The 144,179-nt window shown below is 42.2% G+C and overlaps 3 protein-coding genes and 1 pseudogene across 5 annotated transcripts in view; 3 read left to right on the forward strand and 1 right to left on the reverse strand.

The window, feature by feature from the left end:
- Positions 1–436: 436 nt before the first annotated feature.
- Positions 437–67,918, reverse strand: LOC110490306 (transcription factor HIVEP3). Of its 2 annotated transcripts, none has more exons than XR_016486763.1 (7): positions 67,348–67,918; positions 18,584–23,301; positions 18,156–18,300; positions 9,031–9,206; positions 4,941–5,042; positions 2,608–3,257; positions 437–2,197 (listed from the first exon to the last, which is right to left on the reverse strand). XR_016486763.1 is itself a non-coding variant. In XM_021563622.3 (7 exons), the coding sequence occupies exons 2-7, from the start codon at positions 22,883–22,885 to the stop codon at positions 1,694–1,696; spliced, it is 5,874 nt and encodes a 1,957-aa protein (XP_021419297.3). In that variant the 5' UTR covers positions 22,886–23,301; positions 67,348–67,918; the 3' UTR covers positions 437–1,693. The 2 variants fall into 2 exon arrangements, 1 of the variants encoding a protein (XP_021419297.3); XM_021563622.3 differs by having other exon boundaries at positions 18,156–18,295.
- Positions 27,535–27,689, forward strand: LOC149985110 (5.8S ribosomal RNA; annotated as a pseudogene).
- A 66,972-nt stretch (positions 67,919–134,890) lies between the features above and the next one.
- Positions 134,891–138,633, forward strand: LOC110490316 (stathmin). Of its 2 annotated transcripts, none has more exons than XM_021563634.3 (5): positions 134,891–135,732; positions 137,239–137,282; positions 137,511–137,677; positions 137,835–138,026; positions 138,216–138,633. In XM_021563634.3, exons 2-5 carry the CDS (start codon positions 137,267–137,269, stop codon positions 138,273–138,275), a joined length of 435 nt encoding a protein of 144 aa, XP_021419309.1. In that variant the 5' UTR covers positions 134,891–135,732; positions 137,239–137,266; the 3' UTR covers positions 138,276–138,633. The 2 variants fall into 2 exon arrangements, with proteins under 2 accessions (XP_021419309.1, XP_021419319.1); XM_021563644.3 differs by lacking the exon at positions 134,891–135,732 and adding an exon at positions 135,829–136,369.
- A 4,554-nt stretch (positions 138,634–143,187) lies between these two features.
- The window catches only part of LOC110490326 (membrane progestin receptor alpha-like), a 7,510-nt gene continuing 6,518 nt past the window's right edge, over positions 143,188–144,179 (forward strand). The window contains exon 1 of the mRNA XM_021563656.3: positions 143,188–143,416. The gene's annotated coding sequence lies outside the window, so the exon portion shown is untranslated. The remainder of the gene's footprint in view (positions 143,417–144,179) is intronic.

The following is a 144,179-nucleotide window of genomic DNA, read 5'->3' on the forward strand; positions in this document are numbered from 1 at the left end:
CAAATAAAAATATATTTATATTACAGTTGGTAATGCAACAAAATAGGAAAAACGCCAAGGGGGAATAAATACTTCTGCAAGGCACTGTAAACCAAGTAATCGTTACTCATTGTGTATTTATTCCTCGTGTTAGAATTTTATTCTATTATTTTAAACATTTTCTCTGCATTGTTGGGATTGTTGTTCTCTGCATTGTTGGGATTGTTGTTCTCTGCATTGTTGGGATTGTTGTTCTCTGCATTGTTAACTAAGCATTTCACTGTTAGTTTACGAAGCAAGCGACAAATGTATTTGTTTTTGTTGATTTTAACTCCAATTGTTATTTTGTTTGAATTCAAACAGCAGCATTCTATATGGATTAATCAATTGTTATTTTAGTTTATCTATAAAAAAAGATATATTTTTCAAAAACAAGAAAACCAGTAAAACAAAGAAGTATGGTGCAATTTTTATTGGTTCAGAGACAAAACATTTGCTGTGTGTGAAAATCTTTAGGGCACTTGTTCCTCCTTGTACCATATCCAATCTTAAAGAGACCTTCCTGTCCATCTCCATTTCAAGTTGTGAGAACATTATGAAAAAGACAGACATGTTTTTTTTCCTCCAAAAATACAAAGTAAAAGAACTTAAACAAGAATCACTTTCATAGTTAAACAAAATAATAAATATGGAGCACTTCTCTGTACATAGGCATTACATTGACAAATCTTTTTTTATAAAAAAATATGACTTCAGTGCATTTTCTTTGCAAAGCGCTCACTGCTCCTTCAATATACCACCTCATATCCCATATTTTAAAATACCCTGACATCAATGCAATGGCCTTAAAGGGATAGTTTGGGGTTTTGGCAATTCATTTTCATGTCTCTGCATCCAGTATGAATGAAGGTAGAGGTGCTGTAGTTTCGCAAGCCAATGCTAACTAGCTTAGTGCAAAGACTGGAAGTCTTCGGGTACAGCTAGTTAGCATTGGCTCGCGAAACTACCTCTAACCCTTAACTATCCCTCTAATAAGGATACAAACAGTCATCACGCCACACAGGAACCCCCTTCCTAGAAACACAGAGTGCATATCACAGCCTTTCATCTTTGTCGTCATCTCAAGACACAAACCCAGACAGAAAAGGCACAAGTAACTACAGTTTGAGTAATACTGGACAAAGAGACAAAACAACATGTGCATTTATTGTTGATTAAAGATTTTGGTCATTTACAAATGTATTCATATTTATTTTACATATATTCAAATATATATTAAGATAGCAGTATCAATAGAGACACAGAAGGTAAGATCGAGAGATTTAAAGAAATCGTCAAAAAGAAAAAAGTGCATTTTATAACAAACCTGAATATTGCAGAACTAACATTTAAGTTAACAATTGTATTGAAAACTGTATAAAAACAAAGCAATACAAAACCCAAAAACAAGAGTAGCAACAAAAAGCGTAAAGGACGCATGACGTATCAAAGGGTGGAGACTAAGTGCTCTGGCCTTGATTGGTTGAGTCTCCACCTTTAGCTCCTCCCTCTACCAATTCTGAACCAGTCGCTCTGGACCCCAACCCTGGTGGCTCCTGCCTCTCAAACAGCTGTCCAATCCTGTGTGTGGGAGGGGGGGACTGGCTGACTAGGGGGATGGTCCTGCCTGGCCATGTGAGGGCCATCGTTCTCTGGTCTCTGCCTCAGACCTGTGTCAGTGGGAGGAGCTGTGTGAGCTGTCGTATTGCTTTGTGTTTATCATCCCTGGGTCCATCCTACCTTGCTGCGAGGTGGAGGGTTTGGAACGTATGGGTGGGGTTAAACTGGGAATGCACAGCCCTGATTGGCTGGCTCCTACTACTTCCTGGCTGTCTGACCAGTGGTCCTCAGGAGTTCTGAGCCCTTGAGTTCTGGGGGTCCTGCACCAGGGGGCTTCCCTCCTGGTCTGGCCCAGTAGAAGCCCCTCCATCGGGGGAGAGGAGGCCGAGGTGGGGGTAGTGGGGTGGGAGCGGGGACGAGCCTGCACCATCTGAATGCCCCCAATGGGGATCATCAGGTAGGGCACCCTGGCCTGCTGTGAGTGCAGTGGCAGGTGGCTGAAGATGCGGTCCATGGACTGGGCTTTAGTGCTGTCCCTGGGGGACAGACGGAAAGCTGGGGGGAATGACAGGCAGGGCTCTGGACCAATCTGCCCTTCACTTGGTGTTCCTATCCTCTCCTGTTGGGGGAGCAAGGACCACATTATTACTTCACACAGTAGAACAAAACACTGAACTTGTTTTCACATTGCCTTTGGCTAAACTGGGCTTACAATGCAGGTTTTAAAATGCAGGGGAGGGAAGCAACAAGCAGGCATTAAACACCATCAACCATCAAAAGTACATTTACAAAGTATAGCATAGTTATGTATTTAGGCCTCTGCTATTTTCATATAGTGAGTGTTAGCTTAGTACCAAAAGGGAAATTAGTCTGCAATAAGATTTACGTTTACTACTGACCATTACTGACAATGTAGTTATGTGGAGGGATGGCTAATTACATCTCATTTTGTAACTGACAAGAATAACTGTGGATTAAAATAACATGAAAAACTACAGGATCAGAAAGTGAATTAAATGCATAACTTACCATTGAGCCCACCTGTCTGCGATCGCTGGCCATCGTACTGGGGATGTCCCATGGCAAACGACTGGGTGAGCTCCGAGGTCTATGCTGAACCCCCAGGGGCGAGGGAGAGGCCTGGGCCCACAACACCCGATACTGGGTAGGGGACATTGGCCGGAGAGGGGAGAGAGGCCGCATAGGGTTCAGGGGGGATAGAGCTCTGATGGGGGATGGTCCTCTCTTGGGGGAAGGCGAGAGGTGTCGGTTGTGGGAGGCCAGCTCCCGTCTGAGGGAAAGGCTTCGGATGGGAGAGCAGCTTTCACTGCTAGGGGAGAAAGCCCTGGGGGAGGCGTCCAAGCCAAGGCGGGAGAACTGTGCCCTCCGGCTTTTTGGAGAGGAAGCATGCCCGCTGGGCCACAGTCTGCGGGTGGGAGAGAGATCCTGGCTGGGACAGGGGCTGGGAGCTGGCTGGGGTTCTGGGGCTGAGGGGTCAGGCGTGCCCTGCTGGGACTGTCTTTTGCTGCTGGAGTGCCCCCTTGCAGACAGACTGCAGTTGGAGGAGCAAGATGAGGACTCTTCTTCTTCCTCATCATCGTCCTCCTCTGAATCATCCACGTCAGAGAACTGGTGCTCATCCTGGTCCTCGGAGCCAGACAAATGCTCTTCAATACCTCCTGATGAGAAGAAGGGGAAAACTTAGAAAGAGGGGGAAACTCACACAATTCTCCAAACTCCAGTCCTCCAGGCTACACCTAAATTAACACAGTTGTGTTCAGTAGTCACGAAATGGAAGAAAGCAGTCAGAAACAGAGTGAAACGGGAAGGTACTATCAGAACCTGTCCAATACGAAACACTTGGTCTAAACTAGTTCCAGATTGAATGGCAAGACTGAAAACCAGCAGACAATTCAGCTCTCCAGATACGAAGTTCATCTAAGTCACTCTGGACTTACAGTGAGCTCTAAAAGTATTGGGACACTGACATTTGTTGTTGTTTTGGCTCTGTACTCCTGCACTTTGGATTTGACTATGAGCTTCAATAAAAATAGAATATGTTTCTAAACTCTTCTACATTAATGTGGACGCTACCATGATTACAGATAGTACTGAATGAATCGTGAATAATGATGAATGAGAAAGTTAGACGCACAAATACGCTAACCTCCCATTCTATTGTAATGGTGAGAGGTTAGCATGTCTTGGGGGCATAATTCTTGTGTCTAACTTTCGTAATCATCATTATTCACGATTCATTCAGGAATATCCATAATCATGGTAGAATCCACATTTACGTATAAGTGTTTAGAAAATGATATTCTTATTTACAATAAAAGTGACTCCAAAATGACACGATACATTATTTATCATTCATTACTATTGGGCAAAAACATTTCTTAACACAATCAAAAACTTAAAATGCATTCAACAAGTTTGTAGAGTAATGTAATCATTGCATGCTAGGAATATGGGACCAAATTCTAAAACTTTGACTACTTTAAAACACATAACTAAATGTGTCCCAATACTTTTGGTCCCTGAAAATGAGGGGACTACGTACAAAATGTGCTGTAATTCCTGACAGTTCCCCAGATTTGGAAGAAATTACCCTCAAATTAAAGCTGACAGTCTGCACTTTAACCTCCTAGTCATTATATCATTTCAAACCCAAATTGGTGGAGTGCAGAGCCAAAACATAAAAAAATTGGGCACTACCACAATACTTGGAGCTCACTGCATATAAACACACATTCATACACACGAACACATGAAATGGGCACAAGGACCAGGACAGGCTGGCTTCCTATCCAACATAACATTCTATCAACCTGATGTTATAAATAGCAAGCAGACGGACAAGGTTTGATTTAATGGAATCGTGCTGCTATTTCCATTCATGAAGTCTAACAGCTGGCTTTTGAATGGAAGGGTTATTTGAATGGGCTGTCCTCGGCTCAGTGTTGACTGCAGTCTGCTACCGGGATGGATTGAGAGAGGGATGGGTGGCATTGAGCCTGCACAGAGAGGGGGTGGATGTGAATGTCTGGAATGCTGTTCTTTAAAGGCTAGGACTGCAGCCTTGAAAACAACAATGTACATCTCTCCCATCCTACACCAGAAACAGACTCTATGGAATGTATTTGGCCATGTATTTTTTATGTATTAATTTAATATTTTTAATTTCTCTTTAGCACGACAGAGGAACGAGAATAGCACCATACTGCCTTACATATCCAACATACATGTCATGCCCAGTTCCAGTTTCTTTAGAGGAGCAGATATAGCTACAAGGGTAGCTATCGAGTCAGGTTTGAGGAAAGATGTTTGATGGGTGAAGTTTCCTCCCTATGTTATTGTACCTGCTTCCTCGGTCTCTGGCTCGTCCAGTGAAGACCCAGACGTTCCCATTGACTGGCACTTCTTCCCATGAGCCTTGGACTTCATGTGCTTGGTAAGGTTCCCTATGAAGACAAGGAAAACAAGAACAGCAAAGCCACATTAGACTGAACCGGAGCAGGGTAGATGAGGAATAATTGATGGTGCGGGGAGAGACCAGAGTACAACCAAATAGTCGAGCATAGCTAGGTTTGCAAAATTCTGGGAACTTTCAATAAATTCCCTGTTTTTTCCAGAATCCCAGTTGGAAGATTCCTGGAATCAGGAGGGAATCCAGAAACCTCCAACCAAAATTTCTGTAAAACCAGGGAATTAATTGAAAGTTCCCTGAATTTTGCAACCCTAAGCCATTTCCCAGTCATTTTTAGATGGAATGTCACAGCCCGCCCGTGAGGAAAACCACCTCTTGTTATCTAGGTTACCCCATTGGTTCACAGCAAAAACGTGACATTTTTAAAACTGAATTTTCCTGTCTGCTTGTTTTAGTCAACTACAAAATTACATTTAAGTACAACATGTCTAAAGATTACTTTTCAACATTCACATTACTAAAAGTAATATTGTAGGGCTTCCCTCATGCCCCTTTTCATGACGCATGAGGCCTTCTGTCTTCTGGTAGGCCATCATTGTAAATAATAATTTGTTCTTAAATAAGGTTCATATATTTTTATACATTTGCAAAGAAAAACCAACCTATTTTCGCTTTGTCATTATTGGGTATTGTGTGTAGATTGATGAGGGATAAATTAAAAAAAAAAAAAAATAGAATATGGCTGTAATGTAATAAAATGTGGAAAAAGGCAAAGGGTCTGAATACTTTCCGAATGCACTGTAGCTATGTGTGTGTTAAACTTTTCATCACATTTAACTTGTTTAGTGTAGTCCGTTTATAACTCCACTCACTACTGGTATAGTCTGTTTGTTTATGTTGTTGGTTTTGGCTAGCTTATAATGGTCCAGTCGGTAGGTAGCTAGCACTCACTCACGTGGCTGCTAGCACCGTCATTTTTTTTCTCTTTTTTTTTTTTCTAACTAGGCAAGTCAGTTAAAGACCATTAGCTATGAGACTTGAAACTGAGCTCAGGTGCATTCTGTTTACGTTCATCATCCTTGAGATGTTTCTACAACTTGAACTTTAATTAAATTGATTGGACATGATTTTGAAAAGGCACACACCTGTCTATATAAGGTCCTACAGTTGACAGTGCATGTCAGAGAAAAACCAAGCCACGAAGGTCGAACTAATTGTCCGTAGAGCTCCGAGACAGGATTGTTTCAAGGCACAGATCTGGGGAAGGGTACAAAAACATTTCTGCAGCATTGAAGATCTCCAAGAACATAGTGGCCTCCATCATTCTTAAATTGAAGAAGTTTGGAACCACCAAGACTCTTTCTAGAGCTGGCCACCCGGCCAAACTGAGCAATCGGGAGAGAAGGGCTTTGGTCAGGGAGGTCACCAAAAACCCGATGGTCACTCTGACAGAGCTCCAGAGTTTCTCTGTTGAGATGGGAGAATCTTCCAGAAGGACAACCATGCAGCACTCCACCAATCAGGCCTTTACTATAGAGTGGCCAGACGGAAGACACTACTCAGTAAAAGGCACATTACAGCCTGCTTGGAGTTAGTCAAAAGGCACCTAAAGACTCCCAGACCATGAGAAACAAGATTCTCTGGGCTGATGAAACCAATAATGAACTATTTAGCCTGAATGACAAGTGTCACATCTGGAGGAAACGTGACACCATCCCTACAGTAAAGTATGGTGGTGGCAGCATCATGCTGTGGGGATGTTTTTCAGCAGACAACGCAGGAGTAGATTTGAGACAAGTCTTTGAATGTCCTTGAGTGGCCCAGCCAAAGCCCGGACTTGAACCCAATCGAACATCTCTGGAGAGACCTGAAAATTGCTGTGCAGCGACGCTCCCCATCCAACCTGACAGAGCTTGAGAGGATCTGCAGAGAAGAATGGGAGAAACTCCCCAAATACAAGTGGGCCAAGTTTGTAGCGTCATACCAAAGAAGACTTAAGGCTATTATCGCTGCCAAAAGGTGCAAGTCCCAAGTACTGACTAAAGGGTCTGAATACTTATGTAAATGTGATGTCAGTTTTTATTTTTATTTTATAAATTCGCAACAATTTCTAAAAACCTATTTTTTCTTTGTCATAATGGGGTATCGTGTGTAGATTGAGGGGATTTTTTTTTTTTTTTAATCCATTTTAGAAATCATTTTAGAATAAGACTAATGTAACAAAATGTGTAAAAAGTCAAATAGTTTGAATACTTCCTGAATGCACTTTACGTGTGGCCTACTTGGGAACCGGATCCCATATTTTCCATGTCGAATAGCCTGAAGCCACATGGCTTTTTTCGCAGGCTCTATTTCCTTATGTTGTTTTTATCTGGTTATATGTTCATTGAACAACACAGCAGTTTTCCGGCATGTATTGTTATTTCTGTATAATAAGAACATTTATGAAGTTGGCTCTTTTACTATGGGGGTCAATGGGAAAGAATGTTTGTGTTCCCCAATTTGTGGACGTGGTCAAGGGGAATTCCTTCTTATGGTGTGAATATCGACTTGGAGTATAGCTAATCGTTAAAGAAACTGCTCAACCATATACGAAGCAGAGCGACACCGAATGCCGTATTATGATTTGGGGGCCTATTTTTTTATTTATTTTTTATTTCACCTTTATTTAACCAGGAAGGCAAGTTGAGAACAAGTTCTCATTTACAATTACGACCTGGCCAAGATAAAGAAAAATAAGTCTATATACAATGTGAGCAAATGAGGTGAGATAAGGGAGGTAAAGGCAAAAAAGGCCATGGTGGCCGAAGTAAATACCATATAGCAAGTAAAACACTGGAATGGTAGATTTGCAGTGGAAGAATGTGCAAAGTAGAAATAGAAATAATGGGGTGCAAAGGAGCAAAATAAATAAATAAATAAATAAATAAATACAGTAGGGGAAGAGGTAGTTGCTTGGGCTAAATTATAGATGGGCTATGTACAGGTGCAGTAATCTGTGAGCTGCTCTGACAGCTGGTGCTTAAAGCTAATGAGGGAGATAAGTGTTTCCAGTTTCAGAGATTTTTGTAGTTCGTTCCAGTCATTGGCAGCAGAGAACTGGAAGGGGAGGCAGCCAAAGGAGGAATTGGTTTTGGGGGTGACCAGAGAGATATACCTGCTGGAGCGCGTGCTACAGGTGAGTGCTGCTATGGTGACCAGCGAGCTGAGATAAGGGGGGACTTTACCTAGCAGGGTCTTGTAGATGACCTGGAGCCAGTGGGTTTGGCGACGAGTATGAAGCGAGGGCCAGCCAACGAGAGCGTACAGGTCGCAGTGGTGGGTAGTATATGGGTCTTTGGTGACAAAATGGATGGCACTGTGATAGACTGCAGAACCGTCCAGAGTAGTGATGCTGGACGGGCGGGCAGGTGCAGGCAGCGATCGTTTGAAAAACATGCATTTAGTTTTACTTGTATTTAAGAGCAGTTGGAGGCCACGGAAGGAGAGTTGTATGGCATTGAAGCTCGTCTGGAGGGTTGTTAACACAGTGTCCAACGAAGGGCCAGAAGTATACAGAATGGTGTCGTCTGCGTAGAGGTGGATCAGAGACTCACCAGCAGCAAGAGCGACATCATTGATGTATACAGAGAAGAGAGTCGGCCCAAGAATTGAACCCTGTGGCACCCCCATAGAGACTGCCAGAGGCCCGGACAACAGGCCCTCCGATTTGACACACTGAACTCTATCAGAGAAGTAGTTGGTGAACCAGGCGAGGCAATCATTTGAGAAACCAAGGCTATCGAGTCTGCTGATGAGGTTATGGCGATTGACAGAGTCGAAAGCCTTGGCCAGCTCAATGAATACGGCTGCACAGTATTGTTTCTTATCGATGGCGGTTAAGATATCGTTATGGACCTTGAGCGCGGCTGAGGTGCACCCATGACCAGCTCTGAAACCAGATTGCATAGCGGAGAACGTGCGGTGGGATTCGAAATGGTCGGTAATCTGTTTGTAGAAAGGTCACACCTTCTCTTTCTCACCTTTGGTTTTGAAGGCGAAGTTGCAGTGTTTGCAGATGTAGGGCCGGAGATCCGTGTGTGTCCGAATGTGCTTCCTTAGCATGCTGGGCTTCTTACAGCGGATCCCGCACTCTCCGCACACGTACTTTCCTCTTCCGCGACCCCGCACATACACATACTCCTCATTAGACTTGTACCTGATGGGAAAGAGGGGGAGAGGGAGAGGAAGTGGGGGGGAAAGAGAGTGAGTAATTAAAAAAAATGCATAGTAAGTTAAAAGTAGGTAAAGATAGCTCCCTGGGCCTACTCTACACAAGGCACTCTTCACATCAGAACGGGTTAGCCCCACTAAACCCCAGCTTCCTCTATGTCCCCCTGTAGTTCGCTCTCTCCAGCCTGTCTACGCCCATAGCAGGCAGGCAGGCAGGTAGACAGAGAACCCAACCTTTATCCTCAGTTTTGTTGGCTCGGCCAACAACAGCAGCAGCTATAGAGAGGGAAGCCTGGCTTTAGCCAACTGCCCCAAAACTACAATACGTACAAAATCCAACTCTACATTTAGCCCTACTCTATAAAAGACTAGTTTATATGTTGTTTTTAATGCTTACGGAAATACTATGCACTACCCAACTCGATGTACACTCATCTTTAAATAGAGAATTTGTTATACAGTATACTAGATCAACATGAATAAAGATCAGTATTCGCATTGAGCTTTCCAATGAGGCAACAACAGTACTTTGAACACACTCTTACTCAACTGAGAAACAGTCTCCAGAGTGCCATTCTATTGCATTCACTCAGTACAGCCTGTGTCTGCACACTGACACATTTCGTGGCATGGCTAAAAATATTGCCTCACATTTCCAGCAGAGTGAGACTCAAGCTGCACACATCTGCCTTTCAATCGGGGGCACTCAAGGTGTTCCTGCAAGGAAGCTGACAAATCATTCCCAGTTGTACAATGGCATAACTGATAAGAGTAAACAGATGTGACGAAGCACAACTCTTCCTATAGTTCTTTTAGATGGGGACTGTGAATTTCAAAGCAGCAACAACGGATGGTGATAATGCCATTGATGGAATGCAACAGTGTTTTCAGTCACTACTGTGAGTGCAGGCACACGGCATACACCCAGCAGGAGAAACAGGACAAAATAAGTGAAAAAATGACCTTAACACGGACAATTTCAATCCGTTTCTGGTTGTCATGAATGTGACTGTGAATTATGGTAAAGCCTGCATCCTGTTGAACTTCATACAATACAATATGATAAATACACTGATCATGACCTCACAGGATAACAGTGGAATGAGCTAAGCTGACTATGTCACCAAGCCAATGAGAAAATGTGACAATGTATTTACTCCATAAAAATGTATGTGTGGCTGTGTAAAGAGCAACTAGACAGTTGCAGCTGCACTAAATGCAGATTAAGGAGATTAAATTCAATGTTCCACTGTCACAGAGGACGCCCACGGCTCCTTTAGTTTATGAGAAAAGCGACAGCGAGGAAAAAGCCTGCCATGTTACAGCATCTGTTTCTCCAATTGAATAATGTTAATGTGCTCCAGAGAGCCCCCCCCCCCAGTCAGTCCCTCCTCTCTCACAGACGTGACTTAATTGGATCAGGATGGAAACATACAAGTCATTAAAACCACAAAAACAGAGCTGAGCTGCCTGCATGCCGTGTATTTATAGAAAGTAGTGATGTGTGTTGTGTTCTGATGACGGCAGTGGTGGTTGAGAACACAGAGAAGAGAGGTAGAATGAATGTTTCTATCGTGCTACATGCATTGTGTGTGTGTTTGTGTGCTCCCCAATATTTGCAAGATTTAAGTGTCCCAGACAAGTTTTAAAGAGAAGGGTGAAATATGCAGAAACTCATTTGCGCATTCTTCTGCTCATAGTGCGAGATGGTCAACGAGCCCTGATGGATGATGTTAAATTCTCCAGATTAAGACTGGGACATCACAAAAATGTTCAGACATGTTTGATATTTTTGCTGTGTTAAGAGGGGACACCCGTACGAACAGCGGCACTAACCCGTAGAAACGCATGTCAAGTACCTCTGCCGAGTCCCCAACAAACGGTAGTTCCAGTTTTCATGGAAAATGGAACGAGAGCCTGTGATTGGACTTCTGCTCCATATTAACTCTTCCTCCACATTTACTGGACTGGTTGAACAGTGCAGAAGAGCACCTCCCAAAAGTTTTTTCCCCTTCTCCTCAAGACCAGTATGTAGGCCATTGTAGGGGATCTAGATTCAGGCGTTCATTTTACGCCCGCTATGTTAGGTTAATCTGTTTGCTACGGAACCGAGAGAGAAGTCCGCTGTAGCATATTGTATTTTTTGCTGTGCAACCTGGAAATTGGATTTGAGCACAGTGCTTCTAGAAAAATCTCCCAGATGTCTAAATTCTGTTTAGGTCATTGTGTTGTTTCCTGATGAGCAGCAGCTGTTCCCCATTCCCCAAGTCAATCTTCCACGTTTAGCATGTATCACATTTCATGCTAAAATCACCTCTTAAATTGATAGCGTTACTCAATGAATTGGTATTTTTTTGTTGAGATTTGGGCATGGAAAAAAAGGTCTCCCAAAATGCTAATGTTGCCAAATCTTTGCAATGGCTAGTTTCAGAAAGTCAAAGTGTGGATTGCAATTACTCCTTTTCCATAGACTGCTTTCAATTTAAACAAATATTTACATATGTAAAAATCACTAAACTATCCATTTAAGGTCAAAACTTTATGGCTTGTAAATTGTAAACCCCTGTTAGCAACCACTGATGATAGTTATAGATGTGGGGGGACATAACCTGTCGGTGGTCCATCTATAGCTAATTTCCTGCATTTCTACACAATCCAATATGCCATCTTTATTTAGAACAACAAAAAGTAAACAAAAATGCCCCCAGTCTTCAAACTTGGTAAGAGATCATTATTAAATATGTTTAAGTCATTGATAAGACTGAACTAGATCAAAGGAAATGCAATAATCAATGTTGCACCTTTAACCAATAACATAACAAATTAACAAAAATACAAAGACTTGATTGTCTTTAAGACATCATCTATATAACATTTCTGCCAGACTGCCCAGCCAGCCCGAGCCGCCTGCAACCCCGACCACCACCGAAAGTACATAACGCAACTTTTTCTCAACACAATATACATTAACACAAAGAAACAGCAAATCCTCCATATAATTAATCTCATAGGCCTAATAGTACTGTAGAGCGCCTTTTACATGCACACAAAATAGCTGGGTCGCCCCATCTTGTTCCTAGGGGTCCAACACCCTGCAGCGCCCCAACCCAACACACCCCACTCAGCTTTAGGATCTTAGAGAAACATAAATTATTGGTTTTGGGTGTGTTAGGCCAAGGCCAGAGTGACAACCCACAAGATGGAAGACCCCTAGGGCCAGGTTTGAGCAGTCCAGCAGCTAGGGATTGACAAAAAAGGTATCTCCCCTGACTTGGGCATGTTTTCAATAGACTCCTTTTGTAGTACTACATTACATATAAGGCATGCAGACCTTATAAAAGTGCCCAGTATACCCTTAATAAATCAATTCTGGTGATACATAACTTGATATTTCTGCCATCCATTGTGACATTGAGGGAGGATAACCAACCTTCAAATTAATGGCAATGCCTATAAATACTTGGTTAAACAGTTTCTTCTGATAAGTCTCCAGTATCAACATTTCCAAGCAAACAAAAACAGGGAGAAGGGAATCTGTAGACATGCTGAGGTAAAATACCATACTCTTTGCCAGAATTCAGCCAGCCTTCACAAGACCATAACTTATGCAAATATGTCCCCTTTTGAGTTTTACACCTCCAGCAGAGGAATTACACTTCTGAGGGCATGTAATTAAGTTTCACTGGCATATAGTACTATGGACTGTCTTATAGCCTATGGACCGTCTTAAAACTGCAGTAATTTATGTCTGAGATTATATGAACATGACCGGGCATTCAAACATATCTGAATCCATGAATCATCATCAATAGCTTCCACTAGGTCTTCCTAATATTTTTGTTTTACATGTTTTGTGTCATTGGGAAAAGCCTCTTCCAAACTTTACCAAGGGTTGATAATCAACTTGAGGTTTTTCAGACTGCCTTAAAATAGTTTCAATCTTTGAAGTATCTGGTGTGTCCAGTGGTTGCTGCACAGAGAGAATAAAGTATAGCATCTCTAAAAATCTCAGCTCTGTCACAGACTGGGTCTTCCCTGGCTGCCTGACCCTGCTGAGACCCCTGTCACAATCTGATTCTCGTAAGATGAGGCATGACAAAGAAATACCTTGGTGTACGTTTATAAATTATATTATCCAAGAATAGAATCATGGTTTAATCGTTTGATCTAGGTCTAGCATGATTGAGGCAAAAAATAATAGCTAACATTAACCAACTTTTGACCAGCTCTCTCTCTAATGGTACACCAACTGGCGAAAGCTAGCCCTGTTCATGTACATCTGTTGAAATGAGACAAAACAAAGACTACAAAACATTTCCACACAAACCACAACAGCTGTTAGAAATATAGTAATAATAGCCACCTCATATTTCTACTTGATAGATGGCTAGACGCTAGAGCTGAACTGGCTGTGGTAGCTAGCTACTAGAGATTTAATTCACCTCAGTTGATCGGTGATGAAACATTGGCTAACGTTACATATCAGTTACACTAGCGCTACTAGCTTAGCACTGGGAATATTCACAAATGTAGTATTTTTTTCTGTTACATTAAACAAAAGTTACCTTGCCAGCTACATTAGTCAACAAAATATTAGCCTGTTTCTGCTCTGCTTGCTTTTACAATTCGGAGAAAAGACAACACCACATACAGTGCCTTCGGAAAGTATTGAGATCCCTTGACCGTTTCCACATTTTGCTACGTTACAACATTATTCTAAAATTGATTAAATTACCAAAAATCGTCAGCAATCTACACACAATACCCCATAATGACAAAGCAAAAACATGTTGATTTTTCCGGTGCAAATTTATAAGATATAAAAAAGAGAAATACCTTATAAGTATTCAGACCCTTCGCTATGAGACTCGAAATTGAGCTCAGGAGCATCCTGTTTCCATTGATCTTGGGAAGGGTACCAAAAATTGTCTGCAGCATTGAAGGTACAAGAACACAGTGGCCTCTATCATGCTTAAATGGAAAAAGTTTAGAACCAAAAATAATCTTCCTAGAGCCGACTGCCCGGCTAAACTGAGCAATCAGAGGAGAAGGACCTTGGTCAGGGAGGTGACCAAGAACCGAATGGTCACTCTGACATAGGTCTAGAGTTCCTCTGTGGAGATGGGAGAACCTTCCAGAAGGACAACCATCTCTGCAGCACCCCACCAAATCAGGCCTTCATGGTAGAGTGGCCAGACGGAAGCTACTCCTCAGTAAAAGGAACACGACAGCCTGCTTGGAGTTTGCCAAAAGGCACCTAAAACTCTCAGATAATGAGAAACAAGATTCTCTGGTCTGATGAAACTAATATTGAACGTTTTGGCCTGAATGCCAAGCGAAACCTGGCACATCTCTACGGTGAAGATTGGTAGTGACAGCATCATGCTGTGGGGGTGTTTTCAGAGGCAGGGACTGGGAGACTAGTCAGGATCGAGGCAAAGATGAATGGAGCAAAGTACAGATAGATCCTTGATGAAAACCTGCTCCAGAGCACTCAGGACCTCAAGACTGGGTTGAAAGTTCACCTTCCAACAGGAAAACAACCCTAAGCACACAGCCAAGCCAATGCAGGAGTGGCTTTGGGGACAAGTCTCAATGTCCCTGCATGGCCCAGCTAGAGCCCGAACTTGAACCCGATCTAACATCTCTGGATAGACCTGAAAATATCTGTGAAGCAATGCTCCCCATCCAACCAGAGAGCTTGAGAGGATCTGAAGAGAAGAATGGGAGAAACTCCCCAAATACAGGTGTGCCAATCTTTTAGTGTCATACCCCAGAAGACTCAAGGCTGTAATTGCTGCCAAAGGTGCTTCAACAAAGTACTGAGTAAAGGGTCTGAATACTTATGTAAATGTGATATTTAGTTTTTGAAATTTTTATAAATTAGCTAACATTTATAAAAACCTGTTTTGGCTTAGTCATTATGGGGTATTGTCTGTAGATTGATGAGGGGGAATTTCTTTTAGAATAAGGATGTAACCTAACAAAAATGTGGAAAAAGTCAAAGGGTCTGAATACTTTCCGAAGGCACTGTACACACCGACAGCAGCTGCCAATATTCAGCTAGTGGTTGGGTTGGACGACTCCTTGTCCATCGACTCCCATTTCTGGGTTTCAAGCTTAGATTCCGCTAGGAAAAGACTCCGAAGATTCAGTATTTCTGCAAGGAAGGACACCATTTTTTGTAGTCTACTTCGAGAACAAACTCTTGCATCGTTCACAGAAGAAAAAGAGAGCAAGAGCGAGAGCGAGAGAGAAGTGGCACAGCCAGGCATAGTTAGGCATGTCGGCCACCAGGCAGACAGTCAGAAGCGTGCAGGTAATCAAAATATGTAGGCTATAGGAATGAAATCCTGGCTGGCTGTTGATGTCACGAACAGGGTTGGAGAGCCCTGTCCTAGGAAATAGATCACAAAGCAGGATCCCTGCTAAACCTTTTGGAAATAGCAAGTTCACTTTCTCATCCATAAACACGGTCAAGTGCAAATATGGTTCAGCAGCTGAAATCAGCAGGATGGGGGGGATTGCTATTAGGAAGGACGTCTACCATGGATGGATTGCTAAAATAATGATTATGATCACAATTCATTCATTTAAATATTATGGGGAGACCTATACATTTGGAAGCCAAGCATGAAGTATCAGTGTAGCCTATTATCGTCTGGACATGACGTTGAAATATCTGCAGGCTTCCGTCATAAGAGTCGATTCAATTCGAAAAATTAAGAATTACATGGGGCAGTTTTGAAAAACGAATCCTGTGTGAATTCCTCTGGAATAAGGCACATGCTAGGATAATAATTACAAAACCAACATATCTAGTAATAGCTGTCCGAATAGGGCTTGAACATGGCAAAGAATGGCCTTATCAGCATAGAGTGCACCGCATCATCCCATGGGATCGGTCAAGGCGGCACACAGCAGAAATATCACTGAAATATTCGAGTTCCTTCACATCACCGTCTATATTCAAACAGAATAACCTTTTCATAGGCAAATGGGCAGCAACATGCTCATGTCAGTCCTCTAGAATGCAAATGAAGTCTTCCTAGTAGGACTCTGCAACAAAGAGGTATGTGTGTGCGCATCCGTTTCAGCGCGTTTTGGGAGTTGAGCAAGAGTCAACTCCTACGACTCCAATCACAGGAGTCGAAGTCGACTCCAAAAAACCTGGAGTCGTGCACCACTATGTTCAACTCTCCTGTGCTGGTCCAGCCAGCCTTCCAGAAGCTTTGCCTTCACACAGCCTGTTTGCCCGCTTTGTGGTGTCCACACGGTCCTAAATCCAGCCAAACAGCCTCCCCGTCCATTATGCATGGGAATACTTGGGAACAGATTACCAAAATTAAAATCAGCGGACTTCCTTGTGATTTACAGTCTTTCACACCCCCCCAAAAATAAAAAAGGTTTAATTGGGGAGCCAAGTAAAACAACTGCCAGTTGGGGAACGCTGATTTATAATATCTGCATGTATTAAACACAATAACTTATTTTCATTATATTTAACAGATTTCTTCCCTTTATATTCCATTAGTGGAAAACTGTGATCATGCCCCAAAAAACATGCTAGCCTCTCACCATTACCAATAACAAGGGAGGTTAGTATTTTTTGGGGGGGGGGCATGATATTTACTGTATGCCTCTAACTTTATCACTCATCATTATTCATGATTATCCATAATCATGGTAGCATCCACATTAATGTAGATGTGTTCAGAGCCAACTATATAGAATTATAATTTTTCAGATTTGATAATTATGACAAAGCAAGCTCTCTATATTAGAAAATTATGGTGATTTATGGAAAGCTGGAATTATCATTCTTCACAAATGTTATAATAAATCAATGTATAAGTAACAATTTTACGAGAAATCATTATTAATATCCTAAAATACTGTCAATAATTAGACCACAGACAGCATTGTGTAAGCTTAATCACCCCCCCCCACCCACATGCACTTCTTATGTTGTCCATCTGTCATTCGTTGTAAAAACCTCTCTATCACACATCTTTCTATCAACACCTATCCGTTTGTATTTCTGTCTCCATCTCTTTCGCACACGTCCTTGTCTGTCATAAGGAAACAAAAAATGTTCAAGGGTTCCTTCTATTTTTCCCTCTCTCCACCATTTCCTCTCTGTCTTTCCCTTTCAATTCCATCTCTGTCACACTGTCTTTTACTGTGCTCTTGGCAGATCACTATCTGTTGGCTAGACTGTAGCAGCTGCCACAGGAAAGGCAGCTTTGTGAGCTGTGCTCAGAGGCAACAGTGAGAGCAGATACTGCAGTGGGAAGACTGACACCCACAACTCGCAGCAATTAGCCTTGTTCAATCCCCACACCCAAATATTGCCTTTACTCAAGATACTTACAGTGACTTCTTTCCTACACATGTATGTACAGTACAGCAGCTAAACTTCAGTTGCTCTCGTGTCATTGAGAGGAAGGTATACAGATACAAATGAGAATATCAAAACAAAATCTGGAGGGATGCCTTCTGCTTGCCTGCTGCACTGCACAAATACCAACCCCATTCAGATCTACATTTTCTACCAGCTGTGAATGGGAAAGGCTCTGCTGTCGGTGTAAATTAAGTCCCTGGGGGCCAGCTCACCTGTTTCTCTGTTATTCTGGGAGATTGAAGTGTAAAACATTCTCCACTGTCACTGCCTTTTTTCCCTTCCCTTTCCCCTTATATTTTGAGACTCTGCATTTGGTGGCAGCTCTGTGCTGCCTGGTAAGGCTACCGTATCTGAATACAGTGACTCACATCTACTGTTTTGTTACATCTCTACTGCCTTTGCCTTTATCAATCAGTAAAGTTGAATATCTGCATGATGAATTTTGCTGAAAAATCTATCTGCTCATAGAACAAATCCACTAGTATTAGCTGATCAGAGAGGTATGCAGTACTCCTGTGGCCTTTCTCTTACCCGCCCTCGAAGATTTGGACGCGGAGAGGTTCGCTCTGTTTGGAGGTGGAGGGCCCTTGCTCTTCTCTCTTCCCCTTCGTCTCAGGCTGCTGTGGTGGCTCCTTCACTTCGACGGGGGTGCTGGGTGGGATAGCATGTACCTACACTCAAAGACAGACACAGGCAAATTCACCAACGCACCCTGACATCGTGGTTGGCAATGATGATATACAGTACATTGGAACAACAATTAATGTCAAACATTTAATGTTTTGGTTGTAGTATATAATATAACAGCATAGTGTCTGGTGATTTCCAGCTGTGGAATTGTGGGGTATGCATTATACTATTTAATTCATAACTAAAACTAAATCAGTGGTTTTGATAGTTTTGGTCTAATTGGCCCATGCTGTGTTTTCCAAGATATTGAATATTGCTGTTATATTTACCTCTGAAATGTAGGTCTTTCTGCTGCTGGCAGAGACCACCTTGCCTGTTGCAGGGGTTAGAGCTGTGGCCATGGTGTATGTCTCCGAGCTGTGCTTCTGCTTGGAGCTCAGCAGGGACAGGGCCAGCTTGGTGGACAGGCCTGGCAGGTTGGGGTTGTACATGCTGACGCTCCAGGAGGTGTAAACGGAGGTTTGTGACTCCCTCTGAGCAGACGGGTTGGGCTTCACGTAGTTCAAGTAGCACCAGCTGACTGAGGTGGTTGTGTGAAGGCTGGTATACGAGGGGGCTTTGGCTCGCTCTGGACTCTGGGGTACAAAGGAAGCACTCACTCCCTGGCTCGCATTCTCCTCCCTCCCCTTTTCTTTCTTAGGTTCAGCCTTCCCTTGTATCTCCCTCTCTTCCCTGTGCCCCTCTGGGTCCCGTACCTTCTCTTCCTCCTCGACTTTCACAGTAACTCCTATCTGTGCCTTCTCCGGCTCTTTCTCTTCATCCTCACCTGCTTCAGGTTCTCCCCCAGTACCCCTATTTTCCTCTTCCTCTCCCACCTTCTCTTCCTCCTCCTCTTCCTCCTTCACTCGTTTCTGCTGGCGCTGGGCCTCTGTGCTAAGCTCCAGACTGGCTGCAGGGGAGAGCATGCGTTTGCTCCCTCCAGCCCCCAGTGGCCCGTAGCCCTCCCTGGACACAGAGCCCAGCTCCAGGGGCAGAGACAGGGGCAGGTAGCTCTTGAAGTCCGGGGTGGGGATCTTCAGATAGGACCTCTGTAGCTTGTCCTGCTCCAGCTGGCCCATGATAACCATGGCCATGCAGCAGATGGGCTCCTGGGAGCGGGCTGATGCCAAGATCTGGGATAGGGTGGTGTACAGGGCACTGGCATAGGTGGTCATGTGGGTCTGGAGGCGCACTGGAACCACCAGTGACACGACTGGCGTCAGCTGCGCCAGGCACGTTGCGATGACAGGCGGGGGATAGAGGCAGGGTAGGGGGACTAAGGACTGAGGAGATGGGGAAGGGAGAACCACAGTGGAGGGTATGGGGGGCTGTGTGGGGACTTGGATGGTGAGCCCAGGGGAAACAGGGAGGTACACAGTCTCGCCAGCCCCGGTGGGGTTCTGCAGGGAGAGCAGAGCTGAGAAAGGATGGAGAGGCAGGCCTAAGCATTCTGCCACGTGAAGCTGCCCTGGGTGGACTTGTATGGTTGGAGGAGAAGGGTGTTTGTGTAAGAAGGTTCTGTGAATGATGTGGGTGGAGAGGACATCTGAGATGGCAGTAGTGACAGGGTGGAGTTGGGCTACCTGGCCAAGAGGGAACCGATCATGCCCAGTTGGTTGCATGGGGAATGGGGGTATCCGGGGCTGGTGGAACAGCTGCACAGTCTTCCCTATGGCCTCTAGGCTGAGCCTCGAGGTGCTGGCTTCAGCTGGGTGGAGGGCAAGGTGGCTGGTGTAGGACGGGCTCGGCTTGGGGCTCCCTGGTCTGCCCGAGTGGCTGGCCACGGCCCCTTCCTCGTGGTCTGGCTCGCCCAGGGTGGCATGCTTCACCAGTAGGCACTTCCTCCTCTCCCTCCAGGCTGATGCAGACTGTTGCGGCGATAGGGACCCATAGTCAAAGGATTTGCTCCTCGTCTCCACAACCTCGTCCGTATGCTGTGGGCTGGCAGGGGCCTGCTCCGAGGCTGAGCGCCGCATCTCTCTTTGGGGTTGATATTGTTGGTGGGGGCCCGAGGGCACGGCTAGCATGTGGGAGCCCTGGGTGCAGCTGGAGCCCCAGGGGGAAGGCTCAGCAGGTTTTTCCCCCATGTCTTCAAAAGAGGCAGATCGGCTGGGTGAGTGGGAAATGTTGCTCTCCTGGCTGGGGCTCCGGGGCCCCAGCGATACCGACTCAAAGCTGGACTCCCCGGAAGACTGGGCAGCAGCCTCGGCTAGACGGAGACGCTTCTTCTTTGGTGGCAGCTTCTCGGAGGGGAGCTGAGCCATACTCTGGCTACGCTGAGGCCACTGGAACTCCTCCACCACTCTCTCTGGCTCCTTGGACGAGGATGCCGTCACCGTGGGCGACACTGACACCATATCAGCGTCAGGCTCCACCGTCACTAGGATCTCTGGCACTTGGATGTTGTGCTGGCGGACCAGGCGGGACATGGAGGGTGATGATTTTGGCTGCGGCTGTTTTTGCAGTGTTGACTGGCTCTCTCTGAGCCCCATAGACTCCTGGCTCTCCATGGACATACTTTCCTGCTTCTCGAAGGAGCTGGTGTGCTGGATGACAGAGATGCCCTTCCTGTCTTGCTGCTGCTGCTCAGCCTGTGAGAGAGCACCTGAAAAGGCCTCACTCTGCTCCACCAGGCTTGGCACTGCAGTGGTGATTGCATGGCTGCAGGTCACAACAGCTGTAGGCCCAGGGCTAGGAGGATCCTCCTCCAGACTCTCCTCTTTCCTCCTCTTCCTCACTGCCATGGCCAGTGCCCGGAATTTATAGTGCATCATCTGGGGACGGTCATCCCGGCACGCCCCATCCACCTCTCCTCTCTCCAGCTCCTTTATTGGCTGGCCTGTGCAAAGACCCCTGTGGGCCTCGTAACTCTCCCTTTGTTTACAGCGGACTCCGCAGGCCTTGCACTCATAGAGCCTTGGACATTTGCGTTGCTGCTGTTGCTGCTTCCTGGTTAGGCCACTTTCTGTTACTGTGTAGGAGGGGCCAGCCTCCTCCAGGCTGAGTTCAGCCCCGAGGGGCATCTCGATGGCGGGCTGGCGCCTCAGCAAACGGTGCTGCCCGCCCACCCTCATCTCAGCCACCACGGCCTGCTGCTCATCAACGGAGTGGCTCAGACGACAGAAGCCCCAGGGAGAGGTGGTGGAGTGGTTTCCCTGGCCTGCTGAGGTGGGCATTGAGTGGCTTCTCAGCAGAGGCACTGAGGAGGAAGACTTCTGGACCCCAGATGGGTCTACGTCTTGGACATGGGGAAAGAATGATTGGCCTGCCATACTGGGGCTTGGGCTTTCTCCCTTAGGCTCAAACATATAGGGGTCTTTGGGGCAGGAGAACTTGGGTAACTCCAGACTACTCTTCCTGGAGAGTGAGGAGCGCCTGGGCTTGACGCTGTCGATCTCGCTGGTGTCCACTACCGCCTCGTTAATGGTGATGAGTTTGGTGATGTGCTCGATGACCTGCGTCTTGGGCATGCTAAAGGGCATGCTGCTCTTCTCCTCCATCCCTGGTGAAGAAGAGTGGGCGTGTTGCTGATGGGGACCGCGCTGCCCTCCAAGCCGTCCATACTTGCCCAAGATGATCTCGGCATACGTTTTGGCGGTGGGAGGGCTCACCTGGGAGTCAGCTCGGCTCATCTCAGTGCTCCTCGAAAGGGAGAAGTAGCCTGACTCTTGGCTGCCTTTACTGCTGGGGCCCAGTGAGGAGGAGGTGGAGGAGGAGGGAGGGTCTTCTGGGGAGGCCATGGGGCCACGCTTCCTCTCACTCAGCCTCATGGCCAGTCTCTGCTTCACGGCCTGGGAGTTGTCAGACCTCTGGCCCTCTTCTTGCTCTAACAGTGCCAAACTGCTGCTACTCTTCTGCTTGCTCAACCTCTCCTTCCTGTACTGACCCGACTCCTCCTCAGAGTCTGTGCTCTCCCCCTCTGTAGGCTCCTCGGGATCCTCTCCCGGGGCGCTCATCGCAGGTCCACTCAGGCTCAGCTCATCCCGGCTGGACACCAGGCCTGCCTTGATTCGGTGGGCGTGGGACTTGCGGTGCTTGTACAGGTTACTCTTGGTCTTGAAGGAGAAGCCACAGGGGACGCAGGGGTAAGGCCTCTCCCCTGTGTGAGAGCGGATGTGTTTCTGGAGAACGCTGGGTTTGGCACATGGACGGCCGCAGTAAGTGCACACATACTTCCCCAGTTTCTGGGGCTTCCTCTCACCTCTTTTAGACGGGCTGCCCTCTGGGGCTTCCTGACCTGGCTGGGACTGGACCCCCTGAGTATTGTGGCCTTGGGTAGAGGAGGATTGTAGGGATGAGGTGGAGGGGGAGGAGATGCTGCCTCCTGAAGGACCTGGGGTATCTGTTGAGAGCTGCCATGCTGCTGCTTGGGTCTTGTGCTGATGCTGAAGCCTGAGGAGCAGGTCACTACGCTTGGGCTTGCGGTGGTGGAGGCGTCCCTGGCCAACGTGGACAGGGCAGGGGTTGGATGGCGGCTGCTGTGGCTGAGGTGGACGGGACCCTGTGGGGGACTCAGCGGCCTCAGCAGACAGAGGCTGCTGTTTCCTTCCGGATCGCTCACCATCAGCAGGATGGCTGTGCTCCGCCTCCATAGAGTGGGGAGGAGGCCTTACAGACACACAGGGAATGCCTCTGGGAGCAGTGTGCCACACAGTCTCATGAGGCTAGCCACAGTGCCGCAGAGATGCCTGGGACAAGGGAACATCTAATGGAGTACCTTTTTTATGAGCAGGCCAAAAGTCATTCAAGAGGATCAAATAAGACATAATTAAAATGTGCCCCAGAGCAGCATAGAGGATGTGGGTAAACATAGATCCTCTCTCATCACGGAGTAAGCCTGTTCCCATCCGGCCTGAGCCATTGTGACAGGTCTTCACCGTGGACTGGGAGCTAGATGAGGGTTTGGCTTGGCATACTGCTGGACCGTTCTGACACTGTGGTTCTGCTGAGTAGAAACCTCTGGGTCTTCTCTTGTTCCTCACTGGTCAATTTAAGCACCTCACTGGATCTGCAGAAACACAGAAATAAGCACAAGTGAGTCACAGAGCTTAAGCAGACCTGACAAAATACACCCAGGCATTTGTTTCATCATTATTGGTTATGACTCGTGACACTATCAATGGCTAGGTGGCCAGTCCCTACAGACACCAAAAACAGACTGTTTGTCATGGGGTTAAGGCCTCGTCAAAGCCCTGTGACCAAAAACTGACTCTCACGTTGATATTGCTGCCACATATCATACCCTGACAAATAAGGCCACATTTCCTTGGCCTGATGAGTGGGGGAAGCGTTCTAATGATCACATTAGCGAGGTAATTGCGGTAATACTGTTATTGCTCTGATCTGTTCTTGCCCTACCTGTATGCTGAAGGGTCTCTGCCACATACAGAAAATGTCTATTTCAGTGTACCTCTACCCTGTAATATTGGTTCGGTATGCAGAAATGTGCTTGAATGGTCTCAATGCACTAATGTGCAATATCCAACATAAAACCTCCTAGTTCCAAAAAGAGATCAGACACAGTGAGAGAGAAAAGCCTACCACACCACTGTGTATCTACCTCTGACTACAAACCATCTGGCTAGAGCACAGTCTGCACGTGACACCACTGCTCTGAGATGGCCAAGCAAGGTCAACATCCAGGGCAGCAGTGCCAACAGAGGGGGTAAAAGTGTGACACAATGTCATGGCACCAAGTCTAAACAAACATTTGAAATTCAGCCTTTCCCTAGCTTTTGTTCTAAAGCTAGGGAAAGGGGGGCTATCTTCTTGTAATGAGTCAAAATGAGTTGACAACAATGGGTGAAGTAGCTGAAGAGAGAGAAAAAAAGACTGCAGGAAGATGAGGAAGTGCTCCCCTCCTTTATCAAGACATATCTGCTGTTATATTTCCCACATTAGGAGAAACCCAGGGTTCAACTCCACACACAGAAATCTTGTACCGCAGCCAATCAAAACACATTCTGGGAGCAAATGTCACTGAGCTGCCGTAGCCAACTGCTGACAGTCCGAGCTGAGGCCCATCCACTGACATCCATCATCAGAGCAGAGCCAACCAGACACACTTCTCAGGATAGCTTACTCTCTCTGCTCATGTGCATAGTGATCTTTGCATTTTAAACTGTTCTCCTCCCTGCTACAACAGGATACAAAGATATCCCTCCATATCTCTGGTGTTCATAATAGGCCACACTATTAGGTAATCAGGTGCATAAGTATAACAATCAATAAAAGTATGATAACATCTTAATATATAATACTTCAACAAGTTTTATTTTAAATCAATCGGGAGTAAATCATAATTTAGTCTGAATAATATTTCAGAAGACAGTGTGTAAGACAGTGTCTCCTCCCACCTTCCCTGGGTAAGGCAAAAGCAGTGGCAGAGGCTGACAAGTTGACAGTGTGAGTGAGTGTGCGAGAGAGAGAGAGATAACTCTGAGAGGCTGTGTGGAGTCATTCAGTGTTCCAGCGGCTGGCTAAACGGGCCTAGCAGAAGACTAGTCTGACAGACTCCAGCTTGGGCAGCGGTGACAGGTTTTTTTAATGAGCCCGGGTTTCTCTCTTTCTCCATATGTTCCTGAAAAACACAGCACAGTCTGGGTTCATTACAATATAAAATAAAACAGAAACACTCTTCCTTTATGGAAGTGAATTGACAGATTATCAGCTCCATTTCCACGTTCCCCCACATATGATGATCATCCATTTAGTCTGTTTCGCCAAACAGAAGTTAACTTTGTTTACAGCAGAGTACCATCAACAGTAGTGTGAAGGCATTAAAATGAACTCAAATGCCTCACAGTAAGAGAGGTAGACAAGAAAATGTTCTGAGCTGTCCAGCTACATTGTGGTGTTAAGCCTTGGGAATTAGCTAGAATAGTTAGAAAAGGGATTGTTTTATACTGTAGCTAGGTCATGTACCATTGTGGTCTCTTCACACACAATTCCCAAGAAAGAAAAGTGAGTGTGAGAATACTACAGGAGTGTGAGACTGAGAAATAAAAAAGGCATGAGTGGGAGAGACAGGAAAAGACAGGTATAGAGTGGGAAGATGAATGGGGAGAAAAAAGACCCCACTATGAAGCCAGAGTGCGTAGGAGGGCGATACATATTGTATTTTGAAATATCGAGAGAGAGAAAGAAAAAAGAAGAAAGGAAAGTGACTTCCCCCTTCCTACTTGTGTTGTTTGAACTGAGCACACGTTGGCCATCACAGTGTAAGGCTTAATAATCTCTGGCATAGTATTGATGCAACCTTTAAACAGAATGATTAGGCGGTTTTAGGGTGGGGGAGAGCACCGTCTGAATTATGCATGGCAGTGTAGGCTAGACTCCAGCTCAGAGCAGGGAAACACACATTAGGGCTTTGCCAGGACGACAAGGGGAAAGCCTGCCAGAGTGAGCAAGCACATCATCATCATCATCTCTCATGCAAGCACACCCATTTAAACAAGTATGCATACAGTACGTACGTGCACGCACACATACAGACATATACACACTCAAGCATGTGTGCACACTCAAGCATGTGTACACACACACTAATGAATAGTAGTGGAGTCCTTGACCACAAGAGTCAGAGTTGACTCCAAAAATCCAGGAGTTATACAACAACAAAAAATTGCCTAGGCAGCTAGCTGACGTAGGCTACTGATTAGCTTTGAAAATGTGTCAGTAGATTGTCAGACAGCTCCATATGCATTGCTAATCAATCACCTAGTTCAATAGTGTGCGAGGACGCACACACAGATGGTGCAGCTGTAGAACCTTTTGAGGATCTGGGGATCCATGCCAAATCTTTTCAGTTTCCTGAGGGGGAAAAGGTTTTGAGGTGCCCTCTTCACAACTGTCTTGTTACGTTTGGACGCCAAGTAACTTGAAACTCTCCACCCGCTCCACTACAGCCCAGGCGATGTTAATGGGGGCCTGTTCGGCCCGCCTTTTCCTGTGGTCCACGATCAGCTCCTTTGGCTTGCTCACATTGAGGGAGAGGTTGTTGTCCTGGCACCACACTGCCAGTTCTCTGACCTCTTCCTTATAGGTCGTCTCATTGTTGTCGGTGATCAGGCCTACCACTGTTGTGTCTTCAGCAAACTTAATAATGGTGTTGGAGTCGTGTTTGGCCACGCAGTCGTGGGTGAACAGGGAATACAGGAAGAAACAAAGTACAAACCCCTGAGGGGCCCCAGTGTTAAAGCTCAGCGTGGCAGACGTGTTACTGCCTACTCTTACCAACTGGGGGGGGCCTGTCTGGAAGTCCAGGATCCAGTTGCAGAGGGAGGTGTTTAGTCCCAGAGTCTTTAGCTTAGTGTTGAGCTTCGTGGGAACTATGGTGTTGAACGCTGATAGTGAACAAGACTACGGCATGCTAACTAGTCATGCGGCCCCGAGCGGTCGGTGTCCAACTTCTTAGAGGGACAAGTGGCTTTCAGCCACACGAGATTGAGCAATAACAGGTCTGTGATGTCCGGGGCTACACGCGAGGCACACTGAGCGGCTCCGCTTGTGTCTACCCTTCACGGAGAGGCGTGGGTAACCCGCTGAACCCCACTCATGATAGGGATTGGGAAATGCAATTATTTCCCATGAACAAGGAATTCCCAGTAAGAGCGTGTTAAGCTCGTGTTGATTAAGTCCCTGGCCTTTGTACACACACCGGCCGTCGCTACTACCGATTGGATGGTTTAGTGAGGTCTTCTGATCGGCCCTGCGGAGGTCGGTCACGGCCCTGACGGAGCGCCGAGAAGACGCTCAAACTTGACTATCTAGAGGAAGTAAAAGGGTCGTAACAAGGTTTTCGTAGGTGAACCTGCAGAAGGATCATTAACGGGTTGCCAGCCACCCCACCTTTCCCCGTGGGCAGGTGCGTCAGCCGCATCTGAAGGGGATTGCCGTTGAAGCGGGTCTTCCCGCCTTGGTCTCCAACATTAAGCTGCTTGGGTTTCACCCAGGACCCTCGAACGGTTCAGGGAACCTAGCCAACCACTCTGCACCCCGGTGCAGGCGAGGGTTTAATGTCTCCCAGTCCGTCGCGGTGGCGGCACACCCGGATGCTTTTCGTTCAACCTCAAACCTTTTTGCTCCGTGAACTGTGGCCTCTCACTCTGGTGAAGGGCGGGCGAGGGAAAGGAGGGCAAACTCCCCAATTCCGCCTAGCCACTAGTCTCTGCGCAAAACAAAAAAACTAACGAGTACGACTCTTGTGGATCACTCGGCTCGTGGATGGATCACGGTGGATCATGGATCACGGTGGATCACTCAGCTCTGTGTTGATGAAGTACGCAGCTAGCTGCGAGAACTAAAGTGAATTGCAGGACACATTGATCATCAACACTGAACGCACCTTCCGGCCCAAGGTTTGGTTGGACTTGAACCTTGAGTTATTAACGATTAAAGACGAAAATGGGGGTTGGGGGATTTGACCCCCAACGGCTGAGAAACACTGAAGCCCTGTGGGTGGCAGGGCTTATGTCGATAATGCGGCTTGTCCGGTAGTAGCCTCACTCAGCTCCAGGTTGACTAGACAGGAACCAGCGCGATTTCAGAAACTTGGGAACCATGTCCTAGAGATCCGGGGACGGTGGCAAACTTCAAGACCCGTGCGGTTATGCAGAAATGGGCTATTTCGAGGGTCCTGGACCACGGTTTTAACGCTCCGAAGGTGATCCTCCCTTCAGCGACCGTTTGGTTGTTGTTTGCTCTTGAGCCCAGTTCCCAGCTTGGTTGCGGGAGGATATTGAGCTCTGTCCTTGGCAACTGCTCTATCCCAACGTTCACCTTGCATGCATGGTTGATGCATGGTTCCTCTCTGTTGTCCAGCCAGTTTCATTCCTTCTGACCAATTGGCATCCGTTATCCACCTGGGAGGTCCCCCGTCGGCAGGATGGTTCCTCCCGCCCCACGTGGATTTGCCTCTATTGGTGGAGCCCCTTTCGGAGATGGTTTACCCCGTTTCTCAGATACGCTCCAGCCGAGCCCCGTCCGAGCGAGACCCAGCCGACCTGTCTGACCCAGTGGCCCTACATTGGTGTTCCAATGCGGGCAGTGGCACGCCCAGGAAGCAATGCCTGTGGTAGGGGGCCACCCTGCTACGCACCAGGCGCAAGAGACACGTGTGTTTCTCAAACTGTGTTGTTGGCTCGGTTGTGCGGTTCCTACTAAAACCTCCAGCTTGACAAAGACCTCTCGAGCGGCGCCCCGGCTCCTGTGGAGTCGGCCACGGGCAGTGCAGGGCATCCTGCTGGGCACGCGGTTGATTGCACCAGGACCTTCTCAGCTCACAGGGTAGAAACGTGACCCGGTCGTTCTCCAGGGAAGGCCGGAGGTTGCGCAAATGACCTGTTCCCGACTCGGGGAGGTAGTGACAAAAAACAACAATACAGGACTCTTGAGGCCGTGTAATTGGAATGAGTACACTAAATCCTTTAACAAGGATCCATTGAAGAGCAAGTCTGGTGCCAGCAGCCATGGTCATTTCCCAATAATATTTTCATTAATCAAGAACAAAAGTCTGAGTTTTTTTGTCCAGGTGAGAAAGGGCAGTGGAGTGCAATTGAGATTGCATCTTCTGTGGATCTGCTGGGGCGGTCAAAGCACTTCATGGCTACCGACGCGAGTGCCACGGGGCGGTAATAATTTAGCAGAAACATGTAGGTATTACAGACTCTCTCAGGGAGAGGTTGAAAATGTCAGTGAAGACACTTGACAGTTGGTCCTCGCATGCTTTAAGTACACATCCTGGTAATCCGTCTGGCCCAGCGACTTTGTGAATGTTGACCTGTTTAAAGGTTTTGTTCACATCGGCTACCGAGAGCGTTATCACACAGTCATCCAGAACAGCTGGTGCTCTCGTATATGCTTCAGTGTTGCTTGCAAGCTCTATATTGTCTGTATCTTTGTTCAGCCACATCTCGGTGAAACATAAGATGTTACAGTTTTTAATGTCCCGTTGGTAGGATCATCTTAATCATAGGTCATCAATTTTATTTTCCAATGATTACATGTTAGCCAGCAGAATGGAAGGCAGTGAGAGTTCACTCGCTCGCCTCCGGATTCTCAGAAGAATGCCCGATCTGCGGCCCCTTTTCCGCCGTCTTTTCTTCACACAAAAGGCGTGGATCTGTGCCTGTTCCAGTGAAAGCAGGATATCCTTCTCATTGGATTTGTTAAAGGAAAAAGTTTCTTCCAGTCCACGGTGAGTAATCACTTTTCTGATGTCCAGAATTTGTTTTTTTTTGTCATAAGAGAAGGTAGCAGCAACATTATGTTACATTAAAAAAAGTTACACAAAACGCAAAAAAAAAAAAATATATTACAAAATAATGTTCTTCGGCGCCATCACAGTCCGACTGAGTCTGGTGACTTTTACTTTGACTCAAAAGATGAGTCCGGTGATGAAGCATTCTGATGGTGCATAAGCTCAACAACCATACTGCCAATGGCTACCAGTCAGAAGGGAGGCACACCCCTGGAGAGACAATGGATCACCTGGAAACTCCTCTCAACTGGCTCGAATATATAGAGCTTGGAACCAGAGTTGGTTCTTGCTGCTACACGAGACATGAATCAAACACTTAATCCTATACAGACTGTCATCATATTAATTAAATGTATTAATAACGTTTATTTCACTTGGCTACATAGTCATTATTGTATTCCTTTCACAATTATTTGAGATTGGATAAGGAACTACACTGCTTAGAAATAATAGGCAAATTCATAATCGTTGTATTACACAGGGAGCAATCACCTTGGGCTGGGGAAATATGGCAGAGACGGTCATGTTATTTTCTTGAAAACGCACACACCAACTCTTTCACACATTACACCGTCCTCTGTAGCCTGTCGGTCTCAAATCCATTCTGACAGTCAGATCAGGTAAGCAAACCAGACCCGAAAGAGATCCTGCCATTCCCCAGTGGCTCTGGTTCCTCTCAATGTTTTCTCCTGTTGTTTCACAAAGGATTTTCCTTCCCACTGACCCCCTTACCTTAATGCTTTACAATAACCAGGTAGAAAGGAACCATATGAAGGAAGTAAGACAGAAAATGCACAGCAGTTGAAGGCTGACAGTCCAAACACTTCAATGCTGGAATCACAGGATGGTAATTAGAATTCTACTGTGGATGAATGCAGACGGGGAAAAGTTGCTGATTCACTCATTCACAAAGATCTATTTATAGTCTATAGGGTGTGAATGTACTGTTAGTGAAGCCGACGATGCAGCAGTGTTCCATTTTCTTACAGTGACACATTCCTTTGAGAGGAGTTGTCACAAGCAAAACTCCAGAGCTAATATCAGTATCAGAAAATTAAACAGCGAATCCTTTACTCTGCAGAATCAGGTCCTTCAGTATGGGAACCTGTAATGGGACACACCTCTCAACTGTCTATCTTTAACCTTTGCCTGTACAGTACATGCCTTTGCTGTCATCAGTTGGAAACAGTACCAAGTAGACTTGGGGTGTGGTCGGAGTGTATTTTTATGTCTCTGTGTGCATGCGTGTGAGGCGTGCATATCATGCTGTGAAAGGGATTGCCTAGCTCCTGCCTAGCTCAGACCATTAAGTGAGGAGGGGGGTTGTGGGTGGAGGGAGGGAGAGTGTGAGTGCGGTGCATTGTCAGCAGACACACAAACAGTGATGGCGGTACCCAGGGGAAAGGAGACCCAGGAAGAAGCAGTCTTTCCTTCATGCCGCTCTTCTTGTTCCATGGAACACTTGCAGTGAGTCTGCAGAGACATGTTTAAAAATGCAGGACAGGTTAAATATCCCTTCACTCTGGATATGTGTCATGCATTCAAATGTCCTCACAAAGACTTGAGGGGTTACCCTTGGATTTCATCAACACAAAAGATATAAGCTGTAGGGCATCAGCCTTATCAATATGGCACCTTGAAGCACCTTGGCTAAAACGGTATTAACATGTTGATTGTAAGTGGTTGTAATGTGTGGACGACATGAGGAACAGCACTGAGTAGCTAAGCAAAATGTTCACCCAGACTCCAATCTAATGTTCTAACTTCTTTAGGGAGCAAGATTATTCTGACATTGGGGGGATGTTTGTAAAAGACAGAGGAAACCTGACCATGCCAATAACAGCTAGAAACATTGCGATAATGTTGTTAAAGAGTTCTTTGAGCAAGCAGGTCTGCTGGAAATCCTGCTATGTTAACCTTAACATCTGAAGATTGAGACACAGCAACAAATCGAGATCTACTGTAACTTTGATAAGTTGAGGTCACATAACATGAGGCATCATTACAAGCACCATTCAGTCACTCATTACGTAAAAAGCTGTAACAGTACAATATCAGAACTGTCTCCATATTAATATGCACAGACACCAAGAACAAAGAGCAGTCTGGGTTATGAGTTTGTGCTCATTGTGGAAGGTCTTTCCACAGCTGGTAATGATGGATAAAAATATGAGCTAAACATTAAATTAGCTTGTGCCCGGAGAACCGATAAACCCTCTTTCCCGCCTCTCCTTTCCTCGATTTAGCCTAGTGCTGCTGGTTCACTGGTTCCCATGGAAACAGGTCTACTCGGAGGTACGGCAGATGGGGAGAGAGCTGGAGGGCTACATGCCCCTCTCTGGGCACGGACGCAAGCTGGCAGGAGAAAGTGGTGGAACAGCCTGACCTCTGCACTAATGCAGAACAGCCCCTAACCCCTGACCCCTGGGCTTGAGGGTCGCTGAAGGTAGAAAGCAGCCTACAGATCTAGGCCCAGCTCACCTTCACCAAATTGTCACCATAACCATCAGACCGTGACAATGCTACATTGCTGTAAGATCAGTGTCTCGGGGCAACTTGTTTACAAGTTTGGGGAGGCAGGGTAGCCTAGTGGTTAGAGCGTTGGACTAGTAACCGGAAGGTTGCAAGTTCAAACCCCCGAGCTGACAAGGTACAAATCTGTCTGACTTGCCTAGTTAAATAAAGTTAAATAAAGGAAAAATAAAATAAAAATGACTTAGGTCTGTGGAAGTGACATTAGCTCAAACCATAGTCCTGTGGAGGGATTCGCCCAGTTCTTGGTACCCTTTCCCAGAGAGAGTTTAAGCACTTTTACCAGATCAAACTAATGCCCAAACCTGGACTTGAGGGTGGGGCAAAACACAATATAACTATTTTTACTAGAACTTACAATTAACGAAACCTAGAAGACAGAAAGCTCTCAAAACCAGATGGCATTTAAGACCAACGTTCCCCAGACCCACCTAGGGTTACTCCCACTGTGTCTAGTAGGAGATGTATACACTCAGAGGGAATTCTCTTAAACTGCATACCATCTCTTTGAGGTCTGCTCTGCTATGCCTCTGAGGCCGTGAACAGGCAGAGCAGGATTTTAGCAGCACAAAGGCATAGCGAAATGTACATCTAAACTAGGGATGTGACAAATGGGAAAAAAACAGTAATGTTTAATTATGGCTTAGATCCCGCTAACGGGATCGATATGACAACAGCCAGTGAAAGTGCAGGGCGCTAAATTCAAAACAACAGAAATCTCATAATTAAAATTCCTCAAACATACAAGTATTTTACACCATTTTAAAGATACACCTATTGTTAATCCCACCACAGTGTCCGATTTCAAAAAGTCTTTACGACGAAAGCACACCAAACGATTATGTTTGGTCTGCACCTAAAAACAGAAAAATACAGCCATTTTTCCAGCCAAAGAGAGGAGTCACAAAAAGCAGAAATAGAGATAAAATGAATCACTAAACTTTGATGAGCTACATCAGATGGCACTTATAGGACGTCATGTTACACAATACATGTATGTTTTGTTCAATAAAGTTCATATTTATATAAAAAAATCTGTTTACATTGGCGTGTTATGTTCAGTAATGTGTTGCCTCCAAAACATCCGGTGATTTTGCAGAGAGCCACATCAATTTACAGAAATAGTCATCATAAATGTTGATGAAAATACAAGTGATAGACATGGAACTTTAGATAAACTTCTCCTGAATGCAACCGCTGTGTCAGATTTCAAAAAAGCTTTACCGAAAAAAGCACACCATGCAATAATCTGAGTACAGCGCTCAGACAACAAAACAAGCCATACAGATATCCGCCATGTTGTGGAGTCAGAAGTCAGAAATAGCATTATAAATATTCACTTACCTTTGATGATCTTCATCAGAATGCACTCCCAGGAATCCCAGTTCCACAATAAATGTTTGTTTTGTTCGATAAAGTCCATAATTTATGTCCAAATACCTCCTTTTTGTTCACGCGTTTTGTACACAATCCAAACTCACGAGGCGCGTGCAAGTCCAGGCGAAAGTTCAGACGGAAAGTCATATTACAGATCGTAGAAACATGTCAAATGAAGTATAGAATCAACCTTTAGGATGTTTTTATCATAAATCTTCAATGATGTTCCAACCGGAGAATTCTTTAGTCTGTAGAAATGCAATGGAACGCAAGCTAACTCTCACATGATCAGCTCATGCCACTCTGGCAGAGCCCTGACTCAATCATTTCTCATTCCTCCCTCCTTTACAGTAGAAGCATCAAACAAGGTTCTAAAGACTGTTGGCATCTAGTGGAAGCCTTAGGAAGTGCAATATGACCCATAGACACTGTATATTCGATGGGCACTGACTTGAAAAACTACAAACCTCAGAGTTCCCACTTCCTGGTTGGATTTTTTTCTCTGGTTTTTGCCTGCCATATAAGTTCTGTTATAATCACAGACATAATTTAAACAGTTTTAGAAACGGCAGAGTGTTTTCTATCCAAATCGACTAATAATATGCATATATTAGAAACTGGGCCTGAGTAGCAGGCAGTTTACTCTGGGCACCTTATTCATCCAAGCTACTCAATACTGCCCCTAGTCCTAAGAAGATAAACTATAATAACCATGCAAATTCACAATGCAGCTGCGCTGCTGCCAGCAACAGTTTGTCTCTCAGATGGTTATGCACTCCACCTGTACTACCATTACTGTACCTCAATTCCACCTCGTAAAGTTTGCATTTCGTTCTCATTTAACTTAAAATAATTGCCATTCAGGACTTTGCTGCTGATGACGTAGTGGCGGAGAGCAGACTCCAAAATGGTTTATTCCTCGACTCCTTGCATGTCGACTCCCATTTCTGAGGGTCAAGATTAGATTCCGCTAGGAAGACTGATTTATTTCCATACTTTGAAGAACACAAACACTTGCATCTTTAATAGCGAGAGGGGAGGGGCACAGTATAGGCAGGTCCGCCACCAGGCAGACAGAACTGTGCCCTAGGCCTGACTCTAATCGGCAATCAAAATCTGTATATCACAATGGAATGCTGTACCTTGAAATGTTGTGGCTTGCAATGTCTTGCAACTCCAGTAAAGCTGGCCTGTCATCAATGAATAGGCTAGGATATTCAACACGCAACAGACCGAAGACTGAACACACACACACACACACACACACTCATCATAAGCGAAGAGAAAGAGCAGGCGAGCCAGAGCAAGGGAGAGAGAGAGGTGTGATAATTTCTCTTAATTAATGTTAAAAATCCCAACTTCGTTTAAATGTTTAAACGTTCACAACAGTAATCTGAACCACAAGAAGAACCCAGAGGGATTTGGCAGAAATGAACAAGGGGCTAGGATGAAGGTCATTGATCATGTATTCAGGTAACATTATAAACTATAAGAAGAGGAGCTCTAACCAAAGTACTGTTCTCATATTTTCACAAAGTCTAGGGATTCATTCAACCCAATCCAGTAAAATCAGGCTGATTAGCCCGTAGAAGCTGTCAATATTTATTTTACTGCCTTTTCAACGTATCAAGAAATGCATAGAGCACGCCCACACCAGGAAGTGGAGGGAATATGCCTGTATAACTGAATCATGCATATGTAGACCACACACTCACATACACTGATTAGTCATTCTCTCTCTAGCCACCATTAACCCTCCAAAAACAAATGGAGAGTATTGAGGACTTTGCTTTTCAGCGATGCTCTTTAAAACACTCCCATTTAGCTGCACTCAAGCATGAAAGAACTAGAACTCCTAGAATCCAGGTAGCTGCTACACTCACATCCAGTACATAACACACTCAAGCAAACTGGAGTAAAGAAGACAATCAGGAACGGCAACCCATTCAGAGAAAGCACACACAGATAGAAACACTACCTACGGTACAGCAGCAGATCACACAACAGACAGTTATGAGGACTATCAATCCCAATCTAACAGACTAATCCCATTACAGTGGCCATTTAGCCTCAGGGTGTATGAGAGAGAGAGAGAGAGAGTTGTGAGAGAGGAGAGCGGAGAGTGGGCGAAAGAGTGAGATAGTGAATGAGGACAGAGAGATTGATGAAGGATGGAAAGAGAGAGAGAAAATGAGGGAGGATGGAGAACAGTTTACCTGGGAGAAAGTAGCCTGGTTTCACCCCTCAGAGGAGCTTCAGAGTCACAGAGACATGCGGGGAGAGAGCGAGCAGATGAGTGCTTGGGAGGGTGTGTTTCTTAGAGAGGGAGGGGGTGAGGCGAAAGGAGAGTGATGGAGAGAAAGCGTTAACAAGTGTTAGCCCTGTAATGGAAAGTAGAGGGATGGGAAGAAAAAAAAAGTGAGAGCTAGGAGGGACCTCCAAAGTTGCCACCTTAGAATAACCATCATCATCGCTGTAACATCGAAGCATATTAACTAGAGATCCACCGATATGACATTTGTGGCCGATACCGATATTTTCCTCGCCAAAAAAAAAAAAAAACTATACCAATATTTAAAAATGTAAACAGCCTTTTAAGCATTCCAGTAGTTAAATAGCTCAAACACACACACACACCAAAAAGTTATTTTGTTGGCATTTACGCATGTCCCCGTTACCAGTAAAACATAATCAAAACGTATCTATTTCACTTACTTTCTGTGCTATTTCATTGTTCATTTGTTTAGTCATTACATTCAACCAGGATTTCATCATACATGTCAAGCAGTGAAGTTTCAGCTCTGTCTGTCTGTGGCCTCTCTTCCTCAGTATGCACTGTCACTGTGTCCGTTTCCAACTTGTCTAGCTAGGTCTAACATTTCACGTAAACCCCGTTTCTTGTCTGTATCGAAGTAGCGGTCCTTGTACTTAGCATTGAGCATGGTGGCGACACAGTAAAGAGGCTCAGAGAGAATGCCCACCAAAACGCTTGTTCACAGCCTTTTATTTTAACCCTACGGTCTGTGTCGGCAGTTTTATTGAGTAGGCGTTTCAATGCCATGACAGATGGTATCACGTCTGCTGCAGAAGTTGAGCTCATTTCTCGAGTCAGTTGTTCGAATGGAGCTAGGTGTTCATGTTTCCAAGTCTCAAACATGTTCTCAAATGCCATTGACATGGCAGCAGCGGTATGAGAACCAGCACATTCTTGAGCATGCAATACGGCTTTCCTCCGGATTAAATCCTTGTTGACCCACTGTGCGGTCAAACTCCGCATGCTCATGGGGCTGACATCGCTGGTCCAAATGTTAGTCGTGAAGCTAATAGCAGTGATGCACATAGCAAGTAGCTCATGGATGTGCGTTTCAACAATACTGTGTAACTCCGGTAGGGCAACATCTAAAAAAAATAGCGCCTACTTGGTAGTGTGTACCGGGGCTCGAGGTGCTCAACCAGTCGGCGAAAGCAAACATCATCCACAGAGAACGGTTGATTGCTAACTTCTTATGGCTGTGGGGCAGTACTGAGTAGCTTGGATGAACAAGGTGCCCAGAGTAAACTGCCTGCTACTCAGGCCGAGAAGCTAAGATATGCTAAGATATATTATTAGTATATTTGGATAGAAAACACTGAAGTTTCTAAAACTGTTTGAATGATGTCTGTGAGTATAACAGAACTCATATGGCAGGCAAAAACCAGAGAAAAAATCCAACCAGGAAGTGGGAAATCTGAAGTTTGTAGGTTTTCAAGTCTTCGCCTATCCAAGATAGGAAGTGAAATTGAACTAAATTTACACTAAGGCTTCCACTAGATGTCAACAGTCTTTAGAACCTTGTTTCAGGCTTCTACTGTGAAGGGGGAGCGAATAAGAGCTGTTTTGAACCAGGTGTCTGGCAGAATTCAGTGAGTTAAGTCTCGCACGAGGCCATGAAAGCGAGCACTGCTCCTTTTCATTTCTAAAGACAAAGGAATTGTCCGGTTGAAACATTATTGAATATTTATGATAAAAACATCCTAAAGATTGATTTTATACATCGTTTGACATGTTTCTACGAACTGTAATAGAACTTTGACTTTTTGTCTGGATTTAGTGCTCGCGGGTTGTTCATTTGGATTACTGGACTAAAAGCACAATCAAAAAGGAGGTATTAGTACATAAATTATGGACTTTATCAAACAAAACAAACATTTATTGTGGAACTGGGATTCCTGGGAGTGCATTCTGATGAAGATCAAAGGTAAGTGAATATTTATAATGCTATTTCTGACTTCTGTTGACTCCACAACATGGCGGGTATCTGTATGATGGCTGAGCGCTGTACTCAGATTATCGCATAGTGTGCTTTTGCCATAAAGCTCTTTTGAAATCTGACACAGCGGTTGCAGTAAGGAGAAGTATATCTTTAATTCTATGCATAATACTGGTATCTTTTAATCAACGTTTATGATGAGTATTCCTGTAAATTGATGTGGCTCTGCAAAATCACCAGATGTTTTGGAGAAAAAACATTACTGAACATAACACACCAATGTAAACTGAGATTTTTGGATATAAATATAAACTTTATCGAACAAAAGATACATGTATTGTGTAACATGAAGTCCTATGAGTGCCATCTGATGAAGATCATCAAAGGTTAGTAATTCATTTTCTCTATTTCTGCTTTTTGTGACTCCTCTCTTTGGCTGGAAAATGGCTGTGTTTTTCTGTGACTAGGCTCTGACCTAACATAATCAGATTGCGTGCTTTCATCGTAAAACCTTTTTGAAAATCGGACACTGCGGTGGGATTAACAACAAGTTTATCTTTACAATGGTGTATAATACTTGTATGTTTGAGGAATTTTAAATATGAGATATCGGTTGTTTGAATTTGGCGCCATGCACTGTCACTGGCTGTTGTCAAATCGATCCCTTTAACAGGATTTCAGCCGTAAGAAGTTTTAAGGGCAATGAATTCCATTATCTTGGCATTACTGGATTCTGCCTTTGAGTTGTCTCGCTGAAATGTTCTTATTCTTTCAAATGACTGCTCGACTTGAACTTGTTTAGTTGTTAGAAGTGCGCTTAGTTTTTTTCTGCTTTTGTTCTAAGTAGTCGCTGAACGTTTGGGGGTGATGCACTTTCAAATGAGTAATTAGGTTTGTGGTATTGAATGATTTCAACTTCTCCCCTCCTCGGGAAACAATAGCAGCACAAACGTTGCATACGTCCATTTTGTTATCTTCCTTTGAAACTTCAAGATAGATCCACGCAGCAGACATTGTGGGCTAGGTTAGGAATTGCTGTGTTGCATGTGTAGCTCTGTATTTTTTGCGGCATCATTACGTCGTCTACCTACATTATATAAGTATGCACGTTAGCTTTTTGCACGTCGCCGTTAAACTAGACATCGGGCCAATGCCGGTGTTGGCATTTTTAGCTAATATCGGCCGATTCCGATGTGCTTACCGATATATCATGCATCCCTAATATTAAAGTTTGTGGTCAGACTTTACGAGCAGAATAAACACAGTGCCAGGACTAAGAATGAAAACACACTCATTCAAACCAGGTCTGAAACCCCTTGCTTTGAGACTTTATCACAATTACTCTCCTGTGCACCTTTAACCTCACTGCGCACGGAACCCGCTAGCGGGCTGAAATTCCACAAAATACGGTGATCGCTACATAAATAGTCATATTAAACATTCATGAAAATACAAGTGTCTCACATGTATCGAAAGCCTAGAATCTTGCTAATCCAACTGCGTTGTCAGATTTAAAAAAGGATTTACTGCAAAAGTATACAATGCGATTATTAAACAAACTATTTTAACCAGCACAGGTGTAACAATCACAAACTGTATTAAAATAAATCATTTACCTTTGACGATCTTTGTCTGTTTGCAATTCCAATGCTCATTGCTACACAACGCATGATCTTTTGTTTGATAAAATCTGTTTTTATAGCATAACACAAAACATTTTGTGAACCGCTTGTGTCGTGAATTCCGTCTCATTCCATTTTCGACGACACATTCCAGGTAAATAACCCACACAGAACGTGACTTTTCCAGTCATGTTTGGTTTCACTGCAATCAACTGGTTTGTTTGTAACACAATCAAACATGATGGGCTGTATTGGGCCGTATTGACTGAAAGAAACCGATTTGAAGACAACAAGTCATGACATCATTGTGCACCACTGATTTGCCCGCTGTTTCGTTGATTGACTGTCTTTTAACCCAATGACCACTGATCGTCTTGAAATCTAGCTGGGTAGATAGCCAATGAGCTGAGCTAAACGGCAATACGCCATGTTTATGTGTTGCAAGACCAACCCATGTAGTAAGCTTCAGCGCAAAGTGAGTCATTCGCTATTGAAGTTTCATACAGGAAGAAGCTACGCATATTACGCACTGCAGTGTTTGGTGAATGCGCAGATTCAGCTGTTTATATATCAAATCATTATGACGACTAAGTCAGGGAAAGCTAAATCTAAGTATCTGTTTATTATACCTGTTGATACAGGGCTCTTATGTGAAACTATTCTAACTGAACATTGTCTTTCACAGTGACAATGACTCCGAATGGGAGTCTTATCCGGTGTCCTCTGTGAATTTAAGTATGCTCTCTCTAATTCTCTCTCTCTCTCTCTCTCTCGGAGGACCTGAGCCCTAGGACCATGCGTCAGGACTACCTGGCATGATGACTCCTTGCTGTCCCCAGTCCACCTGGCCTTGCCGCTGTTCCAGTTTCAACTGTTCTGCCTTCGGCTATGGAACCCTAAACGGTTCATTTTTACTCTTGAGGTGCTGTCCTGTTGCACCCTCCACGACCACTGTGATCTCCACCCGACATAGCCAGAAGAGGACTGGCCACCACTCATAGCCTGGTTCCTCTCTAGGTTTTTGCCTTTCTAGGGAGTTTTTCCTAGCCACCGTGCTTCTACACCTGCATTGTTTGCGGTTTGGGGTTTTAGGTTGGGGCTATATAAATTGATTTGATTTGATAGAGGACTGAGGGTCTTCCAAATATTGAAAGTGTGTAAATAGTTACCCATGTTATTTTGTGTGTATGTATATAAAAAATATATATATGTATGTATGTATGTATGTATGTATGTATGTATGTATGTATGTATGTATGTATGTATGTATGTATGTATGTATGTATATATATATATATATATATATATATATACATACATACACACACACATACATATAAAAATATATGTATGTATATATATATATATATATGTATATATGTATATTTATATATATATATAAAAATATATATATATAAAAATATATATATGTATGTATATGTATGTATGTATGTATGTATATATATATTTTTTTTTTTTTTTCATATATTTTTTAATCAATAATTATTATTTTTTTCCATTATTTTTTCCCCATTTATTTGACTAAATATTTTTTTTTTTGGGGGGGGGTGTGTTAGAATACCATTTTGGTATTTTGTATATAGTTATTTGTTTCAAAATGTATACCTTCACCAATTTGGCCACATGGGTACCTTTGGGCTACTTGTGTGGGACACCTGGGTGACTTGATAAATGTCATGTAGCACACTCATTTTGGAAGTTATCATTCTGAAACTTTGCACAAGTACGGTTGCCCTCTTATGTTTTTCACTGAAATTGTCGCCATCATCCTATCTGAATTTTTGTTTTATCATGTTCATTTTAATTATGACATAAAACAAAAACGTATGTTTTTTTTCATTGTTTTATCTAAACCTCTATTGTGTGTTATTCTCCTACATTCAATTCACATTTACACATATAAATATGCATATCCTTGGTTCTGTGCCTGAGCTACAGGCTGTTAGATTTGGGTATGTCTTCAGGCGGAAATTGCACAAAGTAGGGGGGGGGAGCTGCAAGAGGTTAAAGTGGCCCAGTGGGCTGTAAATTCCATTACAAACAGGTCTTTCCCCCGGAGAGCAGGTAGGACACCGAAGGGAGACAGATCCTGCGGAAAAACCTAGCAACCCGTCATCATCGCCAACCATTATTGACTAAGTAAGCAGAAGTAGTGATGATGGCGTGATGAATTCCCAGAAGATTTCACTCAAGAAACACTGGAATGCAATGACTGTGTCTAACGGTGGCCTTTTCCTGCTAACAAAACGTCAGTCATGGTGCTCTATTTTTTACATTTAAAAAAATCTACCTTCCAAAGAAATCTACCGCAGTCCCTGTGCACTAGTAAATGAATTCCAGAGCCACCTCATCCATTCAAAAAAAATGTTGCACAGTTTGAAAAATATTACTGCTGTGTGGAATTGAGAATGAGAGGAGGCCCTACTGTTCCATTGAGGCCTCATTGGTTGGGCACAGGAAGTGTGAGTCATACTCGAAAATAAACAGTCGCACAAAGCGAGCTCAACCGGCACACATACAGACAAAGGGAGGGAGTGCAGTCTGCTAATTATTACCCAGTGGGACAATTACCATTCTCCTTACTGGGCAGCAGGCATGAGATACAGTGGAAGACACAGTGGGGGTCACTACGGGGGTTTCTACAGTCTCTAAACCTTGGTCAAAAACAACTTTTCCCTCTCTCTCTATATCATTTGCTATCCTTTGTCCCCCAGCTAGTTTTCCTTTATCCACCTTCTCTTCACCCATCTCGGTCCCTCTCTCTTACTCTCCTCTTTTTATCCACTTTTTCCTCAACCCCTTTGCTGTCCCACTCTCTATTTTTAGTTGTTGGTGCTAACCCTAACCCCCAGCTCTGTGTAGCAGCCAGGCGTTGTGGTGTTGTGCTAGCCTGGGGCCGGTCCTGTCCTGGCCGAAGGGGCTCTATAGTATTGTACTGTATTGTGTTTGGGTTGAATGTGATCTTTGTGGCCGTCGTATGGCAGCCCTAGCACACACCTCCCATACTGTACTCCCCAGAGAGGGAGTTTCACCCATCCGTCATCCTTTTGTCCTCTGTTCTTCAAACTGGGGGAGGAGTGGGGCTTAGTGGATGGGCGGTAGGTAGCGACAATACAGCCTCTGTGGACATGATTGACAGGGAAGCTGCTACACATTGACATGATAAGAAGGGCTGGGGACCAGGCTGCAAGCTCAGTTACTCTCTGGAAAATAGGATACAACAAGTAGGAAATTAAATAATTCCATACATAACAAAGGAATCAGATAGATTCAAGTTGTAAGTTCCTGGACAAGAGCTTGGATTACTTCAATCCTTGTCAGTTCAATTGGACATCATGGAAATACTCCATAAGAGCACAATGAAATTATTGAATGAATGGATTGAAATTGAGGTACTGACCGCAAACCAGACCTGGATAGTATTGTTTGAGAACGGCGCTGGAGGGAATAGCGTCCGTTTTTATGGTCTCCCGACCAATGCTCCCTCTAAACTGTGTGTGTGCTGGGGCGTGCAGCTCCCCTCAGACTGCAGAAATATCAGCCAGCACAAATAAGCACTAGATTGAACATCACTCAACTTTCTAGAGTTTTCCCCTTTAGTTAACACTATCAACGTTGCGCTCTACTGTGGGAATTGTGATCGAATTACGCAATATTAGCCACTTTCAATGTAACATACCGTAACAAAATGAACTATGCAAAACAGAGATTTTCTTGAGGGAGAGCACATTGGAGTAGGATTCTATTGCATTGACATGCATGACTCAGGCCTGTACTCTACACAGACTGGTGTGTCATAACCAATCAGGGTTGCAGTAGGCCTATATGCAAATAGCCATTCCCATATATAGATCTGTGCCATTTACTTTGAACTTGTGTATTGATATTCTAGTTTGTCCCTTTAGGGCACCTGTAACACCCGCCCTGCTTACGTACATTAGAATGTTGTCCTGTGAAACGCATTAAACAACGCCCACGTTAATTTCTACTCCCGTCTCATGTCCTGTCCTTATATTAGTTGTATAAGTAATACAGTGTGCTATACAACAGAACTGGACTGTGTTTAGAATACAGTATGAGAGGTCATGAGTAGATGCGCTTGTTTTGAGATCAAAGCGAGAGCTGCATGTAACCACATGTGCACATTTGTTTATATCCTTTGCTAGTTAGTGAGTTATTAGCCCAGTTATAGGTAATTTCTAGTCAACAATGGGGGAGTAGTTGCTTCCAACAAGAGCACAAAATGTGTGCATTTCTAGCTATCTTTGAAAAGCGAGTCAGGTAAAGAGCGTTTATCATCTTGAATGTGTTGTATTTTGAGACATCTTGAATAAGCTAAGTAGACAATGGGCAGAGCGTAGCATAATTTGTCCGATTCTCTGTAATTATGGTACGGGAATAATGATGAATTGTATTTTGTAAAGTGGTTTCTTGCACTGAACACCACACAGTGGCTGCTACTGTAGGCTGAATGATAGAAAAGCTTTTTTGACGTAAAAATATTATGGGATGCATTTTCTCCATAGTTTTTGATGTTAGGCCACTCTGGTAGGCCTACATTATAATCATATAGCCACAGTAGACTACTTGGCCACTTAAAACTAACTTAAAGCTGGTACAGCCTTAGTGTTCACAGTAAATGTGCACTGGAAGTTGCACAGAATTTTTACAACGTTCAAGTTTGTGCTCAGCAGACATGAAATTTGCTCAGTGCTGAAAACAACGAGGGAACATCGCTCCTGACCAATTGTGCTATTTTGTGTATTTCTTTCACGCTGATCATAACTTTTTTTTGTACATAACGTTTCCACCATTGTTACTTATAACCGAAAAGAGCTTCTGGACACAGAACAGCCATTACTGACCTACATTTGAAAGAGGACTTCTACTTCAATGAGTCGGAGGCAAAAGACATTGATTATCCCGGACCAGGCGCAAATCACCAGACACTCAGAGGAGACTGCGCTAGAGGCCGGCATGCTGGATACCTGACGAGATTACGTTGGAGAGTGGATAAATCGTTTCTACCCTCTGTTCTATTGGTGAACATGTAATCATTGGAGAATAAACTGGATGAGCTCCGTTAGAGACTATCCTATCAACATGACCTAAGGAACTGCAATATATGTCTCTGAGTTGTGGCTGAACAAGAACATGGTAAATATAAATGTAGCATTTTTTTCTATACATCAGCAGGACAGAACAGAAGCTCAGGGGAGGTGGTGTGTGTCTCTTAACAACAGCTGGTGCGCAACCTCTAACAGTAGGGAAGTCTCGAGGTTCTGCTTGCCTAGGTTAGAATACCTCATGATAAGCTGTAGACCATACTGAACAAAAATTTAAACACAACATGTAAAGTGTAGGCCCCATGTTTCATCAGCTGAAATAAAAGATCACAGAAATGTTACATACGCACAAAAAGCTCTCTCAAATGTTGAGCACAAATTTGTGTACATCCATGTGAGTGAGCATTTCTCCTTTGACAATATAATCCATACACCTGACAGGTGTGGCATATCAAGAAGCTGATTAAGCAGCATGATCATTATACAGGTGCTGGGGACAATAAAAAGGCCACACTAAAATGTGCAGTTTTGTCACACAACACAATGCCACAGATGAATCAAGCTTTGCGGGAGCATGCAATTGGCATGCTGACTGCAGGAATGTCTATCAGAGCTGTTGCCAGAGAATTGAATGCTAATTTCTCTACCATAACATGCCTCTGTCGTTGTGCTAGAGAATTTGGCAGTACGTCTAACCGGCCTCACAACCGCAGACCAAGTGTAACCACGGCAGCCAGGACCTCCACATCCGGCTTCTTCACCTGCAGAATCCATCTGGGACCAGCCACCCTGACAGCTGATGAAACTGAAGGGCATTTCTTTCTAAAGCCCTTTTGTGGGGAAAACTCATTGTGATTGGCTAGGCCTGGTTCCCCAGTGGGTATGTCCTAGAGGTCGACCGATTAATCGGAATGGCCGATTAATTGGGGCTGATTTCAAGTTTTCATTACAATTGGAAATCTGTATTTTTGGGCGCCGATTTTTTATATACCTTTATTTAACTTAGCAAGTCAGTTAAGAATACATTATTATTTTCAATGACGGCCTAGGAACGGTGGGTTAACTGCCTTGTTCAGGGGCAGAACGACAGATTTTCACCTTGTCAGTTCAGGGGATTCAATCTTGCAACCTTACAGTTAACTAGTCCAACGCAATAACGACCTGCCTCTCTCTCGTTGCACTCCACAAGGAGACTGACTGCCTGTTATGCGAATGCAGTAAGCCAAGGTAAGTTGCTAGCTAGCATTAAACTTATATTATAAAAAACAAATCAATCATAATCACTAGTTAACTACACATGGTTGATGATATTACTAGATATTATCTAGCGTGTCCTGCGTTGCATATAATCTGACTGAGCATACAAGCATACAAGTATCTGACTGAGTGGTGGTACGCAGAAGCAGGCACGTAAACATTCATTCAAACAGCACTTTAGTGCGTTTTGCCAGCAGCTCTTTGTTGTGCGTCAAGCATTGCGCTGTTTATGACTTCAAGCCTATCAACTCCCGAGATGAGGCTGGTGTAACCGGAGTGAAATGGCTAGCTAGTTAGGGCGCACTAATAGCGTTACAAACGTCACTCACTCAGCCTTCTAGTAGTTGTTCACCTTGCTCTGCATGGGTAACGCTGCTTCGATGATGGCTGTTGTCGTTGTGTTGCTGGTTCGAGCCCAGGGAGGAGCGAGGAGAGGGACGGAAGCTATACTGTTACACTGGCAATACTAAAGTGCCTATAAGAACATCCAATAGTCAAAGGTTAATGAAATACAAATGGTATAGAGGGAAATAGTCCAATAATAACTACAACCTAAAACTTCTTACCTGGGAATATTGAAGACTCATGTTAAAAGGAACCACCAGCTTTCATATGTTCTCATGTTCTGAGCAAGGAACTGAAATGTTAGCTTTCTTACATAGCACATATTGCACTTTTACTTTCTTCTCCAACACTTTGTTTTTGCATTATTTAAACCAAATTGAACATGTTTCATTATTTACTTGAGGCTAAATAGATTTTATTGATGTATTATATTAAGTTAAAATAAGTGTTCATTCAGTATTGTTGTAATTGTCATTTATAACCCCCCAAAAACTAAAAAAACTTTTTTTTTTTAAATGGCCGATTAAATCGGTATCGGCTTTTTTGGTCCTCCAATAATCGGCATCGAAAAATCATAAATCGGTCGATCTCTAGTATGTCCTCCAAGGTCTACCCATGGCTGCGCCCCTGCCCGGTCATGTGAAATCCATAGATAATGGCCTAATGAATTCATTTCAATTGACGGATTTCCTTATATGAACTAACTCAGTTAAAAAAAAATAATAATAATAAAAAATAATAATAATAAAAAATAAAAAAAAATAAAAAAAAATAAAAAAATAAAAAAAAATAAAAAAAAAAAAAAATCGCTGAAATTGCTGCATGTTGCATTTATATTTTTGTTCAGTATATTTACCAAGAGAGTTTTCACCTATATTTTTTGTATCTGTCTATTTACCAACACAACCTGATGCTGGCACTAAGACCGCACTCAAGGAGCTGTATAGGGCCATAAGCAAACAAGAGAATGCTCACCCAGAGGCGGCGCTCCGGTGACTTTAATGCAAGAACACTGAAATCCGTTGTACTTAATTTCTACCAGCATGTCACCTGTGCAACTAGAGGTGAAAAAACCTTTACTCCAAACAGAGATGCATATAAAGCATTCCCTCGCCCCTATTTCGCTAGCACAGACAGACTGGAATATGTCCGGGATTCATCTGATGGCATTCAGGATTTTACCACATCAGTCATCGGCTTCATGAATAAGTGCATCGAGGGGGTCATCCTCACAGTGGCCGTACGTACATATCCCAACCAGAAGAGAGCTACTGCTCTCAAGAAGCGGGACACTAATCAGGAAGCTTATAAGAATTCCTGCTATGCCCTCTGATGGACCAAGTGTCAATACAGAACCAAGATCGAATCGTACTACACCGGCTCGGTCACTAGTCGGATGTGGCAGGGCTTGGAATCTATCACAGATTACAAAAGGGAAACCCAGCTGTGAGCTGTCCAGTGACGTGAGCCTACCAGATGAGCTAAATACCTTCTATGCTCGCTTCGAGGCTAGCAACGTTGAACCATGCATGAGAGCACCAGTTGTTCTGGACGACTATGTGATCACACACTCTGCAGCCGATATTAGTAAGACCTTTAAACAGGTTCAAATTCAAAAGGAAACAGCAGAGGGAACACCCCCCTATCCACATCGACGAGACAGTAGTGGAGAGGGTAGTAAGTATTAAGGTCTTCGGCGTACACATCACAGACAAACTGAATTGGTCCACACAGACAGCGTGGTGAAGAAGGCGCAGCAGCGCCTCTTCAAACTCAGGAGGCTGAAGAAATTCAGCTTGTCACCAAAAGCACTCACAAACTTTTAAAGATGCCCAATCGAGAGCGTCCTGTCGGGCTGTAACACCGCCTGGTACAGCAACTGCTCCGCCCACAACCGTAAGGCTCTCCAGAGGGTAGAGAGGTCTGCACAACGCATCACCGGGGGCAAACTACCTGCCCTCCAGGACACCTACACCACCCGATGTCACAGGAAGGCCATAAAGATCATTAAGGACAACAACCACCCGAGCCACTGCCGGTTCACCCCGCTATCATCCAGAAGGCGAGGTCAGTACAGGTGCATCAAAGCAGGGACCGAGAGACTGAAAAATAGCTTCTATCTCAAGGCCATCACTGTTAAACAACCACTGCTGCCGACAACATACTGACTCAACTCCAGCCACTATAATATTGGAAAAATTGATGTAAAAAAAAAAAAAAAATGTACCACTAGCCACTTTAAACAATGCCACTTAATATAATGTTTACATACCCTACATTACTCATCTCATATGTATATTCTGTACTCGATACCATCTACTGCATCTTGCCTATGCCGTTCTGTACCATCACTCATTCATATATCTTCATGTACATATTCTTCATCCCTTTACACTTGTGTGTATAAGGTAGCTGTTGTGAAAATGTTTAGGTTAGATTACTCGTTGGTTATTACTGCATTGTCGGAACTAGAAGCACAAGCATTTTGCTACACTCGCATTAACATCTACTAACCATGTGTATGTGACAAATAAATTTGATTTGAAAAGGCCTCAGGGCCTGACAGATTACCAGGATGTGTACACATGCACATGCTCTGACCAATGTCTTCAATGACATTTTCAACCTCTCCCTGACCCAGTCTGACTTACCTACAGTGGGGCAAAAAAGTATTTAGTCAGCCACCCATTGTGCAAGTTCTCCCACTTAAAAAGATGAGAGGCCTGTAATTTTCATCGTAGGTACACTTCAACTATGACAGACAAAATGAGAAAAAAAAAAATCCAGAAAATCACATTGTAGGATTTTTAATGAATTTATTTGCAAAACTCATTAGTGCTGGACGATTAGTGCTCGAGGTTGGTTCAGTAAAACAAAATAATAATAATAATAATAATAATAATAATATTTTTTTATTAAACTTTAAACTTATTTCGGTTTCAAATATTTTCTTTTACATTACAAGCACTACAAATTGTGGGTTTAATGTTGTAACAGAATAAAACAATTAATAAAAGTTCCACGATGGAAGTGACTGCACATTACTGTTTATCACTTCCTCCCAGCTGCCCACTGCACTGAGGCTAGGAAACACTGTCACCACCGATAAATTCACGATAATCAAGAATTTCAATAAGCATCTCTCTACAGCTAGCCATGCTTTCCTCCTGGCTGCTCCGCACCCCCCGCAGCTACTTGCCCAAGCCTCCCCAGCTTCCCCACCACCCAAATCCAGATAGCAGATCTCTGAAAAAGCTGCAAAACCTGGACCCATACAAATCAGCTGGGCTAGACAATCTGGACCCTCTCTTTCTAAGATTATCTGCCGCCACTGTTGCAACCCATATTACCAGTCCGTTCAACCTCTCTTTCGTATTGTCCGAGATCCCTAAAGATTGGAAAGCTGCCACGGTCATCCCCCTCTTCAAAGGGGGTGACACTCTAGAACCAAACTGTTTTAGACCTTTTTCCATCCTGCCCTGCCTTTCTAAAGTCTTCGAAAGCCAAGTTAATAAACAGATCACAGACCATTTCGAATCCCACCGTACCTTCTTCTCTGTGCAATCCGGTTTCCGAGCTGGTCACGGGTGCACCTCAGTCAAGCTCAAGGTACTAAACGATATCATAACTGCCATCGATAAAAGACAGTACTGTGCAGCCATCTTCATCGACTCTGTCAATCACTGTATTCTTATCGGCAGACTCAATAGCCTTGGTTTCTCAAATGACTGCCTCGCCTGGTTCACCAACTACTTCTCAGACAGAGTTCAGTGTGTCCAATCGGAGGGCCTGTTGTCCGGATCTCTGGCAGTCTCTTTTCTCTGTATATATCAAAGATGTCGCTCTTGCTGCGGGTGACTCCCTGATCCACCTCTACGCAGACGACACCATTCTGAATACATCTGGCCCTTCTTTGGACACTTAAACCTCCAAATGAGCTTCTATGCCATACAACACTCCATCTGATCTTAAATGCTAGTAAAACCCAATGCATGCTTTTCAACTGTTTGCTACCCGCACCCGCCTGCCCGACCAGCATCACTACTCTGGACGGTTCTGATGTAGAATATGTGGACAACTACAAATACCTAGGTGTCTGGCTAGACTGTAAACTCTCCTTCCAGACTCATATTAAACATCTCCAATCCAAATTTAAATCTAGAATTGGCTTCCTATTTCGCAACAAAACCTCCTTCACTCACGCCGCCAAACATACCCTCGTAAAACTGACTATCCTACAGTCGTGGCCAAAAGTTTTGAGAATGACACAAATATAAATGTTCATAAAGTCTGCTGCCTCAGTTTGTATGATGGCAATTTGCATATATTTCCACTGCATTTCAGCCCTGCCACAAAAGGACCAGCTGAAATCATGTCAGTGATTCTCTCGTTAACACAGATGTTAACACAGATGTGAGTGTTGATGAGGACAAGGCTGGAGATCACTCTGTCATGCTGATTGAGTTCAAATAACAGACTGGAAGCTTCAGAAGGAGGGTGGTGCTTGGAATCATTGTTCTTCCTCTGTCAAACATGGTTACCTGTAAGGAAACACGTGCTGTCATCATCGCTTTGCAAAAAAAGGGCTACACAGGCAAGGATATTCCTGCCAGTAAGATTGCACCTAAATCAACCATTTATCGGATCATCAAGAACTTCAAGGAAAGCGGTTCAATTGTTGTGAAGAAGGCTTCAGGGCGCCCACAAGGAAGTCCAGCAAGCGCCAGGACCGTCTCCTAAAGTTGATTCAGCTGTGTGTTCGGGGCACCACCAGTACAGAGCTTGCTCAGGAATGGCAGCAGGCAGGTGTGAGTGCATCTGCACGCACAATGAGGCGAGGACTGTTGGAGGATGGCCTTGTGTCAAGGGCAGTAAAGAAGCCACTTCTCTCCAGGAAAAACATCAGGGACAGACTGATATTCTGCAAAAGGTACAGCGATTGGACTGCTGAGGACAGGGGTAAAGTCATTTTCTCTGATGAATCCCTTTCCCGATTGTTTGGGGCATCCGGAAAAAAAGCTTGTCCGGAGAAGACAAGGTGAGCCCTACCATCAGTCCTGTGTCATGTCAACAGTAAAGCATCCTGAGACCATTCATGTGTGGGGTTGCTTCTCACACAAGGGAGTGGGCTCACTCACAGTTTTGCCTAAGAACACAGCCATGAATAAAGAATAGTACCAACATAACCTCTGAGAGCAACTTCTCCCAACCATCCAGGATGGAGCACCTTACCATAAGGCAAAAGTGATAACTAAGTGGCTCGGGGAACAACTTCGATATTTTGGGTCCATAGCCAGGAAACTCCCCAGACCTTAATCCCATTGAGAACTTGTGGTCAATCCTCAAGAGATGGGTGGACAAACAAAAATCCACAAATTCTGATAAACTCCAAGCATTGATTATGCAAGAATGGGCTGCCATCAGTCAGGATGTGGCCCAGAAGGTTATTGACAGCATGCCAGGGTGGATTGCAGCACTGAAAATATTGACTCTCTGCATCACTCCAGTGTTAATTTGCTAAATTGTAATTACTATGGCCTATTAATTGCCTTACCGGTCATGCCATTCGCACACACTGTATATAGACTTTTTTTCTATTGTGTTATTGGCGTTTGTTTATTCCATGTGTAACTCTGTTGTTGTTTGTGTCACACTGCTTTGCTTTATCTTGGCCAGGTCGCAGTTGTAAATGAGAACTTGTTCTCAATTGGCCTACCTGGTTAAATGAAGGTGAAATAAAAAAATATGTTTTGAAACCATAATTAAGTCACATTACTTTAATAAAATATTTCAGTTGTGTATATTACATTTGTTTAATTGGATTACTTTATTTACTTCCAAGTCACTATCTCAGACATTATTGGACTCTCGAGTGGAGCAGAGGTCTCAGGACCTGAATCTCGGTGCGAGAGACACCCTGGTTCGAATCCAGGCTGTATTACAACAGCCGTGATTGGGAGTCCCTTAGGGAGGAGCACAATTGGCCCAGCGTCATCCGGTTTTGGCCGGTGTCGGCCGCCATTGTAAATAAGAATTTGTCTTTAACTGACTTGCCTAGTAAAATAAAGGTTACATTTAAAATAAATGTAAAAAATCTCATCTCTATAGAGCTGCTGCTGACAAAATCATAAGTAAATAAGGCAGATTTTTATGACTGCTGAATACCAACTATCAAGCACATCGATCCTGATTTTTCTGGTAGATACCTGGTTAAGCAACTGCTCTCTATCCCTCTCGATATCACATTTTTCGGTCTCTTCTCTCCCTCTCTGTGTCTGCACCACACAACCTAACATAGCAGGCGTAAAATAAACCCCACACAGACCGGACAAGTAAGAGCACAATGGATTATGCGCATTGTAGTAAATTACAATGTTTTCTGTGCTAAACTATGTAGAATATTGGCCTGTTGGAAACTCCCTACATCATTGCACAGTTCGGGTTTGATTGGATTTCTCTCTAGAAAAACTGCGCATTTAACTCACAACAAAATGTACAAAATGAAATTATAATATTTTTACCGACGTTGTTCAATATGTTGTTTAAAAACCAAAAAATTGCTCAGGACTAAAACACCCTAAAGCTGGCTTATGACAAATATGATTAAATTAGGTTGTTTGACTCTTTATAGATCTACACTTGTTGGTGAATGAATACATAGTCCACCTACTGTAAGAGGGATTCTCTCTGGTGCCCTATTGGTAAGAAAAACAAGGTCTAATAGCAGACCCTGTAGCTTTAGTTTATCTTAGCTGTCCTAACTGCCTGAGGAACAGGAGCTGAGAAATGAGTCCCTTTTGCATCCCTTTGATATTTTAAGTGGAAATTGTGCACCAATACTTAATTTGAAAAGCCCTTAAATGAAGTGCCCTATAATCTTACTTCTACCCCCTCCTTTTTCGAACATTCTGTTAAAAATCGCGCAACTTTTCAGCGTTCTGCTACTCATGCCAGGAATATAGTATATGCATATGATTAGTATGTGTGGATAGAAAACACTCTGAAGTTTCTAAAACTGGTTAAATCACGGCTGTGACTATAACAGATCGTGTGTTTCATTGAAAAACGCAAGAAAAACTGCTCTCTGAAAGCTAAAAATAATTTCCATAAGTCACTTTCATGGGTTGTTAAAACGGCACAAAATTTAATATCGACCTGCATGCAATTCATACAGATTCTACACGATGTCGCCATTGTCGTCATTTTCAATTGAGTTTTTTGTTGGAAAATCCAACTAACTGGATTCCGTTTCTTCCGGTCTCCACCAGGATGTTTTCAATGTGCACATTGGCAGCCATTGATTTGCAGACGAGGAGCTATTGAATATACATCGCCCTGTAATCATTTTGATAGATTATAAACGTTTACTAATACCTAAAGTTGGATTACAAAAGTATTTCGAAGTGTTTTGTGAAAGTTTATCATCGACTTTTTTAATTTAAAAAAATGACGCAGCGTTTAAAAACAATGTTTTTTTCTGAATGACACAGCTTCCATAGAAAGCTATTTTGGGTATATATGGACCGATTTAAACAAAAAAAAGACCCAATAGTGATGTTTATGGGGCATATAGGAGTGCCAAGAAAGAAGCTCGTCAAAGGTAATGAATGTTTTATATTTTATTTCTGCGTTTTGTGTAGCGCCGGCTAAGCTATATCTTTGTTTACATCGCATTCAGGCATTTTGGGGTGTTGCATGCTATCAGATATTAGCTTCTCATGCTTTCGCCGAAAAGCATTTTAAAAATCTGACTTGTTGGCTAGGTTCACAACGAGTGTAGCTTTAATTCAATACCCTGCTTGTGAATTTTGATGCACGTTTGAGTTTTAACGAGTACATTTAGCATTTAGCGTAGCGCATTTGCATTTCCAGGTGTCTACTTGAGACATCTGCGTCTCAAGTAGAAGAAAGATTAATGTAGACCACATGGAGAATTCAATAATTCAGCATTTTCACATGTTCCTCCAACAACAGTGTCAGTTCAAGGAAGACTCTAACCCACTTAATCCCAAACGTCTCCAAATTTCTAAGAATTTTGTTGCTTTGACAAAAAGTAATTTCTGACGATTATGTATTTATTTCATGTGATTAGTGATACATTTACATCTGTCCCTCATTTTAAGGTCAGCCCTATGACGTGAACTGAGCACTCGTTTTAATATGGTGAAACTATTCCTTTAAAAATATTAAAAAATATATATATATTGAACATCTTATCATAGACTAAAAGCAGGTGAGCTGGTTCTACTCTTTCTGGCAATTGTCTGGTGTTTGTGGTAGGAAACTGAGAGGATCGTTGTGTAACACATCAACCCTGTTAACCATAGATAGTGTTACGACGTGGCCTTTTGGGGGTGTATATCGTGGCTCCCCCCTCTCCCCACCACAAGTTATGACTTTACAACAGGTCATAAATACCTAGTAGAAACTGCCATGCAGTTTTGAAAGAGAGTCGACCAGAACAAAGAGCTTCGCTTAGTTCAAAACTCCTAATCCTCAAAATGGGAGAAATAAACAATATTTATATTTTTGAGAATGTGAGAAAGGTCCGTGGACACTTAAGGGACAGTCATGACGAGTGCATTTAATTTGGTGATCTCATGACGGACAGGAAACACACAACTGTATCTCTTAAAGTGTACATTTCCCAGCTGTCAGGTTTACACCTAAATATTGTGAAATATATGTGATTAAACATGAAACTATTTGTGAAAAGATGTAATGTGATGTTAACCTTCTAAATGAGAGTATGGATTTTCATATAAAGTTTAACTAGTCAGTGGCCACACCCCCGTGAGCCCAGACATCACATTAGGCATCATAGAACCGCCCCTGCTTTCAGAGTATAAAACAACATCCTACAAAATATACATTAAGTCAGAGAACGACGGGAAAGAGCTCCCATGTTGGAATGGCTAATTTCTATAGGCCATCGGAGACCATACAACTGTAGTTTTGGCTACACGGCTGAAAATGGTTAACCTTTCTAGCGCAGGCGTTCTGCTAGCAGAACCCCTCGACAACATTCCGCTGAAAAGGCAGCGCGTAAAATTCTATTTTTTTTCTCAGAAATATGTAACTTTCACACATTAACAAGTCCAATACAGCAAATGAAAGATAAACTTCTTGTTAATCTACCTATCGTGTCCAATCTCAAAAAGGCTTTACAGCAAAAGCACAACATATGATTATGTTAGGTCAGAGCCAAGTCACAAAAACACACAGCCATTTTTCAAGCAAAAGATAGGCGTCACAAAAAGCAGAAATATAGATCAAATTAATTATCTTCATCAGATGACACTCATAGGACATCATGTTACACAATACATATATGTTTTGTTCGATAATTTGCATATTTATATCCAAAAATATCATTTTACATTGGCGCGTTACGTGCAGTAATGTTTTGATTCCAAAACATCCGGTGATTTTGCAGATAGCCACATCAAATCCCAGAAATACTCATAAAAAACATTGATAAAAAGATACAAGTGTTATTCACAGAATTAAAGATATACTTCTCCTTAATGCAACTGCTGTGTCAGATTTTTTTTTAACTTTATGGAAAAAGCATAATCTGAGTACGGCGCTCAGAGCCCAATTCAGCCAAAGAAATATCCGCCATGTTGGAGTCAACAGAAGTTAGAAATAACATTATAAATATTCACTTAGTTTCTACAGATGGTTGACATCTACTGGAAGCCTTAGGAAGTGCAACTTGACCCCATAGACACTGTGTATTCGGTAGGCCAAGCTTTGAAAAACTACAAACCTCAGATCTCCCACTTCCTGGTTGGATTTTTCTCAGGTTTTCACCTGCCATATGAGTTCTGCTATACTCACAGACATCATTCAAACAGTTTTAGAAACTTCAGAGTGGTTTATATCCAATACCACTAATAATATGCATATATTAGCATCTGGGACAGAGTAGGAGGCAGTTTACTCTGGGCACTCATTTCATCCAAAAGTGAAAATACTGCCCCCTATCCCAAACAGGTTCAACTCTGAGACTAATTGATCACTAGAGAATAGGAACAAATCAGACATATAATTACTAGTCTGCAGCTAGAAATTACGTATGTCTAGAATGAGAATACTGACAACCGCCAAAGCATCTATGAGAACATTTCCTAATGGTACTCTGAAGTATTCATTCTAACCAACTACAACCATGAAAGACATAGCGATTTCTGGGAAAGTTAACCAAAGACTGACGTCTACAGGACGATCGAGGATTCCAACAGAGACGACAACAATGACATACGGGCGTAAATATATACATTGTAATTACTCTCGATTGATTGGCCGTTCATGTGCAAAAGATTAGCATTTCAATGATTATAATTATCCACTGTGTGTAGTGAATCCATTTTGTCTTTCCCGCTCTCTCAGTCCCCACCCCTTTCCTTTGTCTACCAAGCCGTCATATCAGCTAAGCCCACTAGGGACTTTTCTATCATTATTAACTGCTTGTTTGTTGTGTATTTCTGTGATTAGTTTGTAAATAGACCATTTGTATATTGCTGATTCATGACGGAAACTAGGGTTAGTGCAGATATCCAAGGGTTTGCAAGGTTCAGTAATGAGAACTGATGAGGTAATAATAAAAATTAATTAATAGAAGACTAATAGATAGGATAATAAAATGTGAAGCATTCAATTCTGAGAATTATGACTTTGTAAAACTCAACATTTTCCGTGGTGCCCAGACGTAGTTAATGTCTACATGATTAGTTTAAACACATAATATTTATTTAATTATTAATCACGTAATATTTTGTTTTGTGAAGCTTGCATTCAATTGCAACTCCCAGTTTGTATTTATTAGGGATCCACATTGGTTGCTGCCAAGGCAGTAGCTACTCTTCCTGGGGTGAAGAGACCTCTGGTAGCATGTGTTGTGGGGTATGCTTGGATGTTCGAGCTGTGTGCTATTAGTTTAACTTGTTATGGCTGCAATCCCGTTAACGAGATAATTGTCATCAACAACCGCTGAATAGCATAGCGCTACATTCAATAAATATTACTAAAAATATTTATATTCATGAAATCACAAGTGCAATATAGGAAAACACAGATTAGCCTTTTGTTAATCCACCTGTTGTGTCAGATTTTGAAATTGTGCTTTACAGCGAAAGCAATCCAAGCGTTTGTGTAAGTTTATCGGTCGCGCGACAAACCATTAAGTACACTTAGCATCAAGTAGCTCGGTCACGAAAATCAGAAAAGCAATCAAATTAATCGTTTACCTTTGATGATCTTCAGATGATTTCACTCACGAGACTCCCAGTTACACAATAAATGTTCCTTTTGTTCCATAAAGATTATTTTTATATCCAAAATACCTCCGTTTGTTTGGCGCGTTATGTTCAGAAATCCACAGGAAAGAGCGGTCACCACAACGCAGACAAATTCCAAATAGTTTCCGTAATGTCCACAGAAACATGTCAAATGTTTTTTATAATCAATCCTCAGGTTGTTTTAAAAATATATATAATCAATAATATATCAACCGCAACGGTCTTGTTCAGTAGGAGAGGGAACGGCAATGACTGATCAAACTCTGTTGCGCAAACAAAACTCATGTGACCACTTGACGCGATGTTATTGTTCTGGCTCATTTTTCAAAATAAAAGCCTGAAACTATGTCTGAAGACTGTTGACACCTTGAGGAAGCGATAGGAAAAGGAATTTCGCCTGCAATATCAGTTCTGTTATACTCATAGACAATATTTTGACAGTTTTGGAAACTTTAGTGTTTTCTATCCAATACTAATAATAATATGCATATATTAGCAACTGAGACTGAGGAGCTGGCCGTTTACAATGGGCACCTTTTCATCCAAGCTACTCAATACTGCCCCTGCAGCCATAAGAAGTTAAAAAAGACAGCTCGGTCTTACAAAAACAAGTAGTGTTGATGGCAATCTCTCTTCCACTTTGAGCCATGAAAGATTGATATGCATATCATTAGTGTTAGCTCTGTACTTTTAAGGGCCAGCCGTGCTGCCCTGTTCTGAGCCAACTGCAATTTTCACCTGACCACACGACTGAACAGCAGTCTAGGTGCGACAAAACTACGGCCTGTAGGACCTGCCTTGTTGATAGCATTGTTAAGAAGGCAAAGCAGCACTTCATTATGGACAGACTTCTCCCCATATTTGCTAATGATGTATCAATATGTTTTGACCATGACAGTTTACAATCCAGGGTTACTCCAAGCAGTTTAGTCACCTCAACATGCTCAATTTCAACATTTTTCATTACGAGATGTAGTTCACGTGAAAGATTTGTCCCAAATCCAATGCTTTTAGTCATCTGCATACTTACGCTTTACTCAAAGCCAGTGACATGTCGTTAGTAAAGATTGAAAAATGTAAGGGGCCTAAACAGCTACCCTGTGGAATTCCTGATCCTACCTGGATTATGTTGGAGATGCTTCCATTAAAGAACACCCTCTGTGTTCTGTTAGACAAGTAACTCTCTATCCACAATATAGCAGAAGGTGTAAAGCCATAACACATACATTTTTCCAGCAGCAGACTATGATCGTTAATGTCAAAAGCCGCACTGAAGTCTAAAAAAAAACAGCCTTCGCAATCTTATCAATTTCTTTCAGCCAATCATCAGTTATTTGTGTAAGTGCTGTGCTTGTTGAATGTCTTTCCCTATAAGCGTGCTGAAAGTTTGTCAATTTGTTTACTGTAAAATAACATTGGCCCCCCCAAAAAATCTGAAGTTTATTAAGGGTTGGTAACAGGCTGATTAGTCGGCTATTTGAGCCAGTAAAGGAGGATTTACTATTCTTGGGTAGCGGAATGACTTTTGCTTCCATCCAGGCCTGAGGGTACACACTTTCTAGTAGGCTTAAATTGAAGACGTGGCAAATAGGAGTGGCAATATCATCCTCTATTAGTAATTTTAAATCCAGATTGTCAGACCCCAGTGGCTTGTCATTGTTGATAGACAACAATAATGTTTTCACCTCTTCCACACTCACTTTACGGAAATCAAAAATACAATGCTCATTTAAAATGTTTTGTCAGATATACTTGGATGTATAGTGTAAGCATTTGTTGCTGGCATGTCATGCCTAAATTTGCTAATCTTGCCAATGAAAAAGTCATTAATGTAGCAATATCAGTGGGTTTTATGATAAATCTTATTCAATGAATGATCGAGCCGAGTTTGCTTTTCCCCCAAAATGTCATATAAGGCACTCCAAAGCGTTTTACTATCATTCTTTATATAATTTATTTTTGTTTCATAGTATTGTTTATTTTTATTTAGTTTAGTCACATGATTTCTTAATTTGCAGTACGTTTGCCAATCAGTTGGACTGCCAGACTTATTTGCCATACCTTTGGCCTCATCCCTCTCAACCACACAATTTTCAATTCCTCATTGATCCAAGGGGATTTGAAAGTATTTACATTAATTCTTTATGGGTGCATGCTTATTAGTAACTGGAATAAGCTATTTCAGAAATGTGTCAGGTCTGGTTGCTCCTCAATACACTCCACAGACCAGCAAATATTATTTACGTCATCAACATAAAATTCACGACAAAACTTCTTGTGTGACCTCAACAAGCTTCCATTCCCCCTGTTACAAGGGAATTTATGGCTGGTTTAAGAATAAATCGTCAACCCCTTTACTGTCAACTCTTACTTTATTTGCACCTTGATAATCACTTTTTTTTTTACCTCTTGATTTGGGAAAACATGCTTTTTTACGAAGTCGAACATGTGCTCTTCATGTTAAAATTAAGTTTAAGTTAAATTTTAAGTTACACTTGTCAAAAGGCACTGAATTGATGCAATGACCCATCTGTGAACATGTTTTTTTGTGTCTGCCTAGTTAAATGAAATATTTTGTATTTATTTTTTAACTGTCAGAAGAAGGCCCACACAGAAAGCAAACAGAAGTAAACCAAACACTCACTGTCCGTCTAAGTCTTTTCAACTGCGAAAGTAGCTGTCTGAACCCAACCTTAAACAACCCAGAGCCATAGAACTGACAAGATAGATGCACAAAGGAAAGAAAAAATGTGATGCACAATGGCATGAGGGAAAGATCGAAGGCAAAAATAGAAAGAGGATGTGATGTGTCATTTTTAGACGCGAGGCCCCTCCCTCCACCCACGTTTCGCTGCTGTTGTGTGGGCGTCAGGACAGCATGCAAATATTTTTACACTTTCACACTCCTCTACTTACACTCTCTGTCTAGAGAAAACTCACACTCAGCCTATAGTCCCATAGCGCCCATAGAGTCATTCTAAGGTAACTATAATATGAGGTGAATGACAATTTGAAAAGAGAGAGGGAGTTGTATGAAAAATGGAATGACTCACCATACAACTCAACAACTGAGCAAAGACATCCCATCAATTTCAACTAAAATCCAAAACATCAGGAACTGAGTATTTGAAGCAACCATGAAAGGCAGGGAAAGACCAATTCAAATTCCCTCCACAGAGCTTCCCTCGTATAGCAGAATCCCAGTGCTGCCATCACTATTGGTGCATTCAGTGTAACCGGGCGGCATATCAGCGGATATTTGTAACCGCTGTGACTATGATAAACTATGCTAATGAAGTATAACCCGTTGGGTGCTCCCCTGCACAAATACAGGCTCAAGGGAGAGTCAACAGGTGGGAGCTCCGTTTAAGTGTGTTCAAAAAAAGGGCAACAGGTTGCTGGATCTCAGGGGTCTTCCAGTTGTAAACAGACCTCCCACGGCAGGCAACCTGCTGAGGAGGGAGTTTACCCACACCACCGCCCAGCCAATCTAAGTAATAACTCTCTGCCCACAGTGACAAACATCTCCATTCAGACCCAGAGTTGGTTTACAGTTGACAAAAGCCTCCCATGTGTTCCCACTCTGCCTAGGCCAGTACTACACTGCATGCCATTATGCAAAAATAGTGTTGTACTGTAGGGAGAGATACTCTTCTATGACCTTAACACCACCATCTAGTGGTCAGAACCTGGTAATACCAGGATGTATGATAGGTTAATGTCCCAACTCTGAACATGGACAAAAAAACAATCCCCAAATTCGATGAGAATACATTACATTGGATAAAGAAACAACACTCCAGGCTGCAGCTCCAACCTACTTGTCAGACATAGATAACAGATACTGCATACTTATTGGGATTGGAGTATCCGTGGGTGGCATTTGACTATTTCTTTAGATTCCACGTCTTACTCATAACCACGTTTGCAGCCACAAAAGTCATATCGTATAAAACAACAACTGTGATGGAAACTGGAAGTTTCGGTGCAATTAAAAAAATGCAGAAATAATTATTTTGTTCGACGTGGTGGGATGTTTTTGTGTCTGTAAACTTAATTATGCGAGAAATGGCAGTGGAAGTTCCTTTGTGCGCGTATATTGAAATCTTAACCATCATGTCTCACGACAATATGGTGTGTGGTCCTCCCACTACAACTCGAGAAACCATGCAGTTTATTAAGTTACGGATTAAATAAGTTGTGTTTCATAGGGTGGTGAAAGTGCATGGTGATGAGCTTGATGCTCCGTTCCAATAAATATTGATAGTCTTTTCTGGTGATATGACAATCAATGCTTAACTGCCGTTTGACAGATACAAATATTATTGCTCTTATCCACAATAGTCTCATAATGTAGACTTACTTGCCTACCCGGTGTATCTGCAAGCTGTTTTTCTAGGGTGCACGTGCCTTTCTATTCTGGTTTGAGACAGTTTGCACTGTTCTGTGAAGGGAGTACTACACAGCGTTGTACGAGATCTTCAATTTCTTGGCCACTTCTTGCATGGAATAGCCTTCATTTCTCAGAACAAGAATAGACTGATGAGTTTCAGAAGAAAGTTCTTTGTTTCCGGACATTTTGAGCCTGTAATCGAACCCACAAATGCCGATGCTCCAGATACTCAACTAGTCTAAAGAAGTTGTATTGCTTCTTTAATTAGCACAACAGTTTTCAGCTGTGCTAACATAATTGCAAAAGGGTTTTCTAATGATCAATTAGCCTATTAAAATGATAAACTTGGATTAGCTAACACAACGTGTCATTGGAACACAGGAGTGATGGTTGCTGATAATGGGCCTCTGTTCGCCTAGGTAGATATTCCATGATTTATTTTTATTTTTTTATAAAATCAGCCATTTCCAGCTACAATAGTCATTTACAACATTAACAATGCTGACACTGTATTTCTGATCAATTTGATGTTATTTTAATGGACAAAAAAACAAGGACATTTCTAAACTTTTGACTGGTAGTGCGTTTCAAACGTGAGCTTGTCTGAGGTGTTGGACTCGGCGACAGTTGCTATCCATTGGCGCGCTGCGATTGGTTGCCCAAAATTCTGGTGCGGGACTTAGCGAAGAGTCAATGGAATTTGCTACAATCAATGGGAAATCATAGTCGTCACAAACCACTATGTTAAAGTATAGTAAAGAAAATAAAAGTAGAGTATAGTGCAATACAGTACTAGAGTTGAATACACGATAAAGGTACTATACTCTACTTTGCTGTCCAAACTTGTAAAACATACACTACCGGTTAAAAGTCTTAGAACACCTACTCATTCAAGGGTTGTTCTTTATTTTTACTATTTTCTACATTGTAGAATAAAACTGAAGACATCAAAACTATGAAATAACAAATATGGAATCATGCAGTAACCAATTTTTTTTTAACAAATCAAAATGTATTTTATATTTGAGATTTTTCAAATAGCCACCCTTTGCCCTGATGACAGCTTTGCACACTCTTTGCATTCTCTCAACCTGCTTAATGAGGTAGTCACCTGGCAATGCATTTCAATTAACAGGTGTGCCTTGTTAAAAGTTCATTTGTGGAATTTCTTTCCTTCTTAATGCGTTTTAAAGTAACTGATTGGCTCAGACATGAACTTTGAAAGTTTATTCAATTGCAGTCACAAAAACCATCAAGCGCTATGAAGAAACTGGCTCTCATGAGTACCACCACATGAAAAGAAGACCCAGAGTTACCTCTGCTGCAGAGGATAAGTTCATTCGAGTTACCAGCCTCAGAAATATCAGCCCAAATAAATGCTTCACAGAGTTCAAGTAACAGACACATCTCAACATCAATTGTTCAGAAGAGACTGTGTGAATCAGGCCTTCATGGTTGAATTTCTGCAAAGAAACCACTACTAAAGGACACCAATAATAAGAAGAGACTTGCATGGGCCAAGAAACAGGAGCAATGGACATTAGACCGGTGAAAATTTCTCCATTGGTCTGGAGTCCAAATTGGAAATTTCTGGTTCCAACCGCTGTGTCTTTGTGAGACGCGATGTGGGTGAACGGATGATCTCCGCATGTGTATTTCCCACCATAAAGCACGGAGGAGATGGTATTATGGCATGGGGGTGCTTTGTTGGTGACACTGTCTGATTTATTTAGAATTCAAGGCACACTTAACCAGCATGGCTACCACAGCATTCTGCAGAGATACGCCATCCCATCTGGTTTGCGCTTCTTCTTTTTTTTTCAACAGGACAATGACCCTACACACCTCCAGGCTGTGTAAGGGCTATTTGACCAAGAAGGACAGTGATTAAGTGCTGCATCAGATGACCTGGCCTCCACAATCACCCGACCTCAACCAAATTGAGATGGTTTGGACTGCAGATTGAAGGAACTCGGGGCTCCCAAAAGGGTGGCTACTTCGAAAAATCTTGAATATAAAATGTATTTTTATTTGTTTAACACTTTCTTGGTTACTACATGATTCCATGTGTTATTTCATGGTTTTGATGGCTTCACTATTATTCTACAATGTAGAAAATAGTACAAATAAAGAAAAAAAATGTGTAGCTGTGTCCAAACTTTTGACTGGTAATGTATATCTGACCAAATTATGAAAGACAAGCATTGTAATTTTGAATTCGGTAACGTGAGTGTGGAAGAGGTGAAAAAAATATTGTTATATAGCAACAATGACAAGCAACCAGGGTCTGAAAAGTTGGATGGAAAACTACTGAGGATAATAGCAGACAATATTGCCACTCCTATTTTCCATATTTTCAATTTAAGCCCACTAGAAAGTGTGCTTAGGCCCCTTACTTCCTTAAATGAGTAAAGCCAGTGTGTATATGTATACAGATGACTCAACACTATACATGTTAACTACTACAGCGACTGAAATGACTGCAACACTTAATAAAGAGCTGCAGTTCGTTTCAGAATGGGTGGCAAGGAACGCAGACAAATTCCAAATAGTATCCGTAATGTCCACAGAAACATGTCAAACGTTTTTATAATCAATCCTCTGGTTGTTTTAAAATATATAAATCGATAATATATCAACCGGCACTGTCTCTTTTTCAGTAGGAGAGGGAGAGTCAATGGCTGCCCCACTGTGTTGCACAAGCAAAACTCATCCATGACGCGATGTTATCTTTCGCGCTAATTTTTCAAAATAAAAGCCTGAAACTATGTCTAAAGACTGTTGACACCTTGAGGAAGCGATAGGAAAAGGAATCTGGTTGATATCCCTTTAAATAGAGCAATGGGAGGCTATGGTACATGGAGTTTTCAAAATAGAAGCCACTTCCTGGTTTGATTTTCCTCAGGTTTTCGCCTGCAATATCAGTTCTGTTATACTCACAGACAATATTTTGACAGTTTTGGAAACTTTAGAGTATTTTCTATTCTAATATGTCAATTATATGCATATTCTAGCATATGGGCCTGAGAAATAGGCCGTTCACTTTGGGAACGTTAATTTTCCAAACATAAAAATAGTGCCCCCTAGCTGAAAGAGGTTAAACATTAACAGAAATACCTTGTTTAAATATGTATTCAGACCCTTTGCTCAGAGACTCGAAATTGAGCTAGACTATTCCTAGAGCTGGCCGATTGGCCAAACTGAGCAATCGAGAGAGAAGGGCCTTGGTCAGGGAGGTGACCAAGAACCCGATCATCACTCTGACAGAGCTTTAGATTTCCTCTGTGGAGATGGAAGAACCTTCCAGAACAACCATGCAATACTCCACCAATCAGGCCTTTATGGTAGAGTGGCCAGATGGAAGCCACTCCTCAGTAAAAGGCACATGACAGCCCACTTGGAGTTGCCAAAAGGCACCTAAAGGAAACAGGATTCTCTGGTCTGATTAGAACTCTTTGGCCTGAATACCAAGATTCACATCTGGCAGAAACCTAGCACCATTCCTACGGTGAAGCGTGGTGGCGGCAGCATCATTTTTCAGCAGCAAGATTGAGGGAAAGATGAACAGAGCAAAGTACTGAGAGATCCTTGATGAAAACCTGCTCCAGAGAGCTCAGGGCCTCAGACTGGGGGGAAAGTTCACCTTCCAGCAGGACAACGACCCTAAGCACACAGCCAAGACAATGCAGGAGTGGCTTCGGGACAAGTCTCTGAATGTCCTTGACTGGCCCAGCCAGAGCCCGGACAAGAACCCAATCGATAGATTTATTTGCTAATGAAACAGTGATGGGTTGTGAATGAGATTATTAGGAATGTGCACAGGGAAACTTCTAAACTTCCAAAAGAGCAAGCTACTTCTCTCTGAATGAAGGACAGTATTAAAAAAAATGAAAGAAATGTATGCAGATTTTAAAGTTATCCACACTAATGAGTAATTAACATATGGGGTAATAGAAAATATGAAGGAAATAAGGAATAGATGCAAAGCAAATGCTTCAGGATTCCATGCAAAACATATTTTTATATCATGGGCATGTCATGTAGGCCTACGGTATAGTCTAACTGTTTGGCCTAAAATGCCCTTGACGGCAGTACCTTTTAACATGTGTAAAAAAAGAACCAAGAACGCATCGCGTCAAACGCGGACAATAAAAAAGAAAAATATTGACCATGTCCTATGACAAATGCACAGAAAATGTCATACCACCATATTAAGGATGGTGGAGATCAAATACGATCAACATTACTGTAATGTGTGTTTTCTGACAGGCGACCCACTACAGTGCACTGACTCAAGCTTTCCCAACAAAGCAACCCATCACTAGGCTATGCGTAATTTCATTCTGGGCAGTGGGCGCTCTCCAGAATTCATAATCAACAGATGACTGGCATATAGGTAAGCCAAAATTGGATGAATGCATGCTTTGCTTTCACATTTCAAGATGATATTTCTAGAAATCGCATCTTGGCAGATGTTGGCCTATGAAGTTCAATTCTAAGCTATTATTTCACCTTATAACATGATCAACTGCAATCATCAATAATATATTGAGCAAGTTATCACATTAATTCATATAAATGGTCAGACTTTACGTTGGTGAATGAAGGCAGGTAGACCTAACGATTTTTGCCATCCTTCTTTTTCCCCATTGCACAAGAATGTAACCAAGAAAAAAAAAAATTAAACTTTTGCCTGGCTGGAGTTTATGCACACAAATATTTTGCGCACGGTTATTTTACGCACACAATTGACACTAGACATGCACGATGTTAGGCTATATTACAACAACAAAAATATTTTAAACAGACAGCTGCACGTATGTCAAATATATAGCATATTCTTATTTTAGCCTATGTCAAAAAACACATTAAAAAATCTTAATAATAGCATTGCATATTCAGAATTTGATCAAAGATAGTACAGTATGAAGATGGGGATGTCTACTGAAGAAGCAGTTTCTGCCGTTCGCACTTTGCGATGTCATGGCGATGTTAGCTTGCGAAACTGATGCGCAGAAACACGTAAATGGGTCAAACGGTCGTCTCGCGCCAAACTGCGCATGTGCAGGCCGTAAAATAAAGGCCCTCCTTCGATATGAAGTTGTTTCTGAATGAAATGAAAACGTGTCCGTTTGTCATCTTCCAGAGGCTGGAGTGTTCAACTACTTAAGACATAGGCTCGAATCAAGGTTGTGCCTTTAGATTTCTGAAAATTAACTAAGTAACAATTACTCTCACTGACTTCTCAAACCTGGACTGCTTGGTCTGTTTCGCAAGCGTTCCCGAAAGTCTTACGATGTTGTGCCTCTGGGTTTAGAAACTATGTGATTTGGCAGTCAGGAAGTGCAATTCAATTCACGGCATGTACAACAGTTACCGTTACAGTAGCAATATTATACTGTCTACTTTATACTGAGATTGGGCAACTTCAATGTTGAGCACCTCAACAATTGTAAAAATAAACAGAGTGAGTGCCAAAGTCCGCCACTTCACATCATTAGCCTACAACTGCCATATTTCTTAATAGTTCCTAGAGCTTGGACATAATGCCATCATATTATTCACTAACCCGGTCATTCGAACGACTAAAATACATAGCGTGAAGTTACACCGTTTAGCACTACTTACCAGCTTGCTACGGTGTGGGTGCTGCAGCCATTTAACCCGTAGCGAAAGGGCTAGAAGTCCGCATTTCCTCGGCTGTGTCACGGTGTCTGTAGCGCAGGTCTTGCAGCGATGCTTGAAGGCAAGCTGAAATAAATTGTGGGGGGGCTTTCCCTACGCTTTGTCAAAAGAACTACGAAGCCATATTCAGAAGATTAGAACAACAAAAACATCATCTCGCGCTACACAAACATCCGCGCCGGCGCACCAGACGTCAAGAGGATCCCGCCCCCTTTCGTCATCTCTCATTGGCCTGGCTTAACAGGACATTTTACATAGATGGGACTTGTGACGCAAAAGTCCCAACTTTAAATATACTACTATCTGGAAAACGAATCCATTTACACCGTTTAAAATGCACTACACAGAAATTGCTCCACCATTTCTTGGTTGCTAAAATTCTAATAGTTCACCTAATTCAGTTTGTCACAAAAAAGCATGTATATTGTAGAAAATCATTGTACCATCTAAACCGCTGTGAAATATATGTTCCACAATTAAAAATATTGCATTTATCTGTTTGGAGCTGGTGTACAAAACCAAAAGTAAAAGATGCAAAAAGGAAACTTAATCAAGGAATCATAGAAATAGCGCACATAGAACATATATATCACTTCTTAGACTTGCTTTCAATGAGAATGACATATCCATAATTCACATTTTTATCTGAATTGGATCACCCAAAAAAGTTACATATTGCAGCTTTATGCTAGACACCTCATTCAAACTTTAAAATGTGCAGAGCGGTCAGGACCAGTGTGTGCATACAACTTTTTGATACTGTATCTTTAATACTTTTAAAACTATTAAGTTTTTTGTCCATCTTCATTCACTTTCACTGGATTTCTTTAACATTCTTAAGTTCCCATTGTGACATCAACTCCCTGACTCCCAACATTCCATTCACAGTGAACAATGCAAATTTTAACAAAGATACGCTACTCTGACCCCTTTCCCATCAATTTTAACAAAAAGTTCAAGCATATGAAATCTTACTCTACTTCCAAACCATTTACATTTTTACAACTTTAGACAAAAACTTAGAGGGTACTTATTGGTCTACTTCTCTGCTATTCAAATCAGGAATCAGAAAAAAGTTATCTGATACCAATAAAAAAGACAGCTAAATTACCACATTAACAACTTTTTGTCTCAACTTTTACAAACTGACATTTTCACCACTTTAGACAAAAACTTAGAGGGTATAACATATTGGTATACTTCTCAGCTATTTAAGGGTGTTTTCTTCAAAAGAACCAATCTCAGTCCTCTTTTTAAAAAAAGCAAAATAATTCAGTTCACTTTGTATTCACACTGCCCTTTCCATTGAGTGAGGACTCAACTCGTTTGCCAGTTCACGTCAACTATTTTTTGGACCAAGTCGTCTTTAAATTCACATTGCTATGTTTAGAAAGGAACCAATATCTTTTTCCTACATGCAATCTGGGTTTTTACAAAGTGCAGGACAAGCCATTCAATCAGAATGCGTTATTGGAAAGCTAGATGTAACAACTTACATTTTGGTAGCTAATATACTACATTTAGTTAAACTATGACATTTACAGTACTTTTGGAAAGTGTTCAGACCCCTTGACTTTTTTCACATTTTGTTATTATTATTCTAAAATGGATTAAATAAAAAAAATCCTCATCAATCTACACACAATATCCCATAATGACAAAACAGGTTTTTAGAAAGGTCTGATGAAATCAAGATTGAACTCTTTGTCCTGAACGCATCACATCTGGAGGAAGCCTGGCACCATCCCTACTGTGAAGCATCAAGCTAAGGGGATGTTTTTCCACGGCAGGGACTGGGAGACTAGTCAGGATTGAGGGAAAGATGAACGGAGCAAAGTACAGAGAGATTCTTGATGAAAATCTGCTCCAGTAATGCTCCAAGTAATGCTCCAATAATGCTGTAATTGAAAATTGTACACCCAAGGTAATGTAGGCTACTGCCCCTTTGAGAGAGAATAGATTAATTTCCGGCGCCGACAGAGATGGCCGCCTCGCTTCGCGTTCCTAGGAAACTATGCAGTTTTTTGTTTTTTTACGTGTTATTTCTTACATTGGTACCCTAGGTCATCTTAGGTTTCATTACATACAGTCGAGAAGAACTACTGAATATAAGAGCAGCGTCAACTCACCATTAGTACGACCAAGAATATGACTTTCGCGAAGCGGATCCTGTGTTCTGCCTTTCACCCAGGACAACGGAATGGATCCCAGCCGGAGACCCCAAAAAACGACTTCGTAAAAGGGGTAAACGAAGTGGTTTTCTGGTCAGACTCCGGAGACGGGCACATCGTGCACCACTCCCTAGCATTCTTCTCGCCAATGTCCAGTCTCTTGACAACAAGGTTGATGAAATCCGAGCGAGGGTAGCATTCCAGAGGGACATCAGAGACTGTAACGTTCTTTGCTTCACTGAAACATGGCTCACTGGAGAGACGCTATCGGAGTCGGTGCAGCCAGCTGGTTTCTCCACGCATCACGCTGACAGAAACAAACATCTTTCTGGTAAGAAGAGGGGCGGGGGCGTATGCTTCATGGTTAACGAGACGTGGTGTGGCCACAACAACATACAGGAACTCAAGTCCTTCTGTTCACCTGATTTAGAATTCCTCACAATCAAATGTCGACCGCATTATCTACCAAGGGAATTCTCTTCGATTATAATCACAGCCGTATATATTCCCCCCCAAGCAGACACATCGATGGCTCTGAACGAACTTTATTTGACTCTTTGCAAACTGGAATCCATATATCCTGAGGCTGCATTCATTGTAGCTGGGGATTTTAACAAGGCTAATCTGAAAACAAGACTCCCTAAATTGAATCAGCATATCGATTGCGCAACCAGGGCTGGAAAAACCTTGGATCATTGCTATTCTAACTTCTGCGACGCATATAAGGCCCTGCCCCTCTCTCCTTTCGGAAAAGCTGACCACGACTCCATTTTGTTGGTCCCTGCCTACAGACAGAAACTAAAACAAGAAGCTCCCGCGCTGAGGTCTGTTCAACGCTGGTCCGACCAATCTGATTCCACACTCCAAGACTGCTTCCATCACGTGGACTGGGATATGTTTCGTATTGCATCAAACAACAACATTGACGAATGCGCTGATTCGGTGAGCGAGTTCATTAGAACGTGCGTTGAAGATGTCGTTCCCATAGCAACGATTAAAACATTCCCAAACCAGAAACCGTGGATTGATGGCAGCATTCGCGTGAAACTGAAAGCGCAAACCACTGCTTTTAATCAGGGCAAGGTGACCAGAAACATGACCGAATACAAACAGTGTAGCTATTCCCTCCGCAAGGCAATCAAACAAGCTAAGCGTCAGTATAGAGACAAAGTAGAATCTCAATTCAACGGCTCAGACACAAGAGGTATGTGGCAGGGTCTACAGTCAATCACAGACTAAATAACTTTTTTGCCCGCTTTGAGGACAATACAGTGCCACTGACACGGCCGCAACCAAAACATGCGGACTCTCCTTCACTGCAGCCGACGTGAGGAAAACATTTAAACGTGTCAACCCTCGCAAGGCTGCAGGCCCAGACGGCATCCCCAGCCACGCCCTCAGAGCATGCGCAGACCAGCTGGCTGGTGTGTTTACGGACATATTCAATCAATCCCTATCCCAGTCTGTTGTTCCCACATGCTTCAAGAGGTCCACCATTGTTCCTGTTCCCATGAAAGCTAAGGTAAATGAGCTAAACTTCCGTCATCATGAAGTGCTTTGAGAGACTAGTCAAGGACCATATCACCTCCACCCTACCTGACACCCTAGACCCACTCCAATTTGCTTACCGCCCAAATAGGTCCACAGACGATGCAATCTCAACCACACTGCACACTGACCTAACCCATCTGGACAAGAGGAATACCTATGTGAGAATGCTGTTCATCGACTACAGCTCGGCATTTAACACCATAGTGCCCTCCAAGCTCGTCATCAAGCTCGAGACCCTGGGTCTTGACCCTGCCCTGTGCAACTGGGTACTGGACTTCCTGACGGGCCACGCCCAGGTGGTGAGGGTAGGCAACAACATCTCCACCCCACTGATCCTCAACACTGGGGCCCCACAAGGGTGCGTTCTGAGCCCTCTCCTGTACTCCCTGTTCACCCACCACTGCGTGGCCACGCACGCCTCCAACTCAATCATCAAGTTTGCGGACGACACAACAGTGGTCGGCTTGATTACCAACAACGACAAGACGGCCTACAGGGAGGAGGTGAGGGCCCTCGGAGTGTCGTGTCAGGAAAATAACCTCACACTCAACGTCAACAAAACTAAGGAGATGATTGTGGACTTCAGGAAACAGCAGAGGGAACACCCCCCTATCCACATCGATGGAACAGTAGTGGAGAGGGTAGTAAGTTTTAAGTTCCTCGGCGTACACATCACAGACAAACTGAATTGGTCCACCCACACAGACAGCATCGTGAAGAAGGCGCAGCAGCGCCTCTTCAACCTCAGGAGGCTGAAGAAATTCGGCTTGTCACCAAAAGCACTCACAAACTTCTACAGATGCACAATCGAGAGCATCCTGTCGGGCTGTATCACCGCCTGGTACGGCAACTGCTCCGCCCACAACCGTAAGGCTCTCCAGAGGGTAGTGAGGTCTGCACAACGCTTCACCGGGGGAAACTACCTGCCCTCCAGGACACCTACACCACCTGATGTCACAGGAAGGCCATAAAGATCATCAAGGACAACAACCACCCGAGCCACTGCCTGTTCACCCCGCTATCATCCAGAAGGCGAGGTCAGTACAAGTGCATCAAAGCTGGGACCGAGAGACTGAAAAACAGCTTCTATCTCAAGGCCAGCAGACTGTTAAACAGCCACCACTAACATTGAGTGGCTGCTGCCAACACACTGACTCAACTCCAGCCACTTTAATAATGGGAATTGTTGGGAAATGATGTAAAATATATCACTAGCCACTTTATATAATGTTTACATACCCTACATTATTCATCTCATATGTATACGTATATACTGCATCTTTATGTAATACATGTATCACTAGCCACTTTAACTATGCCACTTTGTTTACATACTCATCTCATTTGTATATACTGCACTCAATACCATCTACTGTATCTTGCCTATGCCGCTCTGTACCATCACTCATTCATATATCTTTATGTACATATTCTTTATCCCCTTACACTTGTGTCTATAAGGTAGTAGTTTTGGAATTGTTAGCTAGATTACTTGTTGGTTATTACTGCATTGTCGGAAGCACAAGCATTTCGCTACACTCGCATTAACATCTGCTAACCATGTGTATGTGACAAATAAAATGTGATTTGATTTGATTTAGATTTTGTACCCTATGTTGAGATTCTCACCAAATATGGTGTCTTCTCACACTATTCAAACCACACAATCAATAAACAGCTTATAAAGCTATCTTTGCCTATGATGCACATATTGCAAACAAATCATCTGAACTAAAAACTTGACACATTTTGGAATATATCCGTCCTTGACAATCGCTAATCATTACGCAAAACCGCACACATTTTTTTCAGCAAACCTGCACATCATCGTCTCTCTTTTGTGGCACCAATGTTAGGGTCTGTGGCAGGGGAAATGGTGTTGCAGTAGTCTAGTGTGTGGTGTGCGAATTATGACAAGCGAACCTGGGGAGCTTTGCATTCACATTGTACTCAAAAAGGGAACCTGACCCTGGAATAGGAACTCAGACCACTTCTCGAGATGGTCTCAGTTCGGTTTGCTTCGGTGGCTCTTTTGAGGGGTCTTAGTTCCTTTGGAGTGTTCACACTGCACAAAAAAAATAAGCGTTGCTGTTTTTCTATTTAAAAAGTGTGATTTTCAGAGCGAAAACCTAAAAAAAACTAAACAGAGAAAAAGGAATCAGGCAAAACATTAAATGGATTGTATATCACCCTGTGTATGCTATGCTCAGTTAACTTGTGTCCCTGGGGGCAGAGGTGCAGAGGTTCCCTCTTCCCACTCATCCCCCTCCAGCCCAGAGGACTTCAAGAAAATACGTTGTGAAAAAATGTATTTGTTTTTTTTTAAACTTCAACAATGCCTCATTGTCTTCAGTGCTCTATTATTAAATGTATTCCTCTATGACAAAATGTAAACTGCTAAACAAGCCCCACAACTTTACTCCATGTAAAGTTACCATCTACAGATGTCGGATCTTAACTTGATCACTCTTTTGTCGCTGAGAATATTTCTGATGCATCAGGAAATTCAAATGAGCCTTGTGAGTGGCTGAAAATGAGCAGCACTCTTTCTCTCCATGCGGGGGCATTTGAGTCTTTGAGATCAGGGCTATCAAAATAATGTTCTCTCTCGCTCACTCTCAAATGCTAGGCCTAGGTCCTATTACTGCAACATTCAAATGTACAAAAATGTATCTGAAATGCAGCCGTACACATAAAAAATTGTTGTTTTATATAGCTTAACCCATTACAGTAAAAGCCCTGTCTATGTTCGACTAAGCTACATGGACTTGTTTTAAGGTCATACCAAGGATAATTTTTAATTGACAGCTTTGCACACTCTTGGCATTCTCTCAACCAACTTCACCTGGAGTGCTTTTCCAACAGTCTTGAAGGAGTTCCCACATATGCTGAGCATTTGTTGGCTGCTTATCCTTTACTCTGTAAAGTGTTTTTGAAATCTGACACAGCGGTTGCATTAAGGAGAAGTATATCTTTAATTCTGTGAATAACACTTGTATCTTTTATCAATGTTTATTATGAGTATTTCTGTAAATTGATGTGGCTCTCTGCAAAATCCCCGGATGTTTTGGAAGCGAAACATTACTGAACGTAACGCACCAATGTAAACTGAGATTTTTGGATATAAATATGCACTTTATCGAACAAAACATACATGTATTGTGTAACATGATGTCCTATGAGTGTCATCTGATTAAGATCATCAAAGGTTAGTGATTTATTTTATCTATATTTCTGCTTTTTATGACTCCTCTCTTTGGCTGGAAAAATGGCTGTGTGTGTTTTTGTGACTAGGCTCTGACCTAACATAATCATATGTTGTGCTTTCGCTGTAAAGCCTTTTTGAAATCGGACACGATGGGTAGATTAACAAGAAGTTTATCTTTCATTTGGTGTGTTGCACTTGTTAATGTATGAAAGTTACTTATTTCCCCAAAATATTTTTGAATTTCGCGTGCTGCCTTTTCAGCAGAATGTTGTCGAGGGATGTCGCTAGTGGAACCCCTAGCCGTAAGAAGTTTTAATAGTATTTTATTAGCTGACTGATATAGCCGTCTGCAGCACAGGCAAAACTTTAGCTATGAATTTTTAAGTCAAATGTTGAGTAACTGATCAGCCGTTGCCAACCTAGCTAGGTGACATGTAGGACACGATAGCTAGCTCGCAGGTGATATCATCCTGTTTATCAGCTGTTTAGTATGGAAGTCCAGAGAGGACATATGAATAAAAAAAATACTCCCTCGTCATGTCGATCACAATTTATGTACAGTATCTCATGATCACGACATACATTTTTTTGTTGTCAATCACAATAATTTTCTCATGATCATGACATAACAAAAGTGGTTTTGTCAAGATTACAAGATAAAGTCTGTAAATAGGAGTGGATGTATTGATGATAGATTGACAGTGTGGCTGAGGATGGTGGATCAGCGCACACGTCTTTATTGATTGCAACACTAAGGGACGATACATTCCATGCTAGCATTATGCTTTCATTTGTGTTTAATGTCAATTAAGTTAGAATGTTAGCAAGCTAAATGTCCCTTACCTTGAGCTAAGAGCTCATGGGCCAATTAAGCTTTATTGGGACATTTAGGTCCTGAACAATGCCTGACAGGCAACACTGTCTCCCAGGCTGTGTGCCACCCGCAAGACCACAGCCAAACGCATGCAAGCAACAATGCAGCTAACTTGGCTACTTTTGTGAGCGAGTTCATCTGCGTGTAGTTTACATTAGGATGAAGTAGCCTTCCAATCTAAGATTGCATCATATCACCTTTCAATATTAGTTATCATGAACATCAGTGTCATTTAATAATATGCACGGGTGTGATAGTTGTATAAATTAATCACAATTGCATGCCTACTCATTAGGAAAAAAACATCAGCAGCTCTAATGCAATATTAGTTTCACATTTAAACACCACTATTCTAGCTTTTAGTAATTTTTTAACAGTCAGTAAAATAGTTTATTTAGCTATTTAAAAAAATCATGGCCTGTATGATATGCATGCAAGTTTACCTGTCGTGTCCATAGTGATGGAGCAGCAGACCAGGCAATATGCCAGAGGAGGACTCTATACCGTAGGATAGTTATTCTGGTCAGTGTCAACTTCACTCATTAACAGGTACTCAAGAGATTGATTGTACTTGTTTATTTGTTATTCATGTCAGATATTTCCATTTTGGGATAGTTGTTCACTGAATTGATAGCACTAGTTGCTCACGCTGCTATAGTGGCTATGTGTGACTCGATCATTTAAAAGGCTGCATGGTCAATCTGATGTCTGGAGTGGCCAAACAGCATTTACTGGGATGCCGCCTCCACAGAAGTCAGAGCATTCTTACTTCTTGCTCTTCTGGGAGCAGTCATAGGCATCCAATAAAATGCATCCAATAAATTGGTCTGCACCGCACCACTCGTAGTGATTCTGGGCAGTCAATTACAAGCAACTGGCTAAATGAAAAGACAAGACCTTACTTCTTCTGAGATGTTGGAGTCTGTTTCCCGGTGCTTGACATAGGAGGTCAGCCAAGATAGCATGAAGTAAAAATACTGCACCATTCTCCCACCTAAATCTCCATCCCAAATCTCCCCCATTGCCCCCCCCCCCCCCCCCCCCACCCCAGCGCGCTAAGGTACAAATTAAAGAATAATGCTTGTATGGATGTCAATACATGTTCATGTCATCGTCATCAATCAACTGCGTTACGATTAAAAACTACTTTGACTACCACCACCAACTTCTGTATGCTAGCTATGCTACCAGGTTATACGAATTCTAAATGTTATGCAGCCAAATACAGTGCCTTGCGAAAGTATTCGGCCCCCTTGAACTTTGCGACCTTTTGCCACATTTCAGGCTTCAAACATAAAGATATAAAACTGTATTTTTTTGTGAAGAATCAACAACAAGTGGGACACAATCATGAAGTGGAACGACATTTATTGGATATTTCAAACTTTTTTAACAAATCAAAAACTGAAAAATTGGGCGTGCAAAATTATTCAGCCCCCTTAAGTTAATACTTTGTAGCGCCACCTTTTGCTGCGATTACAGCTGTAAGTCGCTTGGGGTATGTCTCTATCAGTTTTGCACATCGAGAGACTGAAACTTTTTCCCATTCCTCCTTGCAAAACAGCTCGAGCTCAGTGAGGTTGGATGGAGAGCATTTGTGAACAGCAGTTTTCAGTTCTTTCCACAGATTCTCGATTGGATTCAGGTCTGGACTTTGACTTGGCCATTCTAACACCTGGATATGTTTATTTTTGAACCATTCCATTGTAGATTTTGCTTTATGTTTTGGATCATTGTCTTGTTGGAAGACAAATCTCCATCCCAGTCTCAGGTCTTTTGCAGACTCCATCAGGTTTTCTTCCAGAATGGTCCTGTATTTGGCTCCATCCATCTTCCCATCAATTTTAACCATCTTCCCTGTCCCTGCTGAAGAACAGCAGGCCCAAACCATGATGCTGCCACCACCATGTTTGACAGTGGGGATGGTGTGTTCAGGGTGATGAGCTGTGTTTCTTTTACGCCAAACATAACGTTTTACATTGTTGCCAAAAAGTTCAATTTTGGTTTCATCTGACCAGAGCACCTTCTTCCACATGTTTGGTGTGTCTCCCAGGTGGCTTGTGGCAAACTTTAAATTACACTTTTTATGGATATCTTTAAGAAATGGCTTTCTTCTTGCCACTCTTCCATAAAGGCCAGATTTGTGCAATATACGACTGATTGTTGTTCTATGGACAGAGTCTCCCACCTCAGCTGTAGATCTCTGCAGTTCATCCAGAGTGATCATGGGCCTCTTGGCTGCATCTCTGATCAGTCTTCTCCTTGTATGAGCTGAAATTTTAGAGGGACGGCCAGGTCTTGGTAGATTTGCAGTGGTCTGATACTCCTTCCATTTCAATATTATCGCTTGCACAGTGCTCCTTGGGATGTTTAAAGCTTGGGAAATCTTTTTGTATCCAAATCCGGCTTTAAACTTCTTCACAACAGTATCTCGGACCTGCCTGGTGTGTTCCTTGTTCTTCATGATGCTCTCTGCGCTTTTAACGGACCTCTGAGACTATCACAGTGCAGGTGCATTTATGCAGAGACTTGATTACAAACAGGTGGATTGTATTTATCATCATTAGTCATTTAGGTCAACATTGGATCATTCAGAGATCCTCACTGAACTTCTGGAGAGAGTTTGCTGCACTGAAAGTAACGGGGCTGAATAATTTTGCACGCCCAATTTTTCAGTTTTTGATTTGTTAAAAAAGTTTGAAATATCCAATAAATGTTGTTCCACTTCATGATTATGTCCCACTTGTTGTTGATTCTTCACCAAAAAATACAGTTTTATATCTTTATGTTTGAAGCCTGAAATGTGGCAAAAGGTCGCAAAGTTCAAGGGGGCCGAATACTTTCGCAAGGCACTGTATATCCAAATCAGAATTTAGTAACCACATTGTGAGCCTGTTACAATACATCAATCATTAAGGATTTGACAAATATCCACTTTGTTAGATCTGACAAATATCCACTTTGTTAGATCAGATTTGTTGAATGTGCTCCAATCCATCGTCCTCTCCCCCACAGTGTGATTTCTACAGCAGGATTAATACGTCCTCTCCCCCACAGTGTGATTTCTACAGCAGGATTAATACATGCTCTTCCGGCTCCGGAGACGTGCTCCGACCAGCTACTGCCTATCATGTGTTCATAGGGAAGAACATGCATGTTTATAATTGATAATTGATCGCATGGTGCAATAATGAATGCAATTAATTGATTATTGTATGTTATGATGGACACAGCTTTGTAGAATCAAACTCGATTCCGAATTGTTCGCAAACAATATTCTGCATTAGGTTGCGCTGGATGTCATGCATTTCATATGGTGAAGTTAACAGAGTGGAAATACAACGCCCCCTTGCTAGAGAAGGCTCTGCTGCTAGACGGACGGCGCATACATTTGTCAAAATTTGCATCGTCTTCAGTCCAGCCAAACCACAGAAGAAGATGAAAATATGTGGTTTTTGGTGATGGCTTATGGGATAGCAATTAACTTGTAAACAATTACCCGTTCCTATTAGTGAGAACTATTTTAATAGTAATGTTAAATATACAAATTGTCTGTTAAGCCAATTATATGATATGACTGTTGTCTCCCGTTTAAGTTTGTGATGGTAATGATGTTTTGTTTTTGATGATAATTATTAGATGGTGGTCGCTAGCCACAATGTTCGCTAGGCACAATGTTATCTAAATAAAGGTTAAATAAAATAAATCTTCAACCTGCTCAGAATTGCAAGCTAGCTTGACTTTCTATAAAGTTAGAGAAACAAGGTGAGGAAAAAGTAACTAAACAAAATCAGTTTTATTATCTTGAGTGAAAAGGTCATATTTTGCAATTTCCCAAAATAAATGCGATTACTGACGAGAAACAGTTTCTCCTCCATTTTACGCTACAAACAGTACACTTGTCCATTCAGGAGTGGGGCAAGAATCTGAAGATGAAGTACTGGTGTAAATGAAATACGTAACAATGTAAACGGGGAATCCCTCTCACGGCAGTCAAGCCATGCATTCTGCCAAGAGCCGTTCACAATCTAGTCCAGTTGCGGCCACAACTAGACCTCCTTCAAATGTATCAAGAAATATTCTTATTTGTATGCCTAGCTATCAACACATGTACATTGTTTAAAGTACACTTTTACCAGTCTCAGTCACAAATGACAGTTCCAATAAGCTCACTATGGTAAAGGACATGTGAACGAGAGGTTTGTGCATGACTCATTCGAGTTTTAAATTCATAATTTGTCGGTAGGAGTCACACCTCTTATTAGGTGGGACTTGTTAAGCAAAAGTCCCGACTTTAAATCTTTGTCGTATTTCTTATTAGGTTGGACTTGAGAAGCAAAAGTCACGACTTTAAATCATCGTCATACTTATTATTATTATTATTCAGTGCTCTACTGTGTCCAAATCCAAGATGGCATAGCAGTGCAGATGTGGTTTGTTGTTCTCTCGTTTACATTTTGTATTTTTCGTCTTTTTTGTGTATATTTAAAATTATTTTCAATCTCTTTAACCAGAACCTACATCAGAAGCTAGCCATCAGGAGCTAACCAGCTAAATAGCTACTAGCTATTTAGTCATTTTTAGCCACTGCTAGCGGCCTTTACCTTCTGCACAGACACCAGACATTTTTTTTAGCCTGGATAATACTTGCCAGCCTGCCAGTATCGGACTGTTTTCTCCACTACAACCCTGGATTCCTGCTGTAAAACCTGGACCATTACTCCTGATCATCACAACTAGCTGCCACCGAGAGACCCAGCCCACCTCCCGGCCTACTCTGTGATCACTCGGCTACTCAGCCGATGCCTCCCAGACTCTACCCCAACACGGCTAGAATCCACTACTCTAACAGATCCTTGCCATAAGCTCTGGATCATCGCTGCTACCGAGTGGATATACAGTGCCTTGCGAAAGTATTCGGCCCCCTTGAACTTTGCGACCTTTTGCAACATTTCAGGCTTCAAACATAAAGATATAAAACTGTATTTTTTTGTGAAGAATCAACAACAAGTGGGACACAATCATGAAGTGGAACGACATTTATTGGATATTTCAAACTTTTTTAACAAATCAAAAACTGAAAAATTGGGCGTGCAAAATTATTCAGCCCCTTTACTTTCAGTGCAGCAAACTCTCTCCAGAAGTTCAGTGAGGATCTCTGAATGATCCAATGTTGACCTAAATGACTAATGATGATAAATACAATCCACCTGTGTGTAATCAAGTCTCCGTATAAATGCACCTGCACTGTGATAGTCTCAGAGGTCCGTTAAAAGCGCAGAGAGCATCATGAAGAACAAGGAACACACCAGGCAGGTCCGAGATACTGTTGTGAAGAAGTTTAAAGCCGGATTTGGATACAAAAAGATTTCCCAAGCTTTAAACATCCCAAGGAGCACTGTGCAAGCGATAATATTGAAATGGAAGGAGTATCAGACCACTGCAAATCTACCAAGACCTGGCCGTCCCTCTAAACTTTCAGCTCATACAAGGAGAAGACTGATCAGAGATGCAGCCAAGAGGCCCATGATCACTCTGGATGAACTGCAGAGATCTACAGCTGAGGTGGGAGACTCTGTCCATAGGACAACAATCAGTCGTATATTGCACAAATCTGGCCTTTATGGAAGAGTGGCAAGAAGAAAGCCATTTCTTAAAGATATCCATAAAAAGTGTCGTTTAAAGTTTGCCACAAGCCACCTGGGAGACACACCAAACATATGGAAGAAGGTGCTCTGGTCAGATGAAACCAAAATTGAACTTTTTGGCAACAATGCAAAACGTTATGTTTGGCGTAAAAGCAACACAGCTGAACACACCATCCTCACTGTCAAACATGGTGGTGGCAGCATCATGGTTTGGGCCTGCTTTTCTACAGCAGGGACAGGGAAGATGGTTAAAATTGATGGGAAGATGGATGGAGCCAAATACAGGACCATTCTGGAAGAAAACCTGATGGAGTCTGCAAAAGACCTGAGACTGGGACGGAGATTTGTCTTCCAACAAGACAATTATCCAATACATAAAGCAAAATCTACAATGGAATGGTTCAATAATAAACATATCCAGGTGTTAGAATGGCCAAGTCAAAGTCCAGACCTGAATCCAATCGAGAATCTGTGGAAAGAACTGAAAACTGCTGTTCACAAATGCTCTCCATCCAACCTCACTGAGCTCGAGCTGTTTTGCAAGGAGGAATGGGAAAAGATTTCAGTCTCTCGATGTGCAAAACTGATAGAGACATACCCCAAGCGACTTACAGCTGTAATCGCAGCAAAAGGTGGCGCTACAAAGTATTAACTTAAGGGGGCTGAATAATTTTGCACGCCCAATTTTTCAGTTTTTGATTTGTTAAAAAAGTTTGAAATATCCAATAAATGTCGTTCCACTTCATGATTGTGTCCCACTTGTTGTTGATTCTTCACAAAAAAATACAGTTTTATATCTTTATGTTTGAAGCCTGAAATGTGGCAAAAGGTCGCAAAGTTCAAGGGGGCCGAATACTTTCGCAAGGCACTGTAGTGGCTAACGCCCCTGCCCTGAAGCTAGCACCAGTTAGCCGCAAGCCAAGCACATCTCCCGGCTAGCAAACTAAATTACTACAACTACAATACTTCTTTCGCCATCTGGCCTGTACCCTTTGTCGACACGGCACCCCGCCGTACCACCACGACTGGTCCGCCAACGTAACTCTATCCGCTGTACCCTCAACCGCTGTACCCTCCCTGTGCCATCTGTTGCTGTTCATTGGACCGTATGATCACTTGGCTACATAGCTGATGCCTGCTGGACTGTTCATTAATCACGGTACTCCATTTAGTTTATTTTTTGTTTATCTGTCGGCCCCAGCCTCGAACTCAGGCCCTGTTTGTAGTTAACCGACCCTCTCTACCCATTCATCGCCATTTTACCTGTTGTCGTTATCTTAGCTGATTAGCTGTTGTTGTCTTACCCGTTCTTGTCTAGCTCTCCCAATCAACACCTGTGATTGCAACCTCTTTTATCATCACTCAGTGCCTGGGTTTACCTCCACTGTACCCTCACCCCCCCCCCCCCCCCCCCCCCACCTGTACATTATGCCCTGAATCTATTCTACCACAACCAGAAATCTGCTCCGTTTATTCTCTTTCCCCAATGCACTAGACGACCATTTTTGATAGCCTTTAGCCGTACCCTCATCCTACTCCTCCTCTGTTCCTTGGGTGATGTGGAGGTTAACCCAGGCCCTGCGTGTCCCCAGACACTCTCGTTTGTTGACTTCTGTACCCAAAAAAGCCTTGGTTTCATGCATGTTAACATCAGAAGCCTCCTCCCTAAGTTTGTTTTACTCACTGCTTTAGCACACTCCACGAACCCTGACGTCCTTGCCGTGTCTGAATCCTGGCTTAGGAAGGCCACCAAAAATTCTGAGATTTCTATACCCAACGACAACATTTTCCGTCAAGATAGAACTGCCAAAGGGGGAGGAGTTGCAATATACTCCAGAGATAGCCTGCAAAGTTTTGTCATACTTTCCAGGTCTATGCCCAAACAGTTCGAGGTTCTAATATTAATGATGAATCTCTCCAGAAATAAGTCTATCACTGTTGCTGCCTGTTATAGACTCCCCTCAGCTCCCAGCTGTGCCCTGGACACCATATGGGAATTGATTGCCCCCCATCCATTGTTCTGTTAGGTGACATAAACTGGGATATGCTTAACACCCTGGCAGTCCTACAATCTAAGCTTGATTTCAATCTCAAACAAATTATCAAGGAACCCACCAGGTACAACCCTAAATCCCTAAACCTGGGCACCCTCATAGATATAATCCTGACCAACTTGCCCTCTAAATATACCTCTGCTGTTTTCAATCAGGATCTCAGCGATCACTGCCTCTTTGCTTGCATCCGCTATGGGTCCACGGTCAAACGACCACCCTTAAATGTAGAACAAAGAACAGATATAGCCCTTGGCTCACTCCAGACCTGACTGCCCTCGACCAGCACAAAAACATCCTGTGGCGTACTGCACTAGTATTGAATCGTCTCCGCGATATGCAACTTTTCAGGAAAGTCAGGAATCAATACACACAGTCAGTCAGGACAGCAAAGGCTAGCTTTTTCAAACAGAAATTTGCATCCTGTAGCTCTAACTCCAAAAAGTTTTGTGACACTGCAAAGTCCATGTAGAATAAGAGCACCTCCTCCCAGCTGCCCACTGCACTGAGGCTAGGTAACACTGTCACCACCGATAAATCCACGAAAATCAAGAATTTCAATACGCATTTCTCTACGGCTGGCCATGCTTTCCTCCTGGCTACCCAAACCACGGCCAACAGCTCCGCACCCCTTGCAGCTACTTGCCCAAGCCTCCCCAGCTTCTCCTTCACCCAAATACAGATAGCAGATGTTCTGAAAGAGCTGCAAAACCTGGACCCATACAAAACAGCTGGGCTAGACAATCTGGACCCTCTCTTTCTAAAGTTATCCGCCTCCATTATTGCAACCCCCATTACCAGTCCTTTCAACCTCTCTTTCGTATCGTCCGAGATCCATAAAGATTGGAAAGCTGCCGTGGTCATCCCCCTCTTCAAAGGGGGTGACACTCTAGACCCAAACTGTTATAGACCAATATCTATCCTGACCTGCCTTTCTAAAGTCTTCGAAAGCCAAGTTAATAAACAGATCACTGACCATTTCGAATCCCAATTCTTCTTTGTGCAATCCGGTTTCCGAGCTAGTCACGGGTGCACCTCAGCCATGCTCAAGGTACTAAACGATATCATAACCGCCATCGATAAAAGACAGTACTGTGCAGCCGTCTTCATCAACCTGGCCATGGCTTTCGACTCTGTCAATCACCGTATTCTTATCGGCAGACTCAACAGCCTTGGCTTCTTAAATGACTGCCTAGCCTGGTTCACCAACTACTTCTCAGACAGAGTTCAGTATGTCAAATCGTAGGGCCTGTTGTCCGGACCTCTGGCAGTCTCTATGGTGTACCACAGGGTTCAACTCTCGGGCCGACTCTTTTCCCTGTATATATCAACGATGTCACTCTTGCTGCGGGTGAATCCCTGATCCACCTCTATGCAGACGACACCATTCTGTATATATCTGGCCCTTCTTTGGACACTGTGCACTATTTTTATGTTTGGAAAAATAATGTTCCCAAAGTAAACAGCCTATTTCTCAGGACCAGATGCTAGAATATGCATATAATTGACATCTTAGGATAGAAAACACTCTAAAGTTTCCAAAACTGTAAAGATATTGTCTGTGAGTATAACAGTACTGATATTGCTGGCGAAGGCCTGAGAAAAATCCAACCAGGAAGTGACTCTTATTTTGAAACCCCTGTGTTCCTATGCATCCCTATTGCCCATTGAAAGGGATATCAACCAGATTCCTTTTTCTATGGCTTCACCTAAGGTGTCAACTGCCTTTAGACATAGTTTCAGTCTTTTATTTTGAAGAATGAGCGTGAACGACCACATTGCGTAAGTGGACAGGTGGGGGCTCTCAGAGTGATTTTTGCGCAAAAGAGAGAGGCGGCCATTGTTACTCCCGGTCCTAGTGAAAAGCCAACTGTCCCGGTTGATATATTATCGAATAGATATTTGAAAAACACCTTGAGGATTGATTGTAAAAAACATTTGACATGTTTCTGTCGACATTATGGATATCATTTGGAATTTTTGTCTGCGTTGTCGTGACCGCTCTTTCCGGTGGATTCCTGGGCATAACGCACCAAACTAACGGAGGTAGTTGGATATAAAAAATATCTTTATGGAACAAAAGGAACATTTGTTGTTTAACTGTCTGGTGAGTGAAAACATCCGAAGATCATCAAAGGTAAACGATTAATTTGTTTGCTTTTCTGATTTTATTGACCAAGTTACCTGATGCTAGCATCAGGTAACTTGGTCAATAAAATCAGAAAAGCAAACAAATTAATCGTTATTGTTTTGTTTTGCTATCGATAAACTTACACAAATGCTTGTATTGCTTTCGCTGCAAAGCATAATTTCAAAATCTGAGACGACAGGGTAATTAACAAAAGGCTAAGCTGTGTTTCACTATATTTCACTTGTGATTTCATGAATATGAATATTTTCTAGTAATATTATTTGACTGTTGCGCTATGCTATTCAGTGCTGCTGATGACAAATATACCAGATCCGGGAGGGGGGGGGGGGGGGTTCTAAGAGGTAAAACAAACCTCCAAATGAGCTTCAATGCCATACAACACTCCTTCCGTGCCCTCCATCTGCTCTTAAACTCTAGTAAAACCAAATGCATGCGTTTCACCCGCCCGCCCCGACTAGCATCACTACTCTGGATGGTTCTGACTTAGAATATGTGGACAACTACAAATACCTAGGTGTCTAGCTAGACTGTAAACTCTCCTTCCAGACTCATATTAAACATCTCCAATCCAATATGAAATCTAGACTCGGCTTCCTATTTCGCAACAAAGCCTCCTTCACTCACGTCGCCAAACATACCCTAGTAAAACTGACTATCCTACCGATCCTCAACTTCGGCGATGTAATTTACAAAGTAGCTTCCAATACTCTACTCAGCAAACTGGATGCAGTCTATCACAGTGCCATCCGTTTTGTCACCAAAGCCCCTTATACCACCCACCACTGCGACCTGTATGCTCTTGTCGGCTGGCACTCGCTACATATAGACCCACTGGCTCCAGGTCTATGCAAGGTAAAGCTCCGTCTTATCTCAGCTCACTGGTCACGATAACAACACCCACCCGTAGCACTCGCTCCAGCAGCTATATCTCACTGGTCATCCCCAAAGCCAACATATACTTGGCTGCCTTTCCTTCCAGTTCTCTGCTGCAAATGACTGGAACGAATTGCAAAAATAGCTGAACCTCACTATCTTTAAACATCAGCTATCTGAGCAGCTAACCGATCACTGCAGCTGTACATAGCCCATCTGTAAATAGCCCGCCAATTCTACCTACCTCATCCCAATATTGTTTTTATTTACTTTTCTGCTCTTTTGCACGCCAGTATTTCTACTTGCACATCACCATCTGTTCATCTATCACTCCAGTATTAATTTGCTAAATTCTAATTGCTTCGCTACTATTGCCTATGTATTGCCTTACCTCCTGACGCCATTTGTACACACTGTATATAGACTTTTTTTTCTATTGTGTTATTGACTGTACGCTTGTTAATTCCATGTGTAACTCTGTGTTGTTGTTTGTGTCGCACTGCTTTGCTTTATCTTGGCCAGATCGCAGTTGTAAATGAGAACTTGTTCTCAACTAGCTTACCTGGTTAAATAAAGGTGAAATATATGTTTGTATTAGAAATTACACAGTTTAAGCTAGAAACGACATTTAAACTTCTACGGATCAAACTATAGAGCTTTTTTGGTAACCACATCAACAACATTTTCTAATTTGTTTTCAAACAACTGCTGTTTTGACCACTTTCCTAGCACTTTATACAAAAACTTAGAAGGTATGACATCTTCCTCTACTTCTCTGATATTCAAATGTGGAAATGAGAACATAAATATCGACTACCAATCAAGAGGTGCAGCTGTTTTAGTTACCACATAAACTAATATAGCTAACTTCCCACTGTTGAATTAATTGCCATTATTTAAAATTATAACAATGGGGGAGCACATTCTAAACATGAGACAAATAGTAAATAGTGTGACTTGTGACACAAATCAGCTACCTTGACCACTTTTCCCAACAACCTGTCGTAAACAAACATTTTGTCTATGACACTTTGGTCTACTTCTCTGACAATCAAATCTGAAATCAGAACAGCAATAACTACTACCAATCCCCCCCCCCCCCCCCCACACACACGCCATCCACACTTTCAACTTATGAATATTCCTTCAACCATACATTAATTCCTTTCACACTAATCAGTCCAACATCACCTCCTTTCAACCCTCCATCCATTAGATCTTCCTGTATCCTTACTTTATTTACAGTGCCTTGCGAAAGTATTCGGCCCCCTTGAACTTTACGACCTTTTGCCACATTTCAGGCTTCAAACATAAAGATATAAAACTGTATTTTTTTGTGAAGAATCAACAACAAGTGGGACACAATCATGAAGTGGAACGACATTTATTGGATATTTCAAACGTTTTTAACAAATCAAAAACTGAAAAATTGGGCGTGCAAAATTATTCAGCCCCCTTAAGTTAATACTTTGTAGCGCCACCTTTTGCTCTCTATCAGTTTTGCACATCGAGAGACTGACATTTTTTCCCATTCCTCCTTGCAAAACAGCTCGAGCTCAGTGAGGTTGGATGGAGAGCATTTGTGAACAGCAGTTTTCAGTTCTTTCCACAGATTCTCGATTGGATTCAGGTCTGGACTTTGACTTGGCCATTCTAACACCTGGATATGTTTATTTTTGAACCATTCCATTGTAGATTTTGCTTTATGTTTTGGATCATTGTCTTGTTGGAAGACAAATCTCCGTCCCAGTCTCAGGTCTTTTGCAGACTCCATCAGGTTTTCTTCCAGAATGGTCCTGTATTTGGCTCCATCTTCCCATCAATTTTAACTATCTTCCCTGTCCCTGCTGAAGAAAAGCAGGCCCAAACCATGATGCTGCCACCACCATGTTTGACAGTGGGGATGGTGTGTTCAGGGTGATGAGCTGTGTTTCTTTTACGCCAAACATAACGTTTTACATTGTTGCCAAAAAGTTCAATTTTGGTTTCATCTGACCAGAGCACCTTCTTCCACATGTTTGGTGTGTCTCCCAGGTGGCTTGTGGCAAACTTTAAATGACACTTTTTATGGATATCTTTAAGAAATGGCTTTCTTCTTGCCACTCTTCCATAAAGGCCAGATTTGTGCAATATACGACTGATTGTTGTCCTATGGACAGAGTCTCCCACCTCAGCTGTAGACCTCTGCAGTTCATCCAGAGTGATCATGGGACGGCCAGATCTTGGTAGATTTGCAGTGGTCTGATACTCCTTCCAATTCAATATTATCGCTTGCACAGTGCTCCTTGGGATGTTTAAAGCTTGGGAAATCTTTTTGTATCCAAATCTGGCTTTAAACTTCTTCACAACAGTATCTCGGACCTGCCTGGTGTGTTCCTTGTTCTTCATGATGCTCTCTGCGCTTTTAACAGACCTCTGAGACTATCACAGTGCAGGTGCATTTATACGGAGACTTGATTACACACAGGTGGATTGTATTTATCATCATTAGTCATTTAGGTCAACATTGGATCATTCAGAGATCCTCACCGAACTTCTGGAGAGAGTTTGCTGCACTGAAATACTGAATACTGAATAATTTTGCACGCCCAATTTTTCAGTTTTTGATTTGTTAAAAAAGTTTGAAATATCCAATAAATGTCGTTCCACTTCATGATTGTGTCCCACTTGTTGTTGATTCTTCACAAAAAAATACAGTTTTATATCTTTATGTTTGAAGCCTGAAATGTGGCAAAAGGTTGCAAAGTTCAAGGGGGCCGAATACTTTCGCAAGGCACTGTATTTATCTATCCAGCCATAACATTATTTTAGAAGCTTTATCGTTTGATTAAGAAATTAATGTGTAGTTGAAGTAAGGGATACACACTTGGGATAAAATAATGTTTTTTTGTTTATTTTAAACTTCAACAATGCCTCCTTGTCTTCTGGATACACTACCGTTCAAAAGTTTGGGGTCACTTAGAAATGTCCTTGTTTATGAAAGGAAATCCCCCAAAATTTGGTCCATTTAAAATAACATCAAATTGATCAGAAATACAGTGTAGACATTCTTAATGTTGTAAATGACTATTGCAGCTGGAAATGGCTGATTTTTTATGAACTATCAACATACAGGGGCCCATTATCAGCAACCATCACTCCTGTGTTCCAATGGCACGTTGTGCGGAGGCACCGGTGTCGAGGTAATTTAGGTAATATGTACATGTAGGTAGAGTTATTAAAGTGACTATGCATAGATAATAACTGAGAGTAGCAGCTTCCCACAATAAGTTGGGTGAATTTTGTCCCATTCCTCCTGACAGAGGTGGTGTAACTAAATCAGATTTATAGGCCTCCTTGCTCGCTCACACTTTTTCAGTTCTGCCCACAAATGTTCTATTGGATTGAGGTCAGGGCTTTGTGATGGCCACTCCAATACCTTGACTTGGTTGTCCTTAAGACATTTTGCTACAACTTTGGAAGTATGCTTGGTGTCATTGTCCATTTAGAAGACCCATTTGCTACCAAGCATTAACTGATGTCTTGAGATGTTGCTTCAATATATCCACATAATTTTCCAGCCTCAAGATGGCATCTATTTTGTGAAGTGCACCAGTCCCTCTTGCAGAAAGCACCCCCACAATATAATGCTGCAACCCCCGTGCTTCACAGCTGGGATGGTGTGGCTTGCAAGCCTCCCCCTTTCTCCTCCAAACATAACGATGGTCATTATGGCCAAACAGTTCTATTTTTGTTTCATCAGACCAGAGGACACTTCTCCAAATAGGACGATCTTTGTCCCCATGTGCAGTTGCAAACTGTAGTCTGGCTTTTTTATGGCGGTTTTGGAGCAGTGGCTTCTTACTTGCTGAGCGGCCTTTCAGGTTATGTCCATATAGGACTCGTTTTACTATATATCATTTTGAACCTGTTTCCTCCAGCATCTTCACAAGGTCCTTTGATGTTGTTCTGGGGTTTGATTTGCACTTTTCGCACCAAATAACATTAATCTCTAGGAGACAGAACGCGTCTCCTTCCGGAGCGGTATGATGGCTGCGTGGTCCCATGGTGTCTACAGATGAGCGTGGTACCTTCAGGCGTTTGTAAATTACTCCCAAGGATGAACCAGAGTTGTGGAGGTCTTGGCTGATTTCTTTTGATTTTCCCATGATGTCAAGCCAAGAGGCACTGAGTTTGAAGGTGGGTCTTGAAATACATCCACAGGTACACCTCCAATTGTCTCAAATGATGTCAATTAGCCTATCAGAAGCTTCTTAAGCCTTAACATCATATTCTGGAATTTTCCAAGCTGTTTAGAGACACAGTCAACTTAGTGTATGTACACTTCTGATCCACTGGAATTGTGATACAGTGAATTGTAAGTGAAATAATCTGTCTGTAAACAATTGCTGGAAAAATTACTTGTTATGCACAAAGTAGATGTCTTAACCGACTTGCCAAAACTATAGTTTGTTAACAATACATTTGTGGAGTGGTTGAAAAACAAGTTTTAATGACTCCAACCTAAGTGTATGTAAACTTCCAACTTCAACTGTATCTGCTATTTGTATTTACTGCTAAATCCCTCCATGTTCCCTGATTAAGAGGTGATAACTACTCCACTCCACTACCATTGTCAACTTTCTCCTGACATGAAGTGAAGCCACAACGTCTCATGTGCCCCCTCATCCACTGGCACATTGAATGTTTCCCTTCCAAGCACTGCGAGTACCCCTATCAATTTTATGTCATTTCTATATGTAGAGTCAATCACATACACAATGACATTATTACACATCAACGATTTTACTATTTGCTTGGATTAACTCATTCTTAGCTCTTTTATTCCCACTGTGTAGTGTCTTGTGTTATTGTTTTTTGTCTTCCCAGTAAAATCCTGTCCTGCACTGGTCTAGCCTCTGAACTCAACTCATACCTCATTCAATCACTGCTGTAATCCCTTTCCAACACTGTGTAAGTAGCCCTCTCATACCCCTTCCCCATAATATTGTACTATAAATGTCTTTAATAAATGCCTTAGGTTAAAATAATTAGTCTTTGATGATTTTTTTAAACACACTTTGTGTTTACACTCCATGTGTTCTGCGTCTATACCGTGAGTCTCCCATCCTCCTCAATTGTTCAAGTCACCAGACTCCACTGGTCTTGGCAAAGTAGAAATGCTCACCAACAGGGATGTAAACAAATTTGTGCACAAAATTTGAGAAAAATAAGCTTTTTGTGTGTCTGGAAAATTTCTACTCTATTTCAGCTCATGAAACATGGGACCAACATTTTACATGTTGCGTTTAGATTTTTGTTCAGTGTAGTTAGACAAAAATTGAATGAAATCTTCCTCTAATTCTTTGCTTTTCAAATCTGAAGTCAGAACAAAAATGTATTGGGCCAGTAACCGAAAGGTTGCTAGATCGAATCCCCGAGCTGACAAGGTAAAAAATCTGTCGTTCTGCCCCTGAATAAGGCACTTAACCCACTGTTCCTAGGCCGTCATTGTAAATAAGAATAAGTTCTTACTGACTTACCTAGTTAAATAAAATTAAAATCAATAATAGTCTACTGATAAAACGATACAGCTGTTTTGAAGGTCGCAATAACATTTCCTCTAACTTTTTATAAACAACAGATCATTTTTGATTAATTTTCCAAAAAGTTAAAGGGTACGCAATCTTCATCAACTTCTCTGCTTGTCAAATCTGAACTCAGAACAAAAATATCTTATTCCAATCAAATGGTACAGCTAGTTTAGAAACCGCATCAATGGCTTTCGTTAAAGATGCTGTTACGGTGCGTGAATGAGGACCCAAAAGCGAATCAACTTAAACAGAGCTTCTTTAATTACCAAACATAGGTAGGCTCAGATGGACCGGCAGATTCCGACAGGACAGGACAAGGTTACAGCAAACATGACGACAGTCTGGTTCAGGCATGAATGACACAAACAAACAAGAATCCGACAAGGACAGGAGCAGAAACAGAGAGAGATATTGGGACCTAATCAGAGGGAAAAAAGGGAACAGGTGGGGAACGGGGTGAATGGGTAGTTAGAGGAGACAAGGGACAGCTGGGGGAAAGCGGGGGAGAAAAGGTAACCTAACACGACCAGCAGAGGGAGACAGGGTGAAGGGAAAGGACAGAGACAAGACAACATGACAGTACATGACAGTACCCCCCCACTCACCGAGCGCCTCCTGGCGCACTCGAGGAGGAAACCTGGCGGCAACGGAGGAAATCATCAATCAGCGCACGGTCCAGCACGTCCCGAGAGGGAACCCAACTCCTCTCCTCAGGACCGTACCCCTCCCAGTCAACTAGGTACTGATGACCACGGCCCCGAGGACGCATGTCCAAGATTTTACGGACCCTGTAGATAGGTGCGCCCTCGACAAGGATGGGGGGGGGGGGGGGAAGACGAGCGGGGGCGCGAAGAACGGGCTTAACACAGGAGACATGGAAGACCGGGTGGACGCGACGAAGATATCGCGGAAGAAGAAGTCGCACTGCGACAGGATTAATGACCTGAGAGATACGGAATGGACCAATGAACCGCGGGGTCAACTTGCGAGAAGCCGTCTTAAGGGGAAGGTTCTGAGTGGAGAGCCAAACTCTCTGACCGCGACAATATCTAGGGCTCTTAGTTCTACGCTTATTAGCAGCTCTCACAGTCTGCGCCCTATAACGGCAAAGTGCAGACCTGACCCTCTTCCAGGTGCGCTCGCAACGTTGGACAAAAGCCTGAGCGGAGGGGACGCTGGACTCGGCGAACTGAGATGAGAACAACGGAGGCTGGTACCCGAGGCTACTCTGAAAAGGAGATAGCCCGGTCGCAGACGAAGGAAGCGAGTTGTGGGCGTATTCTGCCCAGGGGAGCTGTTCTGACCAAGACGCAGGGTTGCGAAAAGAAAGACTGCGTAAGATGCGACCAATAGTCTGATTGGCCCGTTCTGCTTGACCGTTAGACTGGGGGTGAAAGCCGGAAGAGAGACTGACGGAAGCCCCAATCAAACGGCAAAACTCCCTCCAAAATTGAGACGTGAATTGCGGACCTCTGTCCGAAACGACGTCTGACGGAAGGCCATGAATTCTGAAAACATTCTCGATGATGATTTGTGCCGTCTCTTTAGCAGAAGGAAGCTTAGCAAGGGGAATGAAATGAGCCGCCTTAGAGAACCTATCGACAACCGTAAGAATAACAGTCTTCCCCGCTGACGAAGGCAGTCCGGTGACAAAATCTAAGGCGATGTGAGACCACGGTCGAGAGGGAATAGGAAGCGGCCTGAGACGGCCGGCAGGAGGAGAGTTACCGGACTTAGTCTGCGCGCAGACCGAACAAGCAGCCACGAAACGACGCGTGTCATGCTCCCGGGTGGGCCACCAGAAACGCTGGCGAATGGAAGCAAGCGTACCCCGAACGCCAGGGTGGCCGGCTAACTTGGCAGAGTGAGCCCACTGAAGAACGGCCAGACGAGTAGGAACGGGAACGAAAAGAAGGTTCCTAGGACAAGCGCGCGGCGACGGAGTGTGAGTGAGCGCTTGTTTTACCTGCCTCTCAATTCCCCAGACAGTCAACCCGACAACACGCCCCTCAGGGAGAATCCCCTCGGGGTCAGTGGAGGCTACTGAAGAACTGAAGAGACGAGACAAAGCATCAGGCTTGGTGTTCTTAGAGCCCGGACGATAAGAAATCACAAACTCGAAACGAGCGAAAAACAGCGCCCAACGCGCCTGACGCGCATTAAGTCGTTTGGCAGAACGGATGTACTCAAGGTTCCTATGGTCAGTCCAAACGACAAAAGGAACGGTCGCCCCCTCCAACCACTGTCGCCATTCGCCTAGGGCTAACCGGATGGCGAGCAGTTCGCGGTTACCCACATCATAGTTACGTTCCGACGGCGACAGGCGATGAGAAAAATACGCGCATGGGTGGACCTTGTCGTCAGAGAGGGAGCGCTGAGAAAGGATGGCTCCCACTCCCACCTCTGACGCGTCAACCTCGACAACGAACTGTCTAGAGACGTCAGGTGTAACAAGGATAGGAGCGGATGTAAAACGATTCTTGAGGAGATCAAAAGCTCCCTGGGCGGAAACGGACCACTTAAAGCATGTCTTGACAGAAGTAAGGGCTGTGAGAGGAGCTGCCACCTGACCGAAATTACGGATGAAACGACGATAGAAGTTCGCGAAGCCGAGAAAGCGCTGCAGCTCGACGCGTGACTTAGGGACGGGCCAATCAATGACAGCTTGGACCTTAGCGGGATCCATCTTAATGCCTTCAGCGGAAATAACAGAACCGAGAAATGTGACGGAGGAGGCATGAAAAGTGCACTTCTCAGCCTTCACAAAAAGACAATTCTCTAAAAGGCGCTGGAGGACACGTCGAACGTGCTGAACATGAATCTGGAGTGACGGTGAAAAAATCAGGATATCGTCAAGGTAAACGAAAACAAAGATGTTCAGCATGTCTCTCAGGACATCATTGACTAATGCCTGAAAGACAGCTGGAGCGTTAGCGAGGCCGAAAGGAAGAACCCGGTATTCAAAGTGCCCTAACGGAGTGTTAAACGCCGTCTTCCACTCGTCCCCCTCCCTGATGCGCACGAGATGGTAAGCGTTACGAAGGTCCAACTTAGTGAAAAACCTGGCTCCCTGCAGGATCTCGAAGGCTGAAGACATAAGAGGAAGCGGATAACGATTCTTCACTGTTATGTCATTCAGCCCTCGATAATCTATGCAGGGGCGCAGAGACCCGTCCTTCTTCTTGACAAAAAAAAACCCCGCTCCGGCGGGAGAGGAGGAGGGGACTATGGTACCGGCGTCAAGAGCTACAGACAAATAATCTTCGAGAGCCTTACGTTCGGGAGCCGACAGAGAGTATAGTCTACCCCGGGGGGGGGTGGTTCCCGGAAGGAGATCAATACTACAATCATACGACCGGTGTGGAGGAAGAGAGGTGGCCCTGGACCGACTGAACACCGTGCGCAGATCGTGATATTCCTCCGGCACCCCTGTCAAATCACCAGGCTCCTCCTGTGAAGAAGAGACAGAGGAAACAGGAGGGATAGCAGACATTAAACATTTCACATGACAAGAGACGTTCCAGGAGAGGATAGAATTACTAGACCAATTAATGGAAGGATTATGACAAACTAGCCAGGGATGGCCCAAAACAACAGGTGTAAAAGGTGAACGAAAAATTAAAAAAGAAATGGTTTCACTATGATTACCAGAAACAGTGAGGGTTAAAGGTAGCGTCTCACGCTGAATCCTGGGGAGAGGACTACCATCCAGGGCGAACAAGGCCGTGGGCTCCTTTAACTGTCTGAGAGGAATGTCATGTTCCCGAGCCCAGGTCTCGTCCATAAAACAGCCCTCCGCCCCAGAGTCTATTAAGGCACTGCAGGAAGCTGACGAACCGGTCCAGCGTAGATGGACCGACAAGGTAGTGCAGGATCTTGAAGGAGAGACAGGAGTAGTAGCGCTCACCAGTAGCCCTCCGCTTACTGACGAGCTCTGGCCTTTTACTGGACATGAAGTGACAAAATGACCAGCGGAACCGCAATAGAGACAGAGGCGGTTGGTGATTCTCCGTTCCCTCTCCTCAGTCGAGATGCGGATACCTCCCAGCTGCATGGGCTCAGCACCCGAGCCGGCAGAGGAAGATGGTAGTGATGCGGAGAGGGAGGTGACGGAGAGCGCGAGCTCCTTTCCACGAGCTCGGTGACGAAGATCAACCCGTCGCTCAATGCGAATAGCGAGTTCAATCAAGGAATCCACGCTGGAAGGAACCTCCCGGGAGAGAATCTCATCCTTTACCTCTGCGCGGAAACCCTCCAGAAGACGAGCGAGCAAGGCCGGCTCGTTCCAGCCACTGGAGACAGCAAGAGTGCGAAACTCAATAGAGTAGTCTGTTATGGATCGATTGCCTTGACATAGGGAAGACAGGGCCCTGGAAGCCTCCTCCCCAAAAACAGATCGATCAAAAACCCGTATCATCTCCTCCTTAAAGTCTTGATACTGGTTAGTACACTCAGCCCTTGCCTCCCAGATTGCCGTGCCCCACTCACGAGCCCGTCCAATAAGGAGAGATATGACGTAGGCGACACGAGCAGTGCTCCTGGAGTAAGTGTTGGGCTGGAGAGAAAACACAATATCACACTGGGTGAGGAACGAGCGGCATTCAGTGGGCTCCCCAGAGTAACACGGCGGGTTATTGATTCTGGGCTCCGGAGATTCGAAAGCCCTGGAAGTGGCCGGTGGATCGAGGCGGAGATGGTGAACCTGTTCTGTGAGGTTGGAGACTTGGGTGGCCAGGGTCTCAACGGCATGTCGAGCAGCAGACAATTCCTGCTTGTGTCTGCCTAGCATCGCTCCCTGGATCTCGACGGCTGAGTGGAGAGGATCCGAAGTCGCTGGGTCCATTCTTGGTCGGATTCTTCTGTTACGGTGCGTGAATGAGGACCCAAAAGCGAATCAACTTAAACAGAGCTTCTTTAATTACCAAACATAGGTAGGCTCAGATGGACCGGCAGATTCCGACAGGACAGGACAAGGTTACAGCAAACATGACGACAGTCTGGTTCAGGCATGAATGACACAAACAAACAAGAATCCGACAAGGACAGGAGCAGAAACAGAGAGAGATATTGGGACCTAATCAGAGGGAAAAAAGGGAACAGGTGGGGAACGGGGTGAATGGGTAGTTAGAGGAGACAAGGGACAGCTGGGGGAAAGCGGGGGAGAAAAGGTAACCTAACACGACCAGCAGAGGGAGACAGGGTGAAGGGAAAGGACAGAGACAAGACAACATGACAGTACATGACAGATGCAGTAAGTCATGTCAGATGCTAGCAGATTCATTAAACAAAAACAGCTGCAAATTCTAAATAAACATCACATTTTGAAAGTCACTCTCCTTGCTTTGTCTAACAATGCTATCATGAATCTAGCAAATAAGTTTTGAGTGTCAGAGTGTATTATTTATTTAGTTTCATAGCACAACTGACCACAACTACTGACCACAACCACAAAACTACTTACCACAACTACTAAACCACAAAACTACTGACCACAACTACTGCTCAGGTCTGCACTAGCTCTGGTCCAGCTCTAGTCCTGGTCATAGCTAGCTAGCTCAGGGTTTTTACTCGCTCTGGTCTAGCTCTTTTATGCACTATAAATTATTATTATTATTGTTACAGATTGTTTAGTAAGCGTAACATCTGCTTTTTTGTTGTTGAAACAACTGCTGTTTTGACCACTCCCCCAACAAGTCAGACAAAAACCGCTGTCCACAACTGCTGATCACAACTACTGACCACACAACTACTGAACCACACAATGAATGACCACAGCAACAAAACTACTGACCAAAACTACTAACCACTACTGAACACAACTATTGACCACAGCTACTGACCACAACCACACAACTACTTACCAAAACTACTGATCAAAAGTGATGATTCACTGATGTGTTAATCCTGTCTGGGTTGGCGCCCCCCCTAGGGTTGTGCCATGGCGGAGATCTTTGTGGGCTATACTCAGCCTTGTCTCAGGATGGTAAGTTGGTGGTTGAAGATATCCCTCTAGTGGTGTGGGGGCTGTGCTTTGGCAAAGTGGGTGGGGTTATATCCTTCCTGTTTGGCCTTGTCCGGGCTTGTCCTCGGATGGGGCCACAGTGTCTCCTGACCCCTCCTGTCTCAGCCTCCAGTATTTATGCTGCAGTAGTTTATGTGTCGGGGGGCTAAGGTCAGTTTGTTATATCTGGAGTACTTCTCCTGTCCTATTCGGTGTCCTGTGTGAATTTAAGTGTGCTTTCTCTAATTCTCTCTTTCTCTCTTTCTTTCTCTCTCTCGGAGGACCTGAGCCCTAGGACCATGCCCCAGGACTACCTGACATGATGACTCCTTGCTGTCCCCAGTCCACCTGGCCATGCTGCTGCTCCAGTTTCAACTGTTCTGCCTTATTATTATTCGACCATGCTGGTCATTTATGAACCTTTGAACATCTTGGCCATGTTCTGTTATAATCTCCACCCGGCACAGCCAGAAGAGGACTGGCCACCCCACATAGCCTGGTTCCTCTCTAGGTTTCTTCCTAGGTTTTGGCCTTTCTAGGGAGTTTTTCCTAGCCACCGTGCTTCTACACCTGCATTGCTTGCTGTTTGGGGTTTTAGGCTGGGTTTCTGTACAGCACTTTGGGATATCAGCTGATGTACGAAGGGCTATATAAGTACATTTGATTTGATTTGATGACTACTAACAAAAACTACTGACCACAACTACTGACCACACAACTACATACCACAACTACTGACCAAAACTATTGACAGCAATAACACAACTATGACCACAAATCTATTGAACCACACAACTAATGACTCCAACACCACAACTACTGACCACAACTACTGCTCTGGTCTGCACTACCTCTGGTCCAGCTCTGGTCTTGGGTGTAGCTAGCTAGCTCTGGTTTGCACTAGCTCTGGTCTAGCTCTGGTCTGCACTATAAATTATAACTACTTAAGTGTGCATAGATTAGCATATAACCATATACCCAACAACAATAGTTGTAACTCTTGAACCGCTCTTCCGCACAGCTTGCCTCTCTTCCCTTCATACCAAGGGGACCTTAAAGTGTAACCCATGCTTCCCGTAGTAGTTGGGCACTGGGCAGTGGCCACACATTAGTACTCCATACTAGGGGACTTCAGGAAATGTGACCCATGCAACCCCTTAATTGTTGTGGCTCCCATAGTGTTGGATGGCAGTGCTGGTCAGTAAAGGTAGATGGACGGCCCTGCATGGGGCCAACCAGACGTTTAAAGGTCAGTGGACATCAGAGCTCTTAGGTGGTGAGTCATGGCACGCTTGCCCCTGTCACTTCAAAAGTCACATCAAAAGGCGGCATGGTGACGCAGACAAGCCATGGGGGTGAGGAGACGCTTGCTTGTTTTTTCTCTCGCAATAGCGTGCAGTCTTGATGTTTATATAAAATACATTTGTGCACTAAACCCCCCTGAGCCATGTTAAGTCTATGCATCTGCATCATCTAGCGTGTTCAGCCTTTGTTCCCTCAGTTGACTCCAGAACAGCACCTCAGCAGAAAGAGAGGGGAGGGGAGGACAGAGAGGAAGGGAGGGAAAAAATAGTGTGAGGGAGGACAGTAAGGGAGGAAGAGAAACAGAGTAGGAGGGAGCGATAGACAGAACAAGAGATGGCGGGAGCAGCAGAAGCTGGAGCAGGGACACACTGTGGTGTGAGCTCTCCGTGCTGCTATAATATGACTCTGACAGGCTTACGTAACCGGGCTGGCCTGGCACTCAGCTCACAGCAGACGCCAGCTGTACTGCCTGTTATATAACTACATTAGCTGCTCCTCTGAGCTGGCCAGAGCCTGCACACAGCACTCATTGCCTGCCAGCACTAGAGAGAGATCTGTACTGCACTGCAGCCAACACACACACACATGAACACGCACACGTTACACACACACAGGCAAACACACAGGATCTACAGGGGATAGGAGAGCGGAGGAAGGAAATACAGAACCAATGGAAATATAGTAAAAGCATAAGTATGAAATTAAAATGCATGACTTGGTTACAGCTCTCCTTGATACCCAATCAGTACGCCTTCAGCAGAACCCATGGTGGATGAGCTACAGTTTTGGACCAGTCCTACTGGGCCTCCCTGTCAAAGTGAATCTAGATGACGGGCCTGACACACACCCTATCTACCAGGCAGCCCCCTCCCACCCCCTAACCTAGCGCCAGGTTCCTCATCCTAGAAAGGCCTAATTGGGATCTAAATGTTTCCAGAATACATATGCCAGCAGGGCCTAAACTGAATTAGCTCCCCCTCTGTGCAATGTAATTCAATGTGCCTGGATTCCACACTTAAAATGCAATTACTCATCAGACAGGCTTTCCCAGTCATTATGTAATTAGTGGTGGTCAGGGGTCTTATCCAAATCAATATGATGTGGCTGGAGATTGTGAACTATCCTTAGGAGATCTTTGTTAATGGACCTGTTTTTCTGTAACATCAAAATGGAGTTCATGATATGAAAAATTCCAACTGACTATCTTGCACAATGAATGAATCCAACAGATAAGGGTTGACATTTAAAAAAGACTGCATAGGAGAAAACTCTGATGAAGATCAATGATAAGTTGAAGAAGACAAGCTCTGTTAACTAAGTCTGGTGTCTGGTGGGAATTGATGGGAAATTATGTCAAATATATCACTAGCCACTTTAAACAATGCTACCTAATATAATGTTTACATACCCTACATTATTCATCTCATATGTATATGTATATACTGTACTCTATATCAACTACTGCATCTTTATGTAATACATGTATCACTAGCCACTTTAACTATGCCACTTTGTTTACATACTCATCTCATATGTATATACTGCACTCAATACCATCTACTGTATCATGCCTATGCCGCTCTGTACCATCACTCATTCATATATCTTTATGTACATATTCTTTATCCCCTTACACTTGTGTCTATAAGGTAGTAGGTTTGGAATCATTAGCTAGATTACTTGTTGGTTATTACTGCATTGTCGGAACTAGAAGCACAAGCATTTCGCTACACTCGCATTAACATCTGCTAACCATGTGTATGTGACAAATAACATTTGATTTGATTTGATTTGGTGAGGTGAAACATTATGATTGTTGAAGATAGAAATGTAATGAATAGAGCAAACAATGCTATGCTACATTACAGAAAATCCTATTTGTTCTTTTAAATATACAAAACATTAACAACACCTGCGCTTTCCATGAAATAGACTGACCAGGTGAATCCAGGTGAAAGCTATGCTCCCTTATTGATGTCACTTGTTTAATCCACTTCAATCAGTGTAGATAAAGGGGAGGAGACAGGTTAAATAATGCTTTTTAAGCCTTGAGACAATTGAGTCATGGATTGTGTATGTGTGCCATTCAGAGGGTGAATGGACAAGACAAAATATTGAAGTGCCTTTGAACGGGGTATGGTAGTAGGCACACCGGTTTGTGTCAAGAAATGCAACACTGCTGGGTGTTGGAGGCATTGGAGTCAACATGGGCCAACATGCCTGTGAAATGCTTTCGACACCTTGTAGAGTCTGTAAAGAATGTAAATAGTCCGGTGGTCATCTGGTTAATTGTTCAGCAGTCTTATGGCTTGGTGGTAGAAGCTGTTAAGGAGCCTTTTGGTCCTAGACTCCGGTACCACTTGCCGTGTGGCAGCAGAGAAAACACTCTATGACTTTGGTGATTGGAGTCTCTTGACAATTTTATGGGCTTTCCTCTGACACGCCTATTATATAGGCCCTGGATGGCATGAAGCTTGGCTCCAGTGATGTACTGGGCCGTACGCACTACCCTCTGTAGCGCCTTACGGTCAGATGCCGAGCAGTTGCCATACCAGGCGGTGATGCAACCGGTCAGGATGTTCTCGATGGTGCAGCTGTAGAACTGTGTTCCTAATGTTTGGTATTTCCTACTGAACGGTTTATATTGTTTCCCGCTTCTGAATGTGCATGCTTGATCTAAATGGCAAGAAAGGGAGGAGAGCTCCCTGGGTTAAGCTTGGCTGAGAGAGTCTCTCTAACTACATTAGATAAGGACAGACAATCACTCTCTGGAGGCGCAGTAACTGGGAAACAGTCTGTAATGAACAAAGCCATGATGCTCAACCAAGCACGGTGCGGGATTACCACGGAATGCTTCGTTATGCTATCTATCATTCGGTTACAAATTACACCAATTATCCCACCAGGAAATTAAGGTGGGATTTATGCCGGTGAAGCATTAGAGGGAAGGGAATATGGAGAAGATCTCAGCCCATCTGAGATGCATTGTCATTGAGAATATGGTTCCCTTGTACACTACAGCTCTACTAGAGTTGACATTTTAAATAGCTGGAGTTTATGAGGTGATGATTAATATGTATAGGTGTATCTGATGTTTATTCTTTGGTTTAGTTGAGTTTTTCTGTGAAAGAAAGCAAGCACGCTAGAGAGCCAGGATGAGCCATCTGAAGCTCAACTGAGTGGGAGTTTTATTCTGTGCAGGGAGAGAGCACAGCAAGCTCTGAGACTCGTGCACTGTACATTTTTTATTCGGGAGAATGAGGGAGACAGAAAGGAGAAACAGTGTAGAGGTTTACAGGAGGTTCCAGAACTCGAGGACTGTTATTTTTATTAACCTTACAGTGTGTCTTGCGAGACTGAAGCAGTTAAGAATGAAAGGCCAAGAATGAAAGGCCATAAGAGGTTTGTAGAAGAATAGGTTATATGGTCAAGATAGACTATCCTGCTGCTATTCACATCAGAGACTGTCTGCAATGACTCTGTGTGCTCTGAGAGGGTGAAATGAAGTGTAGTGACAGTCAACAGGAATTTGTGTTTTTGTACAAGTTTGTGTATGCATGTGTGTGTGTGTGACGACATAGGACCTGACAGACCCCCTGCACAGTTGACCCGCTGAGCATGTGTCAAGGCCAGTGTGCACTTACACTGAAAGACGACACGTAACTTCTACTCTGCCAAACACTGTGTTCACTCTGTTTTCCAGCTGTACTATAAGTTCAACAGAGAGGGTAGGATGAGCTTCTGCCTAACAGTCCTCACATAAGTAACCCTACACATACCACAACTTATCCAATCTTCAGTTCAGCTTTATCCAAGCAAAACGCTCGTCATACTTTGTGTGTCTGTCTATAGTCGTCTAGCCTTGATAATTTGGCCCCACTCTTTACATGTTTGGGAACTCTTTTCCCAATAGCCTGTGACACAATGCATAAACCTTGTGACCAGTTGAAAGCTGAGGGAAGTCAGCCAGGGAGAGGGGCAGTGACGAGAGGCAGAATGTCCTAGGGACTCACAGGCTGTGCCAACTGGAGTCTGTGATAGGAGCAGCCAAAGTCAACATGCCCTGTCTGCCAGCTAGGCGAGAAGGGACCTGTCTCAGTCCCTGGCTGAACATAGAGCACAAAGACCAGCACAGACCAGACTAATCGCTATATCCATCATCTAGTGGGCCAAATGGGTTAGATCTACAGTAGATAGACCCACTTAAAATATACAACACACTACTGTGTTTTATGGGAAAATTCATAATGATGTTGGCAATTAAAATCTTCCCGTATGGGAAGGATTTCATTCTCAGATGCTTTTGTGGCAATGAAAATGCTATGAGAAGGGAATATCAACTTAAAGGCTCAGTGCAGTCAGGTTGGAATAATACTGTGAAATTGTTAAAATTATGACAGTAGATTTTAGTGTAAGAGCTGTTTGAAGAGACCACCTGAAATTTCAGCCTGTTTTGGTGGGATGGAGTTTGGCCCTGCCTGATGAATTTGTTAACAGAAAAATAAGAAAGTTCCAAACCTCTCTGCCAATAACAGCTTGTTTCCAGTTTCACTCTCCCCACTCAGACATCTCACTCACTCAATCCAAGCAAAATTCTTGCTTGAGAAATTGCTAAGACGCTATTTTTGTTTCTTTTAGACCATTTTAAAGGTGCAATATGTAACTTTTTGGACGACTCGACTAATTTCACACAGAAATGTGTGAATTATAGATCTGTCATTCTCATTGAAAACAAGTCTAAGAAGCATTAGATCTGTTCTATTGTGCACTTTTCTAGGCTTCCTGTTCAAAAGTTTTGTTTTGTGTCTTACTTTCGGTTTTGTATACCAGCTTCAAACAGTTAAAAATACAATATTTTAGGTTTTAGAAAATATATTTCACAACGGTTTCGATAGTACAATGATTCTATACAATATACTGTACTTGCTTGTTTTGTCACATAAATGGAAATGAGGCAAACTATTTGAATTTTTGCAACAAGGAAATGGCAGAGCGGTTTCTGCATAGTGCATCTTTAATTGAAAATAATCACAGCATGGTACATAAATTGTCAACCAGAAATGATTTGATATTGAGATAAAAACATCTGCTTTGGACCTTTATGTTCTTTACATTTACCGGTTTAGATTGTCAATACCTTTTTTTCCATTAACTTGACCATTGATTTTTTTGGTCTACATTTAGAATGTTCACATAGAAATGAAATGTGACAATTGCCTGTCACAGTGCATTTCAATTGAACTGTTGTGTCGATAAAAACAGCTGGACGTAATGACGTCACACCTTGGGGGGGAAAAAAAATTCTGCAAAAAACCTACAATGTGGAATAAAAATGTGGTTGAAGTGTTTCCATTATCCTTAAATGGTTTCCATTATCCTTAAATGTTTCCATTATCCTTATTCCTTATTATCATTAAATTGAGCATTAATAAAGTGGTGACAGGCTGTATGCCCTACCACCTATCTGTTTCATATCTCAGGTAGTCCGCAAAAGCCTGCATGAATAAGATGCAAGAATTTTCTCATGTTTGCCATATTCTAATACTTCTCATGTGTCTACTCATTGCCACAGTAACTTGTACCACCTATATCTAGAGCTAAAACAATTTGATGGTGAAACTTTAAATTGCAATGTGAAGAAATTCAAACATTCTTGAAAGTCAAGACAACATTTTTCCTGCAAATAATTTATTTTTTATTTTTATATAGTTGAATAAATTGATTTTGCAAGTAGTAGGCATTTATAATCAAATGTGGAGTGGAGTGTTATATAATGAGATAACATCAATTGCCCAGTGTAGGCCTACCTTAAATTATCCAGGAATATACATTTTTTGAAAAACAGTGTTTCCAGTATCATTTGTCACATTAAGAAAGTTAGACAAAAGAAAAAAACACCCCTGCCGAACGGATAAAATCTATTCAATCTTTAGAACATTTCTACATCTGCCATTTCCATTACAAATCGTAATGATTTTTTGTTGTTGTTGCAACATTGCTTTTGTCGGATAAACCTGGGTCAATAGATCCCTTTCCAGTACGCAACACACTGACGTCAAGCCCGGCAGTAAGAACGCCATCTGCGCCCATTCAACATTGCCTAGATTTATGTTATTACTTCTAAACAAAATAACTTTTTGGGGTTCTCATATGCTTACAATGATGTTTTGATTCTTGCTTGAACAATCGTTAAGATTATATTTGGTTGTGATCGTTGCAAAATAACTATTTTGGATGCAGCAGTTGTTAGCTAGAATGCTAACGCTCATTGACAGGCTGTAGCAAAAGCTAGCCAAAGAGCCATTATACTAGGTGAAGTGTTTTTTTTAAAGAATAATGCAGTTGATTTGCGATGATGACACATAAGTTATATTAAGCAGGACATTTATATGAGCCTTAAAATCTAATTATAATCCAAAAGTAGTGTGAAATGCACTCATAAGCAACACGTAAACAGTTTCTTTTTTTTGCTGGCATTCTATATGAACTCCTTGTTCTGCCACCAACTTGCGCGCTTCACCCTTGTGCGGCAATGTTTTTAAACACAGAAAGCGTTCTATGGAAATTTGTCTAGTGTCATCCCATATGCCTGAAAAGCAAACACCCTTTAAAACTATAATTAGGGTTAACCAAGCACTCAAGTCATGTGCTGTCATGGACATAATCAACATTTCCAGACTACAGTCAAAGTCACAGCTTGAGGGGCCTTACCAGAGGCCATACCACAATAGTTAACAATGTATGAAGCATCACTGGTCAGACAATTGTCATATTTAAGGCATAGGTTCAACTGAAACTATCAATTAAAAGGTGGTTTAATTTGAGTAATGCCAAAAGAAGTCTTTACATCAATGTACATCAACAACATAGCTCAGGCAGTAGGATGCTCTCTCATCCATTTACAGTGCCTTGCGAAAGTATTCGGCCCCCTTGAACTTTGCGACCTTTTGCCACATTTCAGGCTTCAAACATAATGATATACAACTGTATTTTTTGGTGAAGAATCAACAACAAGTGGGACACAATCATGAAGTGGAACAACATTTATTGGATATTTCAAACTTTTTTAACAAATCAAAAACTGAAAAATTGGGCGTGCAAAATTATTCAGCCCCTTTACTTTCAGTGCAGCAAACTCTCTCCAGAAGTTCAGTGAGGATCTCTGAATGATCCAATGTTGATCTAAATGACTAATGATGATAAATACAAGCCACCTGTGTGTAATCAAGTCTCCGTATAAATGCACCTGCACTGTGATAGTCTCAGAGGTCCGTTAAAAGCGCAGAGAGCATCATGAAGAACAAGGAACACACCAGGCAGGTCCGAAATACTGTTGTGAAGAAGTTTAAAGCCGGATTTGGATACAAAAAGATTTCCCAAGCTTTAAACATCCCAAGGAGCACTGTGCAAGCGATAATATTGAAATGGAAGGAGTATCAGACCACTGCAAATTTACCAAGACCTGGCCGTCCCTCTAAACTTTCAGCTCATACAAGGAGAAGACTGATCAGAGATGCAGCCAATAGGCCCATGATCACTCTGGATGAACTGCAGAGATCTACAGCTGAGGTGGGAGACTCTGTCCATAGGACAACAATCAGTCGTAAATTGCACAAATCTGGCCTTTATGGAAGAGTTGCAAGAAGAAAGCCATTTCTTAAAGATATCCATAAAAAGTGTTGTTTAAAGTTTGCCACAAGCCACCTGGGAGACACACCAAACATGTGGAAGAAGGTGCTCTGGTCAGATGAAACCAAAATGGAACTTTTTGGCAACAATGCAAAACGTTATGTTTGGCGTAAAAGCAACACAGCTCATCACCCTGAACACACCATCCCCACTGTCAAACATGGTGGTGGCAGCATCATGGTTTGGGCCTGCTTTTCTTCAGCAGGGACAGGGAAGATGGTTAAAATTGATGGGAAGATGGATGGAGCCAAATACAGGACCATTCTGGAAGAATGATGGGTCTGATGGAGTCTGCAAAAGACCTGAGACTGGGACAGAGATTTGTCTTCCAACAAGACAATGATCCAAAACATAAAGCAAAATCTACAATGGAATGGTTCAAAAATAAACATATCCAGGTGTTAGAATGGCCAAGTCAAAGTCCAGACCTGAATCCAATCGAGAATCTGTGGAAAGAACTGAAAACTGCTGTTCACAAATGCTCTCCATCCAACCTCACTGAGATCGAGCTGTTTTGCAAGGAGGAATGGGAAAAAATGTCAGTCTCTCGATGTGCAAAACTGATAGAGACATACCCCAAGCGACTTACAGCTGTTATCGCAGCAAAAGGTGGCACTACAAAGTATTAACTTAGGGGGGCTGAATAATTTTGCACGCCCAATTTTTCAGTTTTTGATTTGTTAAAAAAGTTTGAAATATCCAATAAATGTCGTTCCACTTCATGATTGTGTCCCACTTGTTGTTGATTCTTCACAAAAAAATACAGTTTTATATCTTTATGTTTGAAGCCTGAAATGTGGCAAAAGGTCGCAAAGTTCAAGGGGGCCGAATACTTTCGCAAGGCACTGTAATTTATAGATCGACAGGTAAGGGTGCTCTCGAGCAGCTAGACACTCTTTACCATTCGGCCATCAGATTTGCCACCAATGCTCCTTATAGAACACATCACCGCACTCTATACTCCTTTGTAAACTGGTCATCTTTGTATACCCCTCGCAAGACCCGCTGGTTGATGCTTATTTATAAAACCCTTTTAGGTCTCACACCCACCTATCTGAGATATCTACTGCAGCCCTCATCCTCCACATACAACACCCGTTCTGCCAGTTGCATTCTGGTAAATGTCCCCAAATCACACACATCCCTGGTTCGCTCCTCTTTTAAGTTCGCTGCAGCTTGGGACTGGAATGAGCTGCAACAAACACTCAAACTGGACAGTTTTATCTCAATCTCTTCATTCAAAGACTCAATCATGGACACTTACTGACAGTTGTGGCTGCTTTGTGTGATGTATTGTTGTCTCTACCTTCTTGACCTTTGTGCTGTTGACTGTGCCCAATAATGTTTGTACCATGTTGTGCTGCTACCATTTTGTGTTGCTACCATGGTGTGTTTGTCATGTGTTGCTGCCTTGCTATGTTATTGTTTTAGGTCTCTCTTTATGAAGTGTTGTGATTTCTATCTTGTCGTGATGTGTGTTTTGTCCTATATTTATATTTATATTGTATTTACTTATTTTAATCCCAGGCCCCCGTCCCCGCAGGAGGCCTTTTGCCTTTTGGTAGGCCGTCATTGTAAATAAGAATTTGTTCATAACTGACTTGCCTAAGTGTTAAATAAATAAAATAATAAAATCAAGGGTAAGCGATCAACAATTGGGACTACTTTTACACAACTGGTACCTAAAAACTAAATATTATATCTATGCCAGTGTAATTTAGTCCTATGTTCCTCAGAAACCTTCAGTGACTTCAGGTTTTTTTTTAACATGAGCAATGAAAATCAAACAATTGCTGGTAAAAAGATGCAGTGTCCCCATTTGGCCCTCTTCTGTCCCCATCCATCCCCAGTGCCTCCTCAGTCTAATCTCTGATTGTTCTGTGAGGACCGTGGGGTCCCCTTACAGTAGCAATTTGATGGAAATGTTATCATAGACCCAGCAAATAGATAATCAGGCTTTCTCCCTCTGGTGAACTTCCCTCTGGTGAACCAAGATAAAAGAGACCTTTGGTGTCAATAAGGATCAAAGGCATACTGTACAATCAACAACATTCACAGAGGACAGGCCTATTGGTCACATCACGTTCGCTCTTCGCAGTTCTCAAGTTTCTCAGAGCACAGGGTAAAGCTCTGAGCAACCTTAGTCTGTTGATTAGAAAATATCCTTATGCCATTTCTGTAGTGTACTGCAGTCTCCTGTGTAGTATGGTATCTGCTAACAGTAAAGAAAACAATATGATTGAAAGAACTTCAGTTCCACCTAGTGGTCACCATTGAGAACTAATCTTACTGCAATTGTGAAGAAAGTATTATAGATAGTAAACAATAGATGTTAGTAAATAATAAAAAGAGAATTTGCAGATACAGTACCTTTATAATCAAACTATGAAATTAGCTGAGCCACTCCTTGTGACATGCTACTGTCTCACCATCATTTAACACAAAATGTGGAAGCCACTTTAGTGCAGGTTTGAATTTGTATCTATAAGTAGTTATTTTTGAAATGCATTAATATAAAAAGGCACTCAATGTTGTTGTTCTCAAAAACACCATTAATAATTCTTCATGCAATACTTAAGGATCATCACTTGAAATCATGCTTGTGTCAATTCATCTGTATGGGCAATGAACCATAATACATTACGCCCACATGCAACACATACTGTACAATACACTGAGTTTCCATGGCAGACTGACTAGGTGAATCTAGCTGAAAGCTATGATCCCTTATTGATGTCACCTGTTAAATCAACTTCAATCAGTGTAGATTAAGGGGAGGAGACAGGTTAAAGAAGGATTTTTAAACCTTGAGGCAATTGAGACATGGATTGTGTGTGTGTGCCATTCAGAAGGTGAATGGGCAAGACAAACGATTGAAGTGCCTTTGAACGGGGTATGGTAGCAGGTGCCAGGCGCACCTGTTTGAGTGTCAAGAACTGCAACACTGCTGGGTTTTTCATGCTCAACAGTTTCCCGTGTGTATCAAGAATGGTCACCACCCAAATGACATCCAGCCAACTTGACACAACTGTGGGAAGCATTGGTGTCAACATGGGCCAGCATCCCTGTGGAACCCTTTCTACACCTTGTAGAGTCCGTGCCCTGACGAATTGAGGCTGTTCTGAGGGCAAAAGGGATGCAACTCAATATTAGGAATGTGTTCCTAATGTTTTGTACACTTTAATGTATATCAGAATTGAATTATTGTCTTCAATTTAACTTTTAAATTATGTAATTCACAATACTCAAAAGTTGTTTTACTATAGATTCTTCAACAGACCACCCATTTCTACATTTCACCTCATAAGCAACATTTCACATCTCTTAAGCACACCGATCATTTCACCACGAGTTAAACACATTGATCTCATTTCAGTCACATTGGGAAACTTCATATCCATTTAGAGGTAAATAAATCTGACATGAAATTATGAAATGTGCAAGAATTGCCAAACAACTCCTAATTATCAAATTTGAAAGCAATATCCATTGAATTATAACCATTATAAATATTATCAAACACCAACATATCGTTCGTGGCAACATATGGGCATTTCTCAGAGCAGAAGTGCGAGGTTCAGAATCCCACTTCCTCACCTAAACCCCTGTAGACTTCAAGGGACGGTTTTCCAGCCACAGATTAAGCCTAGTCCGAGACTAAAAACCATGGTCAATGAAAAATCTCAATTGAAATAGCTTCTTAGTCCAGGACTATGCTTAATCTGTGTCCGAGAAACTGCTCCCAAGAGATTGATTGTATCGGATCAGAATACGTCTACTCACTGCAGATACAAGCATGTATCTGACCCATGACTATGGATATAGAAGACCCAGAAACAGGGCTAGTGATGGAGTAGAGACACAGATGTCTTTTGGGACAGGGCATGGTGTAGCACCAGAGTTAAATGGGCTAAGGTTGGGGTTTGAGAGCACTGTAGTATCATTTTCACACTCTTGAGCCAAACTGAGCCAAGCCAAGCCTGCGCTGTACTGACCTGAATATGCATCCACCATAGTTTCTGGAACCTTGCTGGAAAGGATCATGAGAAAAGAATGTATTTGAGCCAGCACAGTACGGTTCAAATCAAATCAAATCAAATTTTATTTGTCACATACACATGGTTAGCAGATGTTAATGCGAGTGTAGCGAAATGCTTGTGCTTCTAGTTCCGACAATGCAGTAATAACCAACAAGTAATCTAGCTAACAATTCCAAAACTACTACCTTATAGACACAAGTGTAAGGGGATAAAGAATATGTACATAAAGATATATGAATGAGTGATGGTACAGAGCAGCATAGGCAAGATACAGTAGATGGTATTGAGTGCAGTATATACATATGAGATGAGTATGTAAACAAAGTGGCATAGTTAAAGTGGCTAGTGATACATGTATTACATAAAGATGCAGTAGATGATATAGAGTACAGTATATATATATATGAGATGAATAATGTAGGGTATGTAAACATTATATTAGGTAGCATTGTTTAAAGTGGCTAGTGATATATTTGACATAATTTCCCATCAATTCCCATATTAAAGTGGCTGGAGTTGAGTCAGTGTGTTGGCAGCAGCCACTCAATGTTAGTGGTGGCTGTATAACAGTCTGATGGCCTTGAGATAGAAGCTGTTTTTCAGTCTCTCGGTCCCAGCTTTGATGCACCTGTACTGACCTCACCTTCTGGATGATAGCGGGGTGAACAGGCAGTGGCTCGGGTGGTTGTTGTCCTTGATGATCTTTATGGCCTTCCTGTGACATCAGGTGGTGTAGGTGTCCTGGAGGGCAGGTAGTTTGCCCCCGGTGATGCGTTGTGCAGACCTCACTACCCTCTGGAGAGCCTTACGGTTGTGGGCGGAGCAGTTGCCGTACCAGGCGGTGATACAGCCCGACAGGATGCTCTCGATTGTGCATCTGTAGAAGTTTGTGAGTGCTTTTGGTGACAAGCCGAATTTCTTCAGCCTCCTGAGGTTGAAGAGGCGCTGCTGCGCCTTCTTCACGATGCTGTCTGTGTGGGTGGACCAATTCAGTTTGTCTGTGATGTGTACGCCGAGGAACTTAAAACTTACTACCCTCTCCACTACTGTTCCATCGATGTGGATAGGGTGGTGTTCCCTCTGCTGTTTCCTGAAGTCCACAATCATCTCCTTAGTTTTGTTGACGTTGAGTGTGAGGTTATTTTCCTGACACCACACTCCGAGGGCCCTCACCTCCTCCCTGTAGGCCGTCTCGTCGTTGTTGGTAATCAAGCCTACCACTGTTGTGTCGTCAGCAAACTTGATGATTGAGTTGGAGGCGTGCGTGGCCACACAGTCGTGGGTGAACAGGAGCGGGCTCAGAACGCACCCTTGTGGGGCCCCAGTGTTGAGGATCAGCGGGGTGGAGATGTTGTTGCCTACCCTCACCACCTGGGGGCGGCCCGTCAGGAAGTCCCGTACCCAGTTGCACAGGGCGGGGTCGAGACCCAGAGTCTCGAGCTTGATGACGAGCTTGGAGGGCACTATGGTGTTAAATGCCGAGCTGTAGTCGATGAACAGCATTCTCACATAGGTATTCCTCTTGTCCAGATGGGTTAGGGCAGTGTGAAGTGTCGTTGAGATTGCATCGTCTGTGGACCTATTTGGGCGGTAAGCAAATTGGAGTGGGTCTAGGGTGTCAGGTAGGGTAGAGGTGATATGGTCCTTGACTAGTCTCTCAAAGCACTTCATGATGACGGAAGTGAGTGCTACGTTGGTAGTCGTTTAGCTCAGTTACCGTTCAGGTAGGCCCTATGTTAATCAGGCATAGTTGGGGTAGAGAGCTAAGCCTTAGGGTGGGGTAGGTAGGGGGTATTACAACTGACCTCCAGGGTTCTGAAATATGTAGTTAGAGCAAGGGCTAGGTTGATACTTCACAGACCAGTGAGCTTTAATCAGGATGTGTACATATTACATTATTTCAGTAAGAGGGCTCAGACTCAGATCCCCCCCCCCCCCCAACACACACCATGGGGGGGCTGTTCAGCTGAAGTCTCTGTCGGGAAACATGAGCGGGGTGAGCAGGGTAGAGGTAGAGGCCCAGGCCCAGCCAACTGGAGCTGATCTTCACCCACACAGCTGGCATACTGCTCTGCATGGCCTGGCTGGTGGTGTCTGGCCTGAGGAATGAAGGGAGAAGGTATCCGTTTAAAGAGTGTATCTTTATAGAGGCTTTCTATCCTTGTCTCATCCCCTTCATTTAGGCTGATCTGAAAACACAGAAGAGGTTAGAGCAATATGGTGGATTAATGCTTCCTATCAGGGATTTGCTTTCGCATAGCTTTCACACAAAGGCTGTTGTGATTCACCCAAAGAAATATCCCTCCTGATCCCATGGCTTTCAAACTGACAAGGAATACATACACAACATACCTAATAGAACACCTAGAAATATTGTAAAATGTTCTAACATTTCTATAGAGCTGTAGCTCTGATGGTCAGCTGTTGCTGTACTCACTGGTACCAGTTGGTGAGTGTCATCATGATGTAGAGGGAGGCCAGGCAGAAGTGTAAGTGGAATAAGGAGTAGCTGTAGGTGACCCCCTCACCTTCATTATTCACAGCCCGTCGCACATCATCCTTCCCTACCTCCCCCTCTCCTCCATAAACCCCGCCCTCCTCGGTCTGCATCAGCTTGTTCACCTGAGTGTTGCTGGACGAACGTATGTCCAGCAACACCCAGGGGGGAGGGAGTCAAATCAAATCCAGCTTTATTTATACAGCACATTTCAGACATGGAATGCAACACAATGTGCTTCACAGGAAACAAATAAGAAAATCAAAGCTTAAATATTTACTACACAACAAACATGAGGATAAAAAAACAAAATAATAACTAAAAGCACCCCAAGGTAAAGCAAAGCTAATAAGGTGTGGGAGGGCAGGAAAGAGAATGGAAAATGTGAACGAGACAGACATAAAGAAAGGGAGAAAGAAGAGAGAAGGGGAGAGAGAGGTGGGGAGAGAAAAAGAGATACAAAAAGAGAGACCAGGGGTCAGCATGGGAGATCTATCAAGATCAGAGAATTAAATAGACAATTAAATAATCAGCCATGATATGGATCCAAATTGGAGTAGCTAGCTACCTGGCATAGAGAGTGCAGAAGAGGAAGATGACCAAACCCACAATGCTCTGGGCATCCCACCACTGCACCTGTCCTGGGGCACTGGTGGGTGTGGGCTCGCTGGAGCTGACATTTGACACCAAACTTAGCAGGCTGGGGTTACACTTACGGTCTGAGAGAGACAGACACAGCAAATCAGCCATAGAATGTAGGATAGTTATGGGGAAGGAAAAAAACACGTAAAGAGACCTGCAGTCTTGAGGAAGGCAACAGACTCTAACCCTATTATCACAACAGATATGCCAAGTGTCTATTAATTACAACAATTGCGTGCAGACTGACACACTCCAACACATGTCTGAGCTTTTCCACTGACCCACTACAAGCACAAGTACAAGCATGGGCCATAAGTAGGACCAGGAGTTTTTCCTGACTATGTGACTTAACAAGAAAACAACCCCAGGACCTAGTAAATGTAACAAGTTGGGGAAGGTGAACTACCAAAGTCTGCCAAACTCACCAGTAGGCAACACTCAGTGCTGCAGTGGTTTGGAAAGCAAATATAAACATAAACTGGAGGGAGAAAGTAAAAACAACTATATACAATGACAACAACTCTGTAGAAACTGGGCCTGGTCTTCATGTGACACAAAAACATAGGTACTGGTAAACACATGTATGCAGTGGAACAAATTCATCATCATGCAATGCACACAATTGTCAACACCGTTACCAACAAAAACTGACTAATAGCATTCCCTTACCAAACATTGTATCAATAATTACTGATATAATTGCTAAAACTGTTCCTTAATTTGAGGTGGGCAATGAAACCGCAACAATACCTGTACTTTGGGCAGGATGGAGATGATGACGCTGAAGATGAGGTTGAGGCTGATGAAGACCTTGTGCTCGGTGCAGTCTTTAGGCTGGGTGTAGTAGATGTAGAACAGCACCACAGAGGTGAAGGCCAGTGTGTAGTGGAGGAAGGTGAACAACAACAGACCTGAGGGAGAGAGCGGCAACATGGAGAGGGTCGGCAAAAACCGTCATGTATGACAAACACCCCCATACTCTTCAGATGCATATTCTCGTTCTATGTTTTCTTTAGAACAGTGATCTTCAATCCTGATCCTAGTGAGCCACAAGGTGTGCAGGCTTTTGTTCCTGTCCATTACTACTAACACCACATTCAATGTATCAAGGGTTGGTCGATTGGCTAGTTAAATCAGATATTGGTATATGGCTGGAACAAATGTATGCACCCCCTATGGGTCTCCAGGAGCAGAATTGAAGAACCCTGCAGCTCTAGAAGAATAAACACAGTCATGGTAGTAAAACGTTTTGAGCAGAATTAAGGTACCACAGTTGAAGTCGGATATGTACATACACTTACTATATGTTGGAGTCATTAAAACTTGTTTTTCAACCACTCCACAAATTTCTTGTTAACAAACTATAGTTTTAGCAAGTCGGTTAGGACAAATACTTTGTGCATGACAAGTCACTTTTCCAACGATTGTTTACAGAAAGATTATTTCACTTATACTTCATTATCTCACAATTCCAGTGGGTCAGAAGTTTACATACACTAAGTTAACTTCTCTAGGGTAGGGGGCAGCATTCAGAATTTTGGATGAAAAGCATGCCCAAATTAAAATGGCCTGCTACTCGGGCCCAGACGATATGATATGCATGGATGGAGAGAAAACACTCTAAAGTTTCCAACACTGTTAAAAAACACTGTCTGTGAGTATAACAGAACTGATTTGGCAGGCGAGAATAATCCATTCAGGAAGTCGTTTTTTTTGTTGGTTTTGTAGTTTTCTATTCAATGCCATTACAGTATCCATTGACTTAGGACTCAAATTGCAGTTCCTATGCCTTCCACTAGATGTCAACAGTCTTTAGAAATGATTTCCGGCGTGTATTCTGATAAATGAGGGAGTAAGACCAGTCTGAATGAGTGGACCCAGAGACCAGACGTGTCACAGAGCTTTTTCATGCGCAATCCCGAGAGAGTGCCTTTCTTGTTTACCTTTTATATTGACAACGTTATTGTCCGCTTGAAATATTATAGATCATTTAGGCTAAAAACAACCTGAGGATTGAAAATAAACATTGTTTGACATGTTTCTATGAACTTTACGGATAAAATTTAGATTTTTTTTGTCTGCCTGTTTTGACTGCGTTTGAGCCTGTGGATTACTGAAGAAAACGCGTAAACAAAACAGAAGTTTTTGGATATAAAGAGACTTTCTGGAACAAAAGGAACATTTATTGAGTAAATGATTGTCTTCTGAGTGCAACCATATGAAGATCATCAAAGGTAAGGGATTCAGTTTACCGAGGTGCAAGCTTTCAACATTTAAAGGAGGAACCACTGTAGAAGGCCATTATCCCGGCGTCGCCTCTTCACTGTTAACATTGAGACATTTTTTTTTACGGGTACTATTTAATGAAGCTGCCAGTTGAGGACTTGTGAGACGTCTGTTTCTCAAACTAGACAATCTAATGTCCTTTTGCCCAGTTGTGCACCGTGGCCTCCCACTCCCCTTTCTTTTCTGGTTAGAGCCAGTTTGTGCTGTTCTGTGAAGGGAGTAGTATACAGCGTTGTACGAGATCTTCAGTTTCTTGGCAATTTCTCGCATGGAATAGCCTTCATTTTGAGAATAAGAATAGACTGACGAGTTTCAGAAGAAAGTTCTTTGTTTCTGGCCATTTTGAGCCTGTAATCGAACCCACAAGTGCTGGTGCTCCAGATACTCAACTAGTCTAAAGAAGGCCAGTTTTATTGCTTCTTTAATAATCAGAACAACAGTTTTCAGCAGTGCTAACATAATTGCAAAAGCGTTTTCTAATGATCTTTTTTTAAATGATAAACATGGATTAGCTAACACATTGTGCCATTGGAACACAGGAGTGATGGTTGCTGATAATGGGCCTCTGTACGCCTAGCTAGATATTCCATAAAAATCTGCCGTTTCAAGCTACAATACTAATTTAGAACATTAACAATGTCTACACTAAATTTATGATCCATTTGATGTTATTTTAATAGACAAAAAAATAGCTTTTCTTTCAAAAACAAGGACATTTCTAAGTGATCACAAACTTTTGAACGGAAGTGTAAACATTTAATCCCAACGCATGACGTAACGTTAGTTAGCAAGCCTACCCTGCATGAATCTGCAGGTAGCTAACCAACAAAGTTCTATGGCTATAACTAGTGAAGCAAATGTGTCTGAGATACGAAGAATAAGATCATGCACATAATGTTAGCTAGAGACCCAGCCAGCTAACGTTAGATATCTAACAGTACTACTTTCTGTCAAAATTAGAAACGTGTAATATCTGAAAATCTTACCAGTATACAGCATGGTTGGACATGCCTCCTGTCTGATACCATGCATGGTTGCCCTTTGTTTGATGATGTAGTCCAGACTGGTGTTTTCTCCATCTCCTTAGCTATCATACTCAAATTCCACTGATTTCAAAACTCGGTCCTCCAGAAAGTGGAGAGCATACACATAACGTTAGCTAGCTAACAGTACACTTTAACTTGACATTAGGTTTATACAGTTTTACCACGCAATAAAAAAAGCTGCATTCGACACGATTACCTAAACATACCAACCTGCTCCAATAGACAGACGTGTGCTATATGGTAGACCAATCAAAACTCTTCTCTCAGCATATCCAGCCCACTCATTATCTCAGCCAATCATGGCTAGCGGGAAAGTTGCTCCCTTTTTCTGTGGCTAAACCAACTAGGCTTGTAATTTAACAATTGTATTAGTATTTACAGATGGCATACAAGTTTGATATTAAGGCACATAAAAGTTCACATGTTCGAGAAGGCATTTCTGCCCAAAAACTAATTTTGATACATTTGTGACATACGCCTAGTTTGCTGAATCGGGTCACAAATGGAGGCTTTAATTTAATGAAAGTTTGATTTTTATAGAAATGTATTTGAATTTGGCGCTCTGCATTTTCCCTGGCTATTGGCCATGTGGGACGCAAGTGTCCCGCCTACCCCAGAGAGGGCCTTTAAATTGTTTAACTTGGGTCAAACATTTTGGGTAGCCTTCCACAAGCTTCCCACAGTAAGTTGGGTGAATTTTGGCCCATTGCTCCGGATAAAGCTGGTGTAACTGAGTCAGGGCTTTGTGATGGCCACTCCAATACCTTGACTTTGTTGTCCTTAAGCCATTTTGCCACAATTTTGGAAGTATGCTTGGGGTCATTGTCAATGTCTTGAGATGTTCCTATTATGTTTTAGACATAATTTTCTTTCCTCATGATGTCATTTATTTTGTGAAGTGCACCAGTCCCTCCTGCAGCAAAGCACCCTCACAACATGATGCTGCCACCCCGTGCCTCACGGTTGGGATGGTATTCTTTGGCCTTTTTCCTCCAAATGGTTATTATGGCCAAACAGTTCTATTTTTGTTTCATCAGACCAGAGGACATTTCTCCAAAAAGTACGATCTTTGTACCCATGTGCAGTCGAAACTGTAGTCTGACTTTTTTTATGGCGGTTTTGGAGCATTGGCTTCTTCTTTTTGTTTTAGATTCCGTCTCTCACAGTTGAAGTGTACCTATGATAAAAATTACAGACCTCTACATGCTTTGTAAGTAGGGAAACCTGCAAAATCGGCAGTGTATCAAATACTACACCTTGCCTCCTTAGGCAAAGTTATATCCAGATAGCTTGCACCTGACTACAAATAATTTTAGATCTTCACAACTGCATAAAGTTTAGGTGATAGTTTTGGATTAGCACTTTGACCTCACATCTTGTAAAGTTTGGCAATAATTTTCTGGTGGTCTGTGTGCCCCTTAACAACAAAGCAATATTTTAACAGAAACGTAAATGAATGATTTGTCCTAATAGACTTGGCACAAAGCACAATATGAACTTTAGCTCAAACACAAACTCATTTAAACTGATTTAGATTAATCAAAAAATGGGTTTTCAAAACAAACATTGCAGATGTTGTTACAAAATATATGCCAAATTGTCCCTTAAACCTGACTCCATATGCGCTAGTGAAGACCATATGGACATATTATTTTGACAGACCTTTTGCCTGTCCATGACCATTCTTTTGCCTACCCCTTTTGGATTGTTAATAAACATCTTGGACTCTAACCATCTACATCTGGGTCTCGCCTTGTGCCCTTATAGGTATAAGCATTCTGGTTATAACTCCACCTTGCTTCCTTAGGTAAAGTTACATCCAGATAGCTTGCACCTGACAAATCATCTCAGATATTCACTAGTGCATATGGAGTAAGTTTTAGAGCAAAGCTGTTTTTTTAAACAGGAATTGACAATGTCTCTTATGACTTCACCTGACAAAGAGCATCATGTAATCTGTAGCTCCTATACCACCTAGCTGAAATGCCTCTTGCACAATTGTGTCAAGCTCAGCCACAGTAGCAGGGATTCCAGAAGGCAATGTTAACTTACGGATACCAGGGCCCTTAAATAGGACCCATAGCCTGGCAGACATTTCTGCTCTGTTGTAGTGAAAGTGATCCTGTCAAGAAAAAATGAATAAAAGTTATGAAATGGGTATGATGTCAAAAATGGGTATCCCATTAAATCGATATCAAGTGCTGCTTACTAGATCTCATAATAATAAATGTGCAAAACCAAGCATTTCTATTCTATACTGATGGAATCAGCTAAACTTTGAACATTGAGATATTAAATAAATGATAGAGAAGAAGCCTTGAATAGGAAGAGTGAAAGAGACTGGGTTGTGTGTCAGAAGTTAATGGTTCTCTGTGGGAAGACAGATAGCTTTGGAATGTGTTTGGTGGAAGGGAGTAGAGCAACAGTTGAGATAGGGGAGACAGATGGACATCTGTGGACTAGGGGAGGAGGGGTTAAGGTCAGGAGGTGAGGTCAGTTCCCCTTTAAGGGAGTTATTTCTGTTGAACCATAAAATGTAAGGATTGCGAGAAGGAGGAGTGTCCTAAAGTGGGATGTATGTAACTGTGATGGTGAGAAATGTTTTGCTGTCGGAATACAGAACCTTTGGGAAGAAATTAAACTTGGTTTAGCTTCTCCAGTGTCCATGAGTTATTTACTCTGAAAAATAAGAACCTAACAATATCACATACTAAATTCGGCATGAGTTCTATGAGCAATGCATTGTTTTTAATCTCATGTATTAATACACCACATTTAAAACTATTCCATTTTAAAGGATTGTTACCTAATATTGCAGGCAAATCTGGTGCTTCAGGGTTTCCATGCACTTTTGGCCAACAGCATATGCTGTTAGTGGGTAGATGTATGCCAATTACTTTTGCTCAATGACCTTAAGCTTCTGTATGGATTCCAACTCAAATACCCTAAGGTGCTCATTATACCTTGCATTCTGACACTTGGCAATAAAAGCAAGTTCACCATGTCATGACTTTGGCCTCTTTGGGTATAGCAAGCTCCATCCCCCTCTCCCTGCCTCCCCCTTTCCTCCTTCAACTAGGTTGCTGTGGTCCGAGAGGTCGTATATTTCTGAGAAGACCCTGCCACATGGCCACACGGTATAGAGAAAGTAGATTTTCATGGAGAACAAAGGAAATCCTTCCCCTCACAGAACTTGAGGTACGAACAAATTCCATGTTCCGGAGAAAGTATAAAAGATAGGTGAAGAATCCAGCTACGAAAATGTCCGTTTGTCACAACTTGGGGAAGCTAATGGGAGACGGTGTGACCACATTACCATAATGCTGTTTATATAAAAGCCCCAGATATGAGGTTTACATCTAAATGTTGTATAAGATGAATGAGTGAGTATGATACTGTTTACACAATTTTACAATGTGAATTTGGACTGTTTAATGAAGGACAACTCAAAAAAGGGAATTGGATTTGAACTAAATCAGAGGACCGCTCCTGAGCCCATTTAGGGTCAGACATTCTGGGACAGCCCTTTTCTGCCATTCCGAATAAAAAACCCACTCTGGTTTTTTATCAGCAGACCGAGCTTACCTCAATTACGAGATGGCTAAAGGTTGCCGACCATGTTTTCTCCATTAGTAGGGACAAAGGTTGTAGACCATTGCTGAATCTTTTAACCATACCACGTGGTTAAACTCTTAGACTATCGATACCGACAGAATAAGAACAAGTCTTTGATATTAATTACTAGTAATTACTAGTCTGAATTCGGTATCATTGAACGCGAAGAATGACAACCGCCGAAACATCCATTCTATAACGAATGTCAGTCTGAACTATCCCCTCTAACCACAATCGAGAGAGAGAGGGAGAGAGACGGACAATTCTACAAAAGAAACAAACTTTTCACCAGCGATCAAGACGACATACTGAGCGTAAATATATATATTGATTGCAATTGTTCCCGAATGAGTGAGCGTTCATGTGTAATGGATTAGCATTTCAATTGTTATAATTATCACTTTGTATGACTTCTTAGTCAACCCCCACTTCCCCTTTTGTCTAACAAGCCGCCATGCCGGTTTAGCCCACTAGGGCACATTCTCCTATCATTTCATGTAACCACATATACCTTGTTTGTTTGTTTGTGCATTTCTGTGACTTACTTAGTTAGTAATAAATAAATTATTTAAGACAATTGATGTACGGATGACTCATAGTGAAGACTGGGTTTGTGCAGATAACCAACAATTTACGACGTTTGGAATGAGACGTAAGGTACACGTGAGGTAAAGTAAATAATTCATTAATTCGAAGACTAATTGATCAGATAAAATATCAGAAAAGTTATTTTAGGAAATTATAACTTTGTAATCTGAATATTTTTCCTTGGTGCCCCGACTTCCTAGTAATTACGGTTACATGATTAATCAGTCTAATCGCGTAATAACTCATTACAGAGAATCTTTGATAAAAACTATCAGTCTTCAGTTAATGATAGTAAAGACACGACAACCATGAACAGCGATCTTTAGAAGTATATCAACAAAGTCTGGTAGATCTTCAGTGGATCCATAGGTTAGGATCATTCCAACCGAGTAGTTGGAACCATTGCAGGAAAGTGTGTTTGCCATCTGAACAAAAGTCTCATCTAGAAAATAAAATTGTACCACTTCCTTAATGTCATCCTTTAACACTTTCAAAGCAACAGTGGACAGCTTTGTGGCAGATAGGACAGGCTTGACAAGATTGGTGCCATACAGATGGTATGCAAGCAGTAGTTGACGCTTCACTGCAAAAGAGACAGCAAAATGTTTTGAAAGCTGTTGGTCTGTTGAACAATCCGCTTAAAAAAAGCTGTGTTTAGCTTCAAAGCGCATAGTCCAGAAAGCTATAAGGGGTCCAAATGCCTTCATCAGCTGCGGGTAGTGTTCAATGAAAGGATGTTTCGGGATAAGACTATCCTAAACCTCTAAGAATCTATGCCTGTGCTCGGATATCTATCTTGCAGTCAAGGTACCAAATTGATTCTTCTGTGTGAATTGGCAAAACCACAAGTTCAACAATATCTTTGAGGCCCAGAAGAATTTCCCATGATGGTTCACCTACAGGTATTTTAGTTCCTATAATGAATGGAAGCAGACGCAGTAGGCACCAGCTTTCATGAGCATTTCCTCCAATCTTTTTTTCCTTGGATTCATCAAGTCAAGAGGAATTGATTGTGGGCAGTTTTATCACTCCACTAATATGGGAACTGTGTGATAAGATTGTTGAGTTCCAACAGAGTAAAATATTTATTATTGGTTAAAACCTTTAAGCACAATGCCAGTTCCAGAGGCAGGATTCCCTCAAAAAGCCATGCAGCCCATCTGGTGGATAGCCAGACAGCACGTAAAAATGTTTACGTTTTTCAGTCAGAGCACACTGCTTTTTCACACCATAGCAATCTATTAAGGTGGGAGTTTCTAAAACTGCCTGTATTTGTTCAGAATTGTTCAGAGTTCCTGCTTTGTTCTGTGTTGGAATGTCCCAGTTCTCACTTCTTTTACCTGGATCTCAGATAGCTCTGCCAAACAGAACCTGCAGACATGTGTTGCACTAAAACTTTCTACAAATCCACCAATAGAGTGGGCTCCAAGATTATCTGCCGCCACACATAAAAACAGTGCCCCTCAGTATCTATTCCAGCACAGGAATAAAGAGTCCTTCCTCCTCCAATTGTGCAAGATCACCTTCCCATATCCATATGTTTTAAATCAACAGCCTTGCAGAGAACAGCTATGTAAATAGACTTGAGTGTAGACCTAAACTGTAATGGGACATTTGCCAACACCTAATAGACTCATGTGATTTTGTGCGTTTGGCAGGATGTTCCAAGGGGATTGCACACTTCAAAGTCATTAACATAGAGAAGTAAAGATAGGTCTATGGAAGTAAAGATAGGGTTCATTAATCTCCTGATAAACAGTAATTTTCTTTGAAATGTGTGCCATCATAAAAAGACTCGTAATCGAGAAACTCGTAGGCCTACTTTTTAAAGCTTTCCCCTGAATATCCTTGTTGCTCAATACTTGTAACAGTGACTGCAGAATAGGAACATACTGAAAGCTTCTTCCTTTCTTTGCATTAAGTATATATTTTACTGGCTCCACCACAAAAAACGTTTTTCTTAAAAAAACGATTTGTCTTGTAAGATGTGGTGAGAAGTCCATCCATCCCTAAAACTGTGCTCATGGGATTTGTCTCACAGACATCTTGAACCAAATCTGAGATTATGTAATTGTCAATAACAAAGCCATGTTTCCTTAAACAGGAATTAACAATGTATTTCATGACTGGACCTGACACAGAGCACGATATGAACTACAGTTCCTCTACTACCTCATTGATACACTTGTTTGACATGTAGTAAATACTTTCCAATTGGAGCAAAAGGTGACCAATTTTTTGCTCAATGTCATTTTGTAATTCTGGTTCTTCTAAAGTTTCCTCCTCTTCATGGACTTGTGTATTTGAATGGTCAATATGTTTTTGTACGACTCCAGTTCTAAAGTTGCCCAGAGAATGCGGATCGTGTTTTCGACTCCTATGAGATGCAAAGGTACCATATACATTCGTTCTAAATCCGCACATGTCAAGCACGCAGAGGACAGTTTTGTGTTTCTTTAATTTCCAAAGTGTTGAAAAAACATATTTTTCTATTGAAAAACTGCAAGCTCTGCACATTTCACATTTAAAAGAAAAGACCTCTCCTTACTGACTTGTCAGTTGCATGTTGCCTCGACAAATGTACCTTTAGAGATACTGGTTCCCAGTTGGGAACCTACCCTCCCACGTTCAGCTGGAACGGTGGCGCATGGAACGCAAAAATATTCTTAGAAATATTTAACCTCCACACATTAACAAGTCCAATAGCTCAAATGAAAGATAAAAACCTTGTTCATCTAGCCAGCAAGTCAGATTTCTAAAATGTTTTACGGCGAAAACATAGCACATATATATGTCAAACCACCACCAGACACAGCTCATTTGAATAGCCAAAACATGCAATCAACAAACGCAGGATTATAAAATAAATCATTCACTAACCTTTTGAAAATCTTCATCAGATGACAGTAATAGGACATGTTACACAGTACATTATTTTTTTTCAATAATATGCCATTTATATCCATAAATGTCCATTTACATTGAATTCATGTTCAGAAAATACTCAAAAATGTCCGCAGGAAATCTAGGTAGCGCGGCAAGATAACGTAAATAGACATCATAAACTTTGACTAAATATACATGTTCTACATATAGTTAGAAAGATACACTGCTTCTTTATGCAATCGCTTTGTTACATTTATTTTTAACGTTACAGAAATCGCACACTATTCAATATTCTGAGACGGCGCTCAGATATAAGCTACATTTCTCCGTAATATTGGAGTCAACAGAAACACAGATTTCAGCATAAATATTCCCTTACCTTCGATGGTCTTCGTTCAGAATGTTCTGGAAAGGTTCATACTTACCCAATACATCGTTTGGTTTCAAGTCTTGCGTCTTTGTATTAGCTACTGCTAATAACATCAGCTGAAATGCACCCAAAATGTCCTCTGGTCCGGAAAAGTTGCGCATCAAAACTTCAAAATTACATATTATATGTCGACTTAACTGGTCAAACTAAGTGCAGAATCAAGCTTTAGGATGTTATAGACATACAAAACTATTTTCAATTCAACCGGTCATTGTTTGTCCTTCTTCTGAGTGCTGGAACAAAGGAATGGCTGGGACCAATTCGCGCCCCAACGCACAACATATTTTCTCATGGCACACACTAATTTCACTCCCATAGGGCCAATTCTCGCGGGATTTGAACGATTAAAAGCTCTACTGAATGAGGACATCTAGTGGAAGACAGAAAGTCTCCCCAGATTCATAACTGGTTGGGAAGGGTGGGGGCGATGACGTCAAAGTTGCTCCAACTTTCATGACCACAAAAACTAGTTTGGAAGAATGCCTGCCCTGTGAGTTCTGCTATACTTACAGACATAATTCCAACGGTTTTAGAAGCTTTAGAGTGTTTTCTATCCAATAATAATTATTATATGCATATATTAGCAATTTTTGACAGATTTTCTTTTCAGTTTCCTAGGGGTACCCAATTCCTCCAAAGGGGGCATAAGTCAGCCATATCCTCAACTTAAGGGAACCCCATGTTTTGAAGGAACAGATGCAATCTGGTTGGAGGCAGGGCAGTGGTTAATTATGTCCATGCCTTAGCCTATACTGTTTCAAAAGGTTGGTTTGTTATGTTTGTTTGTTGAGTAAAATGGCGCTGGAAGAAATGGAAGCAGTTTTAAGGGCGCCCAACCAATTGTGCTATTATGTGGGTTTTTTTCGTGTTATTTTTAACTTATTTTGTACATAATGTTTCTGCAACCATATCTTACGGTAAAAAAGACCTTCTGGATATCAGGACTGCATTCACTCACCTCAGATTAGATTATTTTTTCTTCGACAAGCAGGAAGCACAGGACATGCTCCAAACACCTGACACGGCCAACATCCCCATTATTTGCAAGAGGAGGAGACGCAGGTATTGTCACGTTCTGACCTTAGTTCTTTTATTATGTCTTTGTTTTAGTATGGTCAGGGCGTGAGTTGGGTGGGTTGTCTATGTTCCTTTTTCTATGTTTTAGGATTCCTGTGTTTGGCCTGGTATGGTTCTCAATCAGAGGCAGCTGTTTATCATTGTCCCTGATTGAGAACCATATTTACAGTGCCTTGCGAAAGTATTCGGCCCCCTTGAACTTTGCGACCTTTTGCCACATTTCAGGCTTCAAACATAAAGATATAAAACTGTATTTTTTTGTGAAGAATCAACAACAAGTGGGACACAATCATGAAGTGGAACGACATTTATTGGATATTTCAAACTTTTTTAACAAATCAAAAACTGGAAAATTGTCCGTGCAAAATTATTCAGCCCCTTTACTTTCAGTGCAGCAAACTCTCTCCAGAAGTTCAGTGAGGATCTCTGAATGATCCAATGTTGACCTAAATGACTAATGATGATAAATACAATCCACCTGTGTGTAATCAAGTCTCCGTATAAATGCACCTGCACTGTGATAGTCTCAGAGGTCCGTTAAAAGCGCAGAGAGCATCATGAAGAACAAGGAACACACCAGGCAGGTCCGAGATACTGTTGTGAAGAAGTTTAAAGCCGGATTTGGATACAAAAATATTTCCCAAGCTTTAAACATCCCAATGAGCACTGTGCAAGCGATAATATTGAAATGGAAGGAGTATCAGACCACTGCAAATCTACCAAGACCTGGCCGTCCCTCTAAACTTTCAGCTCATACAAGGAGAAGACTGATCAGAGATGCAGCCAAGAGGCCCATGATCACTCTGGATGAACTGCAGAGATCTACAGCTGAGGTGGGAGACTCTGTCCATAGGACAACAATCAGTTGTATATTGCACAAATCTGGCCTTTATGGAAGAGTGGCAAGAAGAAAGCCATTTCTTAAAGATATCCATAAAAAGTGTCGTTTAAAGTTTGCCACAAGCCACCTGGGAGACACACCAAACATGTGGAAGAAGGTGCTCTAGTCAGATGAAACCAAAATCGAACTTTCTGGCAACAATGCAAAACGTTATGTTTGGCATAAAAGCAACACAGCTGAACACACCATCCCCACTGTCAAACATGGTTGTGGCAACATCATGGTTTGGGCCTGCTTTTCTTCAGCAGGGAGAGGGAAGATGGTTAAAATTGATGGGAAGATGGATGGAGCCAAATACAGGACCATTCTGGAAGAAAACCTGATGGAGTCTGCAAAAGACCTGAGACTGGGACGGAGATTTGTCTTCCAACAAGACAATGATCCAAAACATAAAGCAAAATCTACAATGGAATGGTTCAAAAATAAACATATCCAGGTGTTAGAATGGCCAAGTCAAAGTCCAGACCTGAATCCAATCGAGAATCTGTGGAAAGAACTGAAAACTGCTGTTCACAAATGCTCTCCATCCAACCTCACTGAGCTCGAGCTGTTTTGCAACGAGGAATGGGAAAAAATGTCACTCTCGATGTGCAAAACTGATAGAGACATACCCCAAGCGACTTACAGCTGTAATCGCAGCAAAAGGTGGCGCTACAAAGTATTAACTTAAGGGGGCTGAATAATTTTGCACGCCCAATTTTTCAGTTTTTGATTTGTTAAAAAAGTTTGAAATATCCAATAAATGTCGTTCCACTTCATGATTGTGTCCCACTTGTTGTTGATTCTTCACAAAAAAATACAGTTTTATATCTTTATGTTTGAAGCCTGAAATGTGGCAAAAGGTCGCAAAGTTCAAGGGGGCCGAATACTTTCGCAAGGCACTGTAGGTAGCCTGGTTTCACTTTTGAGTTGTGGGTGATTATTTTCCGTGTTAGTGTTTGTTACCACACGGGACCGTTTCGTTTGTTTCACTTTGTTTCACTTTGTTATTTTGTATTTTTGTAGTGTTCAGTTTGTCTTATTAAAATGGACACTTACCACGCTGCAAATTGGTCCGACTTCTCTTACTCCTCATCAGAGGAAGACGACGAACGTTACAGAATCACCCACCACCAAAGGACCAAGCAGTGTGGTAACGGGCAGCTGCAGCAGCAGCGATCTCCAGATTCCTGGACCTGGGAGGAGATCTTCAAAAAGTTTTCCAGGTGATACCGTCACCTGGAACTCAAGCCTAACCTAGTCCTGACAGGCAGCGCAGACATAATCCTCCAATGATGGAATGGTTTTCATACAGAACTGGTGGAACCATTGTGGGCAGCGGTCACAACCAATCTGAAACTTATGATGAAAAATGTTGATATATTTAAAACTTTCAACACATTTTCTTGAATTACAATTATTTCATTATCAGACAAAGCAGACAATACTACCTCTTGAAATATTACTGCTTATACAAATTCGTACTCATAAAAATGTGCCTTTAGAAGTGAGCAAGCAATTACCCAGTTAGTGTCTTCCTCATTATTGTCCACCTCCCCACAGAAGTGGCACAGTTGGCTCATTTCATCTAGCAAAACATAATGTCAAGTAGTCTATACATCTTTACATGTATTCTTCTGAGCAAACAGGGAACAGGGAACAAGGGAATAGTTTAGGTTTCTTGTAACATAATTAATTAAATGCATGTGTTTTAGTGACCATCTATTCAGAAGTTGTATCAAAGATAACCTTGAAAGATCCATATAAATGATTATTATATTATAGTACACCCCACATTTTTGTAAATATTTGAGTACATCTTTTCATGTGACAACACTGAAGAAATGACACTTTGTTACAATATAAATTAGTGAGTGTGCAGCTTGTATAACAGTGTAAATTTTGCTGTCCCCTCAAAATAACTCAACACACAGCCATTAATGTCTAAACCGCTGGCAACAAAAGTGAGTACACCCCTAAGTGAAAATGTCCAAATTGGGCCCAATTAGCCATTTTCCCTCCCCGGTGATATACTCAAATATTTACAAAAATGTGAGGGGTGTACTCACTTTTGTGATATACTGTATGTTAATAAAATACATCATTTTGAAACACTTTATTGATTACAATATAGAGATTAATAACAGTATAGCATTTCAAAGACTTTATTAATTCCATTGTAATTTTTTTATATTAAAAGCAGTTTTTACCTTGACACCCCCTGGCATCTTTTTATCTTTCTGGCACGTTCCCCCATTGGGTCGAGGAACAAAGCCATCTTCTGGGATGGCAGCATAACCTTTCAAGTTTAGACAGACAGACACACACATTACACATACATACACACATATTACATTCACACATATTACATTCACATAAATACACACATATGGCACACACATTTTACACACGTGTATGTGTTCACATGTATATACTGTATACAGTATTATGTATGTATTTCTTAGTTCTTAGTACTGCCTTAGCAGGTCTTACCGTCACAGTCCAGTGGTTGTATTCATTGAAGATGCCAATAATGTACATTGGATCAATCTTAATAATATAGATATTATAATATTATGAGAGTAATCCAACCAACCTTAAGTTTTGATTTCTTGCTCCCCCAAATGCCAGTCATTTCAAATGTGTCAATGTAGAAAGCTTGCTCGGTTGACTGCCTATTCAAATTCTGCACCAGATGAAACATGTAGGCATTGATGGTCTGACAGAAAAAAAGAAATACAATGAAGGCAAATCTGTTACATGGAAAAAACAACCATTTAGGTTTTCCTTATAAATACACAGATTAATCACACACATACAGTATTTACATATACTGTATGTGCAACACAGTCTTACCTCACTTTTCAGCTCCATATTTGGACCAGTTCTCTGGAGATTCTGATAAAAGATTTTATATGGCCCGATTTGAGACAACAGCACATCTTTACCTCCCCAAGCCTCTGCAACACCTGGAAAAATGTACCTGTAAATGAATTGAGATATATCAATGGATCAACCTGACAAGATTGCATACATACATTTGTTTATATCAGTAGCTGCTGCTGCCGCTGGTGTGGCGACTGTGAAGGCCTCACCTGCTGGCGCGGTGGTTGTGGAGGTGGAGGCCGCTGGTGTAGTGGCTGTGGAGACTGCACCTGCTGGTGTGGTGGCTGTGGAGGTGGAGGCCGCTGATTTTTATTTTATGAGGGATCCGAGGAGTCTCCTCTATATGAGGCCTCAGGTGATCCACACTTATTTTAGGCAAGATAACCCCCTTGTCATCTTCCAAGACAGCGCTTTTCCTTTCGAGACCTTGAATTGTATATGGACCGAGATAGTTGGGATCTATTTTGCCCCCTTTCCTCTGCTTGCTTCAGATATTTACCCCCCACACTCTGTCACCCACATTACGTTTTGGTACTGTGCCTTTTGTTTTTTTGGAGGATTTCCTCTGGACCTCAGCAGTGGCAGTCTGGAGAACCTCATTGAGATTCAGCATATCTTCTGTTAATCTTCCACTGCTAAGTGTTAATATGTTAATCTTCAACACTGCTGTCAATCTATAACATACATTTCTGATAATAATTTAAACTTACAAAGATACAGTCAAAATGATGTACACTAACCCTGTAAATGTTCTGAAATCTCTGACAGGTAGCAAGCCTCTCTACCGAACATCAGGTAGAAGGGGATTTATTTTGTTGTCATTTGATTCTTGGTTCTTAAACCAAACATTATGGCATCAAGGTGCTTGTCCCACTCTTTTGGTTTTTGGTTTACTAATTTAGAGATGTATCTGAAAATATGATTGAACAGAAAATGATATGACAAAAGTTATTCTTAGAATGTGAAAGTTTTTATAACATTACAATTGATGACCTCAAAACCACTACTGCCTGTTAAATATGTTATAACATCAGTCTACAGATGTTGCTTATACCTCTGTATTGTCCCATTCATGATTTCTACCAATCCATTCATCTGGGGATGGTACAGTGAGCAGAGACTTCTTTGGATCGCCAGTCTTGCAGACATTTTTGTTGATCTTTTATTATAAAAGGGGAAAAAACTCTTAGAAAGTTGAAGACATTTAAACAAATATTAAAGTTGAGGATATTAAGTAACACAATTACTATTTACCTCATTGACAAACTCCTTTCCTTGGTCTGTGAGTATACGTTTGGGTGCCTCAAACTGATAGAAATGTTTTATTATGCAGTCTGTGACCTCCTTAGCAGACTTTGTGCGGAGCGGGTATGCCTGTGGCCATTTAGTGAGGTAGTCAATCATAACACAGATATACTGGTGTCCGCTGTCTGTTTGTGTCAGTTTGCCAATAAGGTCCATCCCAAGTAGTTCAAATGGCTGCGTGACCTTGAGAAAACATTGAACACACTTTACATTAAGTGTGTATTAGCTATGCTGTAAGTATATAGCAACACATGTAGTAACAACATTGCAGATAGAATTGCTATGTAGTTAACCTATCTGTTAGGTTAGGGTCATCTACATCACACTCACTAAGACATGCACAAACTTAAACACAGAAAAACAACTGGTTTTAGTGGTTCTCTCCAGGCAACCAGGGCAATAAATCAGAAGAGTGACAGGAGGAGAGGTCTCCACACACACACAATCCCCACAGTTCTATTGTGAAACCTGACACCTTCACAGCATTTGAGTCTATTACTCAAGAAAGTACACATGATTGCTAGCCCCCAGGTCCAAACAGTCTCACCTGGAAAACTATCCATCTACATAAATGCGAGGCACAACAGTTCCCAATGGCACCAATCAGATTCTGTTCAGTCCTATACCGTGTATCCACCTATGACTTATACTACTACACAGCAATTATATAGCTGTGCCTGTGTAACTGCTATGCTGCTTTGACAGGCAGGCTAAAGATATGTAATAACATAGTAACAAATGTACACTAAATGTAAAATGTTAACATTATGACTATATTCTCAAAATAAATATATTACATTTTGTTAATGCAGAAATGTAATTGTAAAGCCACATTCCACTATTGGAGTGTACTCCACCTCTGTTTTATAGATGTCATGCTGGCCTGGCAAGGTACACATTGTGACACTTATATTGTGACACCTAAAATATTAGGACTGATAGATCTATAGTTATCAAAAGTGTTTCAATAGTTCTCAAGAGCAATTACCAACTATTAAAAAAACACAGAAGCATCTGCATATTTTTTCATAAGAAGTATCAGAATATAATAGCCAGTTTAATTTAGATAAGAACACGTTAGATTTATAATTAGCCATTGTCTATGTCAGCGGATATCCCTGGCCAATAAAATATTTTTGAGATTGCATCTCTTGTTTTTTTTGTCCACAATGATCCCCAATGCTGCTCGCATGGAACTCAACAAAGATGTTTTTGGCCTCCTCAGCACCACATACTACCTTTGTCAGTAAGGCACTTTGTACCTGCTGTAGTATAACTCACCAGCTATGAGATAAAGACAAAAGTATTCAGTGGATACGTTATTAAACATAATAAAAGTATTCATTAAGAATACTTGGAACAATTGAGTAAAATTATATTTCTTCCACTCATTAAATGTATTAAAAGTGTGATATAGTAAGACAGCAAAATTCAACAAGTTGGCCTACTTACTTCAAACCTCTACTGTTGATTATAAGACAAAATGGCCAAGTTATCATCCACCGTCTGAAAACCTGAGCCATACTACTATATTTTGATAAAAGGATAATCTATGAAACTATGACATTTAGATAAATCACTCAGGCGATTGGATTTGATAGTAAGCTATTTTGTCATATGCAAACGATGCATTATTAATCCCAATGTTAAATTAAATTATCATAGTTTAACACTAGTAGAACTACAAATTAACACAACAATATCAAACTGACACAAGATATTGCTACAAAAAGGCTGATCTCTGAGGAAGATTGAAGGCATAGGGTGTAAACGACGAGACTTGGTCTCGCAAACAACTAAACTTGGCCTGGTGTCATAACGGTTTCGAAATGCTATAAGATGATATAATAAATATTATAGTCATGGAGGTAGATAATATAATGGTTTGATAGTTTTAGACCAATTAATAACGGAATAATCAACAGAGAAAGTGTACTTGTAAGTCTCGCCTCACCTTCTACAACAAAATTAATGGCCTTTTTCCGAAAAAGTTTTTTTTCATCCTTGGTCAAGCCCACGGGATAGCCACCATTGCTTTTGTAATTGACAAAGTTATTATAGGTTGCAGGATCCATTCTTCTGAAAACATATGTTTCGAAATTAAATCAATCACTTGTGTCCGCTTGCACAGTGCTCCTTGGGATGTTTAAAGCTTGGGAAATATTTTTGTATCCAAATCCGGCTTTAAACTTCTTCACAACAGTATCTCGGACCTGCCTGGTGTGTTCCTTGTTCTTCATGATGCTCTCTGCGCTTTTAACGGACCTCTGAGACTATCACAGTGCAGGTGCATTTATACGGAGACTTGATTACACACAGGTGGATTGTATTTATCATCATTAGTCATTTAGGTCAACATTGGATCATTCAGAGATCCTCACTGAACTTCTGGAGAGAGTTTGCTGCACTGAAAGTAAAGGGGCTGAATAATTTTGCACGCCCAATTTTTCAGTTTTTGATTTGTTAAAAAAGTTTGAAATATCCAATAAATGTCGTTCCACTTCATGATTGTGTCCCACTTGTTGTTGATTCTTCACAAAAAAAACAGTTTTATATCTTTATGTTTGAAGCCTGAAATGTGGCAAAAGGTCGCAAAGTTCAAGGGGGCCGAATACTTTCGCAAGGCACTGTATATTTTTTTGGAAAACACATGGTGACGTATGTAAATACAAACTTATCATTACAATCTTTATAATCCACAACTGTGATGCTGATAATATACAGTGTGTTGTTCATAGCAGTGTAGCCATATCATCTTATAGTCAGAAGAACTATAGTCATACGAGTGTGTCTGTATGTGTATGAGGTGTACTTTGGATTTTGGACAAGCCACAGTGATGGAAAATAAATCAGTTCATTCTGTGTTTATTGTATATCATGATATCTGTGAGGCAAGACAATATCATATCTTGTGATTAAAAAGACAAACCAAACCTGTTGTATCATTTGAGGTTAACTAAATTTAGAAATAAGGACAGGGGAGAATAAACAGGAACAGGGGAGAATCAATGTACCTTTAGCGAATCGAAGTTATCAATTTGTAAAGTATATGCTGAAACCATGAATATATGTTATGTTAGATGTCATATTACATGATGGAATCTACCATATTCTAAAATGTAACTTATACAGTATATTATATGCAATATGATGAGTAGAAAACTGCTACCTAACCTGTTCACTGCTTGGGTAAAAGCACAACAAACATGTTTTTATTATAAACATAGAGCAACAGGTAGAAGTGTATTCTTAGTACAAAAGTAAATCAGTATCAAAGTGTTTTTGAATAGGTGGTTATTGAATCACCATTTACAAACAACAAGGGACTTTGCAGTTATGAAGCCTGCAGCTCAACTCATTCAACCAATTAGGCAACAGTACACAGCGAAGTCTTGGTGATTGTCCACTGAATCCTTAAAGAGAAGACAACTTCAAGAATGACACAATTGTAGATTACAGAGAAAGATCAACAGTACAGCACTTTATCTAGGCCGAGAGGTATTAAGGAGCTGGTCATGTTCTGGTCCTGTAGACTAGAATTAGAATCCTGAACATAATGTGAGCTGCAATAGGCGGCCCATCCAGGGTGCAAATCAGTGGAGGGGAATCTGAGAGTGCAGGGATTCCAGCAGGGTGTGAGTTGAAGTAGTCAAATCTGGAGAAGACAAGGCTCTGACTGAGCATCTTGGGGGTGTTGCTGGATAGTGTGGAGGAAGAAGCAGAACATATATCTTGGTATATATATATATAGCCTCAACATGAGCTAACAATATGATTCTGAAGTGTGCCAGGCCTTGCAGTCCCAAGATAGAACTGGGGAATTTTGGCAGGCAAGAAAATAGCCTTGCTGAAATCCCCCCCCCCCCCCCCCCTTCTAATGTCCTTACTTTTGTGGCTAGAGTCAAATACTTTCTGTGGCACACATAAAAGTTAAATACTTTCTATAGAACAAACTTCACATCAGGATAGGCAACAGCAATTAATAATTAATGTATGTGTGTGTGTTATATTAAACATATAACAACTACTCTTCGAATAAGACATGGGAGAGATGACGAATTTTGGCAAATAAATGTATTTATAGACTAATACACTTGAAACAAATAGCCAAACCGAAAACTGCAGACATTACTAGTGCTTCCCCCGCGATCAAACCGACATAAAAAAATAAAAAATAAACGCAGCCTAACGCAAGCAAGTCGCAGCAATGAAGAATTGAGTGCGCGCGCGTTCACGCGATGGGGGGATTCTGGCACGGGAGAGTTTAACTGCACAACACCGGAACCCTCGCCAGACCTCGCCTGGTCTGTCTCGCAGACCCGAAAGTCCTCGCGATGTTGCGCCAGTGGGTTTAGAAGAATGAGTGATAGGTTTAGAAAGCTCGATAGCGTAGCTATTTATGTTGATGATGGTAGGCTACTGTATACATATTGGGAACCCTGTCTCATGCTTTTGTTTTCATTCCAGCTGAGAACCTCGTTACATTATCCGTTCGTAAATGCACAGCGTTTCGCTCTCAGAGCGCACACTGGACGCCCTGGCCAAGAAGTAGGGTTGATCTGAGCGTTCTGACCTCACAGGTCAAGCGCCCAAGCTCACTGGCTAAAGTTGACTAGTTTGCTAGCCACTTCTAGACACAAATGAGAACACCTCACTGATCATTGTAATCGCCCTATCAGAGCTAGTTAGGCTGTTTTCATGCTATCAATAGCGTTAGTGACTATCTGTGCTGCTAGCAACATTTGATTTCATTTTTTTTGCAAACCTTTATTGACACCTGTCATATTCAACGGTGTTGCGCGTTCGTAAATTCATCAGTTATTCTGCTCTCTGGCACACTCAAACGAGAGAGTTTTGACATCGGCGTAGATAGACAACATTAATTTACGAATGCACCCTAAATCGACATTATTGATTGGACGATTAGGACCAATGGGAGTAGAGAACGAAATGTGACCAGTTGACTTTTGTGCTTCGTTCCTTTTTGTTGCGCTTTTGGTGCTGATGCAGGCAGTGAAGAAGGCGCGACCACACCACTTTGTAAGCATTTGAAGGTAGGTAAAATAACGCTTTTAACGGTAATCATTGGAGATATATTGATGGCAGTCATTACGCTGTCAGTGATGTTTGTCATTTTTGGTGTAAGTAACTTAGTTGTCATTACAAATGTATGGTAATTGAGAATCATATACTGTAAGCTAGCTGCCCTGAACAGCTACTATAGCTAGCTAACAAGCCCTAAGCTAACTTTAGCACACTGCTCGGTTTTATTTTTGGTCACAAGGTTTTGAAAATGTTCTAAGTTCCACGTTACACAAAAAAAATGTATTATACAATACATTATTGTATTTATCTTAAACGTAAACATTTGGCGCGGGTTTTGCTACCCAGCGCATGACTCTGGTGGAGACTAGGTGGGTGTGATCACACTACCTCGGTCTGCGCTTTTTCCCAATTCCTTTGTCGTCAGTCGACGATTAAACATTGACTTTCGACCCCACTAAGGGCACATTGCTGTGCTTTAACTTACATGTGAAGAGGTGCTTCATTCCGCCAACTGTTAAGATAGCTAGCTACAGTAGCTAGCTAATTTATTCAGGTTGTTAGCCAGTGTCTGTGCCCCTGCTGAGCTGACAGTGCAGCCGAGTCCATTGTCTCCTCAGCACCAGTTTGCTATTCGTGCATTTGAAGGTGGGTTGAGATGGATATCAGTGTCGGTGGCATTTGTCTAGCTATGTCAAGTTAATGTGTGATATTGTATAATCTTTGATACTGTAATGATTCCTAATTGTGTAGTATTTGTTTTGAGTTTTTATGAAATTGAAATCTGTCGTGCTGTCATCGACATGAATAGGTTGCGATTACTGTTGGTCGTTTGTATTCAGCCTTTGCTAGTGTTGGTTTCTTGTTTTGAAGCTGGTCTTAAGCGTAGGCACGCCTCGACCTTTAGCTAGGAATTGGCTTTACCTCAATAATTGCAATGATTGAATTTGAATGCTCTTCAATCTGACTGTCAATTCAGACTACACCTAGCTAAATTCATATTGTTCTCTGACCTGTATTCACAATGGTGCTTTATTGTCTTCGTGCAATAGTCAAATCCAATGTTGAGCAAGAAAACGTTACCTGCTGACATGATATTGCCATGCCAATGGCAAGGTAGAAGAAATTATATTTTAGTAAGCTTCATTTATGCTCTGGTATTTGTTCCTGATTAACAAGGATGGGAAGGACTTAATTTCCCCGCCCTTTTTGTCTCCATTGAAATAAGGCTACTTTGAAACCTATTCTCAATCATTTGCTGTATCACGTACATTCATGCTACATGTCTAACATTAATACAAGTGATCCATCTCCAACAGTCATTTTATGGACAGCAATAACCTCAATTGAATTCTTACTTGGCACATATCAATGGCTCTCCACCTTCTGAATCAATAGTTGTCATTGCTTTTTTCAATCTGTGTTTCTGTTCATTCCTGATTAGCGCATGGATGCATCTTTGATGTATTGTCTTTCTGTCATTAAACCTATGGCTTTGTCTGTATTTTTCCTCCCAGGCATAGCAACCCTCAGTACTCTGCTGAAATGGCATCCTCTGGAGGTAAGTGTTAACATGACAGGCCTTTATTACACTATTACAATGAGCTCCAACAATATTGGGACAGTTACACACTCTTTTGTTTGTTTAGTGCCCAATAGAAATTAATGGTACATTTTGGACTCACTTTTATGCAATCAGCTACACTATTGTATTGTTTAGGTGTTATAACTGTTATTATCAGTTTGATACATACTTGTATCAACATTGATGGATTCACTATTTTCACAGAGATCCTGGTCAAGGAGTTGGACAAGCGTGCTTCAGGTCAAGCATTTGAGGTAATCTTGGCCCCCGATGCCAAGGGTGAAATCCCCCTACCTCCCCCGAAGGAGAAGAAGGAGATGTCCCTGGAGGAGATTCAGAAGAAACTGGAGGCTGCAGAGGAGAGACGCAAGGTACCTAGTCAGATATACACAAATAAGTATCAGGAAATGGAGCCGCATCCACGTTACAGGTTTAGTTAATTTATATTTTATTATTTTCTAGCACAGGTTTGGTCCCACTAGCCTACCACTAACTTACTGTGTGACTTTGATTTTCTAATTTGATCAGAGTCATGAGGCAGAGGTGCTGAAGCACTTAGCTGAGAAGAGAGAGCACGAGAAGGAAGTTCTGAAGAAAGCCATGGAAGAGAACAACAACTTCAGCAAGACGGCAGAGGAGAAGCTCAATCAGAAAATGGAAGCCAACAAAGAGAATCGCACGGCACGAATGGCAGCACTCAATGAGAAATTCAAGGAGAAGGTTGGCCTGCCATTTTTCTCAGTCATCTTGACGTCATTTTCTGCAATCCTGAACTTAAGAGAGAATTTCAAATTGAAAGGCCCAGGTTATGGAAATGGGATGTTGGTTGAAATTCCATGTACACTGTTCAAAGTTATACTTAACTAATCAGGATAACTTATGTGATTTTCATGTTTTTATTCATTCTAGGATAAGAAGCTTGAGGAGGTACGAAAGGCAAAGGAAACAAAACCAGAGGGGGAGAACTGATTTTCTTTTGTAATAATTAAAAAAAAACTTGTGCAAAGATATCTTTTTGTTCTGTTCAATGACAGTATTATATTTGTCATTGTTATAGTTTTATTCACCTTGTTTGGATTAGTTAGGCTGTCCATTGTTGCTTTTGTTGTGGATGTGTAAGTATTTCTTCCCACACCTCCGGTAGATTTGTGTATTGCAGTTTATGACCTTTGAAATAAGCAGCGTTTTTACCTATAAGGAAGCATGCCACTGTTACGCATAGGTCCTTATCATTGTGAATTGCATAATATAAGTAAATCCTTGTACCTTGTAAAACTGTGTTTATCTGATCTTAATAAAGTTGCAATTGTTCTTTAAAACCTCTAAAGGTCTTAGCCGTTGTGTGTGTGGGGGGGGCTAACATATGATTTTTTTAAAGATGGTCATACTATGGATTATTTAGCCTATTTGATTTTGATTTAATGATATTTAATTTGTCCTTTACTACTATATAGCCCATAGAAACGCATTGAATAACACATTCATAAATGGCATTAAAAAATGATTCAAAATTGAATCATAAGGAATAAGGTTATGAAGTGTCTGTTCTATATCTAGGAGATATAAGAAAGCTCAGGAAATATATATATGTATTAACACATTTAATCCCTTATTTTTGTTGGCATAAAACAACCTCCATACTTTTATTCGTTTGTATGGGTTACCTTCAGACAAGTCCCGTGGGGGGGCGTAGAGCAAAATGGAGAACACCATCGTGTACGTGAGTTCCTTTTTCATAGAGTGGTCATAATAGTTTGTAGGCGCTACAAAAGTTTTCGTGAGTAGACCGACTTTTGAGATGTCTCATGATCTGATGAACACCGCTGTAGCTGGGCCACCTTCCAACGCAGATGCAGAAGGCCTACAGGCGGATGCGGTGGATCTCTATTTTAAACTGACGGATTTTGATGGGGATTTTTATATTATGTTACTTAGTCAATAGACTCCTTAAGGATTATTAATGGTCTTCATTTATTTGTGGCTTTTGGGTTGCAGACATTTACTTACACACCTTCTGTATTGGTGCACACAGAGACCACTAGTAATTCCATTTTGGTAATTATCATTTCATCATGCAAATTTGATAGTCATTTTCAAATGGATCCCACAACATAGTAGATGCAGCATAGTGGATGAATAGTGTAATTACTGTGTCTTTCGGAAGTATTCGGCCCCCTTGAACTTTGCGACCTTTTGCCACATTTCAGGCTTCAAACATAAAGATATAAAACTGTTTTTTTTTTGTGAAGAATCAACAACAAGTGGGACACAATCATGAAGTGGAACGACATTTATTGGATATTTCAAACTTTTTTAACAAATCAAAAACTGAAAAATTGGGCGTGCAGAATTATTCAGCCCCTTTAATTTCAGTGCAGCAAACTCTCTCCAGAAGTTCAGTGAGGATCTCTGAATGATCCAATGTTGACCTAAATGACTAATGATGATAAATACAATCCACCTGTGTGTAATCAAGTCTCCGTATAAATGCACCTGCACTGTGATAGTCTCAGAGGTCCGTTAAAAGTGCAGAGAGCATCATGAAGAACAAGGAACACACCAGGCAGGTCCGAGATACTGTTGTGAAGAAGTTTAAAGCCGGATTTGGATACAAAAATATTTTCCAAGCTTTAAATATCCCAAGGAGCACTGTGCAAGCGAAATATTGAAATGGAAGGAGTATCAGACCACTGCAAATCTACCAAGACCTGGCCGTCCCTCTAAAACTTTCAGCTCATACAAGGAGAAGACTGATCAGAGATGCAGCCAAGAGGCCCATGATCACTCTGGGTGAACTGCAGAGATCTACAGCTGAGGTGGGAGACTCTGTCCATAGGACAACAATCAGTCGTATATTGCACAAATCTGGCCTTTATGGAAGAGTGGCAAGAAGAAAGCCATTTCTTAAAGATATCCATAAAAAGTGTCGTTTAAAGTTTGCCACAAGCCACCTGGGAGACACACCAAACATGTGGAAAAAGGTGCTCTGGTCAGATGAAACCAAAATTGAACTTTTTGGCAACAATGCAAGACGTTATGTTTGGCGTAAAAGCAACACAGCCATCACCTTGAACACACCATCTGCTTTTCCTGCTTTTCTTCAGCAGGGACAGGGAAGATGGTTAAAATTGATGGGAAGATGGATGGAGCCAAATACAGGACCATTCTGGAAGAAAACCTGATGGAGTCTGCAAAAGACCTGAGACTGGGACGGAGATTTGTCTTCCAACAAGACAATGATCCAAAACATAAAGCAAAATCTACAATGGAATGGTTCAAAAATAAACATATCCAGGTGTTAGAATGGCCAAGTCAAAGTCCAGACCTGAATCCAATCGAGAATCTGTGGAAAGAACTGAAAACTGCTGTTCACAAATGCTCTCCATCCAACCTCACTGAGCTCGAGCTGTTTTGCAAGGAGGAATGGGAAAAAATGTCAGTCTCTCGATGTGCAAAACTGATAGAGACATACCCCAAGCGACTTACAGCTGTAATCGCAGCAAAAGGTGGCGCTACAAAGTATTAACTTAAGGGGGCTGAATAATTTTGCACGCCCAATTTTTCAGTTTTTGATTTGTTAAAAAAGTTTGAAATATCCAATAAATGTCGTTCCACTTCATGATTGTGTCCCACTTGTTGTTGATTCTTCACAAAAAAATACAGTTTTATATCTTTATGTTTGAAGCCTGAAATGTGGCAAAAAGGTTGCAAAGTTCAAGGGGGCCGAATACTTTCGCAAGGCACTGTATATCACCCTCAGAATTTCAATTATGTTATCTTCATCTTTTACCTAAAGATTGGATAGAGTTAATTGCCTTTGTTTGTTTGTTTACTCGTCATCATAATTTTTATCTAGATGTTCTTGTTATTCATTCCATCTATGTTGTGATATAAGGCCTAGATAGTGGTACTGGTAAATATAACGAACAGCTACAGTAAAAAAAGGCAAATCATTCCTTTGACTCTACTGACACCGAGTGGTAATAGCGCAAAGCTATAATGTAGAGCAACAGTAGTTGGAAGATGAAATTAAGATTTATCTTTCACACATTTTGGCAGTGTATAGACAGTGTCTTTTGGGCATATGAGTAATATTGTTTTATCATTCTAAACAATGAAATGAACATAATGTGTTTTGTTGAATTGTTTCACTGATCAAGTGTTCAAATGCCATATTCTATTGGAACTGGGAGGTTTGCTGTTCAGGCCTAACATTTGGTTGAATTGGTGCCTACGGTTACAGAGTGCTGGTATGTAGCCTACTGATTGTATGGCCACAGATGGTCCCTCCGCAATGCCAGCATGGTGACGAACAGTGCCTCTTCAACCTTAGGAGGCTGAATACATTTTATTTAGAGAAGTCTCTGTGGTCAGCCTAAATTCTTGGACATCATGTTCTGGTCCCTTTATACTTACCCTACCTCACCTCTATAGTACCTCTATATAAGCTATGTTCACAATCATTTGTCATGCTAATCGTTAATGTTATACTAAGGAGGTATCGGCAGATGTGATAAACAACATATATTACTGTATAAGTCCTTCCAAGCAACAAAAGACATTTGAATATTTCCCCCATCACATCTGTACTTCAACAAGTATGAGACCTGCACTTTGAGCAAGTTCTAAAATAAGCCATACATTTCTAGAGTAATAAAAAAAGCAACGAGGATGAGGTACTGTACCATTCATCAACAAGGGTCCCCTCCGACGGGAAATGTACATGATACAAATGTGTGGAAATACACTAATTACACAATTGGAACACAAATAGATTTTTAACACACTAAATATGCTTTCTACCCTATCTTTGCTTAAACAAACACCTGAAAAGTTAGTTTGGAGTGCATTTTTTGTTCCTAAATACATTTGAAATCTATTGGAAACAGGTTACCAAGTCACAATACCAAGCATGAAACATGTTGAAATTGCAAACAGAATGTGTTAATCTTGTGTGAAATTTCTGGTCGGGCTCTTGCCTATATTGTTTTAGAGACACCTGTTAAGTCTGAGAAAGATATCCACCATATGACAGTAGGCTGTGCACATCTGTGCACTTTATGTAATTGTACAATAACGTTTTTGTATTGTACAATAACATCCGCATAAAGAGGTCTCAGTAGGTGGTATTGTCAGCCTTCACAGAAGGGGAGACAGCTGAGACACCTCTGCAAATTGTTTTGAAGGTCTGGGCTGGGTCTGACTGAGTATATACAATGCAAGCCTTTCACAGACGCATCCACAGTGTTTCATACAAAGACACATTGTCAATGGTACCCACAACGTGGGAGGAGGGAAAATGTGAGCCTTTATACAGTGACTGGACTAATGAGCGATTCAAAAATTTGCTTGACTTGATATACAAATTAGTTTCAATTTACTGTGAACCATATTGGTGGTAAACGAACAATAGGTCTCTCATCAAGAGCCAAAATTGTGCTGAGTTCGTCATTCCACATGTGGGCTAACTTCTGAGTTTTAAGTTTCCATTGCAAAGCTACTGTGGGCCTATATCTATTGGTTTAGCACTCTGGTAGACACCTACATTTAAAGTCACATCATGAATGGATTAGAATGAAATGACACTGTAATAAATACCAATAACAAAGTAACAAATAACACACACACACACACACACACACACACACACACACACACACACACACACACACACACACACACACACACACACACACACACACACACACACAGCTCTCCAATAGACTTTCAAATCAGTAAAACAAATACATCATTTATGGTGAATGGGTGATTCTTCATTTTCAGAGCACACACTGCATTTCATTCCCTTACAGTGTGCAATCAGTCAAATAAGACCTACGCTATTGGTGAGAATCGAATGAAAAGACAGGAACAATACACCATATCTGACTGCTGATTGGTTAGAACATCTGCTTGTCAAAGGCTCGTGGCTCTTTGACTACCGATTGCGTCTTGATAAAAATCCGACGGGCGCTCCACCCGCACAAGAATAATCATACTTTAGAAATGTTATTGTTCAAACAATGTTATTTAAATTTGATGTATTAATGAATAATCCAAATTATTCACTATTCAAGGTTTTGCACTGATACTGCGTTTGCCTTCTTCAGGTAGGTTTATTTATTATTTCTTTATTTATTATGGTTTTCACACTATGGCCACGCCAGAATATGGTCGCATAAAATGTCAATGTGCATGCCGATAGACCATTTTAATAATGTGCATTTGTATAGAAGACTCTGTTTTAGTACATCTCGTATAACATGTAATAGAGCAGCTGCCAGAATGGGACATTGAAGTCTATTCTATATGCAGTTTACCCCTCCCTGATCATATGTCGGCTTAATTCTGTCTTTTTACAGAAATACCCAATTTGTGTTCATATTAGGCTACGTCGATAATTAGGATAACATATTGATCAGTCGTTTCCGTGCAATTATCGATTGTTAGCTAGTAGGCTAAAATAGGCCTCACTGTTGGATGTCTTGAACAAATCATTTACATTAAAATACCATTCTATAGTCTCAAAGCTTCTGGATTCGTTTATACTCGAGCAATTTTTCAGCCATGAATATTTTAAGACAGCTAGGCATGCAACCAATGTAAAAATCTGAGGGTGGAGACCGGCAGGATGGGGAATATGTTACATAATCCTCTTCCCATTCAACGATTGCTCCATGATACCATTTTTCCTTAGCACTCAGTAATTTACGTGGTCTCCTCTTGTCTCCTTAACCTTTTCCACGCCAGCATGGTCATGGAAGGACAAGGGCAATACAATTCTCAGTAGAATAGGCATTCTTTCGCTTGCTCTGCTTTTTGTAGATACATGCAAATTAAGTAACAAGAGGGAGTTTGAGGAAGCTGTTTAAT

Source organism: Oncorhynchus mykiss, chromosome 2, assembly GCF_057628025.1.
Source record: "Oncorhynchus mykiss isolate SJ-2025 chromosome 2, ASM5762802v1, whole genome shotgun sequence".
Taxonomy (NCBI): Eukaryota; Metazoa; Chordata; class Actinopteri; order Salmoniformes; family Salmonidae; genus Oncorhynchus; species Oncorhynchus mykiss.

Excerpts from the sequence above, each read along its gene's own strand:
- LOC110490306 (XM_021563622.3), bottom strand. The coding sequence starts at position 22,885 with ATGGAGGCGGAGCACAGCCATCCTGCTGATGGTGAGCGATCCGGAAGG. Across the intron at positions 18,296-18,583 it reads GAAAGACCTACATTTCAGAG|GTACATGCTATCCCACCCAG; the intron begins GTAAATATAACA and ends CTTTGAGTGTAG. Across the intron at positions 2,198-2,607 it reads GCAGACAGGTGGGCTCAATG|GAGAGGATAGGAACACCAAG; the intron begins GTAAGTTATGCA and ends CTCCCCCAACAG.
- LOC110490316 (XM_021563634.3), top strand. Across the intron at positions 137,678-137,834 it reads CTGCAGAGGAGAGACGCAAG|AGTCATGAGGCAGAGGTGCT; the intron begins GTACCTAGTCAG and ends TAATTTGATCAG. Across the intron at positions 138,027-138,215 it reads ATGAGAAATTCAAGGAGAAG|GATAAGAAGCTTGAGGAGGT; the intron begins GTTGGCCTGCCA and ends TATTCATTCTAG.